The 144,179-nt window shown below is 43.9% G+C and overlaps 3 long non-coding RNA genes and 5 pseudogenes across 4 annotated transcripts; 5 read left to right on the top strand and 3 right to left on the bottom strand.

Moving 5' to 3' along the window:
• The first annotated feature begins 16,723 nt into the window (after nt 1–16,723).
• On the top strand, nt 16,724–18,448 carry LOC147192195 (uncharacterized; annotated as a pseudogene).
• A 57-nt stretch (nt 18,449–18,505) lies between these two features.
• LOC147192194 (uncharacterized) lies at nt 18,506–22,150 on the top strand. Its single transcript, XR_015103527.1, has 2 exons — nt 18,506–19,344; nt 20,701–22,150. It is a non-coding gene; the product is annotated as an uncharacterized LOC147192194 (long non-coding RNA).
• A 1,712-nt stretch (nt 22,151–23,862) lies between these two features.
• LOC147192193 (uncharacterized) lies at nt 23,863–40,907 on the bottom strand (annotated as a pseudogene).
• A 19,811-nt stretch (nt 40,908–60,718) lies between these two features.
• Nucleotides 60,719–63,182, top strand: LOC147192192 (uncharacterized; annotated as a pseudogene). Its single transcript, XR_015103515.1, has 2 exons — nt 60,719–61,187; nt 61,914–63,182. The product of XR_015103515.1 is annotated as an uncharacterized LOC147192192 (transcript).
• An 8,230-nt stretch (nt 63,183–71,412) lies between these two features.
• Nucleotides 71,413–81,338, top strand: LOC147192191 (uncharacterized). Its single transcript, XR_015103523.1, has 2 exons — nt 71,413–71,510; nt 81,029–81,338. It is a non-coding gene; the product is annotated as an uncharacterized LOC147192191 (long non-coding RNA).
• A 10,246-nt stretch (nt 81,339–91,584) lies between these two features.
• On the bottom strand, nt 91,585–96,334 carry LOC147192190 (stAR-related lipid transfer protein 13-like; annotated as a pseudogene).
• Nucleotides 96,335–112,320: 15,986 nt separating this feature from the next.
• Nucleotides 112,321–122,246, top strand: LOC147192189 (uncharacterized). The gene is made up of 2 exons (XR_015103522.1): nt 112,321–112,418; nt 121,937–122,246. It is a non-coding gene; the product is annotated as an uncharacterized LOC147192189 (long non-coding RNA).
• A 10,451-nt stretch (nt 122,247–132,697) lies between these two features.
• LOC147192188 (stAR-related lipid transfer protein 13-like) lies at nt 132,698–137,446 on the bottom strand (annotated as a pseudogene).
• Nucleotides 137,447–144,179: the final 6,733 nt, after the last annotated feature.

Raw genomic sequence — 144,179 nt, 5'->3', positions numbered from 1 at the left:
ATGGGGGGGGAGCAGGCAGGTTTTGATAGAGTTGGTGATGGATCTTAAGGATTTTGTGATTGAAGTGTTCCATTATGGAGTTGCAGGTTGCTGTGGAGTACAGGTGGAGGGGGAGAGAGTTTGGTGGCCGGAGGATTTTGTTCATGACGGAGAAGAGAGTTCTTGAATTTCCTTCGTTGGAGAGGATGAGGCCGGAGTAGTAGCTGGATTTGGTTTGTGCAATTTGGTCCTTGTATTTAGTGATATGGGTAGTGTACATGTCCTTATGGATGGTGAGACCGGTTTTCTTATAGAGTCGCTCAAGTTGGCGGTTTTTTGATTTCAATGATCTAAGAGCGGGTGTAAACCAGGGGGCAGATGTAGAGAATGAAGCAGTCCTGGTCTTCAGGGGGGCGAGAGAATTTAGAATATTTGTGAGGCAGGCATTGTAGTGAGCGGTGAGGTCATCCAGGTTTGAAAGGGCGTCTGGGGGCGGGGAACGGTCGATAATGGAGCAGAAGGTGTCAATGTTGATATTTTTGGTATTACGAAAAGAAATGAGGCGGGAGGTTTTGATTGTAGAGAGACGGAGTACGATGTTAAAAGTGAGGAGGAAATGATCGGTTTCAGGAAAAACATCAGCAGTGGGCTTGGAGGGGGAGAAGCCAGAGCAGCAAACCAAGTCCAATGTGTGGCCTTTGATGTGGGTGGGGAAGTCAGTAAGACAGTGTATCGCGAGGCTCTCCAGGTAGGATGTGAAGTCTCTTGTGAGTGGCAGGTCGGGGTTGTCCATGTGAATATTAAAATCTCCCAGCAAAATTAAATTTGGTGAGAGAGTGGATAAGTGTGTGATTAAACTGGAAAATTCATTGATGAAATCGCTGTGGCTTCGGGGGGCGATAAACTGTGGCAATGATGGTTGGCGTGGGTCCAGGGAGTTTAAACACCATGCATTCAAAAGAGCTTGATGCAGGAACGGAGACTGGTAAGACTTTCCACTTCTCGCGGTGGATTACCGCGAGGCCTCCTCCACGGCCGTTGCCACGGGGACGGCAGATGTAAACAAAGCCGGGAGGAGTGGAGTCATTCAGAGCAGCGAAGTCGTTTGTTTGTTGCCAGGTTTCTGTTAAAACGAGGAAGTCAAGTTTGCGTTCAGCGAGGACGTCTTGAATGAGGTGACCCTTGTTCGTAAGTGAGCGGATGTTCAGCAGTCCAAAGTTGACAGCGGAGGTGTCATGTTTGATGGCGGCAGTGCTGTTAGCCGACCTAGCCAGGCGGGCTACTGCATAGTAGTTGGTGTTGCGGCCGCGATTTCTGGGAGGACGTCGAGAAGTGGACCAGGTCGAGTTGATTGAGCCAGGATTTTTGTAGTCAACATGTCTACGCGACCCACGGTGAATGTAGCGACGTCGAGGCAGGCGAGCGATGTCAGGATGATGGTGCAGTTCCGGCGGTGGAGGCTCCGGTGCAATCCTCCGGATCCGGAGAAGATCCGCGACAGAATAGTGGAGTAGTCCTGTCACTGGATGATGGCAGAACGTCAGAAGTATCAGAAATAACCCAAAGGCGGCGAAGTTGTGCCGCCCCATGACGAGGGAGAAAGGCCGGTGCGGTGACAGCCGGTAAGTTTAAGCTACCGGCGTTAGCCCGTGGACTAAGTTACGATTTGGGGTTTGATTGATCAGGTGAAGCTATGATTTGTTACATCAATCACAGTCCAAACAGTCCAAAAACAGAAGGGCAAAAGAAAAATCAGAAGAAATATCTGAAAAGTTTTGGAAAAGTTTGGAGTGAGAAGCGGCGACATACACGCCAGCGTCCTCTCACCCCGGAGCATCATTTGTGATGATGATGATTATATTAGTGATTATTCACCCCAAAATGCATTTGGAGATTTATACACTATGTTGCTAGAAAGAGGTTCTTAACTTTCTAAAGACAGCCGATTATAAAAAAAAGAAAAGAAAAAAAAGCCTCCATTTGTAGTTAAATCACCTCATTTAGAGTTTTTCAGTTGTTTTTACTTATTCAATGAGAGAAATCTAGTCTCTGTTGGTCTTTAACAGGTGTGTCAAAGTCAGGTTGAAAGTCTGAGGTGGAAATGCGAAGCACTGCTGACAGATGATCATCAGTAAGAGAAGATCGGTACATGGATTTGATAAACTTCATCACGGAGAATGTTTGCTCACATAAGTAGGTCGAGCCAAAGAGAACATCCTCTGCTCATGTGTTCTCATGTTTGGAAATGTGTCTTCCTTGGGAGAAGAGTAGAATTCCAGCAGTGACTGTGACTTAAAATGTTCAGCCAGTACTGTGTCAGACTGAAGGTCAATGAGTTCCAGCTGGACATCACTGGCTGATGACTGGGGAAAAGGCCTTAGTTAACTCCACAAGATGCCGAAATAGCTCAGTTGGGAGAGCATTAGACTGAAGATCTAATGGTCCCTGATTCAACCCCGGGTTTCGGCATGTAAGGTGCAAAAATGTTTTCTTTAATGCAATTACTGGACAACGATGTGTCCTTTGACTGACGATTGTGATTTTGGCTGATAAAATCCCATGAATTGACTGGAAGAGGGCTTAGTTAACTCCACAAGAGGCCGAAATAGCTCAGTTGGGAGAACATTAGACTGAAGATCGAAAGCAGGGGTGGCCAACCCGCGGCTCGCGAGCCGCATGCGGCCCTTTGGCTGGTTCAATGCGGCTCCCGGGCTCTCACACGACAAGCGTCGAAAACGCCTCGGCAGCGGCGATGCCATTCAAACAAGGCACCAATTTCACAGAACGTACTCCCTCAGCCCATCATCAATCCCGTTACTTGATTGACATAGAAAGCAACCAATCAGATGACTGCATCACCGCTCACGCGCAAACAATGGCGCTAAGCGCTAAGCGAGTCAGCATATCATCAATCCCTTTCTTGATTGACATAGAGAGCAACCAATCAGATGACTGCATCTCCGCATATGCGCAAACAACGGCGCTAAGTGCTAAGCTAGTCAGCGAATTACCTCTGGGTGCCCAATACAATCGCAATCGACCGGGAGCCAGCAGACTGGTCCCAAGTCGACTGCAAGGGGTGGGAGGAGGAAATGCGTGGGGAAAAAAAGGATTTGTTTGTTTGTATCTTGAGCTTTCATTCATTTTCGGCCCGTTCCGACTGTTGCTCATCGTGGTGTGCGTGCATATGTGCGCGAGTGCACTGGTGGGCACCCGCATGAGTGTGTTGCGCACGCGCGTGTGTGTGTGTGCGTGTGTGTGTATGCTTGCACGTGCGCGTGTGTGTGTATGCTTGCGGGTTCGTGAGAAGTTGGTCGCTTCAAAAGTCGATCTTTGACCAAAAAAGTGTGTGTGTGTGTGTGTGTGTGTTGCGCGAGGAAGGTTATGATGTGGCTCTTTGCAGTAACTCAGTAAAAAAATTGGCTCTTCGTCTCTGACTGGTTGGCCACCCCTGATCTAAAGGTCCCTCGTTCAACCCAGGGTTTTGGCATCTAAGGCACGGAAATGATTTCTTTGTTGTGATTATTTTACTACGATGTGTCCTGTGACTCGCTGTGGTGATTTTGGCCGATAAGATCCGATTAATTGACTGGTTAAAACCTAGTTAGTTAGCTCCCCAAGCGGCTGAAACAGCTCAATTAGGAGAGTGTTAGCCTGAATCTCTGAAAGTTGCTGGTTCAATCCCAGGTTTCGGCAAATAAGGCACAGAATTCGATTCTTTGTTGCAATTATTGTACAACAGTGAGTCGTTTGACTCACTCTTCCTCTTTTGGCCCAAGAATATCCCATTAATTGACTGGGGAAAAGGCTGAGTTAACTCCTCAAGAGGCTGAAGGAGTCGGGAGAGCGTTAGATTGAAGATCTGAAGGCCCAGGTTCAAACCCAGGTTTCGGCATGTGAGGCACAGGAATTGCTTCTTTGTTGAGATTACTCTACTCCGAGGTGTCCTGTGACTTGCTGTCATGTTTTTGGCCGATAAGATCCTATTAATTGACTGGTGAAAAGGTCTTAGTTAACTCCACAAGAGGCCGAAATAGCTCAGTTGGAAGAGCGCTGGACTGAAGGTCCCTCGTTCAATCCTGGGTTTTGGCATGTGAGGCACAGGAAACTATGCATCGATTTAGTTAAATTCTATACACATATATATATATATATATATTTGTAATTTCCCCATTGCGGGACAAAAAAAGGATATCTTATCTTATCTTATCTTATATATATACATACACAGTGAAACTCATCTAGAACGAAACCTACATGGGCGAAAATACCCCCTAATGTGAAAAAATCTTCATGCATGAACACCATTCCCATTCTACTGCCCCATACAACGAAAAAAAAACCCTGTTGCGTTGTACGAAATAATTTCCTCTGCTCCAGCCTTGCGAAGACATTCACTACAACGAAGTCTAATCCAACAGCGGCCTCCTCTGCTTCGTTCGGAAATGGCAGCAGCAACGACCACACTGGTTTACATCGTGAACGATGTTTATTTGCTTGGCTCTCGATGAAGGCGGACGCTTTTGCTTTCTGTTCCTGTCCCCCACCCCCACCCCCAACCTTCCCTGCTCGCCACTCAGTCCATGTGCTGTCTTTGTCTGACTTTTCCTAGCCTCCTGTCGTATTTTCATCCTAAAAACAAACATGGAATTGGTTGGCTGGTCTCTCGATGCCATCGACAACATTTTCTCGATGAGAAGAGCAGGCAGTGGGGAGCCTACCTGCCCCTTGGGGACTTTTGCTGCTGGGTACACCCTAGATCCTTGGAGGAAGCGGAGAATGGTGTGCCTGTCAACACTGTCCGTTGAGGATGTGGATGACATCTACATTTTCGGCCTTCCGATAACAGGTATGCTGCTGTTTGATGTGAGCAGTTTCCTGATCTATCGCAAAATTCAACCGACGGGAGCGGCTCTATTGGAGGTGAAGAGGCTGCCGGTCTAAGGATGGCATAACGCGGATGTCCAACACTCAGACTCAGACTGTGCTCAACCACAAACTGTTGCGGTTTTGGAGCGTCTCTGGAAGATGGTCAAGAACTTGGAGAAACTGGAATCCGTGCTCAAATATTGACTGAAATCACGGATTTGGCTGATCGACGCCACGAAAGAGACATAAGCCACGAACTCAAGGCTGTCTTAAATTCTTGGGCAGCCTGCTACCAAAACAACATCTGCTATCTCGACCTTCCACTGATGAAAGTATGCACGGAAGCTAGTCCCCCACCATCACCCCCTCCTTCATACATTCCCTTGATTCACCGTCTTCATTGTTTATGTCTTGTGACCTGTTGTAACTGTCATATGCTTGTGCAGGAGTTTTTTGCCTCACTCAAATTATCCTCAAAATGAGGGTAGTTCCAGCGTGTTTTTTTTTCCTCCCCCTCTCCCTCCCTTGTGGTTTCTTTCTGACTTTCGGGTTGAGTGAACGCTGGCGCGTTTTGGCTGCAGCTGCTCAACCCGTATTGTTTTGTGTTTTTTGTTATTGTAAAGTGTCCTTGGGTGTCTTGAAAGGCGCTTATAAATAATATGTATTATTATTATTAATAATTCCATCAATGACCAAGTTGTTTCTTTTTGACTGGCCCTCCAAGTAGTCCATCTTGTCTGTTAATACTAGCAGGCCATTACATATTTTGTAGATTTCTCTCGCATGTTTTTGCAGGGGTCAGTTTGATTGATTTGACTTTTTTTTCAATGTCGTCTACATCTTTTTGGGTAAAGTTGATGCTGGTTTTAATTTGTTGGACTTCCCCGGTAAAATTGTCAAGTGGTGAGTTTGTTGACTCCATTATCATCTTGACAAATCCTTGAAAATGTTCCTGTTGCTGTTGCAAGAGCGCTGTAAAAAGCTCTTTTTGTTGCTGGAGTAGTTCATTTACTTGCGTGAGGGTCAAGAGTTCTTCATCCTGCTTTGTGTTTTGCTTCTGTTTGGGTGGCATATTGCTGTTTGTATGCTAGTTGGTGACGTGTCCAGTGGTGTTGCTGCTGCCCCGGCAATACTGCCACTGTCGTCGAGTGAGTGCTGACCCCGCTGCTGCCGGCTTCACTGTTCGGCTTGGTGTTTTTTTCCTCTAGTGGTTCCAGCTGATCCTGATAGATATCCTTTGGTGGCAAAGGACGGGACACGTTGGATGTAATTCCGAACTGGCACAGCGAAGACGCAAGCATTGGATCCAGCAAGCCAACTCGGCAATCAGAAGGACAATCAACAAGTGTATTGTTTTCCGCAGGATGTCTGGAAAGGTTGTCGAACAAAGATGGCGGACCTACCCAAAGATCGCCTCTTGCCAGATAAACGACTGTCTACAAATAGTCTGCCTGAATTGCTCAAGACTTTTAGCATCATTTTTTTGAGTGTCGAAAAGACTGTCTTCTGGGCGTGAAATGAGCAGCACACAACTTAGATTTCCAGGTCATTTTGGAACTAGCAAGCTGAAAGTCTGGGTGAAAAAAGGTCAAGTTTAAGATTAAGATATCCTTTATTTGTCCCACACGGGAAATTTACAGTCAGAGTTCAGAAAGGAAACCACTAGGGAGGCAGAGGGGGGGGAAAAAACACTCGAACTATACTCTTCTGAGAATAATTTGAGTCCAGGATAAAAAAAAAAAAAAGACTCAGCACATACAAGACATAACATGTAATGAGGGGGCGGATGGATGGGAAGCGGGGGGAGGGGGAGACACGCGCCTCAATATGAACACGCGCCTCTATATAAATCTGTAAATTGCTTATACTTGTATACAGGTACATGTAGTGTACATATTCAGTGCTATGGTCACGTTGCAGGTCTCACTTAGTTTTTTTTGTGTGGAATAATTTTTTTTGTAAGGGTTCACACTACATATTAAGTAAAACATATATATTGTCATGATTCTGTTTGTGACCAACAGGTGGCACTGTAGGTCTCCCCCTGCAGCTGCACACCTGTTGGTCGTTATGTAATGAGAAGTCAAGTCAAGTCAAGTCAACAGTATTTATAGAGCACTTTCAAACAGTACCGTATTTTCACGACCATTCGACGCACGTATGGTTGGGCGCAGTCTCATTAATGGGTGCTATTTCTGTATTTTACACATAGACAAAACGCACTGTATTAATAGGCGCAATTTTAAAGTGGTAAAACATACGCCATGCATGCGCGCACGCTAAAAACACGTTAGCTTGTAGCATACGGTAGCATGCCAAGACATACAGATACAAGCTAAAAACACGTTTTTAAAAAGGCAACGGAAAACTGAGTTCCGTTGTATTTTATTTAGCCATCGTACAATGTACTCACGTTTTTCGATCAATCATCACCCAGAAATCCATCAAAGTCCTCATCCTCTGTATCAGAATTGAACAATTGTGCAAGTACCGGTAATCCATCAAAAACGCTGTGTTCCCTCTCGTTGTCAGTCACTCTCATTGCCATGTGGCTCCACAGAAATGATGCCGGCTTTGCCAAAAACTCAAACAACAGTGCAAGCAGACACGTTCGTCCAAGCAGCCACAATCCATTCGCAAATTGTGGCGTAACTCGCCCGGCGCTGCCTCTCACTCTTTGTAAAGTCGTGTTTGCCATCGATCATTCATTTTTCCCATGCGGTTCGCAACTTTACTTTGAACGCCCGGTTGATGCCGATGTCCAGCGGTTGGAGTTATTTAGTCAAGCCTCCGGGAATAACGGTAAGCTCAGAGTTCATTTGCTTGACTTGGTTTTTCACCGCTGCTGTGAGATGGGCACGCATGCCAAAAGCATAACCGATGGCTTGAAGTTTGAACTGAGCTTCGTAGGCGTGTCTCTTTGTAGAATTTATTTTCGGGGGTTCTTAGAAACCAAAACCAAAGTTGTTTTGCAACAATGCACATAGCCACACTCTATACAGGTGTTGGTACCTGCTCGTAGCGTCCCTTTAGCGTCCACTTACACGCCCACCCTTCACTGATTGGCCGACTTCTTTGCCGCATGCCTGTCCACAGTCACTTCCGCCTTTTCTCTATATAAACAGCGTGTCGGCTGTCAGTCAGGTTTTGGAACTCAGCGCATAGACAAGACGCTCCGCATCATAAGGCGTCCTGTCCATTTTGGAGAAAATTTTAGACTTTTAATGGCGCTTTATAGTCGTGAAAATGCGGTACATTGTACGATGGCTAAATAAAATACAACGGAACTCAGTTTTGCTTCCGTTGCCTTTTTAAAAATGTGTTTTTAGCTTGTATCTGTATGTCTTGACATGCTACCGTATGCTTCAAGCTAACGTGTTTTTAGCGTGCGGGCATGAATGCCGTATGTTTAAGCTGGCGTATGTTTTACCACTTTAAAATTGCACCCAATAATACAGTGCGTTTTGTCTATGTGTAAAATACAGAAATAGCACCCATTAATGAGACTGCGCCCAACCATACGGTGCGCCGAATGGTCGTGAAAATACGGTTTTGGGATTCTGCCATGGTTTTTGTTTGATACTTTGTTTGTTTTGGATTTAGTTTTCTCTGGTTTTTATCAATACAATTCATCAAGTACACCCTGCTCCTCCCTCTTCCCTGTTTTTTGGGGTCCACCACCACCTCGCACCGTGACATCTAACTACCAGTGATACAAACCAGATTTTAAATATTCTCTTCTGATTTCTATACAGCCTGGACGTAACTTGAAGTTGTTCAATCCTAAATCTCCCATAGAATGTTATGTAAAAGATGAAGCACTTAAATATATTGTGGCAGGCAAGTTGAGATTTTGAGCATTTTTCTGTAGCATCATATTATGGTATCAAAAATAAAAATAATACAGTAAATATTCCCATCCCCGGAATTCTATGGAAAGGAATATCCTTCACCCGGAATAAAAACCTATGCATTAACATTTTGACTACAATATTACGTGTTACCGGAACTTGCATAAGCAGAAATTCCACTACCCGTAACCCGGATGGAGGTGTAATGCCGCGGGAGCTTAAATACACGTAACGCCCACCCGATGCGACGGAAAATACACAACGCTGAAACAAGTTTTCACTTCGTGTTCTTCGATCATCAGATTCCAAACGACGACGTGTAAGTGAGTTTTTATTGCCGTGCGTTTTCCTGTAATTGTGAATGATTTTAACTTTATTTACTTATGTCCTGGAGAACGCACTAGCTTAAAAGCAGCACCCGCTCGACATGACCAAAGAAACGTGTTCGCTACGTGGTTTTCATTCATCAGATTCGAAACGAAGACGTGTAAGCGACTTTTTATTGGCGTGCGTTTTACTGTAATTGTGAAATATTTTAACTTTATTCACTTACGTCGTGTAGATCATCGCATCGAAACGTAGAAGAACTGTAACGACTGCAACGGAGCGAAAGAAATGCATCCGTTTGAGCGAGGCTGGACACAAAGTTAAAAAGATCCAGCAGACACTTGGAGTCGGAAAGACGCAAATCTACGAAACTTTAAAAAACAAGGCATCGATTCAACTCCTGATGACAAGCCACCATCCAGCAAGGAAGCAATGCAAATGGCAACAAAAATCCTTCAGTATGCACAAGAATTACCAGACATCGGCGATCAACAGGACAGTTACTTGCAACTAGCAAGAAAACTGTATGACACGCAGGCAAACATTGTCATAAACCAAAGAATGCATCCAACAAAACAATCCAAAAGACACATTTTTTTCCCAAGACAGAAAAAAATAAACATTAAAATACTGTACGTATTTTACTGTTGTGATTTTTTGGGGATACACCTGTATTGCAGTTTTTGTTATATAAACAGTTTTTGGACAGTATATTTTTGTATTTTATTGATTGTGTTGTTACACGTGCATTTTGTCAACATACTTGCAGGTTCAGAGAGGACATGTACCATGCTCATTTCCCAAATGAGGAATTTCTGTTATCAGGACAAATTGGACAGCGCAAACACGAGTCCGTACTAGAGAATATTTACTGTACCTTACATTCATATCTTTTTTTTTTTTGAACGAATCAATTCAGAATGGTTCTGAATTTACAGTTCTTTTCTGTGCCACCATGAACATATATTGGGAAGGACCCCAATGTTTTATATGATCACAATACACACATGGATTCTACAATTTCAGGAAGGTAGTGATGGGTCCATGAGGCCTCATGAGGCGTGTCGACACAATGACACACTGTGTTGATACTGTGTCGCTGACCACTGCCACCTGCTGGACCTTCAAAATCCCTACAGCCAACCCACTTGACAGACTGAACTGACTGATTTGATGATGAAGTGTATACAATGCACTACCTCACTTTACCCACAATAGCCACAAGTGCCATTATGTTTTGTTTATGCTGTTTATATCGTCTGTTAGCAGAGTCGCTTCACAGCACGTGCAGATTGGCATCCTTCTGCCTAGCATCCAAGAATGACAAGTTGAGCGAGGTGTTTCCATCAGCCATGTATCGGCGTGTTTTATTGACCAGGTGGAGAGAGAGAGAAAAGAAAAGGCGTGTCCCTTTTTATAGGGCCGCCCACGTCACTCACTCTGAAACAAAAGTAGAGCTCTATTGCCCTCTACTGGCTCAGTCGAAAAAGGCAATCATATAATCCCAACACTCCCATTTATGAGTGACTTTTACACTGTGCAACAAAAATATGTATGTACATGTAAATGTAATCAAGGTTACATACAAACAGTGAACGCCACATGTTAAGTTTTCTACGTGGTGAACATAGGCTTTGCGAACTTAATTAACTTCAATTTGGAAACAGGTTTGGTCATAACATCGGCCACCATATCCTCTGTGGGACAGTAAACAAGAGTGACCTTTTCATCTTTTACAGTGGACCTAATGAAATGATACTTTATGTCCACGTGTTTACAGCGTTGTCTACACACAGGGTTTTTGACAAGTGCAACTGTTCCTTGGTTATCTTCAAAAACAATTGTTTTCTTGTACACATAGGTGTCTATACCCTTCAGAGCTTGTTCCAAGTAGATACATTCTTGTATCGTCAGAGCCAGAGCCACATACTCGGCTTCACATGTCGATAGGGCAACTGTGGGTTGTTTCTTGGTTTTCCACGAAATCAACGCGCTTGTCTCACACAACCTCACACAGTAGCCACTCATACTACGTCTGTCCATTGGATCCGCTCCCCAGTCGGCATCACTTTATCCCCGGAGGCCGAGTCCTTCAGTACTCTTTCGGAAACAAAGTTGTTTGTCTGCTGTACCCCTCAGGTAGCGTAAAACATGTTTCACCGTGATCCAATGTTCATTTGTCGGATTAGCAAAATGTTGGGATAGTTTGCTTACCACAAAAATAAATCAGGACGTGTACATGTAGCCAGATAAATAAGGCTACCCACGGCCTCTCTGTATTTCTTTACATCAGTCATCTGAGGTGAATCCTCAGAAAAATGTATCTTTTGGTCACACGGTGTCTCCCTTGTTTTACACTCCTGCATGTCAAAACGTTGCAAAATCTTTCCCACATACTTTTCTTGTGACATTTTCACACAGTGATCAGATTGGCTGAATTCTATGCCCAGAAAGTGTTTTAGCCTGCCTAGGTCTTTCATCTTAAATCGACTGGAAAGCATAGTTTTCACCTGTTTTAGACTCTCAAAGTTAGTGGCTGCGATGATGAGGTCATCAACCCAAAAAACAATGATGATTTTTCCTGTCTTTGTAGACTCTCTTGTGTAGACACAATGGTCAGCCGGGTTCTGTGTAAAGCCATTGTCAGTCAAGCATTTGTGAAGCATTTCATTCCAATTGCGGCCCGACTGTTTCAAACCGTAAATAGACTTCTGTAGTTTACACACCAACTTTGCTCCCACTTTTTCATAACTCTCAGGCTGTTCCATGTAAATGTCTCGGTCAATGGGTGCATGCAGGTAGGCCGTTTTTACGTCCATTTGATGTAATATCAAATTTTCTTCGGCTGCCTTCTGCATGACCACTCTCACACTAGTCAAATTTGCTGTGGGTGAGAAGGTCTCACCATAGTCTATGCCTGCCCTCTAACTATAGCCTTTAGCTACAAACCTTGCTTTATATTGGTCATGTCCTTCACTGTTCTCCTTGATGGAATAAACCCATCTACCTCCCACTGTTTTCCTGCCTTCTGGTAGGCTAGTCAGGGTAAATGTCTGGTTTTCTTCACGGGACTTCATCTCTTCATCCATTGCCTGTGTTAAGAAACAATATCTTGTATCCTCATTTCTGTAATGATGTGATGTGTTTTTTTATTTTGAACGGATCTGGCAACCCAAGACACTACGCCATATCTGGTCTGTACTCGGCGCGAAATATATTTTTTTATCTTCCTGTTCAGTGGCGATGCGAAGCGGCTGCTCTCTGTGCAGACGGAAAATAAAACATGCCACGTGTTTGAGTTAAACAAGTATATTCATCTCTCGTCGTTATTCTCCCAAATACATCCCGAACGAAGCGCACACCTCAACAGGTTATGGGCCCAGGAGACGCAGCTGATATTTGGGAGATAAAAGAGAAGCCAGTGGGTCCAACTGTAGAGGAGCGGTGAGCTAACGTGGCTATCGCTAACCGGCTAAAAGAGCGGAGTAACGCTACAGCAAAATGGATCGAGAACGAGGAGCAGCAAGCAGGCCACTCCGACTGGCATTCGACGGAGATGAAGCTAAGTACGAAATATGGGAAACAAAAATGCTCGGATATTTTCATTTATTGGGACTGAAGAAGACTGTGCTAGGAGAGCCGGTGACAAGCCCCGAAAGAGTGACTGACGCACAGAAAAATGCCGATGCCTATGCTGAATTAATACAAATGTTGGATGACAAAAGCCTCTCGCTAATTATGAGAGATGCGCCTGATGATGGAAGAAAGTCTCTGAAGATATTAAGAGAATATTATGCCGGGAAAGGCTAATAAATCTGTACACCACGCTCACATCGCTTCAAAAGGGGAACGATGAAAGCGTTACGGATGACATTATCAGAGCTGAGACCGCTGCGGAATGCAGGCGAGACTATGGGTGATGGACTACTTGTTGCCATGGTTTTAAAAGGACTACCAGAGAGTTTTAAACCACTCGCAATACATGTGGCACATTCAGATGACCAAATCAAGTTTGCAGATTTCAAGACTAAACTACGAAGTTATGAAGCAACCGAGAAATTAAACACAGTCAGGTGACGGTGTGATGAAGACACAGGCCCAGGGTCGAAATGGGCGGCGACCCACAAAGACCAACACCCGTGAACGGATCAAGGATGACATAGATATGATTTGTTTCAAGTGTGGAATCAAAGGCCACAGAGCAAAAAATGTCGACAGAAAACTTGGTGCAGTCGTTGTAAAAGCGACACACACAAGGACGACACATGTAGGCGCAGGGACAAGAATAATAAGAACAGACGAGATGACGCCAGTAAAGTTTCAGAAGATGGTGACACAGACAACGTGTTCAAGATGAGAAACAGCGACACCGGGTGCAGAGAGCGGTTGGACGCCGGCATCTGGGAGAGAGGGCTGATGGTGGACACAGGGGCCACTTCTCACATCATCACAGACGTGACCATGTTTAAGGATTTCGACAGCACGTTCAGGCCGGAAAAACACAGTGTGGAGCTGGCGGACGGCATGCGATGCAGCGGGGTCGCACAGAGGAGGGGGAATGCTGAGGTTTCTCTGATAGACAGCAAAGGACTGAGACACAAAACGACGCTGAGGGATGCTCTATACATTCCTTCATATCCCCAAGATATTTTCTCCATGAAGAAGGCGACCACCAGCGGAGCTACAGTTGTATTTAAAGAAGGCAAAGACGAACTGATTACTAAAGGAGGTACAAAATATGATATTCATGTGTATGGCAAGTTGTATTATTTGCATACTGAGAGTGAGCCTAATGACAAGTGTAATACATGTCACGACATTCAGAAATGGCACGAGATATTAGGCCACTGCAATTTTGATGAAATCCTTAAATTGCAGAATGTGGTTGATGGCATGCAGATTAAGGGTAAAGCATGTAAACCTGAACAAGAGTGTCAGGTGTGTATTCAGGGAAAGTTCACTCAGAGTAGGAACAGGAACCCTGATACCAGAGCTAAGGCTCCCCTAGAGCTGGTGCACACCGACCTTGCGGGTCCTATGAACACTGAATCTATTGATGGTCACAAATATGCAGTATCATTCACCGATGATTACTCGGGTGCAATGTCTGTTTATTTTCTAAAGAAGAAAAGTGACACGGTACGAGCGACGGAGAAGTTTCTTGCAGATGTAACCCCCTATGGGAATGTGAAGCGTATGAGGTCAGATGGGGGAACAGAGTACAAAAGTAATGATTTCCAAACATTGATGAGGGAAAACAAAATCAGACATGAGACATCAGCTCCCTATTCACCCCACCAGAATGGGACAGCGGAGAGGGGCTGGCGTACTCTTTTTGAGATGGGAAAATGTATGCTAGTTGAAAGTAAGCTACCAAGAGAGCTTTGGCACTATGCAGTACAAATGGCAGCGCATGTACGCAACATATGCTTTAGCAGACGTACAGGGCAGACCCCCTATCAGATGTTAAGCGGAAAGAGACCTAATGTATCCAAACTGCAAAAATTTGGGTCTACATGTTACACATATAAACACGACAAAGGAAAGCTGGATTCTAAATGTGACCAAGGACTTTTTGTGGGGTTTGATAAATATAGCCCAGCTTACTTGGTATATAATCCAGACACAAACAGAGTATCAAAACACAGGCTTGTGAAATTTGTGAACAAGGCAGCTGTTGAGAAACAGACACAGACGAATGAGACAGATCCATATACAGGTTATGACATGAGGCAGCCTCGGAATCGTGAGCTCATTCAAGAGAACGATAAGAAACTAGGGAGTACTCGAAAGCCAAGTGTACACAACAGGGATGTACAAAATGATAGTCCAGGTACAGAAATGGTGCCAAATGAGTATAGCCTGACACAACAGAGTGACTCAAGAGATGAATCTGAAAGTAGAAGATATCCTACAAGAGAGAGAAAGAAACCGAGACACTTAGATGATTTTGTGGATGAATGTAGTGATAACGATGGGACACACACCACAGTGCACTATTGCTACAGAGCAGTGTGTGGTGTTCCGCAAACATATGCAGAGGCTATGAGGTCGACTAACTCTAAAGAATGGGTAAAAGCTATGGATGAGGAGATCCGGTCGTTAAATGACAATAACACATTTACCCTAGCAACCCTACCAGCGGGCAAGAAAACAGTGGGGGGTAAATGGGTATACTTGATCAAAAGTGATTTGGATGGAAAAGACAAGTACAAAGCTTGGTTTGTGGCAAAGGGCTACAGCCAGGTGAAGGACATAGACTATGGAGAGACGTTTTCACCAACTGCAAATCAAACAAGTGTAAGAGTGGTGCTACAAAAAGCAGCTCAGGAGAATTTACTCCTTCACCAAATGGTCGTGAGCACAGCGTACTTACACGCGCCCTTGGACTAGGACATCTACATGAACCCTCCAGAAGGTTTTGAAGAGAAAGATGATGGACTAGTGTACAAACTACAAAAATCACTTTATGGTCTCAAACAATCCGGATGCAACTGGAATAGAGTTCTACATGACTATTTAACAGATAATGAGTACAAGCAAAACCCAGCCGACCATTGTATCTATACCAAAGAGTCAAAAAGTGACAAGGTGATCATAATCATATGGGTCGACGATTTGATTATCGCGGCCAGCAATGAAATGATTTTGAAAGACGTGAAAGAGATGCTTTCTGTAAAGTTCAAAATGAAAGATCTTGGCACACTCAAGCATTTTCTAGGTATCGATTTCAATCAGTCTGATGGATGTGTAAAAATGTCACAGGAGAAATACGTTAACAAGATATTAGAGCGTTTCAATATGCAAGACTGTAAAGTACGAAAAACACCCTGTGAACAAAAACTGGAATATTCAAATGATGCAGTGAAAATGAGTGATGTCAGAAACTACAGAGAAGCAGTAGGTAGCCTAATCTATCTGACCACTTGTACCAGACCAGATTTAAGATTTGTTGTTACCAGGTTGTCACAGTATTTTGCAGAGCCGACAGAGGAGCAGTGGGTTACTGTGAAACATGTGTTAAGATACCTAAAAGGCACTTCTGACAAAGAATTGAATTTCAAAAGAGATGAGAATGAGGAGTGAAGTTATCACTTATATATGTTATATGTTTAGCTTAAAACTTTGTATCATAGACAGGTCGACTTTGACTATTAGGTCTCTGTCCTGAACATCCGCTACTTAAAACAAAGAATGTAGTGTGAAGTTGGGGTCCTATTTCTCCTTGAGTGATTAACAGCCCCCAAGTGTCTTCTTTTGTGTCTCCCACCTCAGGAAAGTTCCTGAAGGCTGTCAAGCTCCCTTGAGGAGGAACTCTTATCTTGAGATTTGTGCACAGCAGATATGGTCTGTACTTTGTCAAAATGCCAAGATTGAACTTTGCTTGACTTTCTTTGTTTCTGATTTTTACATCAGGGGAAGGACTGCCCGCCCCTAATTAATATAATTAACATACTATGCCTATATACACGTTTGACTGTAGTTGCTCAGGGCTTCCTGATGAAATCTGAGACTCACAGGAGCCCGAATTGATTCGTGTTGTTTCACACTTGTGCCCTGAACGTTCAGTAAAACATCTTGCAAGAACTTCTCCATTTCCAGCCTCTGATTTTCGCACATCAACTCAGCCCGAATCAAACGAACACGCGGAGGACCTGGGGAAGTGGAGAACGGTGAAGGCGAAACCAAACCAACAATACCTGCCACCGACTGCCGGTCAATATTCGCAATGATGGGGCCCTGGATCCACTAGCCGCGGTCTGCAGGAACCGATGATCAACTTGACGGTAGGAGGAACTTCTCTACCTTTCATGGTCGACACTGGAGCGCGACATTCCACCGTCATGACCTTACCACCAGAAAGTTCCCTTACTACCGGCGGCATCTCAATAGTTGGATTCAAGGGAGAGGAAACCACCCTGCACATGACTACCCCTGTCCGCACTCAATGTTACTCACAAACGTTGATGCACTGTTTTGTCTTTGCACCAAATTGTCCAGTGAACCTGTTGGGTCGTGATCTCCTCATCAAGACGGCCCCGATCATAAAATGCAGCCCTGATGGACTCACTTTGGAGTTCCCTAATGGGAACTCCTGCCACTGCTCTACTCAATCTGTCTACTCAGACGCTCAGCTACTTCAGCTGTTCGAGGGACAAGTTACCTCACCTGCGATTGCCTGTGCCACAGCTGACATCTACTGGGCGAGAATGGACACAGATTCGACTGATTGGAGGAAGGCGGAGAGTTTTTGGACGAAATGGTCACCTTGGGTTCGCAACCTTCGCACTTATGATATGGTGTCGGACTGCATGCATTGCACACTCTACTATGACAGAAAAAGTGATGAAGTGTACAGTGAAGCATTTAAGGAAGTTGAGGGGAACACGTGGCAATTGAACATGGGCGATTTGTTTGGAGGAAAGCCAGGAGTAGCCTTTTCGGTTTCTCTAACAGACGAACAAAAAAAATGGTACATGATGGCAGATCTGTCCGACCCGTATATGCCACCCTGCCATCCACATGTCTCGCTAATGGTTTCTCCACAACACACAGCCAAGGATCTTGGTCCATTCGTGAGGGAGTGTACAACGGCGACTGATTGGTATGAAACAATACACGAAAACTTGTTGTATTCCAAATCTCTCGATGCCTACTGGATCCAATCTGATGCATTTTATCCCTTTTCATTCTTGAACATAATCTTTTGGACAGGCATCATGGTAGACAAATGACCGATAGTGATCTCGCTCCATCCATGCTCGAACAACTTCCACAGCACTTGTGGGCCACCGACTCAACAGACGTGGGACGATGCGACGTCACTCCGGTCATTTTTCAAATAAAACCCGAGCCGATTTATATTCCACAGTATCCAACTAAAGAATCGGGGCGTCTCGGTATAACAGACACAATAAATGGGTTGCTGAAAGCGGGTGTTCTATGCAAAATTCCGCGTTCGCGATATAACACTCCCATCCTACCCATAGAGAAAAAGAATACCGGAAAATACCGCATGGTTCACGATCTACGCGCCATCAATGCTGCTGTCTTGACACCTACCTTGCCTGTTCCCAACCCGCATTCTACCTTATCTCAACTTGCACCATCCCACACTCATTTCACTTGTATAGACTTGGCGAATGCTTTCTTTTGCATCCCGCTTGATGACTCCATGATGGAGTATTTCGCATTCACATGGAATGGTGAGTGCCATTCGTACAACCGACTGCCACAAGGCTTTGTTCTCTCTCCAGGCCTGTTCAATGCCTATTTGAAGCAACTTTTGGCGCCACTAATTCTCCCAGCCGGAGTACTATTGATCCAATATGTTGATGACATTCTGCTGGCTGCTCCTTCTGAAACTGTGTGTGTTGAAGCCACACGATCTCTGCTTGCTCACTTGGCAACGATTGGCTTGAAATGCTCAAAGAGCAAACTTCAAATCGCACGCCCTCAAGTTTCGTTCCTTGGGCGGCTCATTTCGAGACACGGGACAGGCATGTCACCTTCACACAAGGATGACATCTTGCACCATCCCAAACCCACCAATGTCAAGCAAATGCTTGCCTTCCTGGGACTTTGTAATTATTCTCGACACCATGTTCCAGACTTCGCTGAACTCACACGTCCTTTGCGCGCCATGGTTAATGACCAAGGCATGCGAAACTTGACTCACTCTCTTACCTGGACTTCTGATGCAGACCAATCGTTTATCAGCTTGAAACAGTTTCTTTCCTCTGCGGCCTCGTTGGCCATTCCAGACTACACCAAAATGTTCTTTCTTGATGTGTCTGAAAAATCAAGCAGTGTGTCTGCTGTGCTTTTTCAGAAAGGGGGAGTTGGTGAACGATACACTTGCTTGTATGCATCCACTCCACTTGACATATATGAACAACGACATCCTTTATGTGCGGCTTTTGCCTCAGCTCTTGCTCGGCTCGTTCAGAAAACATCGCACATAGTTTTACATCATCCACTCACTATCCGCACATCACACAGCACTGTACAATACGTCACAAGCCAGGCATTCACCATGACAGGAGGGAGACAAAGAAAAATCGAGACAATACTAACCCAACCCCACATCTTGTTTACGCACGAAGGCGTCAACATGGCGGAAGGAATGATGGAAGGAAAACCACACTGCTGCACACAGCGGATAGTGGACGAAAACACGCTCAGAGAAGAACTGTATGAGACACCATTGAATAATCCAGACATGATACTGTTTACAGATGGCTGTTGCTTCAAAGGAGAAAAAGGACTCCAGTCGGGATTCGCTGTGACACGAATGACGGATGACGACTTCACGACGGTAGTAGCAAAAAGACTAGCAGGTCCTCAATCAGCACAGAGAGCTGAACTGATTGTGGTTCAAACAGCTTTAATGCTAGCCCAGGGAAAAACTGCTAACATTTACACTGACTCAGCATATGTGCACGTGGTAATACACACGGCTCTGGCTGAGTGGCAACGAAATGATTTTGTGACTGCTGTAGGAACGCCAATTAAGCATCATCAAGACATCCTAGCATTGCGAGATGCCTTAATGCTGCCCAAAGCAGTGGCCATCATTAAATGCAAAGGACATTCCAAACACTCAGACTTTGTAGCAAAAGGAAATGATTCGGCTGATAAGGCGGCGAAAGAGGCAGCAGGCTATCATCTTCCCACATTGCAACTAATGATCAGTGAGAATGAATTAACCGATAGGGAAAAGGTGAATGAGGATACGGTCAAGTTGTGGCAGGAGCAAGCCAGTCCAGAAGAAAAGAGTGTGTGGAAGTCGAAAGGGGGTGCAAAGAGTGATAATGGAATATGGAAAAAGGATGGGAGATGCATCCCACCACAAAAACAGTTGAAACAGTTGATAAGTGAAGCCCATGGAGTGTGCCATGTAGGCGTGGATGAAACACTGAGACGACTCCACACCTGGTGGCACCCTTTCATGAGAACGATTGTAAAAAGTGAACTACAGGACTGTAGTGTTTGTAGCAGGTACAACAGCATGCCTACGACGAAGCCACCACAGGGCACTCACGATCCGGACGTGACTGCTCCTGGTCAAGTGGTTTCGATGGATTTCACTGACATGATCAAACCAGTGTCAGGATACAGGTATTTGTTGGTAATTGTGGATTCTTTTTCAGGATGGCCAGAAGCCTATCCATGCAAAACGGAAACAGCGAACGTTGTGGCTAAACACTTGATCAATCATTACATTCCAACTCATGGGTTCCCAAAGAAAATCAGGTCCGATAACGGAACTCATTTCAAAAACAAACATCTACAAGAAGTAGAGAGGGCCCTGGGTTTAAAACACTCTTTTGGTTCAGTGTACCACCCACAGTCCCAAGGTCAAGTTGAAAGAATGAACAGGAACATCAAAGAAAAATTAGCAAAAGCATTAGCATCGTCTAAGCTAAATTGGGTACAGGCTCTCCCAATTGCCTTAATGAATGTAAGAATGTCACTAAATTCAGCCAAAGGGTGGACACCATTTGAATGTCATACCAACAGACCGTTTCCGGCACCAACAGCTCCACTGGAGGAATCGCAGGTGGAGGGACCGCCTGGGCTGCGACAGCTGACCTTTATGTTCTCCAGCCTGACCGAAAAACAGGCCGATGCTCCACCGCTAATGAATGTTTGTGAACTTGTGTGGTTAAAGGTTCTGAAAAGGAAGTGGTCGGAACCCAGGTGGACGGGTCCATACAAGGTGACGGAGAGGACTTCATCTGCGGTTCGCCTGCAAGGAAAGGGAGACACGTGGTTCCACTTGACGTCTACCAGACCAGCTCGAGGCCCCACAGGGATCAGCTTCCATCACATCAACAGCCAGGGAGACCAGCCTGGGACGACTACAACGCCTGACGACTTCGAAACAACGCTCGACGAATCCCGAACAGAGCCAGACGACTCCAGATTGAACCCGGCAACGGACAATGCAGGAGCAACTTCCACCCAGGAAAACTGCAATCCAACAGCAGCTGAGCTCACATCTTGAGAAAGAAAAAAAAAAAAAAAAAAAACACACACACAGCATTCCCAGCGACTCACCCTGAATTCAAGTGGTCTGCCCTAAAATTGTCATCACACTCAAAGTATCCACCGACGATGATCGCCAAGTATTTGATCGGTTTGTTGCTTGTGCAACTCGCATCCACCAGGCGAGAAACTCCCCTCTCGTCGAACGATCGCTGCCCCACTCCCAAAGCTACCACTCACACCACCTTGGCATACGGAGGAATACTCTCCTCCTCAGCCTCCACCGGAGAGGGCATCTGCTTGCATATGATAGGAAACACCCAAATAACTTTTGAATTTGACGCATGCACAATGTTTTCATGATCACCGCCATTTTTGCGTGCTGGAATTACACATTAGTATTTTTGACGTTTACGTTATTATTATCACATTTCATATCGTTTTGAATTTATCTCACCAATGTATTTGCTGTTGAAACATCACCTTTACATAATGTTTTCAGATGCATTTAAGGGTTTCGGACTCTTACGAGTCCGAGAGAGGGAAAGCTTTTTCGAACAAGTTTTCGGACTCTTACGAGTCCGAGAGAGGGAAAGCTTTTTCAAACAAGTTTTCGGACTCTTTCGAGTCCGAGAGAGGGATTGAAGATATCACCTATGTTATATGTTTAGCTTAAAACTTTGTATCATAGACAGGTCGACCTTGACTATTAGGTCTCTGTCCTGAACATCCGCTACTTAAAACAAAGAATGTAGTGTGAAGCTGGGCTCCTATTTCCCCTTGAGTGATTAACAGCCCCCCAAGTGTTTTCTTTTGCGTCTCCCACCTTGGGAAAGTCCCTGAAGGCTGTCAAGTGCCTTCGAAGAGGAACCCTAATCTCAAGATTTGTGGACCAACAGATATGGTCTGTACTTTGTCAAAATGCCAAAATCGAACTTTGCTTGACTTTCTTTGTTTCAGATTTTTACATGAGGGGAAGGACTGCCCGCCCCTAATTAATATAATTAACATACTATGCCTATATGTACGTGTGACTGTAGTTGCTCGGGGCTTCCTGATGAAATCTGAGACTCACAGGAGCCCGAATCGATTCGTGTTGTGCCCTGAACGTTCAGTAAAACATCTTGCAAGAACTTCTCCATTTCCAGCCTCTGACTTTTGCACATCAACTCAGCCCGAATCAAACGAACACGCGGAGGACCTGGGGAAGTGGAGAACGGTCAAGGGATCCCGCCGTGTCGACAACAACACGCTTCCCCCTGTTTGATCATCCTCCAACAGCAACAAACCGTGATTGAAACTAACTGTGATGCCGCTCTTTATACGTTGCGCTAACTGTTACCTGTCAGTGGCAGCCCCGCCCCTCTTACAGCGCCAGAGTTAATCCATCGATATGGGTTTCCTAGGATGGAATTTATCCGAATCCTTCGTGATTTTTGCGGTCCTTATACAAGGGATTCGAGGCTCTAATCCCTCATTGTGTCCAAGGACACAATCTGAGGCCAAGGCCAAGGACTTGACTCCCGAGGCCAAGGCCAAGGACCAAGGACTTGACTCCTCGGCCAAGGCCGAGGACCAACGACCGCCCCTCGGTCCTCGAGCCGGTCCTCGAGGCCAAGGACCGGCTCGAGGAACACATCTCTGGTGTCGACGCAGCCGGCGAGTTCACGTGTCGATCACGTGATGTAATGAAGCAGCACACGCACCGACACGTGGATTGCTCCGTGAGCCCGACACGTGTTGACGCATCGGTATCGCTGGACCCATTAACTACTGATTACAATTGGACTCATTTCCAGCTACTTGGCAACTTGTTTGTTCAATCACAATTGAGACAGTGCGGTGAGAGGTGTGTGCAGCTCCCAAAATGTCAGCACTATCCATATCTTCAAATAAAATGTGATCCTCACAAAAATTACTTTTGAAAATTGCAGGCAGTGCATTTGCTATCTTGCCAGTTCTTGATGCCTTCTGTCTGAATAAGGTCATCAGACGCCGGATATGGCTGTCAAGATGACCATAAGATTTGTTGGGCAGGTGCACATTGGTAATCCGGTAGAATTCAGCATACAAATGGGATTGTAAAGTACCAAAACTACCAAATGAGCATGAATCACAATTTTGATCAATTCATTGTCATGTTCCTGTTCTTGGCCTGGCCAGCAGGTGGCAGACTGAGCGGACTTTCTGGTTGCACACCTGCTGCCAATCTTTCAATTAAGGAACTATGTATTTAAGGACCCGCAATCTGTCTGCTGGTTGTCGGAGTATTGTTTATGCCTTGATGCTTCCTTGCTCACAGATTCTTAGCTATTGATCTTGTCATTTTCGCTTCAAAACTCTCTGTACCATTTATTGTGAAAGTATGGCTTTGTTTTGTGATTTGGCTTTTTCTTGCGTGTAGTTGATTCATTGTTTTTCGTTTTTATTCTCGGTCGTGATGGGAAACTGAAGCCTCATGAAGCAATGAGGCTTTCCATCCAACTGGTTCGTTCCTGGCCAAAGCATCATGAGGCTTCATTTGTTCTATTGCGCCATCATGTGGAAAATAAATGTCATGACAGACAGTGATTAAAACACCATGGAGTTAAAAGGGCAGGGAGTTGTGATGTGAATGAATGTGCGCGTGTTACTTGAAAGAATGGTTGCTTTATTTTAGACATTGACATAAACAAGGGACAAGATATACCTTTCATTCATTTTTATTGAGGAAAACAAGCTTTTCCAAAGTGTTTGGCTTTAAACGGTTTCTTTTTTTCGATAGGATTTCTCCTGCTTTTGAAAATACTCTTTTCACAAGAGTAGACTCATTGTAGTTGTGAACTGTTCAACAAGAGGCACTTGCTCATTTGTTGGTGCTAGTAGACAGATGAGAAAAACAGACAACTGATACAAACCTGGGATCCAGCAGTGTTGCCAGTGACATGATGCTCATGGCTTGGAGGTTGTAGAGCTCGTCCCTCAGTTGTTTTTTAAGACCCTCAGCCATTGCTTTGCTCTCCTCCATTTTTATGGTTCCCATGTCATCCTCCAAGGTGTGGTGTAGCATGGCCAAAAGTGGTATGACCTTGGATCCAGACACTCTCTTCTCCTCTGAGAGCTCGACTTAAATGGGAACAGCACCTGCAGACTCTCAGAAATGAGCCTCAACTGGTGGGATGTGAGTGGGGTAATATCAGTGTGGAGGGCTGCTCCTCCGGCTTCCCTGAGGTTGTACATCAGTTGCAACATGTGGAAGGTGCTGTTCCAGCGTGTCTCCACCTGAAAATAAAAGGTCATTATTGTTTGAAAGGGGAGTGGAAGCAGTTATGGATGTCAACTTACCTCTTGAATGAGCTTCAGCACAGGCTCTGTAGGCATCATTTGCTCCTGCACCTGTGTCAGCCTTGTCTATAAAAATTAAATATGAAACAAAACATTATTCAAGTCATTTAGCATTAATTTGAATACTGCTGTGTAATAAAGGAATTCACCTTTGCAGTGGTACTGCTTTTGAAGTAGCCAACTATCCTCCTACACTGAAGACGGATCTCAGACAGCTCAGTGTTTTCTGCCAGAGCCTTCTTCACGATCAGATTTAATGTGTGCGTCACACAAATTGTGTGGCGCAGATGAAGGTCTCTGGCACATGCAGCCATGTTGGCTGCACCATCTGTCACAAGGCAAGTTACCTTGGTGGAAATGCCCCATTGTGCAATGAGTGCCGATTGAACGGCAGCCATGTTCTCAGCTGTATGGCGGTCAGGGAAATGGAGCACACCTAACACAGCTGAGTGCAGAGAGGTGTGCTCATCAATTAAATGACAAGTGACTGCCAGATATGCATCTGTGTTGATGCTGGTCCACATATCAGCTGTTATGCTCACAGCAGAGGACTTTGCTACGAGCTCTTGGGCCTTCTCCTTTGCCTGCTGGTACCTCTCCTCCACCATGGCTTTCAAAGTCTAAAGGAAACGAGAAAGAACACTATTGGAAGAGCACTTATGGGGGAATGGGGAATAATGATTCATGTGCTCTCACACACACCCGCCTGGTGGGGATAACATATGTAGGGTCGAAAGCTTGGATAAGCTTCCTGAACCCTGTGTCCTCCACAAAATTGAAGGGCTGGCAATCTTCAATCACCATATTGATTAATGCCTCTTCCACTGCATTCTTATTCACTGCAGTTTAACAGAAACAGAGTTAATGATAGATGTCATTAATTTCATCTTCATCTGTCACATTTGAAATACACATGGTAGGCTGTGGTGTTCTTTCATTGCATCGGGCGCCGACAGGTATGGCAGCCTCGGTCACACGCTCCCTAGTATTATCCCTGTTTTTGTCATTTTCGTTAGTTTTTGGCGACCCTGAGCGGCTTACTTACACGAGGGAAAAGTTGCTGCGCATTGGGGAGTCTACGCTTGGTCTTTTTTCACCAGCACGCGAAAACCCACAAGGTTTTTCGGAGCTAATCGCGAGCGGAGCGGCTGCGCTGTACGGAGCATGGAAACGCCGCCGGAGGAGGGGGAAGAGAGCCGGCGTGCTCGTCAAGCTCCGGCAGCGCGGATTTCGAACCCCGCTCCCATCGATCCATCTTGCTAATCTACGATCTCTGCCAAACAAGATGGATGAACTTCTTCTCCTCACAAAGACCAACAACACCTTTGCACGTTCTGCAGCGCTCTGCTTCACTGAAACCTGGCTCAGTGACCGCCACCCGGATTCCGCGCTACATCTACCCGGCTTCCGCCTTCTCCGAGCCGACCGCGACACGGAGCTATCAGGGAAATCGAAAGGTGGCGGGATTTGCTTCTATATCAACAAAGAATGGTGCACTGATGTCACGAAGCTCGACGCACACTGCAGCCCGGACCTGGAGTCGCTGTCTTTAAACTGCAAGCCATTCTACTCGCCACGTGAGTTCACCTCCTTTTTACTAATCGGTGTTTACATTGCGCCACAAGCTAACGCTAACACGGCGATACAAACGCTAGCCGAACAAGTAAACAAACTCGAACTAAAATACCCAGAGTCACCCCTGATAATTTTGGGCGATTTTAATAGAGCACATCTTAACCGTGAACTTCCCAGATATAAGCAGCACATCGACTGTTTCACCAGAGAAGGCAACATTCTAGACCACTGCTATACAACAATCAAAAATTCATACCGATCGGTCGCCCGTGCAGCATTGGGTCTTTCTGACCACAATTTAATCCACTTAATACCTACATACAGACAGAAACTCAAATGTGCTAAACCGGTGGTTAAGACTGTGAAAAAATGGACAGATGAAGCAAAGCTAGCTCTACAAGAATGCTTAGACTGCACTGATTGGGGCGTCTTTGAAACTTCAACGGGCACACTGGATGAATACACAGACACTGTAACATCATACATCAGTTTCTGTGAGGACATGTGCGTACCAACGAAGTTCTTCTACTCCTTCAACAATAACAAGCCATGGTTCACTCCCAAACTCAGGCAACTCAGGAAAGAGAAAGAGGCCACATTTAGAAGTGGAGATCAGGCACTGTACAAACACGCCCGAAACCAATTGACAAAGGAAATTAATATCGCTAAGAGAAGCTATGCAGAGAGGCTGAAAAACCAGTTCTCTGCTAACGACTCTGCATCTGTATGGATGGCCTGAAAGCAATCACTAACTATAGAATGCCATCCCCCCAAACAGTGAACAATAAGGGTCTTGCTAATGAACTAAACATGTTTTTCTGCCGATTTGAAAAGGACACCCCCATTTCCCACACACACACACCTGTACCAGAAACTACTCTATCTACCCCTCACCCTCTTTTTCTCCACTACAGATCCACGAACAGGACGTGAGACGGCTCTTCAAGCAGCAGAAGATCAAGAAAGCTGCGGGGCCCGACAAAGTGTCCCCCTCCTGCCTGAAAGTCTGCGCTGACCAGCTGGCTCCGGTCTTCACACAAATCTTCAACAGATCTCTGGAGCTGTGTGAGGTCCCATCCTGCTTCAAACAGTCTACCATCATCCCAGTTCCCAAGAAATCGGCAACATCGGAACTGAACGACTATAGGCCTGTCGCCCTGACGTCTGTGGTCATGAAGTCCTTTGAACGCCTTGTGCTGAACCACCTAAAGAACGTCACCGGACCCCTGCTGGACCCTCTCCAGTTTGCCTACCGGGCAAACAGGTCTGTGGAAGACGCAGTCAACATAGGTCTGCACTACATCCTCGAGCACCTCGACAGCACAGGGACCTATGCAAGGATTCTGTTTGTGGATTTCAGCTCTGCGTTCAACACCATCATCCCGGAACTCCTCACCCCCAAACTTCTCCACCTCGGTGTGTCCCCTACGATCTGCCAGTGGATCCTCAGCTTCCTGACGGGACGGACACAACAGGTGAGACTGGGAGCAACAACATCATCAATACGCACCACCAGCACTGGAGCCCCACAGGGATGTGTCCTCTCTCCACTGCTCTTCTCTCTCTACACAAACGATTGCACCTCAACAGATCCAGCTGTCAAACTCATAAAGTTCGCAGACGACACCTCGGTCTCATCAAAGACGGCGACGAGTCTGCGTACCGCCAACAAGTGGAGCAGCTGGAGCTCTGGTGCAGCCGACACAACCTCGGGCTGAATACGCTCAAGACTGTAGAGATGATCGTGGACTTCAGGAAACATTCTTCTCCACAGTTGCCCCTCACACTGCCCTGTGTCAACCGTCGAGACCTTCAAGTTCCTGGGAATCACAGTCTCCCAGGACATGAAGTGGGAAGTCAACACCATCTCCATCCTGAAAAGGGCCCGGCAGAGGATGTACTTCCTGAGGCTGCTGAGGAAGCATGGCCTGCCACAGGAGGTGCTACGACAGTTCTACACGGCAGTCATCGAATCAATCCTGTGTTCTTCCATCACGGTTTGGTTTGGGGCCGCCACAAAAAAGGACAAAATCCGACTTCAACGGACAGTTAGGACGGCGGAAAAAATCGTTGGCACCGCCCTACCCACTCTTGAGGACTTGCACACTGCAAGAATCAAGACAAGGGCACGGAAAATCCTCCTGGATCCCCCGCACCCTGCCCACCACCTTTTCCAGCTACTCCCCTCAGGCAGACGCTATGAAAGAGCGCCCATGCGCACCAAATCCAGTAGACACTTAAACAGCTTCTTCCCTCTAGCCATTAACTCCTTAAACAGTCACTGACATAGTCACTCTTCTTGTACTACAAATACTGCTACTGGTTACTCTAAAATGGTTCAATGATTTGTTGTTTACGATGATACTAATGCAGCGTGTTATACCGGAGACAAATTCCTTGTGTGTTCTACATACTTGGCCAATAAAGATGATTCTGATTCAGATTCTGATTCTGTTAAAATGCCTTACCTGGGGGTGGTTCTGTTTGAGTTGTCTCCTTACTTTCATGCAGGGCCCTATAATGCCTCAACATAGATGACATGTTCTCTTGGTACCCAAGTTCTTTGGAACAGAGTTTACACTTCACCTTTTGAAATATCAGCAAGTAGAAGAAGATAACTTTGCTGCTGTGAATTGGGAATTTCTCCATTGCGAGACTAATAAAGGTTTTCTTATCTTATTTTAAAATGAGGGATGCACTGTGCTGTCACAATAATTTACAATATATATTCACACTGGTTATAATTTGTACCTTTTTAGGAGAGATCTGCTCAAAATGATCCCAGACAGGGGATGTTCTCTTCTTATTCGTTGTGGATGGTGGGGTGCGTCCAAAGCCGTAACATTGCAAAACGAATCGGAATGAGTTTAGGTTTGGAGATGCGAGTTGAGTGTGTCAGCGTTACCTGTGAGCTCATTGTCGTCTCGGTGCGCCGAATTTATTTCGATTCACCCGCGAAACTATTTGTTGCCGGTGACGTAGGAATAACGTCTCACGAGGCTTCGGGCGGAGCAACACACGTTCTGAGGCATCGGGCGTGGCCACAAGCGTAATTGACACATGCCTCGATGCGCGCTTTACAGATTTTCTTCAGGTTTACTCGGCACACGCATCGGAGCCTCGGCACAGTCGGGCACATCCACTAATTCTCGCTTCTTGTTTTCCTCTCTTGCCTTTTGTGCAAGCGCTTTTTGTTATTTGTTTTTGTGCTCCCTGGTCCTTGATTTGACCAGCGCTTTATGTTACTACTTTGTCGGTGCGAATTTTAGTACATGAAATATTTTTGCATCGTAAACCTTGTCTGGTGTCTACACTTTTGGGATCCAAAAACTTGATTCGGTTAGTCCGAATCGTGACATTCATAAGTGAGACGTAATCCATATTACCTCAGAATCAATTTTGAGAGCAGGCCAGAGGTCCATGAGCTCTTTCACCGGTGGGGTAGACATTACGATTGTTTGTTGGTATAGCAGGAACGTGCCCTCCATCATCTTTTTAATGAAGGGCAGGTTGATCTGTGTCTTCTTGACTTAATCGACAATTGTCTGCTTTAACTGCTCAAGACTGGCAGGATCATTTTCTTGAGAAAAGTTGGGTAGAAAATTGACTTCTGCTCGCTTGGGTGTTTTGATATTGGAATGTCAAGATTCATTTTCAGGCTTACGTTTACTGTACTTCTTTTTCCAGCATTAACAGTGACCTCTCACATCCAACCTCTCTCATCTTTCTCCTGAAATTTCCCATCTTAAACTTGATACTGTTTTTCCATCCATTATAGCCAGTCTCTGATCCTGCTTCCTTCAAGCAGGGGTGTTTGGCTACAAGACTCTGATGTCCTTAAAACTTGGGTATGCCTTAAAACCATATAGGGTAGATGCAATATTTTCTAAAATGTCATACCTTTGGTCTCTTGTCCACTTGAGATGTGTGTTGTTCTTTTCATATTCCGCATTTCCATCTCTCAGCCTAAGTTCAACATTATATCCAAATGTAGGAACTGGAAAAGAGCCTGAAGGCCAACTGCTGTGGCGCTCTGGATATGACACATCTGAACATGTTGTGAGATGTGCAGAACTGATTTTTGTGGCAATTCTTCAATGTCTTGAAGAAAAGTAAGTTTCCCGTCAAAATCTGGAACCTTGACAAGCAAATCGAAGTCGAGGTCAATTTCCAGTTGTTCATTTATAATTTTGATCAGTGCATTAATAGAGCCTGGTCATGAGCTGAGTTTTAATTTTCGAGCTCGGTCTGGCTCAACAACATGAAGAATAATTTCCTGTGGGGACCCATTGTCCTGATGAGATGGGAAAAAAAAGAAGAAAAAATCAGGTTGTTAAAGAGTACCATATACATTTTATAAATGACTTACTCAAACAGTGACCGGACACAATAACTTATACAGTAGAAGGAAAATTCACTCTTACCTGACCTCAGTGCTGTATCACTTGAATGAACCGCTTGGGTGTGAGTAGTAACAAACCATCTATTTTGTATGCCGAGAGAGGGACTGTATCGTTCAAGGCAGATTGCAGGTGAAACGACAGGGCTGTATATTCAGTTGTCAACTCATAGGACCGTAGATGTTCTATATGCCTTGAGTTAAATTCATGGCACAAAAAAGACTCATTGTCATTCAAAAGAAAGGTCTGTTCAATTTTGCTCAATTTAGGCAATCCACCCCTGACCCCCACAGAGAGAAACATTCCACAAACATATTCTGTGCCATCAATGGTCACATTTGATGTCTTGAAGACTGTATCACAAGTGGATTGCTCTCTAATGTGTATTTGAGCGACCTCTGGTAGAGTTGAAACCAGAACAGAGTCAATCCTGGATGATTGTGGTTTTGGCTTGAAAAATGACAATGCAGCAAGATGATAGGCCATCATGTGTTGGTGTCTAACTGCCATTGTTTTCAGAAGTTTTGAGCATCATGCAGTACACTTTTGAAAGAGCGATGCTTGGCCTCAAACCGCATGGGCCAAACATGCAGCAGTGGCCCAAAGCACTTAACCAAAGCAGGATAATGCATCCAGATAATGATGTTTAGGTCACAGCCTAACCTCTGGGAAAGCCTCTAGCAGGGCCTGTCTATGATCACTGATTTTGCACACAAAATAATCTCAGGTTTCATCAGGTAATGATGGGCACAGTGCTAACTCTACCACCTCTTTCAGCTCCATCAATACCGCCCATACCTTATCTCCCTCCGACACTACGTAGCCAACAAGCAGTGGAATTAGTCTGAGCAGAGTTGCATTTTCATGGCCATTACTTTCGATTGTTTCTCCAGAAAGAAACACTTTGGAAAGTGGCTGAGGTCTATCCACTTTATCAGTATGTTGATATGGGAACTTCATCTCTTGAATACAACGAGCAATGGGAACAATACCTTCCAAAAGATCATGGAGTACATCAGGAGGAAACCCAGTGATAGTATGGAAGTAATTCAGAGACTCCCTCAACACACGGCCACCTTTTACACCAAAGAAGCTGTTCAAAGTGTCACTGTCTAACAATTTGCACATGTAAGTCATGAGTGGCTTTGGTTCTCTGAGGAAATAGTCTGTCTCTGACTTCAGGAACTTGGAACTGTTGAATGGAGCCCATACAGGTTCTGCAAACATGGCCTACTTGAAATGACTCTACAAATTTAATAAAGTACTCTGGATAATCTTTTTTTTTTAGATCTATTTCTGATTACATGATTTAATATTTTACATATATCTTGAGTGTTGCTTTTATTCTGCTCTAATAATGCATGATAATAATCTCTCTTACTAGTTCTTATTGTCACGGTTCTGTTTTTGGTCTGGCCAGCAGGTGGCATGAGCGGACTTCTGGCTGCACACCTGCTGCCAATCCATTCATTATGGGACTCTGTATTTAAGGACTCTTCTGCGGTTCACCTTTTGTTGGAGTATTGTTTATGTCTTGCTGCTTCCATGCTCATAGACCCTTTTGCTATATACCTCGTCGTTTTTCGCTTTTGATACTCTCGGTAGTACCGACACACCTGATGGGTCCATGAGGCCTCATCAGGCGTGTCGACACACTGACACACTGTGTTGATACTGTGCTGATACTGTGTCGCTGACCACTGCCACCTGCTGGACCTTCAAGATCCCTGCAGCCAACCCACTTAACAGACTGAACTGACTGATAAATTTGTTTGTTTATTGAACATATAAAATATACAATTCGGTAATAAATTGGCAAAAAGTGAAGGTAAGATATAAAATAGGAAAAGAAAATAGTCATCATCACAAATATATGTTCAAAGGAGTAGAAAGAAGTAAAAAATACTATCGAGTCCAACCCCTTCTTATATATGAATTGATCATTTTTCAAAATAGAAAAGAAAGTCTACATATTAACAAATGCTTTTACCCTTATGTATGCTGTACTTATCTATTTTTACAACTTTCGGTTTGTATATACAGTACATACTCATTGGAGCACATTTATAAGTTGATTTTCTCATATTCATAATGGATGCTACATTTCATTAATATATTAAATAATCTCATCAATGTATTTCTGATGTATTGCTATATTTCATGAGTGTATCGAGTTTATCATCTTAATTCTGATTTGTGTAGTTTTCTTGTACTACTCTCGAATTCATTTTTGAACTCAGCAAGAGAGTTACTCATTTTCAGGTCCATTTCAGAATTATTCCACAGATTTACACCTATTACAGATACACTCCTTTGCTTGATGTTTGTTCGTGTTTTGGATTTTTTGTATAGTTTAGGACCCCTTAAATTAAGACAACTTTCTCGAATTTCAAAAAGCTTCTGGTTGTTTTGGCAAATGAGGTTATTGTGTGCTTTGTACATTAATTGGGCGATTTTGAAGTCAACCAGATCATGAGATTTCATTGTTTAATTTGATAAACAGTGGATTCGTGGGTTCCGTCTATTTGGAGCCAGTGATTATTCTGATTGCTTTGTATTGTAGTTTTAAAACGGGGAGTGTTTGTTTTACTGGCATTTCCCCATATTTCCATACAATAGGTCAAATATGGAAGTAATAAGAGTATAATGTGTACAAGGATCGCTTATTCAGCACATCCTTAGTTTTATGGAGGATCCTATGGTTTGGGATAGTTTTCTTTTAACGTTATCTATATGTAGCTTCCAGCATAATTTTGCATCTATTACTGTTCAATTTACTGTTCAAATTTTCATAAGGTCATTCATCGATTTGATGAAGTGTATACAATATCATTCACATCCATGCATTCATATTGCAACATTCAATGTGTTCCAATAATGTGAAAATAATCTGAATGAGGATGCTTGTGGGCTTTGACTTCACAAATTTTTATTAAGAAAAATAAAATGCTCCAATGTTTTAAATTTTAGCCTGTTGCGTCTTTTACAAGCAATTTCCCCTGCTGTGGAGAACACACGCTCACAAGGGACGGATGAGGCTGGCGTACAAAGGAACTCCTTTGCGAGGTGGGAGAGGTTTGGGAAAGAACTGTGTTGGTCCTTCCAGTACAACAGCGGGTCCCGGTTACGTGCAATATTCCCCTCTGCCAGGTATCGCTGGACCTCAGATATTGCATCTGCTGTTTCACCACCTCTTCCCAGTCTCCCCACCTCATCATCCAGATGACTCCACAGGCCACCTAAAAAACAAAACCAAACAAATTGGCATTTAGAACAGTTTCCAATAACAAACTAGTAATGATGAGTAACATGGCCTGATGTAGTTGCAGAGGGCTGCGATGATGGTCCAGGCTGGGCCTCGATTGTGCGCCCAATGACACGCATGCACTCAGACCGCAGTCTGGATATGGCATCCGTGCACCTGGAGGAACTGCGGAATCCAAGTGATTTGAATCTGGGGTCTAGAAGTGTTGCTAAGGTTAATACGCTCATAGACTCCAAACTGGAAGCAGTGTCTGTGACTCAACGCTTGAGGTGTTCGTGGAGTTGTATGACTGACTGTGTGTGCAAGGTTGAAGCGTGGCGCTCAAGTGCATGATGAAGCATTTTCACCTTTGAACCTGAGACTTGCCTCTCTTCAGACAACTCCACTGTAGCTTGATGGAATGGAGAAAGCACCAGTAGTGCTTCTCCTATGATGGTGAACTCATCAGCTGTCTGTGGAGCCAAATCTGTCTTTAGGGAAGCCAGAGATACCCACACTGGTTCCCTCTCACCATGCAGCCTTGACAGCATTTCATAGGTACTGTTCCAGCGTGTTGGCACCTCATTGATAAATTTCAGGGTTGAATGTCCCATCTGTTGCTGCACCTGAGCAAGCCTCTCCTTGGATGTAGTCCTTGAACGGAAATATGTAACAATGTGCCGAGCTTTGTTCCTAATGTCTGTAAGTGCAGCGACCTGATCGCATGATTTTCTAACTAATAAATTAAGACTGTGCAATGCATTTGAGTGGCGTATTTGGAGGTGTCGAGTGGATGCGCACTATTTAAAACGATAGATTCTGTACTCAAACCCCCTCTGCCTACTTGCTCGGATTCATCACCCGAGATGTGCAACAGATTCCTTCAGTTTTTCATTGATAAGGTCTCTACAGCTCGGACTCCGGTCTCAAATACTGCATCTGACCCCTCTGTCCATGTTTCATGTTCAGCTGTGCTAAATTCTTTTGAAACTGTGTCCTTGGCGCTTTTGGAGGATGTAGTTCGCCAGACGAAGCCATCTGGCTCCCCTTGCGACTCTCTTCCCCCGCACTTCTTTCAGGAGGTTCACCCGAGTGTTGGCGCATCAGTCTTGGATATCATCAACAGCAGCCTCTCTTCTGGTGTAGTTCCCCAACAGTTTAAACATGCTGTGGTCCAACCCTTGATCAAGAAACCTGGTCTTGATCCAGATGTGCTGTCAAGTTTCAGGCCCATTTCCAAACTGCCTTTCATTTCCAAAATTCTGGAAAAAGTGGTGCACATGCAGTTGAAATTTTTCTTGGATAAACATAACATCTTGGAGTTCTTCCAGTCAGGTTTCAAGACGATGCATAGCACAGAGTCAGCCCTGTTACGCGTTTCTAATGACATCCTCCTGGCAAATGACTCTGGAGACCACGTGTGTCTAGTTTTATTGGACTTAACTGCAGCATTTGATACCGTGGATCACAGTATTCTGCTGACTCGTTTGCAGCACTTGGTGGGCATTGGCGGCAGTGATCTTGAGTGGTTTAGGTCCTATTTAGCTGACAGAACCTTCTGTGTCAGCCTTGGCTGCTCTGAGTCACGCACTGCTCCCCTGTCATGTGGTGTTCCGCAGGGCTCAATTCTGGGGCCTCTGCTGTTCTCGCTGTATCTGCTCCCATTGGGTTCCATCTTAAGGAAACATGGTATTCCCTTCCACAGCTATGCAGATGACTGCCAGATCTATGTCCCACTGAGCAAGAAAGACGCCTTCTCATTAAGGCCACTCCTATCCTGTCTGGAAGAAATCAAAACCTGGATGGCACAAAATGTCTTGAGATTCAATGAAAAGAAGACAGAGGTGATGTTGTTTGGTCCCAGTGGCCCTTGTACATTCCATCCTGTAGACTTGGGCCCCCTGTCTCCTTATCTTAAGTCAACAGTCTCAAACTTGGGCCTTAAACTGGACTGTGATTTCAAACTCGATCGGCAAATTGGTTCCGTTGTTAAATCCAGCTTCTTTCACCTTGGACAGCTGGCCAAAATAAAACCTCTCCTCTCACATGAACACTTTGAGACAGTAATTCATGCCTTTGTCACATCCCGGCTCGATTACTGCAATGCCCTTTACTTTGGAGTCAGCCAGTCCTCCATTAAGCGCCTTCAGCTGGTCCAGAATGCCGCTGCTCGCCTCTTGACTGGTACTCGTAAGAGGGAGCACATAACTCCTACTCTGGCATCCCTTCACTGGCTCCCCATTCATTTTAGAGTTATTTTCAAGATCCTCTTATTTGTTTTCAAATCTCTGAATAATCTCGCGCCACCTTACCTCTCTGAGCTCATCCGCCCCTACACACCTGCCCGGCGCCTCAGGTCTGTGGACCAGACCTTATTAGAAGTACCAAGAACTAAACTGAGGCTCAGAGGGGATCGAGCCTTTTCTGTTGCTGGTCCCTCTCTCTGGAATGACCTCCCACTGAACATTCGGCAAGCCTCCTCGCTGCCCATCTTCAAAACCCTCCTCAAAACTCACTTGTATTCTTTGGCATTTGACTCAGCATGACTTAGATTTGTTCTTGGTTTTACTGTTTGGTGCTTTCTACCGCCTTTATTACCGATTTGTCTTACTGTTTATTGTGCATGTTAAATTGCTCCATGTACAGCACTTTGTATGCAGCGATGGCTGTTTGAAAGTGCTCTATAAATACTGTTGACTTGACTTGACTTGAACATAGCAACCGTGAAAAGATAAGTGAACGTTTGTATACCTGGCGTAATCCTGGGTGTATGCGAACTTCATTCTCATGTTTGGCCCGATAATGCCTCAGCATGGTGGAGGTGCTTTTGTTGGTGTATTACAATTCGACCCGGCAAGTTCGACATTTCACCTGCAATGAAATGTGAATAAGAAGTAACTAAGAGTTACCTGGATAATGACAGAAGGGGCCTGAATGCCACAGTTGGACCACATGGGTCTGCAGGCTCCACGAACGACAACGGGGAGAGACTGTTGATGCTAACCAGTACCAATGGCCTCAGCATTGGCAACACCTTTTTTGAGCACAAGCGGATCCACAAAGTAACCTGGGTTTCACCTGGTGGCGGGACCCAGAATGAACTGGACTACATCTGCATCAACACAAGGTGGCGCTCGTCATTGCTCGACGTTCGCTCCCACAGAGGTGCAGATGTGGGTTCAGACCACTTCCTTGTGGTGAGTAAAATCAAGCTGAAGCTGAAGAAGGTGAAAAAGGTGCAGCCCAAGAGACCTTACGCAGTGGACAAGCTAAAGGATAACAACATCTCAGAAAGCTTCTGTGAGGAGTTGAGTAGGAAGCTCAAGGTATCACAACACCTTGCAAACATTGAGGAGCAGTGGAGTATGTTCTCTTGTGCCATTGCTGAAACTGCAGAAGCAGTTATCAGCAGAAAGAGGGGTACCAACAAAGAGAGATGGATAACAGACAACACCTGGAAGTTGATTGATGAAAGGAAAGTGGCCAAGATAAAAAGAGAACAAAAGAGGAGGCTCCGGAGCTGGAGGATGGAAGACGAGGAGTACAGGCGCTTGGACAGGGCAGTGAAGAAGAGTTGCAGGAAGGATAAAAGACAGTGGCTAGAAGAGAAAGCAAGAGAGGCACAGGAAGCAGCCGAGAACAACAACACGACGACCCTATACAAGATCGTGCGGGAGCTAACCAACTCCAGGAGCAGCTCTAGCGTGCCAATCAGGAGCAAGGATGGCAGGACACTTCTAAGCGACGAGGAGCAAGAAGCAAGATGGCTGGAACACTTCAGGGAGGTTCTCAACCAACCAATGCCTCCCGTGCTCTTCAATTTCGATCAAGAGACACCAGCTCCAGCTCTAAATATTACATCGAAAGAGATATCCGAGACTGAGGTTGCCAAAGCAATCAAGGGCCTTAAGAACAACAAGGCACCGGGACTCGATGAGGTAGCTGCCGAGATGTTGAAACACGGCCAAGACGCTGTTGTGGAGAGCCTTACCCACCTGTTCAACCTGATTTGGCATGCTGAAGAGGTTCCTGCCGACTGGAGACGTGGGGTCATTGTCACGCTTCCTAAGAAGGGAAACCTCGCAGACTGCAATAACTGGCGGGGCATTACACTGCTGTCAATCCCCAGCAAGGTATTCTGCAGTGTCCTGCTACATCGCCTTAAAGATGAAGTGGATAACATCTTGAGGGAAGAGCAAGCCGGTTTCAGGAAGGGAAGGTCTTGCGCCGAACAGATCTTTACCCTTCGAAACATCATAGAGCAGTGCCAAGAACTTCAGACACCACTCATGATCAACTATATCGATTTCAAGAAAGCCTTCGACAGCATCCACCGGGAGTCACTGTGGCAGATCGTCCAGCTGTATGGTGTACCCCTCAAGTACATCAACATCTTCAGGTCATTGTACCACAACTCAACCTGTTGTGTCAAAACCAACAGTGGCACAACTGATGATTTTGACATTGTCACTGGTGTAAGACAGGGTTGCATTCTGTCACCCCTACTCTTCATCATCATAATTGACTTTGTGATGAGGAAGTCCATCACAGGGGAAAAAGTTGGTATCAAGTGGGGAGGGAGCAGACTAGCTGACCTGGAATTTGCAGATGATTTGGCTCTGTTAAGTCACACCCAGCCCGCACTCCAGGAGTTGACCAACAATCTGCATGAGCACGGAGTTAAGGTCGGTTTACGAATTAGCCAGGAAAAGACCAAGGCCATGGCCGTCGGACAGCACCAACACCTTCAACCACTCACTCTACACCAACATGACATAGAGTACATTGACAGCTTCACATATCTTGGGCGTAACATCTCAAATACAGGTGGTGTGGAGAAAGACGTCAACAGTAGACTTGGTAAAGCTGCGGGAGTGTTCCAACGCCTCCGCAACATCTGGTCATCGAAAGCCATCACTACGACCACCAAGCTACGCCTCTAGTCAGTGGTTATCCCAACAGCGATTTACGCCTGTGAGACATGGATGAAGACAGCCAACATTACCAACAAGTTAGATGTCTTTCATCGGCGTTGCCTGAGATCCATCCTGAGGATCTCATGGAGAGACCACATCACCAACGAGGAGGTGATGAAGAGGGCAGGAGTGGCTGAACTGTCAGACATTGTCTCTGAAAGGAGAAGGAAAATGATCGGCCACGTACTCCGGCTGCCAAGAGAGAGACCGGCAAGTGTGGCCATGGACTGGATGGATGCCAGAGGGTGGAAAGAGGAAGAGAGGTAGGCCAAAGAAGACGTGGAGACAGACTGCCAAAGAAGACCTCAGTGAGATGGGTGTCAGCTGGCATGGAGCAAGAAGGGTCGCCAGTGACCGGAACAAATGGAGGAGGCTCGTCGCCTAATGTTCCAAATAGGAGCGGGCGGAACTAACTAACTAACTAACTAACTAACTAAGAGTTACCTTGAAATGAATTAGAATTAGAATGGTACAACACATGTCAATAATCTGAGAGGCTCTCGGTGACAGAAGGAGATTTGAATAAATAAATAAATAATACCTTATTCTCCAGGACATCAAAATGGTCCCACACGGTGGATGATTTTCGTCTCTGCTCCATAATTGGCAAGGAAGGCACGAACACGAAGTCTGAACACGAAGTCTGTACCACGAACTTCGACAAGCGAGCGTGAGTGAGGTCTGGCTTGTTTCGGCAGGTGGCATCGTGTCGCCAGACGCACTTCCTTATAAACACTGTGCGGCGGGCTTTTGCTGCGTCAACGCCCCCTGCACTGAGTTGACGCCCCCTGGACTGAGTGGTGCAGCCTGGACTGTGCCAAGCAGCCTGGACTGTGTCGACGCAGCCGATGCAGTTCACGTGTCAATCACGTGACGTAATGAAGCAGCACATGCACCGACACGTGGTTTGCTCTGTGAGCCCGGCGCATGCGTCAACGCATCGGTGTCGCTGGACCCATCACTAGCTTGCGTGTACTTTGTTACATAGTTTTTTCGTTTGTATTCTTGGTTCTTGTTTTCACCCCTTGCCTTTTGTGCAAGCGCTTTTTGTTAATTGTTGTTGTACTCCCTGGTGCGTTTGGACCAGCGCTTTATGTTCCTACTTTGTCGGTGCGATTTTTTTTTTTGTATTAAAACATTTTTGCTACGGAGACCTTGTTGGCGTCTACACCTTTTGGGATCCAAACTTGATTCGGCTTGTCTGAAACGTGACACTTTTAATATTTACTCATTTGTTTTGATAGGTCTTATATTTTATTTCAGCATCTGTAGTTCTCAATTTTATCAACAATTTGTAAAAAAAAAAAAAAAAAATGTCTTTTTAGATGTGTTTTCTATGCCTTTTTTAAAATCCATGGCTTACTTAGGAGTTTGTACTTTCTGGAAGCTTTAGTTACTGGACAATGTTTATCATATCAGGAGGTTATAGTTGACTCAAATGCCTCAAACGCAGTATTTGGGTCTTAGTTTGAGTAGACCTCGGACCAGTTTTGTTTTTCTAGGTCTAGCTTGAAAGCTGTGATGCAGTGTTAGGTTCTTTGTCTTATTTCTGATATGTGAGCTGTTTATTTAGTTTTTCTATCAAAATAATGATGAAAGACTGCAAAGACGGGTAGATGGTCACTTATATCAGGCATGAGAAGTCCACTTTACATTTTATGGTCAATCTTATTTATAAAACAGTATCTTATCAATTAATGTGGCCGTATCAACTGTTATTATGCTGGGTTTCAGGATTACTGGGAAAAGACTTGCTGTACATAGTATTTACAAAGTCTGTTTTTTTTTAATGTCCATTTGGGTTTAATAAGTCGATGTTAAAGTCACCACATATTATTCGTGTTTAATCGTGGGAGAAACTTAGCATATCTGTCAATTTTTTAATTGAATGTGTCAAGACATGATCCTGGTGTCCGATGGATGCAACTTATGATCACATATGATGCCTTTTTAATATGCATTTCAAGAGTTGAACATTCCATGAAACTCTCGATTGTGTTTGTCAGTCTCTCACTTTGACTGCATTTAAGAGCTTTGTCTTCATATATTGTAAGCCCCCTCCTTTTTTTGTTTTCCCTATTTGTTGCAAACATTTCATATCCTTCTATTTTTATTTCACTTGTTTTTTCATCGTCAAGTTTCTGACATGGCAATTATTTGAAATTTATTGACATTTTTTGGAGAGACTCCTCCTGTTTATGTGTATCACTGAAAGTGTATTTTCCAGTTCTACATTCCTGTTGAATTGTTCGTCCATGTAATACTCAGAGTTTGTGATGCTGTGATTATGATTGAAGAAATTATTGTTGTTCAAGTTGTTCTGAGCGTCGAATGTCTTGTGGGCAACATAATCAAAGGTTTTGAAATCCATGTTTTTGGTGTGTATTTCCTATTTCAGTAAAGGGGTTTTTTTGTCTGGTGGTGATCAGTTCTCAGCATGCCGCGTGTTGAACTCGAGGCTGTTGTGTTGCAGTACTGGTGCGGGGGTAGATTTTGAGTTTGTCATGCCTTAAGCTTTTAATTTTGGAAGCAGTTCTTTTCTTTTTTGACGCACGGCATCTGTGAAGTCTTTGTTAATGTCGATGTTGTTTTAAATGGTTTTCTCTCTGTAGAATCTTTGTTCTGTCCTTGTATTTTTCAAATTTCACCACAACCTGCCTCGGTCGAGGTCTCCCCGGTTCGTGCCTTCCAATGCAGTGGACTCTTTCCAACTCGATTGTCTCCTTTATCAGTAGTTGCTCCTTGAAGACTTTTTGCACTTTTTGCTCCGTTTCAGTCCACGTTTCTCCTTTTATTTATTCAATTCCATCAATTACTAATCTATTAATAATTATGTTCATAATATTTTGATCTATTGATAATTCGGATTGCTTTTTTTGTGTGGTAGTTTTAAAACAGGAAGTGTTTGTTTGACAGGTGTTTCACCATATTTCCACACAGTAGGCCATATATGGTAGTCATAATGAAGAGTATAATGTTTACAAAAAACTCTTATTCAGCATATCCTTGGTTTTGTTGAGGATCCCTATGGTTTTGGATTTTTTTTACATTGATTTGTGGCTTCCAACATAGTTTTGAATCTATTACTAATCCAAGAAAGTTATTTTCAAACACTCTTTCTATTTCAATTGACTACTGTAATTTAAACTTGGTTTTTGATTGGTCTTGTGCCAAAAACAATTACCGGTAACTTATTTTTTTTAAGTGAAGTGACAATTTATTCCTGTCGAACCCGTTTTTTAAATTCATTTTCCACAGTTGTCAGGAGCTGTTTCAGATTTTCTCCAGAGCAGTAGAAAGTTGTAGCATCAGCAAATAGGACACATTTAAATGGTTTTGAGACAATTCAAATATCATTGATATATAAGATGAATAGATTTGGACCAAGCGCAGACCACTGAGGAACTCCATGAGTGATTCTCAGTTGATTAGATTCTTTTATTCTTGAACTTCACATACTGATATCTGTTATCTAAATAATGTTTTATTCATTTATATGCTTCACCTCTAATGCCATATCTCTCCAATTTATTATTATTATTAATTTAACAAACTCTGATCTGTAGTGTCAAAAGCTTTTTTTTTTTTTTTTTTAGATCTAGAAAAATCCCACCAGTAAATTCTTCGTTGTCTATATAAGTGGATATTGCTTCCACAAACTCCATTACTGCCATTGAGGCAGCCATCTCGTTACCTCTGCATCCCGTGCCCGAGACGCACAATTTTCCCGCGGGACGCACAGTTCCAAATAATGTGCGTTTTTGGGACGCAAGGAAATTTCTCTGTCAAAACAAGAAAAAAATACGACAGGCCTGAGGATTTCACAGTAACGATTGCTACCAGTACCGTGTCATTTCCGTGGCGCCATTTTGATGGGACAAATTCCAATCGTTTGTTGGAGAATGTGGCGAAAAAAACAGCGGAACTATGTTGCAAGATAAGGTTTATGTCAGCACTGGCAGTGAACCCAAAATTCTTTTTTGCGTCATGGATTATCTCACGCGTTGGCAGGGGGAATGGTGTCTCTGGTTCGGAAACATGATACAACCTATGGTTTTAACCAATGTTGTAACACGGTACATTTCGAGCTACATTTCCATTTCAGATAATGCACATGGGTTTCATTAAATTAATGAGGGGATGCCATATTGCCTGGGTTTGGTTGAGGCTTTTCCAAAATGGGTCAAAAATTTATAAAATAGAATCCATGTTTCACATTTTACTTGAGACACTATTGCTCCTGCCGTCCACAATCTGCAGGATTGGTAGCAAGTCTGAAAGTATATGGTTAAAATTCAATTAAAGAAATTGAATTGAAAGTGAATTGACTTACCGGTATATGTTAATATTACGTGAATGGTGTTTTCTTCTTTGTTTGAAATATTGTTTGGGAGACCATATAAATTACTGATATTTTCTACAAAATTGTGAACTAGGAAATGAAGCTGATTCGGTTGACAATATGTGAAAACGTTTAGAAAAAAAAAATGAATTGAGATTGCCGTAGGACGATTGTGCTTTTTCACAGCAGGTTCCAGCAGACCTGGCTCTGATTCGAAACATGAAAAAGAAACATTGTGCTTCTTTGAAGTGTTGCTGACCACACCGATTGATGGACATTGTAAAAAGGTCATCTCGATAGAAACATCCACTGAGGAAGGTGAGCGAAGTCCGGTGACGCGATGGGCACAGTATTTTAGTTACTGGGAACATCAAACGACCGGTGGAAGAAGTTTCAAGACACCTTTGCACTCATTTAGGGTGTGTTTCTGTCGACATGCTAGAATATCAGTGGTGGCATGTCATTTCCTGTGATATGATCACACTAACATATGGTCGACTGTTCTCCTTTTTTATATGGTATTTGTGCTCTCCTTAAGCACATGTGAAAGGGGATGTATTTTTTTAATAATAACCTACATTTTGCGAATAGATCTAGACCAGGGGTGTCAAACTCATCTTTGTCACAGGCCGCTTTGGGGTTACACCTTCCTTCGGTGGGCCGGTACGACGGTGAAATTTGATTAAATGGTTATATTTTATTAATTGTACAACTCAACTCAACTGTGTTTATAGAGCAACTTGAATCAACCATCGCTGTATACAAAGTGATGTACATGGAGTGAATATCAGAAATACAATGATGAAATTATTTACTAACAACAACATATGAATCAATTGCCAATTCTGAAGCCAGTCATATTTTGTTCAATTATTGTTTGGTTGAGTGTTTAACAGGTAACAAAATTGTCACAAAATCTCGACATTTTTCATATAGAATTTTGACATTTCAGTACAGATTTTAGCAGGGTTTATGGAAGTTGATGCGCGTCAATTGCTTTCACGGGCCACATAAGTACGTGGGGTTTCGACTTTGACACCTGTGATCTAGATGATCTTGGGAAGAGAAATGAAAAAACACATTTCGGCACAAATTTTTCACACAATGTCGAGATATTTGAGAGAAAAAAAACATTTTTGTTTTGGCGGAAAAAGTATTTTATTTATAATCAATCTCGTCGATCTCATTATGAAAAAAATAAAAATTGAGAAGTGAACACGCCAAGGGTGATAAAAAAGAGCACAACTTGTTTTATTCGGGTTTGTTTTGGAGGTTGAAGTGATTTGTGTATTGTGCTCCTCTGTTGATGTTGCTCGGCTGAAATTGAATTGATTACCGTTTATTGATTTATTTCTAGTTCAAATGGTGCATTAATTTGGTCATAATGGTTCAGATAAGGATTTTAAATACATTTCTTAGGTGATTTTATGCGTTTAGGATCTTTTCTTTGTTGGTAAAAGGAAAAAAGAAAACAACCCGACAGTAATATAGTTATTCTCTGCTGAAAGTTGAACTATATTTCTTTCTTTTGTTATTTTATATTTATTTTATGTTAATGCGGATACAATGTAATGCAGTAGTGTACTTCTACTGATTTTGAAGGCAAATGATGATTATCGCGGCCGGGAGTTTTTTCTTTTTCTTTGCGAAAAATCCTGAAAGAGCTCTGCTTTAAGGGTTGTCACTGGTGTTTGCGCATTGGTGTCACTGCTTTTACCAATGACTGTTTTTCGTCCACAGGAGAGGATAGTTGAGATTCCCCCTACCTTGGTGTAATTGGGGTTCCTCGTGGCGTACCAGATGAGTATAAATTGCTTAACCAGGTTGCTGCACGATTGGGGTCCATTTTTATCAAAGTGCTGACGGGATCTGCTACCTCCACTACAGTGTCCAGAAGCTTGCAAATTATACTGTGGAAGCCTTTTTGGCGATTGGATGTAAAACAGCAATTGACAGTCATCTCACTGATGGTGTTCCGGGACTGCATAGCGGTCAATGTGCTCTTGGCTGGGGCCAATCGAGCGTGTGCGGTATGTGGTGAGCGGTGCTGTTCAACCACGCCCTGAGGGCCCCGCAACACTGAGCCGGATCGCTCCGGCGTGACCACACCCTTGTCATCTGAGTTGTGGAGTACGACCTTTGTCACGTAACATATTGGTGTGTTATGTCTTAATCTTTCAAATTCTTTTCTCTCAGCTATCTCGGCATTGTGTGGAATTGCTGTGGTCCCTGTATCAAAAGCTCTGCTTATCCAATTTATCGCTACGGTTGTGGCACCCACGACGTCTAAATTGAATGGAATGTACCCTCTGCTGTTGCTTTTGGATGAGAGTGATTCTGATGTGGAAAACAACTCGGGTTATGGTGACTTGTTTTCATTTAGATATCGGGATGTTGTGGTCAATGTTTACCATCTTTTCCTGGGTTCTTTTTCAGTTGGATTTTTGGTCTGGTGGTAACCTCTTTCTCTTCAACCCCTGGGTCTACCTATGTTGCATGTGCATGCCTCCACTGAATATAGTCCGTCGGGAAGGTTCAGTGTGGTGATGTGCGCAAATGTAGGATGAACAGGGGGGAATGTTGGATTGATTATTTTTAGTCATCATACATTCGCTTATGCCTGACATGATAAATTGATTATGCTTGCAAAGAAGAACGCTTATGCTTGCAATCATTAATTGACTATGCCTGCAATGAAGAACGCTTCTGCTTTTAATAAACATACATACTTTATTATGTACTCACATTTTATCCATTATATACTCACTTTTATAATCAAGAATGCTTGGTGCACTGTGTGGAAGTTTAGGGACACAACCACCTTTCCGAGGACGTGGTTGGGACGAGATAAGTGTTAAGACTAAACAGTGAGCAAGGGTGAACAGTGAATGGAGCCATCAACACCAGCTGCGGCGTGATGTTTTTGTGACAATTGCACACATGTACGTAATTTGCACTCACATACACACACATAGTCAAACAAGTTCAGTGTGTGTTCAACAGCCCCCACCCTTTAGGTTGGACACACCTATGTAGTAGCTTTCCCAATAAATGAGGAGGTGAAGGGGGAGATCGTTAGGGTTACGTGCGGAGAACTGAAACCGAATGCTTCTCCTCGTTCCCTCCTGGTACCAGAATCGAGTCTCCTGTCTCCTCCTTTTGTTTATTCCTGAGTGTCAAATTGGATAAACCTGACAAATACCACACAACAAATTATAAATTAAAATTTGTAAAACAAAAAGAAAAAAGCAGCATCCAGGTAAAGGTTTTAGCTTGTCTTTCGCAAAGATTGGCATGAAGAAAAACCAAGTGCCTCAGCTTTGAGGGGTTGATCCTGTTTCTCCTCTCTGTTAATATTTGCCCTGTTTTGGAGAAGATTCTCTATGAGGGGACAGATGTTGCGACAACATACAGCCAACACAAAATGGCTGAAAATCACTTGCAATCATTTTACCCAGTTCCTCGTCAATTGTGTTCTATTTTGCTGGTTTTATAGCTTTTTGCATAAAGTGGCTCATAGAGCTCTGGGTTGTACATCTAGGTAGTTGTGACATTGCAGCAGCAGCAACAGTTGCAGACACACTAGCACCTTTATTAATAGCTGGTTCCCTTGCTTGTCTTTTCTCTTCAAATTGTACTGATGGGTGGACTTTTCTGATGTGCCTGTGCAGGTTATTTGTGGAGCCTGATCGATGGGATATTTTAACCTTGCAGTCTACATGCTGCCTTTGAACTATCAATTAAATTGAAATGAGTCCAAATTTCACTGCGTTTCCTATCCATTTTATCACCTTTCCGCTTTCCACCGTGTTGTTTTTTTTCGCTAACTAACTCTCTCGTCTCCTCGTTTGTCTTGTTTGCGTGCTGCTCAGTGTGCTGCTGTGTCTCTTCTCTAACCCCTCCCCCTTCTCTAAACTGCAGCGTGTGTGTGTGTGTGCGTGCGTGTAAAACCCTCCCCTTCCTCTTCTACCACGGATCTTGACCAATCACGTGCAGCTTTAACCGAAGGGGGGAAAAAAACAGGAGAAAAAAAAAGTCGGCTCCTATTCGGACCGGCTCCCAATGAGGAGCCGGCTCCCATCGTTCACTTCAAAGAGCCGGCTCTTTTATAGAGCCGGCTCGTTCGCGAACGACACATCACTAGTGGAAAGTGGAAAGGTGAGAAAATGGATAGGGAAACGCAGTGAAATTTGGACTCATTTCAACTTAGTTGATAGTTCAAAGGCAGCGTGTAGAGTCTACACGCTGCCTTTGAACTATGGGATGTCGAAAATCAGTGGGACCTCGTCCATGTTGGTTATGTGGTGAGGCTGGATGCGTTTGTCGACAATCTTCTTACTGCAGTAGGTGCGGAAAATGGCTAGCTTTTCTTTGTTGTCCGCTGGAAGTTGCTGAGCAACGGTCGTCTTCACTCTCATGGGTAGATGGCGCTGTTTCATAAAGCGAAAGCACCAAGACGGACCTCCTTGAAAATGTTCAATTTTCAATTCTTCGGCAAACGTTTTTGCCTTCAGTCGAATGGTGACTGTGGAGACGCTTCTCCCGGCTGCTCTTTGATCAAGAATCCACCGCTCCAGTTGGTCTTCCAAGTCGGGCCACCTCGCCTTATTTCCACGGAAACTCAGCTTCGTCTTTTTGACTTGGCGAAGCTCATTCTCCTGCTTCCTCCATTTGCGAACCATGGATTCGTTGACCTTTAATTCCCTCGTGGCTGCTCGATTCCCATGTTCCTCCGCATAACCGATGGCTTGAAGTTTGAACTGAGCTTCGTAAGCGTGTCTCTTTGTAGTATTCATTTTCGGGGGTTCTTAGAAACCAAAACCGAAGTTATTTTGCAATAATGCACATACCCACACTATATACAGGTAGCGAGGGGCATGCCTTTAGCGTCCACTTACACGCCCACCCTTCACTGATTGGCGGACTTCTTTGCCGCATGCCTGTCCTCACTCACTTCCGCCTTTTCTCTATATAAACAGCGTGTCGGCTCTCAGTCAGGCTTTGGAACTTGGCGCATACACAAGGCGCTCCGCATTATAAGGCGTCCTGTCCAATTTTGGAGAAAATTTAAGACTTTTAATGGCGCCTTATAGTCATGGAAATACGGTACCTTCGTGAATGGACACTTCTGCATTGGATTGCCATTCAAGAACGACAAACTGCCAATGCCGAACAACTGATGTATGGCAAAACAGTGCATGGTTAGTTTGCACAAGAAGCTCAAAAAGGATCCAAGGTTCTATGAAGACTACAAGGCCTGCATGGATACCGTCATTCAAAAGGGATATGCCATTCGAGCCCCAACTGATCAGCTGAACAGAGACGATGACAGATTATTATACATACCGCACCATGAGGTGTATCACCCTAAGAAAAATACGAGTGGTCTTTGATTGTGCCGCATCTTTCAAGACCAGTCTCTGAATAGTAGACTGCAACAAGGCCCTGAAATGACCAATACCCTAATTAGTCTCCTTTTAAGATTTTGTGAGGAACCAGTTGTGATGATGGCCGATATTGAATCAATGTTTTATCAGGTGAAGAAAACGAAGCAGACTTCCAACCATTGCTTTGGTGGCCTGACGGCAAGTTCAATGAACCCTTGGAAGAGTCCAGAATGACGGTACACCTCTTTGGTGCAACCTCCTCACCGAGCATTGCTTCGTATGCACTGAAAAGTACTGCTAAAGATAACCAAATCACCACGCCACCAGAAGCAGGATCTCTTTTGCAAGCTTCTTCATGCCCGCCTTGAAGGTTGCAATGCATCTCTCAGCGAGTCCATTTGTAGCAGGATGCTTCGGTGCTCCAGTAGCGTGCAAGATCTTCATGAAACTCCTTTTCATGAAGAGTTGGAACTCATCCGACATGAAGTTTGTGGCGTTGTCAGTGACGATTTGTTTGGGTACTCCTTGTGCTGCAAACAGTCTTTTAAGCCTTGTGATGGTGGCTGCTGAGGTTATCTGTGACATTTTGAAGACCTCTAGCCACTTGGAGTACGCATCGACCACTATCATAAACATGTGACTCATAAATGGACCTGCAAAATCAATGTGAATCCTTCTCCATACCCCTCCAGGAAACTCCCATGGGTGCAGAGGAACATGGCGTGGCATGCGTTGTTCTAGCTGGCACGTCTCACACTGCTTGCAGACCTTCTCGATGTCCATGTCAATATTTGGCCACCAGACATATTGTCGTGCAATTGTCTTCATTTTTACGATACCAGGGTGTCCGTCGTGGATCTCTTTTAACACTGCTCTTCTCATTTTCTCTGGCACCACTACTCTTGTTCCCCACAGAACACATCCCTGTTCTACAGAAAGTTAATCTTTCTTTCTGTGAAGTATTGAGATGAACTTTTGGTATTGACCAAATACTTATTTTCCACCATGTTTGCAAATAAATTCTTTAAAAATCAATGTAATTTTCTGAGGTTTTTTGCCCACATTCTGTCTCTCATGGTTGAGGTTTACCCATGTTGACAATTACAGGCCTCTCTAATCTTTTCAAGTAGGTGTCACGTTGTGTGGTGGACCCCAAAAAGTAGGCAGGAGCAGGGTGTACTTGACGAATTGTATTTAAAACAAAGAAAACTAAATCCAAAACAAAGTCCAAAGTAACAAACAAAAACCATGACTTAAACAAAAACTATCAATAACCAAAACACTACGAGAACAAACATGACAGCAGCAAAGGAACAGCAAACAAACAAACAAACATGACAGTAGCAAGAGCAAACAATGACCCGACACTGAGTATTCGGGCTGGGAGTCCTTTTAAAGCCCTAATTATCTATGACCAACAGGTGTGCAGCTGCCGGGGGAGCCCGACAGTGCCACCTGTTGGTCCCTAAACAGAATCATGACAGTACCCCTCCCTCAAGGGACTGATCCCAGACGTCCCAAAGTTGTCCAAAAGGCTAGCCTTGCCGGGGAACAGGAATTAAAAGCGACGGCAACCCTTGCCTCACCGGAGAACAGGAACAAAAGCGATGGCAACCTTCGCCTCGCTGAAATACAGGAACAAGAAGCGACGGCAACCCTTGCCTCGCCGGAGAACAGGAACAAAAGCGACGGTGACCTTCACCTCGCCAGGGAACAGGAACAAAAGCGACGGCAACCCTTTGGCTGGGCGTGGCCTGACGTGGACGGAGCTCAACGTAACGGGGGACATGGAACAGCCGGACGTGAACAGGGGCTCGGCCTGACGTGGGCGTGGACGTGGCACGGCTCACCGTAGACGCAGCTTGACGAGACGAAAACAGGACAGCCGCATCACAAGCGCTGCCTGAAAGGGAAAGGGGTGTCGGCCGCAGACGCGCTCCGCCGGGCACATGGTGGAATAGGGACCAGTCCTTAGTACCTGCGGGGTCCAGGTGGTCGGGTCATTCTGTCACGTTGCGTGGTGGTAGTGGACCCCAAAAAGCAGGCAGGAGGGAGGAGCAGGGTGTACTTGACGAATTGTATTTAAAACAAAGAAAACTAAATCCAAAACAAAGTCCAAAGTAACAAACAAAAACCATGACTTAAACAAAAACTATCAACAACCAAAACACTACTAGAACAAACTTGACAGCAGCAAAGGAACAGCAAACAAACAAACATGACAGTAGCAAGAGCAAACAATGACCTGACACTGAGTGTTCGGGCTGGGAGTCCTTTTAAAGCCCTAATTACCTATGACCAACAGGTGTGCAGCTGCCAGGGGAGCCCTACAGTGCCACCTGTTGGTCCCTAAACCGAACCATGACAGTAGGAGAACTTGCACAATTGGTGGTTGACTAAATACCTTTTTTTGCCCCACTGTATGTGTATTGTTTATTCACGTGGGTGTGGTTGAAACTACTCTTGAATCGCTATTTGATACGTTAGATTTCCTAAACATTAATTTCACTAGTATGGCTGTTTTTCTTGTTATTCTTACAATTTTTAATGCCTGTGACACTCCTTTTTCTGCACAGCCCTTTCAGACAACACGAGTGGTACTATAGGGCTGTAGGAAAATAAACTTAATGAAAAATGAATAAATCTCTTTGAAGTTTCAATGGTTGTGTTGTCTTTACAGAAATCAACTGTGGTGGATGGGGTGGACATCCCTGTGCATCTCGTTGGTGATGCTGCCTACCCACTTAAAAAATGCTTGATGAAAGGACTTACACAGCATCATCAACTTTCAAGGGAACAAGCTCACTACACCTACACCCTGAGCTCAGCAAGGATGATTGTCGAGAACGCCTTTGGCTGGTTGAAAGGACGCTGGAGATGTCTTATGAAGAGAAAAGGCATTGACCTCGCTGCAATGTCCAATGTTGTGGCTGCTTGTTGTATTTTGCACAATGTATGTGAAATACAGAAAGACAATTTTTTGCCTGAGTGGAACACTGTGCCAGAGGAGGAGACCGTCCTCCAACCCAATGCTGCAATACGAGAAACTCAACAGTGCCCAGCTCATTCGCAGTACGGTAGCTGACAATCTGGCTGCTATGTTGGAAAATTCGTGTTTATGGATGTGGTCATGATGCAACATTGATGCAACAGCGTCTATTGGTGGATAAAAAAAATAAAATTCAACACTCTAAACTCCTGTCTATTGCTAATTTGACTTTTTTTACTTTTATTAATCGAGTTACTCTATTCCAAAAATTACTCTATTTTTTTTCTGCCTCGAGTACTCTGTTTACAAGTGAACAATGGTGGTGTAACCTCCAAGAACTAAACATTTGTGCTTTGTATCACAGCTTTTTCATTTGGTTTGTGTTTACAGCACCTGAAACCTCGAAATAAATGTCTGAAAATACCTTCAATACAAAAGACATGTTAAGGCACCCAGCGCAGTCTACAAGAAGTGTAAAAGTAATGAAAGATGAAAAAGTTCTGCTGAAATGTATAAAATAGTCTTCTAGTAAAGTTCTCACTTAAGGAGGCAGCTGTACTGAAGTCATGTTCATATTGAATAATAATTCACTCTTAAGCAAATATGAATATAGAATCTTCCTAAAACAAATAAAAATATACACAGTAAGAAATTAGTGAATTTTATTAAGTACCCGTTTAAGGGGGTGGGGTATTCTTATCAAAATAATCGATAGCTGCAGCAGCACTAGCTAATTTATTTATGGGACAGATAAAATTAAGGACAAATAGCATTGTAAGATATGAATAAATACTTTAATAGCACACAAGCCAAATGCTTACATAGTAGTCATAAAATAACTCTGGATCCATGTGTTGTGTTGGGACATGTTGAAGGGGTCAAAGCAATATACCCAGCAGCTCTACAGCCTGTGAACCTACCAAAAACGGATGGAAATGACGCAGACCTTAAAAGCTCGTCAACTCCACCCAGTTGCACAAGTGAGAAATGGGATCCTCCAGTACTGTTAGAGCACCTAACGAATGAGCAGCAAATTGCAGTGAGGGAAATGCTTAGGGAGGAGTGTAGCGGGATGAAAATAATGTCGGTAGCATCCCTACTCTCCACATACACATTTCTCTTCATGATCATTCACCAGTCCAAAAGACATACCGTATTTTCACGACTATAAGGCGCCATTAAAAGTCTTAAATTTTCTCCAAAATGGACAGGACGCCTTATGATGCGGAGCGTCTTGTGTATGCGCTGAGTTCCAAAACCTGACTGACAGCCGACACGCTGTTTATATAGAGAAAAGGCGGAAGTGACTGTGGACAGGCATGCGGCAAAGAAGTTGGCCAATCAGTGAAGGGTGGGCGTGTATATATACATATATGGAGAGAGAGAGAGAGAAAAGGCAGACGTGAGTGAGGACAGGCATGCGGGGAAGAAGTCCGCCAATGAGTGAAGGGTGGGCGTGTAAGTGGACGCTAAAGGGACGCCCCAAGCAGGTACCAACACCTGTATAGAGTGTGGCTATGTGCATTGTTGCAAAACAACTTCGGTTTTGGTTTCTAAGAACCCCCGAAAATAAATTCTACAAAGAGACACCCCTACGAAGCTCAGTTCAAACTTCAAGCCATCGGTTATGCTTTTGGCATGCGTGCCCATCTCACAGCAGCGGTGAAAAACCAAGTCAAGCAAATGAACTCTGAGCTTGCCGTTATTCCCGGAGGCTTGACTAAAGAACTCCAACCGCTGGACATCTGCATCAACCGGGCGTTCAAAGTAAAGTTGCGAACGGCATGGGAACAATGAATGATTGATGGCAAACACAACTTTACAAAGAGTGAGAGGCAGCGCCGGGCGAGTTACGCCACAATTTGCGAATGGATTGTGGCTGCTTGGACGAACGTGTCTGCTTGCACTGTTGTTCGAGTTTTTGGCAAAGCCGGCATCATTTCTGTGGAGCCACATGGCAATGAGAGTGACTGACAACGAGAGGGAACACGGCGTTTTTGATGGATTACCGGTACTTGCACAATTGTTCAATTCTGATACAGAGGATGAGGACTTTGATGGATTTCTGGGTGATGATTGATCGAAAAACGTGAGTACATTGTACGATGGCTAAATAAAATACAAAGGAACTCAGTTTTCCGTTGCCTTTTTAAAAACGTGTTTTTAGCTTGTATCTGTATGTCTTGGCATGCTACCGTATGCTTCAAGCTAACGTGTTTTTAGCGTGCGTGCATGCATGCCGTATGTTTAAGCTGCCGTATGTTTTACCACTTTAAAATTGCGCCCAATAATACAGTGCGTTTTGTCTATGTGTACAATACAGAAATAGCACCCATTAATGAGACTGCGCCCAACCATACGGTGCGCCGAATGGTCGTGAAAATACGGTACATTAGCGTGCCCAAACCACTACACCAGGAAGTGAAAGCATACCTGCAGGACTTAATCAACAGGGGATGGGTCACAAAATCAAAGTCACCATGTTCCTCACCGATAGTGTGTGTAAGAAAGAAATCGGGAGAGCTCAGACTTTGTGTAGACTATCGTGAGCTTAATCGCAAATCTGTACCAGATAGACACCCTATTCCTCGGATGCAAGACATGCTAGATAGTCTTACTGGTAGTTCGTGGTTTACTGTGCTTGATCAGGGGAAAGCCTATCACCAAGGGTTTTTGGATGAATAAAATCAGCCACTCACAGCATTCCGCCCTGGGGTTTGTACCAGTGGGTACGGATCCCGTTTGGCCTGAGTTCTGCCCTGGCTGAATTTCAGAGAAGCATGGAGGAGTGTTTGTGGGGTTTGCGGGATGACATTTGCCTACATTACCTCGATGACAATTTAGTTCACAGCAAGTCGTTTCAAGACCATGTTGAACATGTGAGGGCAGTTTTCCAAATATACCAGAAGCATGGTGTTAAGCTTACTGCTGGGAAATGTGAACTTTTCAACACTAAAGTCCGATTTTTGGGCAGGATTATGTCAACAGATGGACATGGTATGGACCCGGCAGATATTGCTCCCGTCTTGTCACTGAAAGATAGACACCCCTGCATGGTGGGCGAGGTGAGACAGGTTTTGGGATTTCTGTCTTACTACAGGTCATACATACAAGACTTTTCGCGCATAGCCAAACCATTGTACGAGCTCTTAGCCGCCCCCAGCTACCCCAAGACTCAAGAACACAGATGAATTCAAGAAAAGGGAACGACAAACACATTCGAGGTCAGTTGCCATCGTCTACCCCAATTACATGGACAGGGACTCACCAGCAGGTTTTGTGCTGTCTGGTTGACAAATTGTCAAATCCTCCTACCCTGGGTTACCCAGACCTCAATCATCCATTTGTGTTACATACTGATGCCTCTCAGGCAGGACTAGGAGCTGTGCTCTATCAACGTAGCAATGGAAAATTAAGGGTCATAGCCTATGGATCTAGAACGTTATCACCGCCAGAGAAAAACTACCCCTCGCATGCGGGAAAATTTGAGTTTCTAGCACTCAAGTGGGCTGTCTGTGAGCGGTTTAGGGATTACTTGTTGCATGCACCATCTTTTGTGGTTTACACATAACATAACATAACATAACATAACATAACATAACATAACATAACATAACATAACATAACATAACAAAACATAACATAACATAACATAACATAACATAACATAAACATAACATAACATAAGATATCCTTTTTTTGTCCCACACTGGGGAAATTTACGGTCAGAGTTCAGAAAGGAAACCACTAGGGAGGGAGAGGGGAAAAACAACGCTCGAACTATACTCTTCTGAGGATAATTTGAGTCCAGGATAAAAAAAAAGACCCAGCACATACAAGCATATGACAGTTACAACAAGTCACAAGACATAACATGTAATGAGGGGGCGGATGGATGGGAAGGGGGGGAGAGAGAACACGCGACGCGGCCCGTCCGACCAGCTGCATGGTCCCCGTGCGCTCTGCAGATCATTTCACATCGCGGGGGGAAAAAACAGGAACAATAAAGGCGGTTATTTCAAGGGTGTGGCGCGTGTGATTGTCTGGTTGTGTGTGCGTATCAGGCCACAGCTGCCTCGTCAAGGTCTGCTCATGGAGACAGTCCTGGTTTATCAGTCCATGGCAGAGAAGGAGGGGGTGATGGTGGGGGCACTAGCTTCCATGCGTACTTCCTTCCAGGGGAAAGGGTCCAGATAGCGTTGTTTTGGGGACGGCCGCCAACAATTTCAGACAGCCTTGAGTCCGTGGCCTGTATCTCTTCACTGCCGCTGATCAGCCAAATCCTCAATTCCTTTTCGAAGCGAGAATTCAGACTTCTCCATGTTGTTGTCGATCGTACGGAGACGCTCCAGAACCGCAATTGCGGTTGAGCTCAGTCACCACTTGAGTCTGAGTGTTGGACATGCGCGCTAGACCATCGAGAATGACCGGCAGCTTCTTCACTTCCAATAAAGCTGCTCCCGTCAGTTGAATTTTGCGATAGAACAGGAAACGGCTCGCACCAAACAGCAGCATACCTGTTATCAGAAGGCCGATAATGTAGATGTCTTCCATATCCTCAACGGACAGTATTGACAGGCACACCATTCTCCACTTTCTCCTGGGATCAAGGGCGTACCCGACAGCAAATGTCCCCGAGGGGCAAGTAGGCTCCCCACTGCCTGCTGTTTTCGTCGAAAAAAAATTGTCGATTGCTTCGAGAGACCAGCCAACCAATTCCATGGTTTGTTCTTAGGATGAAAATACGGTAGGAGGCTAGGAAAGTTAGACAAAGACAGCACGTAGACTGAGTGGCGAGCAAGGAGAGGGTGGGGGGGAGGACAGGAGCTGAGCAAAAAGCGCCCGCCTTCGTCAAGAGCCAAGCAGAAAATAACCTGCTCACTTATGTGTTGACCACTGCAAAATTGAATGCCTCTGGTAAACGATGGGTAGCAGAATTGGCATATTTCAGTTTTTCCATAAAATACAGACCAGGCAAAAACAATGCCGATGCAGACGGGTTATCTAGGATGCCCATTGATTTCGAGGACTACATGAGCCGCTGTACGCAGTCTGTTAGTCAGGATGTAGTAACAGCCACACAACAGGGTATCTTGGTGCAGCAATTAGAGCAAACTCCCATGTTTAGTGCTGTCTCCTTCGATACTCTCCAACAGCAAACAGGAGCTGAGCGACTGTTAGACACTATCCAGGCAATCCCCAGAGAAGAGATTTGCGCAGCTCAGCAACAAGACCCTGTGATAGGTAATCTGTACAGTTTCACAAAAAGGGGAAGGAGACCTGCCTCACATGAGCTTAAAGCTGAGAGCACAGAGGTCAAGATTTTGGCCAGGGAGTGGACTAAACTCAAAATCAAAGAGGACGGGCCATTGGTTAGAGTAGCTGGAAAGAAAGAGCAACTGGTCCTGCCTTCAATATACAGTATCACCCCCTTGTCTTGAATGAACTGCACAAACAGATGGGTCATTTAGGCTAAGAGAGAACACTAAACTTGATGAGAGACTGTTTTTACTGGCCAAGAATGCAAAGAGACATTCAGTACTTTGTCATGAACGTTTGTGAATGCCAAAAGAAAGCCAAACAGGCAAACCCGCGCACCAATGCAGAGCATCGAAACTACTCCTCCCTTTCAGATAGTGTCGGTTGACTTTCTTCACCTGGAACAGTGCAAACGCGGTTGCGAGTATATTTTGGTGGTTAGTGGTCATTATACACGCTTCGCAAAGGCATACGCGACTACTAACAAATCAGCAAAGACGGTGGCATAAAGACTATTCAATGACTTTTGCCTTAGGTTTGGTTTCCCAGAAAAGCTTCACCACGATTTGGGGAGAGAGTTCGAAAACAGTCTATTGCACCACCTAAAAGAACTGGCAGGTATAAAGGGATCCCACACAACCCCATATCACCCTCAGGGTAATGGGAAAACAGAACGATTCAACAGAATCATTCTCTCTATGTTGAGAACACTCACAGAAGACCACAAGTTAGACTGGAAAAAACACCTTCCCAAAGTAGTCCATGCCTACGATTGCACTGCCAATGAGGCCACGGGCTACTCTTTTGGTAGGTTCCCAAGGCTTCCTGTGGATCTTCTGTTTGGCACTAAGCAGGATGAAAACCCGGGCTCCTGCCAGGATTATGTTGATAAATGGAGAAACAGGATGAGTGAGGCTTACAATATTGCCTCCAGGAATATGGCTAAGTCAGCTGATAGGGTCAAGATTGGTAAGATAAGATATCCTTTATTTGTCCCACACTGGGGAAATTTAGTCTACAGCAGCAAGATTGTGGGTAGAAAGAAGAAAAACAAAGTGTTTGCATTCACAAAATAAATGTTACAGTTTCAATGTACACCGTTCAATTAAGTGCAATATAAATATTGATATAGATAAGGTGGCTGTGCTATTTACAATTGTTTTTCACATCATTTTGTTTTTTATTCAGCAGCCTGACAGCAGTCGGTAGGAACGAGCGGCGGTATCTCTCCTTCTTGCAGCGCGGGTGTAACAGTCTCTGGCTGAAGGAGCTACCTAGTGCTGTCTGGAGGGGGTGGGAGATAGATAGATAGTGTCACGTTGGGCCCGAAGCGACAGAATAATCGCTTCGTGCGCAACTACTAGAGATAAGTGGATCCCCGAAATAGCAGACACAGAAAAGTATTTTGTCACAAAAAATGAGATTTAATATAACACAAAATCACCGTCTAAACGGACAACAGAAAACGCTGGTCAAAAAGAGGACCAGGAAATAATAATGAGGAAACAGAAAACGCTTGCGAAACAAAAACAGCAAGGTGAAAGTTCTTTAGGCAAAATATTAAAACAAACACGAGAGGAATATCAAAGCACGCAATAATAGTCAATAGTTATCAAATCTGTGTTTTAACCGAGAAGGAATAGGCGATAGCAAATGGCACGGCGTGGAATACTCCGGCAGTGAGTTGACTGTCGGAGTGCCTAGATATAGCAGGTGCAATCGTCAACTAATGGGTGGCAGGTGTTCAGGCGGCAAGCAAGAACGCCTGCCCCCTGCTGTCAAATACGTAACGTGATAGATAGATAGATAGATAGATAGATAGATAGATAGATAGATAGATAGATAGATAGATAGATAGATAGATAGATAGATAGATAGATAGATAGATAGATTAGAATAAGAGAGTCCATGGTCCACCCCTTCAAGTAGGCAGCCGTGTTCTTGTAAGAAATGTTGAAAAAGGAGGCCCAGGCAAAGTCCGCTCTTATTGGGAAGATGGTATCTACGTCATAAAACGTCAAAAGAGGGAGGGACAGTCCTGTGTTTGAGCAGGAGCCAGAAAATGGCAAAGACAGGACAAGGGTTTTACACAGGAATTTGTTATTGCCTTGTGACTTTTTCCCACTGACACCCGATCAAAACAAGACTACAACCGAGACAAGAACAAAAAGACAATCTCGTGAAAACCGGAGAGAGAATCTGCAGGAGATCCATCAGGTGGGAGATGAGGAGGATTCAGATGAGGATTTATCCGATGCTGTCATCTCATGGTCTGTCCCGGAGCAACACAGCCCACCCTCCCTGGACCCCACTGCTGCAGAGTTTCACAGGGAGAGAGAAGGAAGCCGCGGTGTTTGACTTACGATACATTGGGTCAACCGACCTTCACAGAGAGGACATCAGCTACTAAAGGGGTGTTCACACGGCAAGATTTGGTCCGGTGCTACGCCGGGGCTGCCCCAGTAGAGCATTCACACGTGCAAATTAGCTCCGGCGTAGCCCCGGAAAAAGGCTTACACCGGACCAAATTTGATCCACCTCAGGGAGGTGGTTTAAAAATTTGCTCCGGAGCAAATGCTCGTTTGCGAAGCAGCACTGATGTAAATTTGCACGTGTGAACGCAACTGGGTTAAATTTGCTCCAGAGCAAATGCTTGTGAAGCGTACGTACGGTGAGAATGCGTTGCTTTCGCGCTCTGTCGGACTTCCGTCATGTGTTTGTTTAATAACGACACAAGACTTGGCTGGTAACATCTTTCCTTTTGTAGGAGACTGGACTGTTTCGGAGTTGTCTGTGTAGTTTGTTCCTTTGTTGTGTGTTCACAACCCCCCGGCCACCATATAATTTATTTTGTGATTTCCTCTCTTGATTTTCTGTTTGGCGCATTACGTATTTGCTTTTCTGAGTGTCATTGAAGTCATCGTTGATATACGTTTTCGGGGGCGGTCACTCTCGAGCAGAAGGCACGGAGACAGAGAAGGAGAAGGACGTGCCTGTCCAGTAGTCGCTTGAGTTGTGTATACGTTTTAAAAAGAACCAACACGACAGCTCATTTGTCTTCTGTCATTTTGCTCCGCTGCAGAAACTGCCGTGTGAACGCAAGTGGGGCTGCACCGACGCTGTGCCGGTGCAGACACGCTCAGCGGCTTTGTATGTGTGAACGCTCCCCACAATTTGCTGCGGTGCAAAATATATCGCAACAAACTACATCGGTGCAGCGCCGGAGCAAATGTGTGCCGTGTGAACACCCCTAATGTGTTTAGACTTTAGGGGTTATTGGCGACCTTGGTAAAGGATGTTTAAAATGTTATTTTCATGCTTGTTGCACCCGACTTTCACATTGTTCTATATGTGCCTTTTTGTTTATTGAAGTAGGTTGTCAAATGTGACCGACCCGGTTTGCAATGGACAAATGCAACACTTGAATGTGAGGCCTGATGTTTTGGTATTATGACAAGTGTGGGACTGTTGAATGCTTTCACTGAACAGAGGACTCTATAGTGCACACACAAAAAAGAAAAATAAAAAATGTGTTCCCTGTTTAACTGTCAATAACATGCTGTTCTGTCTGTAAGCTTTTCCATATTATGTCGAGAGGACACCTTTTAGGTGGGGGAGAGTGTCGGAGACTGTTTATGTTATTCAATTGATTTTTTGTTTTGTTGCATTATTTTCACTTTTCTGACTGTCAGTGAAGTGATCATTAATTTACGTTTTTTCGGAGGTGGCCCTTGAACGCCTCTCGAGTTAGACGGCAGTTGAGAAGGCGCATAGTCCAACGTCGACGTGTCTGTACCTGCTTCAGTGTGAAACGTATTAATAAAGTGTATGTTTTAAAAATAAAACAACACGACAGCTCTCTTTGTTTCGGGGATGCAACATTCAAGTCTAGAAAAGTGGTGATGGACGTCTTAAGGCTTGTGTACATTTGAGACAAATTCGACAAAGTACAGTGCTGGTCATGGAAGCGGATGTGTCGAGAGAGCTTCAGCGAAATATCTTCGGCAAATTCAGTTGAAGAAAGTTTTTGTCAAGCGCGAATCGCCATTATAAGTAGAAGAGGCGACACTGGCATCGTCATCCCCCGCACCAAAAAACAAAAGCACACAACAACAAACGGAAGTTGTTGATTGAGATTTTTACTCGCGCGACCAATACGAGTGTTTGTTTTCCGTGTTTTAATATGGTGTGACAAAGTTTGTCTAAACAGACTTGCCGTACGTCGTCAGCAGTGACATGCGTCTACCAGACAGTGTTAGATGAGGTTTGTCCAAATGGAGTTGCCGTACATTGTCGTTCGATAGTTGCAGCTAGGCCTGCGCACGCTAAGCTACAACACGTCTTCAGTTGAAAAAATAATAGATAAATAACTCTAACCAAACTTAATTCTTGAATAACAACTAAACGCACCTTAGCCTCGACGCAGGACGCTCATCATTACTTTATTGGACAATAACATCATGATCTCAACCTTCTGGGCCGAACTTAGCTTACCTAGCCTAGCTTGCTAGCCGCGCTGTCGCTAAGCAGAGATCAAGTGTGAACGTAAAGTGTGGTAAATTTACCTACAAATGTACTCAAGAAGAAGAGAAGAGTACGAGGAGCAAATTTATGGGCCAGAAGAGGAGAGTGACGCTGTTTTCAAGAAGCCTCGAGTTGGCTTATGGGGAGCAGGTTTGGCCACTTCAAGTTCTTACTCAATAGTCAATGAACGACATTTCTTATTGTCATTATTAACCATTTTACAGTGCAGAAAGCTGTATTTTCTGTCACAAGTGGTTTTTCTTTTCTTCCAGATCCCTTCCCTTCACTTGAGTACTACGTTCTTAATTTGTTGAAACTGTCTTTCCATCTTCAATTTTGCACTCTGTGATTTTTTTCTTCTGGGGGTGGGGGGATTTTTATGGACACGCTCCCACCCATGAGCTGGCCAGCAAGCATCCAGCTAGCATACACCGGCTCAAGACCCAAGTCGTTTCACCGGGACTGGTGCAAAATAATGCCTACCGACCACAGCTGCAATCAGAAAAGCCTGCTGGAAAAGGGCAAATTGATCAATCTCTGATCTTGAGGATATCCCTTGCCTGTCATAAAAACTCAAGAGAAGAGAATCCCTCCTCTCTTGTTTCACGATCCGGTTTAAGATCGATTTTAAGGGGCTTTGATTCATTTTTAAATCTCTTAACAGTCTTGTGACATCTTATCTTTCTGACCTGAGGGTCCTCTTTTTATGTTGTAATGTTGATGTTTTAATTGCACAGCACTTTAAATTGCACTTCTTTGTGTGAAATGTGCTATATAAATGAAGTCTGATTGATAGATTGGTCTGGCTCTTCTCAGAACATTCATTGTAAATATTAACCATAATTCCACGTGTGTTTGTATTTTTGTGTCTTTCAGTCATCAGCGAAGATGTGCTGAGCGGCTGGATGCAGACCCCTATCGGTTTAAAGAGGGAGAGTAAAAAAAAAGGGGTCTCCTACTTTAAAAAGGAAGAGAAGCAGCAGGCGCCTTCCATGAAAAAAGAGGAGGAGCAAGAGCACCCTTGCACTAAAACGGAGGTGGATGAGCACTCCAACATAAAAGAGGAGGAGGAGGAGAAGGGTATCTGCAAGTTGCCATTGACTTGTGTCCCTTTAAAGAGCATAGATGAAGATAAAAGTGGGGCGGAGCCTCCAAGCAGCTCCTATCAACGCATGACAACACAGGGTGTTGGAAACCACCAAGAAGAATCAAAAGCAGATGGCCTCTTAGCTCCACTGTCAGATAGTGACATGTCGTCAAATGATGATGATGGCGATGAAAATGATGAGTCTGAAGGTGATCTGACATGTCACACTGACAACAAACCCTGGAAATGTTCTCGGTGTGAGAAAATGTTTTCTTACAAAAGTGCTTTGAAATCGCACATGAGAACTCACACTGGTGAGAAACCGTTCGCCTGTTCAGAGTGTGGCCAGAAATTCACTCGCAAGGAAACCTTAATAAGACACAAAAGAACCCACACCGGTGAGAAACCTTTTGCCTGCTCATTTTGTGGCCAAAAATTCTCTGAGAAGGTAACCTTAAAAATACACACAAGAACCCACACTGGCGAGAAACCTTTTGCCTGTTCAGTTTGTGGCCAAAGATTCTCTCTGAAACATCACTTAAAATTACACTTAAGAACCCACACTGGTGAGAAACCTTTTGCCTGTTCAGATTGTGGCCAGAGATTCTCTCAGAAGCGAAGCTTGAAAATACACACAAGAACCCACACGGGTGAGAAACCTTTTGCCTGTTCAGACTGCGGCCAAAAATTTTCTCAGAAAGTACTCTTAATTTATCACACAAGAACCCACACTGGTGAGAAACCTTTTTTTTGCTTGGTTTGTGGCCAAAGATTCTCTCGGAAGGCAAGTTTAATGAGGCACACAACTACCCACACTGGTGAGAAACCTTTTTCGTGCTTAATTTGTGGCCAAAGATTCTCTCTGAAGCATCACTTACAATTGCACTCAAGAACTCACACTGGTGAGAAACCTTTTGCCTGTTCGGATTGTGACAGAAGATTTACTCAGAAGCATCACTTAAAAATACACTCAATAACCCACGTTTGTGATAAACCTTGCACCTGCTCGGTTTGTGGTCAAAGATTCCCTTGCAAGTATGAGATGAAGAATCACAAGTGTGTTGATGGGATGAACAGTTATCAATGATGTTTTCACCTCTCATCTGAGCAGCCTTCATCACTTTATGCTCCAAGGCTCATTGTCTTCTATTTACTTTTCCTCTCCTTTCCTGCATTGACATTTTTTTTGTTGTTGATGCAATGAATTAGAAAACCTAACATCGGGTTTATAATCAATTTGGATTCTTCATTGTAGTTACTTTTTATTTGGTGTGGGTTTGTTTTCATTAGTTTTCAGAGGTTTGGTCATTTGTATTATTATTACTTATTTATTTTATTTTATTTTTTTCCAAATTGAACCGTCCTTGAATCATATCACACCCTCTGTATCGAGATCCATATCTCACCGTCTTTTTTTGCAGAGCGAGGTCGAAGTAAAGTTATATGGTCGCAATTTCACTATTGTGCTAAATTGCATATCCGTGATTGTCAACAAGCTCTCAGAATAAGTTGCCGGTACAAGTACTAATATCTGTGTTTAAAATAATTGGCAGTGCAGCAAGTCGACACACTCGCAATGTCATGCCTGTGATTAGCGTCCAGTATGAATGCCCACATTTCATCGCAAATTAATGGATATTTTCCATTTTGACCTTGTGCATTGCTTGCTGGCCAATAAAGTCAGCTGAGTCTTCTTTAATACCTATTACAATTGCGAGTCAGATTTCGGTGGAAATAAATACACAGGTTACATGTCCTCCATATCAACAAAGAAAGTTTAAATGACAATGTGGGAAATGAAGAAAATGCATCTTAGGGTAGCAATCAATAAAAACTCCGCTTGATGCTCCAATCAATCAATCCCTCGTATCCACAACTTTGTCGTGGAAATTAAGCGATCCAGACACGCCTCTTGGTTTTGTTCAGTTTGATTCCGACTTTGCACGTATTTTACCAGCGATCGTCACAGTGACTGGCAGTGAGGAGAGAGCGACAACAGGGTGAAAAAATAGTTTGGAGTGCGGTGCGCATAAAAATGAAAGGCCAAAAAGAGAACCAGCGACGTGACTCGTGATGAAGAGCTGATGTGGCAAATTCCCAAGGATTTTTTTTTCAAACCCGAGAACACTGGCGATGGCAAAGAAGATATGATATTCCGTTATTTATCGTAGTTGGGGAAATTACGAAGAAAGTTTGCTTGAGGTCAGAATGTGTCGTGATGAACCAAAACAACAATCACCAGAAGCAGCCATCTTTGTTGTTTACATTTCCCTCGAACGGCTATCCAACAAACTCAAATTGTCACGAGGATTTGGTAAAATGTACATTTCAAAATGTTACCAGCGATCGTCACAGTGACTGGCAGTGAGGAGAGAGCGACAACAGGGTGAAAAAATAGTTTGGAGTGCAGTGCGCATAAAAATGAAAGGCCAAAAAGAGAACCAGCGACGTGACTCGTGATGAAGAGCTGATGTGGCAAATTCCCAAGGATTTTTTTTTCAAACCCGAGAACACTGGCGATGGCGAAGAAGATACGATATTCCGTGATTTATCGTACTTGGGGAAATTACGAGGAAAGTTTGCTTGAGGTCAGAATGTGTCGTAATGAACCAGAACAACAATCACCAGAAGCAGGCATGTTTGTTGTTTGCATTTCCCTCGAACGGCTATCCAACAAACTCAAATTGTCACGAGGATTTGGTAAAATGTACATTTCAAAATGTTATTTTAGTTCAAATTGAATTTCATTTTGTTCCAAATTGATTCCTAATGTTAGGGGGAGTGAAACCCCCCTCTTTAAGAATGGTTTGCCCCAGCAGCACGGGGAAATGTGTGCGTTTGTGTGTACGGCCGGCAGTTTTGAATACAGCGGCAAATAACAACACTCTGGTGTCCGATGTTTCGTTATTCTGCAACAAACATACAGAAACATGGTGTCGGAAGTGACTAGACCAGCCTCCGGTGAGGGAGAGTGCAAAACGCTCCAATGAGGGGGCTGGTAGAAGAAAGGAAAACAAAACAGAAGAGACTTTAGTGAAGTGAGTAAAGCAGTTGTTAGCAGCAAGCTAAGCCAACAAGGAGCAGCATGGCAGCTAATATACCGCCACCGGAGATGATGAAGATGAGTGGTGATCTGGCAAGTAACTGGGACAATTTCAGGTCTGAATTTGAGGACTATGTATTAGCTACAGGATTAAAGGAGAAAGGAAAAGATGTGCAGGCAGCAACACTAAGAAGAGTGATGGGCAGTGAATGTCGTCACATATACAAGCATAACCTGGGACTGACGGAGGAGCAGGGGAAGGACACGGATGCTATCCTGGATGCGTTGGAGGACTACTTTAAACCAGCAAGAAACATAATACTTTAGAGATTTGTTTGATGAGTGGGGAGCCCATTGATTCATTCATAACTAAACTGAGGGAGAAGGCTGCTTCCTGGGAGTATGGACAACTCAAAGAGGAATTGATTCGAGACAGACTGGTGCTGGGGGTGAGTGATGTAAGTGTACGCCGCCGTCTACTCAGACAGAAAGATCTCACACTCGCATCAGCCATAGAGATATGCAGAGCTGCAGAGATGACAGACATCAGGATACAACCAATCACACAGGACAGGTCACTAGAGACAGTGCATGCAACAGATGGCCGTCGTCCACGAGCCCCACCCAGGCAGGAACGCTCGGACAGATCTCAAAATCAGACCACAAACACAGCCGAGAGTACTACATGCAGATTTTGTGGCAACATGCACAGGCGCGGACCCGACTTTTGCCCAGCATTCGGAAAGAGCTGTCGGAGCTGTGGGACTGCTCATCACTTTGCCAAGGTGTGCATGAAGAAGGGTCAAGCTACAAGACAACTACATGCTGCAGATGGTGAAGTAGACATGGACATGTCTAACACAGAGGCTCACATATACACAACAGAGAGCATAGGGGAAGTTCAGGGTCGTGGAAAGAAATGGTTTGCTAATATAAAAATGAATGGAGGTTTTCAGAGATGCCAGTTAGACTCGGGGGCAACATGTGATGTTATGAGCATAAAAGATATGAGGAGGCTTGCTCCCGAGGCAAAGCTATTACCAAGTCAGACCAGGTTGGTACTGTATTCAGGCCAGTCCATGCAATCTATAGGCATATTCCAGACAGACTGTGTAGTGAGGGGAAAAGCCCATAAATTACAGTTTGAGATTGTGAGAAGCGGACAGAGACCCCTACTGTCAGGTGAAACTAGTGAGCGCTTGGGTTTAATGCGGTTCACCATCCCTGAGGAGCTTCTTAGGGTAGAACACAGCAGCTCAGAGCCATTAACTAAGCAGCATCTTGTGCGTACATACAATGACGTTTATAATGATCCTGTTGAGTCACTCCCAGGGGATGTTCATTTTGAGTTAGATACAAAAGTAGCCCCAGTACAGGCTTCCCCACGCAACGTCCCAGTGGCCCTCAGAGATGCGGTTAAGGCTCAGTTAGACAAATATGAAAGAGATGGCCATTTAACTTCAGTGTCGGAGCCCACTGAGTGGATTAGTAATATGGTTATTGTCAAGCAGCCAGAGAAGTTGAGGATTTGTGTTGACCCTAAGTCACTAAATCAGGCTCTAAAGAGATCTCACTACATTCTGCCGACACTTGAGGATGTATTATACAAGTTACCTGGGGCCCGCATTTTTACCCTAGTAGATGCGCGAGATGCCTTTCTACAGTGCAGGTTAGATGAGGCTAGTAGCTATACAACCCCTTTCTGGACACCATGGGGCAGAAAGCGGTGGTTAAAGCTACCATTTGGCATATCTGTGGCCCCAGAGATTTACCAGCGAAAACAGCATGAACTACTCGCAGGACAAAGTGGGGTGGAGCCTATAGTAGATGACATATTGGTTGTTGGGTGTGGGAGACAGATGAGATAGCCACACAGGACCATGATGCAAAGCTCTTTGCGCTCATGCAAAGGTGCAGGGAGGTGAAGTTGCGACTCAGCTTAAAGAAACTGCAGTTCAGGGTCAGAGAGGTCAGGTTTCATGGGCACATTCTTACAGCAGAAGGACTCAGAGCAGACCCGGAAAAGAATTCGGGCGGTCCAGGACATTCCACACCCTGAAGACCAGTGTTGTGTCCTAGGACCGGCAACCCGAGGCCAAGGCCAAGGACTTGACTCCAAGGCCAAGGCCAAGGACTTGGAAAATTTTCTGAGGCAAGGACAAGGCCAAGGACTTGAGAAATTTTCAGAGGCCAAGGCCAAGGACCAAGGACTTACCTCCGAGGCCAAGGCCAAGGACCAAGGACTAAGGACTGATTTTGAAGCTGAGGCCTAGCCGAGGACATGTATAAAACAATGCTATCATACCACTTGGCAGGTCTTCATGATTTGCAACACCCCTATAACCCCTTGCACTCCCTAAAGCTTGAATGAAGTAATGAAGAAAAAAAAATCATATGATATACATTTATGAATTAATGTTTTAGTTCAGTAGTTTCTTAATATGAAGTAAATCAACACTCAACAGGCATGACATGGCACGGAACACAAGTTGAGAAATGACTTTGCATAGAAGTCAATCACTGAGTGCAGAAAAAGCGGTAATCTCTCAGTGATAATTTTACAGTTTACGGGCAGCGAGTCCCAGGGACTCGCTGATCAGAAAAGTATGAGTCCCATTATGCATTGAGAGAGTCCCAAATTTCGAATTCTGAAATAGTCTACTTATTCAATTGCATATGATAATAAGACAAACAACAACATATACATACAATGATAAACAAATGCTGCAAAAATCTAAATAATTCAGTAGCAGGCCTAAGGATTTCGGAAATTCATGGTAACCGTTTATCGGTTCCGTCGGATGACCCAATAGAAAACCACGGGAACGAATGTTGGGTTCCGTAAACGTTCATCATGGGAACCCATTTTTCTATTTTGATTGATATTCATAATCAAGAATTCTAACACTCAAAAGTACAATGTTTGAAGGGTAAATGTTTGAAAACGATGCATTAACAATGAACATTACATCAGTAGTTGTGTTCTCCAGGTTTATTCCAAAAAATAAATGGATCAAAAACTGGTGTACTCATGTGGCATCATCAGAGTATTTTTTCCAATCTCACACTGCAAAGATTATTTTACTGGTAATCATTAATACAGGTAAGTATTGATGTGGCTTGACATCCTCTTCCCAAGACGATGCATGTGTAATCTACTATCAATTTGACGAAATAATTTAACACACAATTTAACATCATGAGTTCTACCCACAGTTAACATTCGCATTACTACACATTGTGACGAATGTTTTATTCATAAAGTGACCATGCTACAACCAATAATTAGAGAATAACCAATACTGTTTCATAATATTTTTCATAACGATTAGCCTACAAATGTAATGACCAACTTGCCTCGTAATCGTGCCTCTCGTCGTATCTTGCTCTCGTGTTCTGTGCATACAGTACATTTCAGGTGACTTTAGTGATACACCCTTTGGACGATTCAAAAGAAAAATCAGACTGGCATTCCCATTTCTTAAATGTCGTAATTAGTAGACCTTTGTGAGTTTTTTTTTCACTGCCATCTCAAACTTTCATCCGCGCGATTCCTCAGTTTGCGGACTAAAATAGCAACCTGCATGCGCACATAACGTTATCTGTTGCATCCCCCCCCCCCCCCCCGCAACACTGAAAACAAAACAAAACGAAAGTAAATTAGAAGAAATACACTCACACACCACACCACACCACAAGCACACATACAGGCACAGTGAAATCGCGTTGATCACACAGTCAGCTTGTGTGATCTTTTTCGGTACCATTCAAATTACGCCACGGAAAAGACACGCTCCCGGTAACGATTGTTACCGTAAAATCCTCAGGCTTGCCGTCGGTTTTTTTTGTTTGTTTATTTGTTTTGACTGAGAAATTTCCTTGCGTCCCAAAAACGCACATTATTTGGAACTGTGCGTCCCGTGGGAAAATTATGCGTCTCGAACACGGGACGCAGAGGTAACGAGATGGCTGAATCTCTAAACATTCTCTGAGTACTACTATTATTACCACTACCACTAATACTACATTAATTAATACCTTCAACTTCACAATAATAATAATAAATGATTAAATCAACCATGATTTTAAACTATGTATTATCAATATTCATTATTCCAAACATGAGAAAGCATTCAGCAAACATAATTGGAATCAAGCAAAAGGACTCCAAATCCCAACGGCCAAACCCGGAAGTGAAGCGCCGAAATTTTTGACTCCAGCTGTAACGCAAATTACTTGGTTCAAACAAACATTCTCGTGCGACCGCACAAACGTGACGACTGTGCAAAAATAACTAAATAGAAGACACCACTGTTATAGAAAGGCTTTACACGTTATTTAAACTGCCGATTGCGAACGGAACGAACCCTGATTGAAACTAACTGTGATGCCTCTCTTTACACGTTGTACTGACTGTCAGCGCCAGATAAAGTCATCAACGTGGGTTTCCCTGGATGGATTTTGTTTGATTTCTTTATGATTTTTACGGTCCTCTGGCCCACTTTATACCTGTGGACGAAGGTTTAGAGGCTTTAATCCCTCGTTGTGTCCGAGGACCGGCAACCCGAGGCCAAGGCCAAGGACTTGACTCCAAGGACAAGGCCAAGGACTTGACTCCGAGGACAAGGCCAAGGACTTGACTCCGAGGCCGAGGACCAAGGACCGCCCTTCGGTCCTCGAGCCGGTCCTCGAGGCCAAGGACCGGCTCGAGGAACACATCACTGCTGAAGACGCCAAGGCCGTGCAGCGATTCATCGGGTTTGTGACCTATCTCGCAAGATTCATGCCACGCCTCTCAGAAGTGTGCGAGCCATTACGGAGGTTGCTGGACAAGGACGTTCCATGGCATTGGCTCCCTAAACATGATGCAGCGGTCGAGGAGATCAAGGGACTCGTCACTACAGCCCCAGTCTTGCGATACTACGATGTAACTGAGCCGGCCGCAATTCAGAGTGACGCGAGACAGAAGGGACTTGGGTGTTGTCTGCTGCAAGGAAACCAGCCGGTGAGATTCGCTTTGCGAGCACTTACTCAGACAGAGCAGAACCATGCGCAAATTGAGAAGGAATGTCTGAGCATAGTGTTTGCATGTCAACACTTCCATTCCTATTTGTACCGGCGGGGAGAGATCACAGCTGAAACTGACCACAAGCCTCTCATTTCCATTTTCAACAAGCCCCTCCTCACAGCACCCAAACAACTCCAGAGCATGCTTCTCACACTCCAGGCCTATAACCTCAAGGTTGTGTACAAGCCAGGGCCCGATATGTTCATCAGTGACACTTTGAGCAGGGCCACAGCTGCACCACGTGGACCTGACGCGGAATATAAGAAAGAAACAATCTGTTGCCTACAGAAAGCGCAAGAGGAGACTGAACACATAAATCAGGCTGAGTATCTGAACGTCACTAGCCAGAGACTGAAACAAATAAAAGAACACACTGAGGGGGATGAAAATCTTCAGCTGTTGCAAGAGGTGGTACTCCGGGGTTGGCCAGATAACAGAGAAGAGACTCCTTTGGCAATCAGAGAATACTGGTTAATGAGGGACGAAATCAGCGCACAGGATGGAGTGCTTTTCAAAAGCCAGCGAGTCATAGTACCAAAATCATTGAGACCAGAAATGTTGAAACGCATACATGCCACCCATGTAGGGGGAGACGCCTGCTACAGGCAGGCCAGGGACACACTGTTCTGGCCCAACATGCACGGTGAAATAAAGGACTATGTGAGCCAGTGCTCAGCCTGTAACGAATGCGCACATGACCAGCAACGGGAGACAATGATGACCCATGCGTTCCCGACACGACCATGGCAGATTCTAAGCATGGACTTGTTCACCCAAGCCGGCAAAGACTTTCTGATTATGGTAGACCATTATTCAGATTATTGGGAAATAGAGCTCCTTCCGGATCTTTCAGCGGGGACCACAGTGTTGAGGTGCAAGGCCCAGTTTGCTCGTCATGGACAGCCAGACCGGGTGATTACAGATCGGGGCACCCAGTTGGACTGCGAGACGTTCAGGAAGTTCGCTAAAGAATGGGACTTCGACCACATAATGTCCTCTCCCAGATACCCCAAATCGAATGGAAAGGCCGAGTCAGCTGTGAAGTAAAAAGCGTGTCATGTTCCGTTTGTAGTTAGATTCGAGGGGACTTTAATTTTGGCAAAACAAACCGGAAGTACCTTGTCATGTTCCGTTTTTGGTTAGATTCTACGGCACTTTAATTTTGGCAACACAAACCGGAAGTACCTAGTCCAGTGAAGACCTCATGGTTTCGTGCTAGCTGTTGTCATCGTTTCTCATTTTCTTCTTGAGTATATGCCTTGGAAAGCATCGTCTGTAAGTTGAACCCTGTTTAGACTGCACTTTCATGATGTCTAACAAACCGTTGCTTCAGTTCTAGCATTGGAAATATGCAATATTAAGAACGATTTTCCGTCCGTTTTTGCTATGCTACATTAGCGCTTGGGCTATCCATATTAGCATATGGGCTACTGCATGCTAGTTGCGGCTATTTTCAATGCTAACCGTGCATATTTTGGTTATTCCTGTTCCAAGCTTATATTGCGTTTTGACAAGTTAACATTACAATGTACAGTGATGACACAGAGACATTTAATTTGAATGGTGTGAAACATCCCCCTTTTTGTGTTTCTATTTCTTTGTACAGTTTTACAAAACATAAGGAAAAAGAAACTAAAGCTCCATCTCAACATTGTGGATTCTTGGTCCTTTTTCGTTGTTCGTTATCTGTCTATCTGTTCACGTCTCGGACACGGACGGACAAGTAGGACAGAATAATCATTAAAAATACATTTTACTTATATTCAAAAAAATAATTTAAAAAATTCATTTTAGTGATCGCGCCACCAGACCAGGTCTAACGCATACTGGGCCACCCCAGGTAGACAACCAGACTACTGTCATAAAGATTTGATGTTCCCTTTGGTTCTTAACTATGTTAAGAGGGACCAAACCCAACCAGTTCATATGCACATTCACCGAACCCTTCATTGGTGAAAAATAGTTTTTTTTTTTTTTTTTACAAATTCAAGACATAAAAGACACATTTATTAAAAAGAGAAAAAACATCTACATAAAATGTCAATACATAAAGTATAAGTTTTTTAAATTGTGCACTAAATTTCTCCACTGTGAGACAAATAAAGGTATTCTTGTCTTGTCTTAAACCCTGGAGAACCCACGGGGTCAAATTTGGCCCCTATAAATTCTGCTACTCAAATGCTATCCTTAAATCCCAAAGGGTCAAATTTGGCCCTAATCCTAAATTAGGATTAAAGCATTGAATATTTTGATGTTCAGTGAACATATAGCAGTCATAAAATGTATAATTCGTCATTTTCCAAAGAAGAAAAGGGTTCTTGGGTTCTCCAGGGTTAAAATGAACCAGCCAGTGATGGCCAAATGGGTGTGTCATAACTAAGTGACACGTTGAGTTGGGCGTGACTTAACCTCCATGGCAGAGGCTCTGTCGAACCCCTGAAACCGATTCACCGAACCCCTTGGGTTTGATCAAACTCAGGTTAAGAACGACTGCTCTCAAATCTGACATTTATCTCGCAACCAGACAGGATAAAAAAAACGAAAGTCGTCTTATTAGATAAGATAAGATAAGAAAACCTTTATTAGTCTCGCAGTGGAGAAATTCCCGATTCACAGCAGCAAAGTTATGAAAGGAAGAAGTAGAACAACAAAATATAGGAGCTGTTGGAAAGTACCTGGGGCATCCCAGTGTACCTTAGTTGGACCTGGTTTGGTTGCGGGATAACGAAAATTATTTTTTGAAAGAATTTTTTTGAATCGGGTGAAAAGGTCAAAATTGCTGATATGCGAGGCCTTTTATTTTGAAATGTGACATTAGATCTTAATGAAAGTACTGTGGTCGGATACTTGGGGCTGCCAAGTATGCCCTAGACTTGGTCTGGTTGCGGGATAACTAAAATTCGTTTTTTTAATGATTTTTTTTTTTTTTAAATCAGGTCCTTGAAGTAAAGTTAACATTGAATTTATTTTTTATCTCAACTTTGGAAGGCTTCTTGGTGCGATTCAGGACGATTTTTCATTCTCCCTGGGTTAACTCATCGTTGCTTGACCGCCAAGAAATCATTTTGTTACATTATATTAAATCCAAACCACTGATGTGCATGCATCAGTTGGAAGGATTTTATTTTGAATATGGCCAACGCTGCTCGACGGCCCCACATTACCGTAATGCAAAGTATTAACAATCGCTGTGGCGGCTGGCTGGACCTCAATTTTGCGACTGGAGGCTGGCCTGACCGCATTACGCAGAGGTGCTTCCGAACGTAATGGCACTCACACCGGAGTTGCTGAGCTTTTGACAAAATCGCTGTGGACCAGAAGATTTCCTCAAACGCGTGGAGCAAGAACATTTTCGTGTATTCTGACATTGCCCGTTATTGTTTTTCACTCTTTTGTGTTTGCAAGCGTGCTGAAGCTATAGCTAGCACAAGTTTGCGTGGAAGTCCGGTATAAAATATTAAGTACTTTTAGCATGATCACGCAGGTAGTTTGTCTGTTGTCGGCATCTTCGCCTGGGGCGGTCCTTCTGGAATGGTGAGTCAGTCACCAAAATCGTGTCGCAGGCAACTGGCTGGTAAATCAAAAGGGAGTCCTTGATTGACAACTGTGCTGAACAACGCTAGCCTAGAACTTTTACATAAATGCGCGTCTTTTACATAAATGGCCAAGAGACGTTTTTCCGTACAAAGGTACAGTAATCCCTCGCAAGAATGTGGTTCACCTTCCGCGGCTTCACTGTTTCACTGATTTTTTTTTAGTGCCGTTTTTAAATGCTATTTTTTAAACAGTGAATTGTGTTCTGCATCCTGATTGGCTAAGGGACTGACCAATGTGAACAGTCTCCGCACCTCGTCTCTGGACAGCTTGCCAAATTTGCCTTTGCAAATTTTTGGTCTTTGGTTTCATTGTATCAGTGGCGGATGCTGGTCTGTCCAGGAGGGGAAGCTTCATCCATCCATCCATTTTCCGAACCGCTTGATCCTCACGAAGGTCGCGGGGGGCGCTGGAGCCTATCCCAGCCGTCTCCGGGCAGTGGGCGGGGGACACCCTGAATCGGTTGCCAGCCAATCGCAGGGCACACGGAGACAAACAACCATCCACGCTCACATTTACACCTAGGGACAATGCTAGAGAGTTCAATCAGCCTGCCATGCATGTTTTTGGAATGTGGGAGGAAACCGGAGTACCCGGAGAAAACCCACGCAGGCCCGGGGAGAACATGCAAACTCCACACAGGGAGGCCGGAGCTGGAATCGAACCCGGTACCTCTGCACTGTGAAGTCGACGTGCTAACCACTGGACTACCGGGCCGCCGGGGAAGCTTCATTTCGGCCTATATCATAAAATGTGTCCGTTTATTTATACGTGAATTCTACTCTCCGTTCCTTGTCAAAAAAATGAAAAGGATGCCTTCACCATAAGATCGGTGATTGGCTCATTTCGCTGTCAATCAAAAAGAGATTCAGCCTCAGACAGATCATCCAATCATCATGCAGAAAAGCTGAGCTTCCGCCCACTGTCCATAGACTCCCAGAGACACTGAGCGTCCAATGGGCGGGACAAAACCAGCATTTATCCAATGACTCGTCTCGTTTCAATGCATTGGGACAACCTACACTGAACTCTCGAGACACCCAGCGTCCACGCTGGAGACACTCAGCGTCCACACACTTTCAAGCACAGTGAAGCTGCGGGAATGAATGAGAAGAGAGTCGCGTCGTAACCAGTAATAAGAAGCTGATTCCGAACAAAAGTTGAGCGCGGTTTTGCGCATGTCCACACAATTGTACGTACACACATATATTTGGTCACTTACTTTTTGACATTTTAGGGGAAGCTGAGCTTCCCTTGCAGTCTTAGAGCAATCACCTCTGCATTGTATACATCAGGGGTGGCCAACCAGTCAGAGACGAAGAGCCAATTTTTAAAAATGTGTTACTGCAAAGAGCCACATCATACTCTTCCTCCCGCACGTGTGCGCGCGCGCGCACACACACACACACACACTTGAAGGAAACTGTCCAAAATTGAGCCCACCCTGTACATTGAGTTATGTAATGCGCATTTCAGGTTGGACTTGTCTTTTACACAAAGAAAAAACATTCGACAAGCATGCATCACAAACATTGTTATTGAGGCATGGGACATCTATCTATCTATTTTCTGATCCGCTTATCCTCACAAGGGTCTTCTTTGGGTTGTTTGTTTATTGAACATAGAAACAGATAACAGAAATTTGGCAGCAAGTCAAGGGAAGTTAAAAAATAATGAAGGAAAAAAAATTACAAATAGTATATTCAACACAATTTACATGTTCAGAGGAAGTAAGAAGTAAAAATGTTTTTTTTTTAAACCTAAGCGAGTCCCACCCCTTGTTTTTTGTGAGTTTAACTTGATTTATATTAAAATTGTCATCGATTATTCATTTAGCATTTCATCATCTGAAAAGAAAAAGTCAATCTACTCTCATACTCAAAATCAATATTCCCTTACATTAGAGCACAGATGTCAACGTCAAGGCCCAGGGGCCAGATCTGGCTCGCCAAATCATTTTATGTGGCCCGCGAAAGCAAATCAAGCATGTCAAATTCAATGATGCTTGCTAAGTCTGAACCAAAATTTCAAATTGTCATATCTAATCCACAATAACCATCATGATTCTTGACTTCTCATTTTAAAACTAGTTATTCATTAATTTGTTGTGCGCTGTGAATGCAATATGTGGAGGGGATTAAACATTTGTATGGTTTCCCAAAATTCATTACGGCCCTCCAAGGGAAACTGGAACTACAATGTGGCCCGTGACAAAAATGAGTTTGAAACCCCTGCATTAGAGCATCAGAGCATATCTGCAACAGCTCGCAGATAAAACAAAATATTCTCAATTTCTTCATCCAACCATTGATTTTTCACTGCTTATGTCCTGTTCAGGGCTGCACTCGCGTTACCGGAAACACACTATTTTTTTTCTCCGCCTAACACAATTATTAAAAAAAAAAAAATACATTCAGAGGCGTATTATACTGACATTTTGTCGAAATCACTTTAAAAATACACTATATTGTATGGCTCTCACTGAAATACATTTCCAAATATTTTGCTTCCATGGCTCCCTAAGTCAAAAGGTTCCCGACCCCTGCTCTAAATTGTCTCGAGGTGTGACTGTGAGCGCGAATGGTTGTTCAAAATGGATGGATGAATTTGACAAGAAACTTGTACTTGAACTTGATGTGTACACACACACACACACACGCACACACTGCGTAATAGAACGACAGTAGATGAAGGTTGTTCAGAAAGAGTACGAAACAAGTGAGACGAACAGCGTGACCCAACCTAATCTGTGAAGAACAATTCTTGGCTGCATTCTGCGAATGGCGTCCAGCAGTTGACGTCCCTTGTAGTCCTCTTTTTCTTTACAAAGTTCCTCCTCGTATTCCGATGTCCTTCTTGTGCACATGGTGCGAAAATTGCAACAACAGTTCACGCTTACCATCTCCGTGCAGCGATGTGTTGAGCACGAGGGCCTCTTTGTTAGCGGCTAGCAAGCTAACCGAAGCTAAACTCGGCCGAGAAACACCAATGTCCACCGAGACGACTTGAATCGGACACGAAGCTTCAGCGAAAGATGTTTTAGTCCAGTGAGATGATTGTGGACGCCCCGGGTGGAGGTTTGAGTACGTTGAAGACAAATTTAGGAGAATTTCGTCAAGGGTTGTCTGTCCCTCAAGCGCCCCAGTTCCGTACTGCTGTCAAGCCACCAATTGTAAATTCTGCTACTCAAATGCTGCCCTTAAATCCCAAAGGGTCAGATTTGGCCCGAATCCTAAATTAGGATTAAAGCATTGAATATTTGAAAAAACATATATTTTGGTGTTCAGTGAACATATAGTAGTCATTTCATGTATAATTCATAATTTTCCAAAGAAGAAAATGGTTCTTGGGTTCTCCAGGGTTAAAATAATGTTTTAAAATAATTTCTTGGTGGTCAGGCAACGACGAGTTCTCCCAGAGAGAATGAAAACCACCAAGAAGAGTTCTTAAATTGCGACAGAAAATTTAATCGATGTTAACTCTCCATCAATGACTAAAATTTCACCTCATTAAAAACTAGATTTTTTTAATTAATGAATTTTTGTTTTCACGCAACCAGACCAGGTCTAAGGCAGGGGTAGATTCGTAGATCCGGTTCCTCGAGAGCCAAATCCTGCGTGTTTTTGGTGCCTCCCTCCTCCAACACACCTGATTCAATTGTTTAGGCCTCGACAGAGCTTGCTGATGAGCTCATCACTTGAATCACATTCCAAAACCATGCATGGCAGGCTGATTGAACACTCTAAAATTGTCCCTAGCTGCAAATGTGAGCATGGATGGTTGTTCGTCTCTGTCCGACGTGAGATTGCTTGTCACCCAATTCAGGGTGTACGCACCTACTGCCCAAAGATGGCTGGCATAGGCTCCAGCACCCCCCATGACTCATGTGAGGATAAGCGGATCGGAAAATGGAAGGATGGATGTAGGAAGCCTCAAGTAGCTATTTTGTGTGTGTTGAGTTAATTCGGTGCTCTTAATTAGTCGAATGAATGTTTGACATGTTTTGTTCAAATTTTTTAAAGTTCCTTGTGGAAGTGGCTCATGTGACTGTACCATCTTTCAATCGAAAGAATGCCATTTGCTCTCGTCGATGACACTCATCCTCATTTTGCTGTCAGCATAAATGGGAATAAACTGCCGTCACCACAACCTTGGTCAGCTCCTGTGATTTTAATTCTGTGAAGACATCACTGATGTCACATATCCATAGGCCATTGTACAGTATTTGTAAATTAGTGATCACACATTGTGAGCAAAAAACAAGGAAAGTGTTTGGTTTTTGTTTTATTTTGGTGGTGGAGCATTTGTCACCCAAGTTTATTTTGTCGCCCAAGCGGGAATGCTTAGAATATTTGTTATTATTACTCGTAGTTGTAGTGATAGAGGTATGATTATTATTTAAACCAGAATTTAACAGCAATTTCTAATTTTCATTCATTTTTTTGGACTACTTTTCTTGTTCTTGTTTGTTTGTTTCATTATTCTTTGTTTCTGTAAGAGAGGTTACTGTTAAGGAATTATTCCGCGAGAAGTAGTAGTAGAACACTGTTGAGGAATTTCACCTTGCTATGAGAACTATTGGTACCGGTCTCTGTCCTGAACATCCACTACTTAAAATAAAGAATGTAGGGTGAAGTTGGGGTCCTATTTCCCCTTGAGTGATTAACAGCCCCCAAGTGTCTTCTTTTGCGTCCCCCACCTCGGGAAAGTCCCTGAAGGCTGTCAAGTTCCCTCAAGGAGGAACTCTTATCTCGAGATTTGTGCACAGCAAATGTGGTCTGTACTTTGTCATCATGTCAAGATCGAACTTTGCTTGACTTTCTTTGTTTCTGATTTTTACATAAGGGGAAGGACTGCCCGCCCCTAATTAACATAATTAACATACTATGCCTATATATACAGTACGTGTGACTGTAGTTGCTCGGGGTTTCCTGATGAAATCTGAGACTCACAGGAGCCCGAATCGATTCGTGTTGTGTTGTGATAAACTGAAGAAAAGACGACGTGGTGTTGGGTCTTCTTCCACCTTATAGAGAGATAAAAGAACCTGTAACCAAGGAGGGCCAAGAGCAAATTGACGGCTCCCATTCCTCAACAGTTACCAGCAATTTTCTTCACCTGTAGCTCGTGTGGAATTCAGGATAGAAATGAAATGGATCATGACAGAACGGGTCACGATATCGTCTTCAGGTGTTACGTTGTCGTCCTCTCCTGGTCAGTAGGAGGAATGCTGTCGGTGACAACTTCCGGGAATCGAAAAAGAACCCCTTATTTCCATTTGTGCCTTGTGCCAAATTCTATTGTCGTTAAAAAAAAATGATAATTGCAGAAAAGGCTCCGCTCGTTCCTTTGTTTATTGCGACACATTCGTGTTGACGCATTTAAGCCAGTTCCGGGTTTGCGTCTTGACCAAATTCATTCCGTTCCGATCCATTTCAGCCTTTGTCCTTTCAATTCCTTTGTACCGTTTACCTCATCGGCGATTCCCTAAGCCCTCGAGTACGTTACCAAAACGTGAGTACCATGAGGTGTATTTCTCCTGTTTAATTAGCTGCGACTGGTGTTCGCGAGTGTGCTAGCCGCATCAGCACGCTAGCATCGGGTCGCCACGTTGGCGAGTTTTAGCCACATTAGCACGTTAGCATCGGGCCGCCGCGTTTTGCGGCGATAACCAGTTAATTCAGAGGCATCGTTTGTAATTATAGGTTAAGTTGTGTTAATGGTGCGACGTCTGTAGCTCCTTCCAGTTCTGACGACGACCGTGTGTATTTTGTTTACAAATGTGTGCCGGCCTTAGTTTCATTAAATGGAAGTGTAGTTAATTCATGTGGCCCCTAGATGGTGGCATTACCTTGCATTTGATTTGTTATTCCTTGGTTGCATCCAGAAGTATGACGAATGTTATGTTATAACATTGAAGTTTCCTTTCTCACATTTGTAGACTCGATCCCTCTTCATTCCTCAATCCCTCATCTTCGATCAATCTCCCTCCTTCGATCCTTCAACATCAATCTCCCGACTCGATCCCTCGATCAATCCTCCCCCCTCAAAGCCTTCAATCCAACCTCAACCTCAATCCACACTCATTCATTCCAACTCATACTTCATCTTCCCTCTTCAGCCCTCCTAAGCGTCCCTCCTCAACCAACATCACCCTGTATCGCTTGTATTTCCCTGTATTCACCTTAAGACCACAGTAAAGAATATTGAAACACCCCCTGGAATTCCTGTCTCTTCCTACCTGTGCTCTGACCGGTACACCATCTGGTCTACAGTTATATCCTTAAAACGAATCAGTCCTATCTTCTCCCCAACAGTTACAATACAAAGACAATTCTGTCTATAGAGTTGAGCCTGAATTTTGAAGGGCGCTAATAATGACATTAGCATTATCCCGAAATGGGGGGCGGGGGTTATGTGCTCCAAGCACAGATATGACTTCTTTATGGTGGGATAGGGAAATATTAAAAATATATTGTGCTCCAATTTAAGGGTGATTTACATGTATTTTTTTCTAAAATTGTCACCTGAAGTATCTAAAACGAGACTGAAGCGCGCAAATTTTGAAAATAAACCGCTCCGTACATCACAGGCAGGCTGGGCCTAAACCTCCTGCATCACAGCCGTGTGCATATGAGTTTAGTGAAAATGTAGGTGATTGAACAGTCAGAGCTGAGGTGCTGCCAAAAAAGAACCCTTTCTCACTGAAATACAATGAAATTAATTTTGATTCAGTTTGCTGCGATACAAACTGGATACTTCATACTTGACCAGAAAGTTAGTTTAAAACGTATTACCTCAATTCAAAAACAAAATCTGACGTTAACATGAAAGGTTTTGTATTTGTAAGACTGAATATGAAAATAAACCATTAAATTTTCAGTGAGGATCAAATACAGTTGAAAAAAAATTGTATCCTTTCAAGTTCAAATTGTACAATTCAGATTCAGTTCTTCAATATGATTCAGCGTAAAATATACAAATCCATCCATGATCCGAGCCACTTAACTTCAATCCATGTATTTTAAATTTGGTATAAACTATTTAAAAGTTATTCACGTTTAGTTTTTGGTGGCAAATATTCCGCCCCACGGTGTCACAACTAATTCAAGAAATTTCAAGGGTTATTTTTGCTGACCATTCATTGGTCATGACATGCTTGTTTTCCTAACACACTGTCCATCCTTGTTTTCTTTCAGTTCTTACAGCCGCTGTGAGACCTAACAGCCGAACTAACATCTTGGGCCTCAGACCAGGAAATTGATGTCACAATCAAAAGATGGCTACATTTGGATCCTGATCGGGGTGGTGACAGGAAGGAGAGCGTGAGAAGGAAAGAGGGCATGGAGAGCACAACAATTTGATGGATAGAAAAATGCCGTTCAAGAGCAAGCTGCATCCCAATTTGGACTTTGTGTTCACTGTTAAATAAAGAAAAGTGCATTTTTCCAGTGTATGTGGAGTTATGTGTGAAGTTCACAAATTATGACAATAAAAATATTTTTATAACAGGCGTTTTTGAGACTTTTTTTGAAAAGATGTGGGTCAAATATGGCTCATGAAAGATGTGGCTTAGTTAAGGTTGAATTAAGGCTGATATCAGGAACCTGTTCTGGCCCAGCATGGGGCCAGATATGGTTTTACAATGTGGCTCAGATCTGGGGCGAATGCGGCCCACATCATGGATGCCAGGACCGTCATTCATTGAGGTATGTGGGCCGAGTACACGTGCCGTGTCTGCCCCAGAGCTGGGCCAGACCAATTTTGCTGACTGCGTACCAAGCCCCTCGCCCCTCCCCTTTCTCATCCTGTCTCCCTCTCTGAGTACGGCAGCTGAGCCACTGCCAAACCTCGCTTCAGACACGTGAAAAGAGAGTGACATAATTAGAGTGTGGAAAATGACAGAGCCGGCTCTCGAGGGAGGGGGCCGTTTCTCATTGGCTCACTTCAAAGAGCGGCTCTTGTACCGGCTCGTTCGCGACCGACACATCACTCGGAGGATGACATGCATGTGAAGGAAGATAGTCACTGAACTGTATGCCGCTCGTCCAAACTTGATCCACCCTTAATCGTCAGTTTAACCCTGGCGATATTCAGGTAATTGGTAGCTATTTTACCATGAATTATGTTAGGTGTTATATTTGGACGGGTGATTAATTATTTGAATGGTATTTGTAGAGCAAAATATGGTGGTTTGGAGTTTGAAATCTGCCGCTCGTGAGTCGTGTGAACAGCTGTACAACGTAAGTGTTCGCAACGTTATAAGATGTGAATTTTTTTTTTAACTGTGAAATTATATGAACTGTCTTATCTGTTCTTTAGAGGGGAGATCATTTGTGTTCTTCCACGTGTTTTGAATGCACCCAACACGCCGGAAAATGTCGAGTAAGTGTGTCCTCTCATCACATTGGATTGTAATGATTAGTCGGTCTGCACTTTTAAGTTTCATGGAATGTTGTGGCTTGGAAATAATGTAATTTTATTTCTCTTTCCCTATCAAGCAAGCCACTGCTGTTGTTTATTATTGTGTAATTTTCTTTAACCTGAAAGATAATTTTCTTTGATCTCTCAGCTCCCTTTTTTTCCAACTCTTAAAATTCAGTTAACATCTCAGTGTTTCATCTTTACGCTGCCAAATGATATGGCCATTGGTGTTACTGGCGTATGTCCGCAGTTCTTCGCGGCCGCCATTCCTAGCACAGCCGTTTCTGCTGCGCGTGATGTGTTCATCGACATCACGTAAATAATAGTGATTGTGTTCTTTTTCTCCTTTTTCTGTACATAATTACGATAGGATCACCCATGTTGTGAATTTGGTTTTGTTATGTATTTTGTTTTATTATGCACGATGTTTTGTTAAGGGAGAGCCGACAAGGAAGTCGCATGTTATGTCCGAGACCGAGACCCCAATGCGACTTCATCTAGCACTCCTGTCATACTGTGTTTGCAGTATTTAAAATCCATGCATGGCATGCATTTTTTTTTTGCAACACAATGCATGTCAGGTGTACATGATGTGTACCTGCACGGTACCTCCACATGTCTGGTGTTATTGAGGCAGCAGCGACGTGGAGCTCAAGACAGTCACCGTTGTGACACCCGTCACATCTCCTCAGATGATGTTAAAGATGTGACAACCGCCGCGTCACAGACTTGGGAACGCCCTTCAAAATGGCTGCTCGGAACACTTGCGAATGCAAGGCGCAGGCGGTGCGTGTCCTGTTTTCAGAGTGTAACCAGTGAGGGCCCGGTCAACAAAGGCTGCAGCCTCCTCAACTCCTTTGGGAGTGAACACCAAATCTGAGATAACACACTCAGGGAGGGGAAACAAAGTGTTGAAAGCTGTGCACAAGGAAGGCCATGTGATTTTCTCGTGTAAGAGCCTGATTGTCGGGGAGAGAAGAGAAGCTTGAGTTTTGCAACAAAGTATTTAATTGTGAAAGCGGACATGCTTGTGTTTCGAGAACGCGGATTTCACCTGCTGTTAAAATTTCTCCTGTAACCGCTCTCTGCACTGTTTGAAGAGAAGGATTTTCGGAAGATTCTTCTGGGTCTGCAAGACCTCTGGTTCGGTCCAAAACAGGGTCAGGGTGTGCATCTGAAAGAGTCTGGACATGAGAACTTAATTTTCTGAATTGATTCTGTAATTGAGCAATGTGGAACCTGTTGTCCATCTCTTCATTTGGAGGAGGTTCCTTCTTCATTTGAAGAAGGAACACATAGTTGCGTGTTCTGCGGCATAGAGAGCAGCTTCCTGTTCCATTTTCAGTTGGGCAGCATCTCGTTCAGCGCGAAGGGCACGATTCTGTTCTTCTGCCTCAGTGTTTGCTCTGTCTTCATGTTCAGTGGCGATTTTCTGAAGTCGATCTCTAATATTTTGTGGAACCTGTTGGTGTCTGTTTCATTCTGTCATGTATAGTCTTATCTGAGTCAGACGCGTGAATGGGTCGGCCTTCAAGTCTGCAACTTTTTCGAATTTATCTTCTAATTCTCTAATGGCGGCGGTCACCCCAGCAGTCAAAGTTTCTGCAACTTTATTCATGTTTGATGTTGTCTGTTGTGAGCGAATGAGAGACGCTGGATCGTCTACATCTACTTCAAGTCGGCCTGGAGTTACATTCAATATTGGAGCCTGAACTTGACTCAGCGCTTTCCTAATTTCACGGCAAGGTGACGGCATGCATGGATGGGCCAGTTGGAGACTATGTTGCAAGTTGTTTCTCCTCCGAGTAAGATGGCGGCGCACAGGGCCTTTTGGGCATTGGCGGTACCAGACCAACACTTCCCTGCCTGATGGCCACACTGGACAACTCTAATGCACAAACCATTGCCATCATCCTTGCTCTTGCTTTCATTTCAACAACTTTCTTAACATCCTTCCGCACCTTTTTGCCTTTTGTAGACAATCTGTTAGTTTTTTTCGACTTCCAACTCTAAAGTCGCCATTTTTATAGCACAGGACTTTTCTGTTTCTTTCATCAATGTCACCAAACATGCAGTTGAAAACATTGGAGGAAACCATCCATCCTCACAACACTACCTCATCCAATCTGTCAGTTGTTCTTTCTCACTCGCTCGTTCTTTTTACGGTAACCCCCCCCCCCCCCCCACACACACACACACGTCACATGCATTTCTCACTTGTTCACTCAATAACACTCATTCAGAATGGTTTGGTATTTGTCTCAGATCGAACCATTCACTTTCCCGAATAAACTCTCCCTGCATTTTTTTTGTTCTTTTTTCTGATTTTGTAATTTTTTTGTATTTTCTGGTTGAGTAATTTTATTTATTTTTTTTGAATGTTTGAACCTCCTCTTACACAGTAGAACCCGATCCAGGATACCTTTTTTTTCCCCGCGAACTTCTGGACTCTTTATCCGCAAATATTTCTCTTTTTCGCAAACTTCTGGATTTTTATTCCGCAAATATTTCTCTTTTTCTTACTTTTTGGAAACTATTTGACTGTATTTTTTTCTGGGTGGGGTCGGGGGTTCATTTGATGGACACGCCAGCTAGCTCCCGTTGGGTGCTCTTTTCCTCATGGTTCTCTGTGCCTTGCCATGTCCATTCACTTAAAAGAGAGGATCCCAATGGAGACGAAGACTGTGAATGGCAAAACATCCTCCAACCATGTATTTTTTGATCTACTTCATTCTCACAAGGGTCGCAGGTGTGCTGGAGCCTATTGTTAAATGTAATTCTGTTATCCCATATTTAATCTCAGTATAACTACAAAACCTTTGTTCCAGAGTTTGACTTCGCAAATACCTCATTTGCAATGGGGTAAGTTTATTATGGGAGACTTGTCGGCCTGGGAGAGCTCAGCCGGCTCCTGTTTTGGCTCTTAAGTTGACATCCTTTTGTTCATTTAATGGCTTCTGATCAAATTAACTGTTGCTTGTGAGAAGATAACATCAACCCCAGGACACCATGTAAGGGACATCCACAGCTGTGTTCGCGGACCACCGAACTCCAGCAGGAGCCACCTGAGACCACAGGAATGAACTGTGTGTTCTCATTGAAAGTCGCCTCGACTGAAACTGTTGTGAATTGTGCAAATACTCCCCACACCCATTAGAAGATCGTGTATCAGGGACATCCTTTCAATAAATGCAAGGAGACAAACGCGGTATCTTCAGATTTGCCCCGGAACCTGTAATGGTTTACATTGCAGAGCCAGCTGGAGAGCTGCTCCCAGATTGTGAACCGAGACATGTTTTAGCGCACTCTCTCTTGCAAGAAAGACAACCATGCCTGCCTCCTGAGTCTTCCTGTTCCTGATGTATTCTTTGCGTCAGATTACCAGCATAAACCTAACAATATTCACATTTAACTTGGTGTTACCAGGTGGCCGTAAGTAAGAGTCCTGGGTACCGTGAAATAGTATAGGATCCGACATTAAGGCAATTTGTTTTTCACACTGTTTTCTTGCCTCACCTAACTGCTTACAACTCCACAACAATTTTCAGATCATACAGTATTTTGTTTAAAAGCAAGAATTCTTCAGTTTCAACATATTTATGAATAAAATTTGTTCTGGACCTACCAAGCCAACATCTGGAATGCCCAGGGTGGCCCAACACAATGCATCGTGGTCCAGGTCCATTGGTACACCGTCAATGTTGGACCCTGTACTATTTCACACCCTGCACCGCCGTCCGCGGTCCGTCGTCGTGATCCACCGACACTCACACCAGTGCACACCAGCCTTTATTGGGTCAGAATGCCAGGACATGACGGGAAGCATCACCGTGACCACAGAACCTGGCTCAGGCTGAAATCAATCAGCTGGGAAAACATGGTTTGCTCCTGGGTTTCAGTATTAAACACACGCGTATGTGTGTTTCCTCCACACAAGTCCTTTGTCTATTGATGTTGATCATTTTTCATTGAGTGCTGTGATTCGTTTGCATCACACCACACTTTCTAGTCCAGTGTGCGCCATGCGTATGGATGAAGTGAGAACCTTTTTGTAGGCCAGTTCCATGTGGTCCCCTGCCGGTCGACACATTCACACTTTGCTTTTGTCTTTGGTCTCCTTCAGCAGGTTGTGGATCAGCTTCTCCACGTAAGCATGGTTGGATCCTTCATCGATCTCCTTGTCTTCTTCGTCCACTTCCTCTATGTCAGACTGGCGTATCTTACCCAGCTCACCCAGAGGAGGCGCTGCAAGCTCAGCTTCCATGTAAGAGTTACAGGATTGGATGACATCTCCTCAGGGATCTGTGAGAGGACCATCATGGGCTCGTAACTGTGTCTTTTGACCAACTGTGGACCATCCTTAACCCACCCATCAACAGACAGAAATAGCTCAGGAAGGAGAGTGTTACTCTCAAACTATTAAGGTCTGTGGTTCAACCCTGCATTTTGGCATGTAAGGCACAGAGATTATTTTGTTGTTCTGATGACTGCACGCCGATGCGTCTTGTGACTCACTGTTGTCATTTTACCGATAACTTCCCATTAATCGACTGGTGAAAAGGCCTACATCCAACAAACAACAGGCTGAAATAGCTAACTTGGGAGAGCGTTACACTCAAAATCACTGGTGCAACCCCGCGTTTGGGCATGTAAGGCACAGAAATTGTTTCTTTAATGCAATTACTGTACTACGATGTGTCCTTTGACTTGCTGTAGTCATTTTGGTTGACAAGATCCCATTAATTGATTGGTGAAAAGGCCTGAGCTAGCTTCAAATGAGGCTGAAATAGCTTATTTGGGAGAGCGTTAGCCTGAAAATCTAAAAGTCCCGGGTTCAACCCCGGGTTTTGGCATGGAAAGCACCAAATTCATTTCTTTGTTGCAATTACTGTACGACGATGTGTCCTGTGACTCGGTTGTGATTTTGACCGATAGGATCCCATTGATTGACTGGTGAAAATGGCTTGGTTAAAGCCAAAGAGGCCGAAATACATCAGTTGTGAGAGCGTTAGTCTGAAGATCTCAAGGTCCCTGCTTCAACCCTTTGTTTCGGCATGTAACGCACAGAATTAATTTCTTTGTTGCGATTACTGTACGACGATGTGTCCTCTGAGTCGCTGTAATTTTGGCCGATGAGATCCCATTAATCGAGTGGTGAAAAGGCCTTAGTTAATACCAGAAGAGGCCAATATCGCTCATTTGGGAGAGTGTTATACTGAAGGTTCCTGGTTCAACCCTGCTTTTCGGCATGTAAGGCACAGAAACTTTTTCTTTCATGCAATTCCTGGACTACAATGTGTCCTTTGACTCACTGTTGTGATTTTGGCCGATAAGATCCCATTAATTGACTGGTTAAGAGGGCCTAGTTCAAGCTATAAGGGGCTGAAAAAGCTCAGTTGGGAGAACATTAGACTGAAGATCTAAATGTCCCTGGTCCAACCCCGGGATTCAGCATGGAAGGCACAGAATTCATTTCTTTGTTGCGAATACTGTACTACGATGTGTCATGTGACATGCTGTTATGATTTTGGCCGATAAGATCCCATTAATTGACTGGTAAAAAGGGCTTATTTAAAACCACGAGAGGCTGAAATAAGCTCAGATTGGAGAGAGTTTGACTCAAGATCAAAGGGTCACTGGTTCAACCCTGGGTATTGGCATGTAAGGCGGTCAAGTACGACTTTATTGTCAAATGTGTATTTGCAGCACAGATGAAATTTCTTGAATGAATTTCTTTGTTGCGATGACTGTGCCACGATGTGTCCTGTGACTCGCTGTTGTGATTTAGGCCAATAAAATCCCATTAATTGACTGGTGAAGAGGGCTTAGCTCATGCCAGAAGAGGACGATATAGCTCAGTTGGGAGAGCGTTAGACAGAAGATCAAAAGGTCCTTGGTTTGATCCCGGGTTTCGGAAAATGAACCACAGAATTTATTTCTTTGATGCGATTACTGTTCGGCGATGTGTCCTTTGACTCGCTGCTGCTTTTTGGCCGATAAGATCCCTTGAATTGGCTGAAGAAACTCCATAAGAGGCCAAAATAGCTCAGTTGGGAGAGCATTGTATTGAAAATCTAAAGGTCACTGGTTCAACCCTGGGTTTAGGCATATAAGAACCAGAAATCAACTCAAGAACGTATTTATTGTCAAATGTGCTGTATATGCAAAATACAGCACAGATAAAATTTCTTGAATTCATTTCTTTGTTGCGATTACTTTATTTTGATGTGTCCTGTGACTCACCGCCATCAGTTTTGCTGATAAGATGCCATGAATTTAATGGTGAAAAGGGTTGACGATACTCCACAAGAGGTCGAAATAGCTCAGTTGGGAGAGTGTTAGACTGAAGATATGAAGGTCCCTGGTTCAAACCTGGGTTTTGGCATGTGAGGCACAGAATTCATTTCTTTGTTGCGATTCCTGTATGACGCTGTGTCCTTTGACTTGCTGTCGTCATTTTGGCCGATAAGATCCCATTAATCGACTGGTGAAAAGGCCCAAGTGAACACCTCGAGAGGCCGAAATAGCTCAGTTGGGCGAGTGTTAGACTGAAGATCTAAAGGTACCAGGTTCAAACCCAGGTTTTCGCATGTGAGGCACAGGAATTGTTTTTGTTGCAATGACTGTACTACATTGTGACTCTGGCCGAAAAGATCCCATTGATTGACTGGTGAAAAGGCCTTCATTAACATACATTTTTTTACAACAAAATTGTGTTTTGGGGGTTAATCTCATGCTGTGTGGCAGTCAATAAGCATTGAGAATACTTAAAGTGGTTCTCACTTTCCAGTTATGAATAGAATCAGAAATGCAAATCATAATAATAACAATAATAAATAAATAAATAAATAAACCCGAAGAAGGCGTGGACACTCTGTGATCACGTGAGTCAGGCCTTGAGACGCAGACAAGATCTCATTCAAGTCCTTCTGATCTGGTCGGCCACTGCCATACTTTCTCTGGATGGACCTTCACCGTCATCTGAAGGACAACAGTGAACATCAATCAGTTCATGATCAATAATCCACCCGGAGTATGATGAACAAGTCCTACACCCAATACTTTTTGTTGCTGCAGTATATTATAAATCTTTCGTATTGGACTGCACAGCAACGACGTACCTTGGCAAGAGCGTGTTGCTCTTTGTTCGGCTGAGGTGGAAGAGGGAGTGGAAGCCAGGCAGACGGCGAGTTTGGCGGCCGTCATCTGGTTTTCGTCAACCTGTGCAGCCACATCGCGCAGGAAATAGAGCAGCATCTGCAACGCCTGGCAGTTTTCGTCCGCCATCAACAAGATGGCTGCCCGCATGGCCTGCAAACACTGCTCCTTGGGTACGTAGGGGATGTGAGTCGACAAAATATCGAGACGTTATGGTAATAATAATAATCCCTGGACTCTCAGCATGAACCATCTGAAAATCCACAAAGGTATTTTATCAGAAGGCCTGGCGACCTACACTGGTAGATGTGAAAGAAGGTTTCTCCCAGTTTGTTGCTCAGTAGGGGCTCCAGAAAGTCCCGGAAGAACTGCTTGACCATGTCGGCCACATCATAGGCCGACTGCTCCATGTAGTCCACGCCATCCAGAGAGGTATCACACCGATGACGCAGTGCTTGGATGCGAGACTTTGCACTATACTTGCGGAACAGGCCCACCTGGAGGGAAACCCGTACAAGATGAGAAGACAGTAAAGCGCAAAAGTACTTGGTCCAGACAATGGCGCGTGAGGTGGGCAAGAGCCTGCTGAAGGCAAAGGGGCAGCGGGAAGCCTCAACGCCGGACGTGCATGAGGAGCGGGAGCCCAAACACGCTCTTGTCGTTGGAGTCGGGAGACTTTATGCCAGGCATGTCCAACTCCGGGCCTGGAGGGCCACTGTTCTGCCTGTTTTCCAGCTCTCCCAGCTGCAACACACCAGATTGAGACGATCAGCTCATCAGGCAGCACTGAAGTAACATTAGAATGATCCTGATTAATTGAATCAGGTGTGTTGCTCCTTGGAGAGCTGGAAAACAGGCAGGACAGCGGCCCTTGGACCGACTTTGGACACCCCTGCTTTATGCGCTTCGTGAATTTTGGTACAGACCTGCAAGGAAACAGGATGAGTCTTCAATTGTGATGTTTTTACACACAAGGAAAATGTTGATCGCAATCAACATTTCAAATAATTTGGTTCTGAGGGACCCATGACAAAATTACCCTTTAATGGCCACTTCAAAACAAAATGGCTGCCTTTCTGTGCTTGCCATGCTGCAAAACGAAACTGGCTTTTAGGGCTGAATTAAAAATGCAAAAACAGGTTGGGTGGACCTGAAACAATTGATCCGAAAATGGGCCGCAAAAGGCAAGTCAGGAGCGAGCAGACGCTCTTGTGCCCACCAGGTCCAACCATGCTTGTTGGACATGGAGTATTTCTCCATCCTGGCAGTGAGGCCTAGCAAGGAGAACTTGTGCAGCAGGCTGAGCTGCATGGCCGACTGGCTGCTAATGTGAAGTGACGAAGACGACTGGTTGAGATGGTGAGACGTCCCGAAACTGGGCCAGTGCACCCTGCAAAGGGTAAGCGGCTCAGATAATGGATGGAAATGGAAAAATGATCTTGATTCTACAGTTAAACCTCGTTTTTCGTCCATAATTCGTTCCAGAAGGCTGTTCGAAAACCGAATTGTTTGAAAACCGAAACCACGCTCTTTTTAAAATAAAAATGTTTTTTGAACATGTCTGCTCACAATAGAAAGCAACACGAGGAAGCGTCACTTCCTTGTCGACCCGAGGAAGCGTCACTTCCTCGTGTAAGGAAGGCGAGAGGAGTCAAATTAAGATTAAGATTAAGATTAACATATCCTTTATTTGTCCCGCAATGGGGAAATTTACAGTCAGAGTTCAGAAAGGAAAAACACTGGGTAGGGAGAGGGAAAAAAACCCACGCTCGAACTATCCTCTTCTGAGGATAATTTAAGTCCAGGATAAAAAAAGACCCAAGCACATAAATAAGCATATGACAGTTACAACAAGTCACAAGACATAACATGTAATGAGAGGGCGGATGGATGGGAAGGGGGAGGGGGGGGGGGCGACCGTGACGCAGCTTAACTGACCAGCTGCACGGTCCCCGATGCGCTCTGCAGATAATACTACGTCACGGGGGTAAAGAATCGGAGCGATGAAGACGGTGATAATAAGGATATGTATGCGCGTGTGATTGTTCAGTTGTGTATGTGTATGCGTGTACAGGTCATAGCTGCTTTGTCAAGGTCTGCTCATGAAGACAGTCCCGGCTTATCAGTCCATGGCCGAGAAGGAATGCGTACTTCCATCCAGGGGAAAGGGCCAGATAGCGTTGTTTGTTTTGGAGGGACGGCCGCCAACAATTTCAGACAGCTTTGAGTCCGAATTGAAATGGTGCATTCAAGTGCGCTCAGTTTGTTCGAGAACTGAAATATTTTCATCATCCGAGGCATAAAAACCTCGAAATTTTTGGTCGAAAACCGAATTGGTCGAGAACCGAGACGTTCGAAAACCGAGGTTTGACTGTGCTATGATCTGCCCTGCAATGCAAACAAGTTTGGCACCCCTCGTCTAGATGTTTTTATTACCGCGGTCTTGTCAAAGAGGCCCCAACACCGGAATCCCTTTTGTCCCGAGTGGTCCCGATGGTGTCTGTATAATTCTGGGAGACGGGTGTGGTTCTGCCCTCACCATCTTCACCATTCTCGCTGTCCGCAAGTACGCCGCGGCTCCAGTGAACCACGATCTGATGCAGGCCACTGATATGCTGGATAATGTCATCCAAGTGCGGGAACAGGTTGTCCTCTTTCTCCAAGTCGAGGATGTCTCCCGTGCTGGCTTATAGGTGGGAACGAGGACATTGTCGTATGCGCTCACCCGGCTGCCCCTCTGAGCTTTCGGGCACGGGGGCTTAGACAGTGGACGGCAAGACCAGTTGTCGTCCAGGTTCTTGCTTTTGGATGGGCGTGAGACATTGAGGTCAGCGGAGCTTCTCCCAGGCGCCAGGCTCTCGATGGACAGCGCTTTGGGAAAGGTACCTGGCTTGTGGTCTTTGGCGACATGAATGAGGAGGTTTTCATGTGAGCGGAACTGGGTCCTCTGTGCATCGGGCCTCTTTCCCAGGTCCTCTCTGCATTGGGCCTCTTGCCCTGCAAGGGGAGCTCCATGTCTTCCAGATATTTACTGCTTCATTTGCTGGCTGTCCGTGCTCGTGGAGGTGTGGGATCACGAATGGGGCTCACGTTCATCCTGGAAACGTCTGCGCAGTCGTCGTCAAAGTCATTGCCGCAGTTGCCGACCTCGGCAGGGGATGTTTCGCCATTGTTCTGTCATGGTTCTGTTTGTGACCAACAGGTGGCACTGTAGGGCTCCGCCTGCAGTTGCACACCTGTTGGTCATTATGTCATTAGTTGTATAAAAGGACTCCCGGCACGACCACTTGGTTTCGTGTCATTGTTCCTGTCATTGTTTGTTCTGTCATTTTTTGGTCATGTTTTAGTCACTGTTAGTTTGTTAGTTTTTGTTTGATACTTTGGATTTATTTTGTTCTTATGACTTTGTTTTAGATTTAGTTCTCTCTGTATTTCATTAATACAATTTGTACAAGATGTTTCTGCTCCAAAATTCCAAATCCGATCTGCTGATGATTTGCATGAGAGATTTTTTTCTACCAAATGGATATTTTGGGGGTGTCAAACTCATTTTTGTCGCGGGCTAATTTAAGATATCCTTTATTTGTCCCGCAATGGGGAAATTTACAAATTTGGGGTTACGTCTTCCCTCAGAGGGCCGTTACGACAGTGAAGCTACATAAATGTTTATATGTTATTACTTTTACACAGCAAACGGATGGATTACCAGTTTTGAAATCAGTTAAATCAACGACAATAGTTTCTTCAATTATTGTTTGAGTGAGTAGGGTAACAAAATTGTTACAAATTCTCAACATTATTTATTACAAATGACAATTTGATATTTCAGTTCAGATTTTAGCAAGGATCATGGAAGTTGACACACATAATTTGCTTTCGCGGGCCACATAAAATGATGTGGCGGGCCTTCAGTTTGACAACAGTGTGTTCGGTGGGAAGAAAACCCCTGAATAAATATTATTGATTTAGATGGTGAAAGAAAGAACTCAACGTCAAGATGTCCTAATAAATGACTCATGAAATGTACCACTGCTTAAAATTTGTTTGAAATGTGCAGTGCTGGGAACAGCAAGGATACTGCGCAGAACCCTCAAGCTTCCTGGCCTCTGGTAGAGGACCCGAGCTGAATGAGGGACGGACACCACCCGAGGGGTGAGACGAGGATTTAAAAAAAAAAAAATATATATATATATATATATATATATATATATTAGAGCTGTCAAACAATTAAAATATTTAATCTAATTAAAAATGCAACTGTCATAATTAACTCAAATGAACTAAAAAATTAATCGTGATTACTCACACATTTTTTATCGTTTCTGAATTTCCTTTTACATTTTTTGTCCTATTTTTCCCCATTTTAATGCTCTCATCAACTTGGAATCATGAATCAGTTTTCTATGTGCCAAATGCAAATATTTACTGAAATAACAATTTCGATTTTCAATTTTACATGAACATTTTTCACTTGGAGCAGTTGTTCACACATAATCTCTCACACAATATTACTGTCCATCAACAACAGTGAAAAAAATATTTTGTCACACAACAGCTGCTTTAACAGCTTTTTTTTATGAAATCAAAACAGCAATATAACATTATAAAGTGCACATCTAAGGTAAACTAGTACTCAGCCTATAGTGGATTTAAACCATGGTTGCATACTTCGTTTTTCTCAAGTTTGCTTTGAACACAGCAGTCTGTTTCTGTATGTTTGTTGGAGAATAACGAGACACCGGACACCAGTGTTCGTTATGTGCCGCTGTATTCAAAACTGTCGGCCGTACAAACAAGCGCACGCACTTCCCCCGTGCTGCTGGGGCAAATCATTCTGAAAGAGGGGGATTTCACTCCCCCTAACACAGTCAGGCTATGTTGATTGTGTTGGTCCTTCTTGCGCGGAAGTCTCTCTACGGTTTTTGTATAGACCTCATTTCGGATGACTACACTTGGTTCGATGACAACACTGGAGACGTTTTATTTTCGCTCGGTCGCTACCACAGCAGCTCACTGTCACTGTCAGACGAACACAGAGAAGCTCCACCCGCTCTATTTATATGGACACGGAACGCTGTAACCTTCCACACAAAATAGTTCCAAACAAGTAACAATCGCGTCAGTGGCATACTTCGTATACCTGTATGATACACAGAGAGAGAAGAACAGGTAACTTTGGTCTTGTCAGTGGAGCAATCTGGCAACTTTTTAAAAGTAAACTTTCCATTCATAAACTCTTTAAGTATTGTTGGGGGGCTGTCAATTTGCTCTTGGTACTCCTTGGACACAGGTTCTTTTATCTCTCTATAAGGTGGAAGAAGACCCAACACCACGTCGTCTTTTCTTCAGTTTATCACAACGCAACACGAATCGATTCGGGCTCCTGTGAGTCTCAGATTTCATCAGGAAGCCCCGAGCAACTACAGTCACACGTACATATAGGCATAGTATGTTCCATCCATCCATTTTCCGAACCGCTTGATCCTCACTAGGGTCGCGGGGGGCGCTGGAGCCTATCCCAGCCGTCTTCGGGCAGTAGGCGGGGGACACCCTGAATCAGTTGCCAGCCAATCGCAGGGCACACAGAGACGAACAACCATCCACGCCCACACTCACACCTAGGGACAATTTAGAGCTTCCAATCAACCTGCCATGCATGTTTTTGGAATGTGGGAGGAAACCGGAGCACCCGGAGAAAACCCACGCAGGCCCGGGGAGAACATGCAAACTCCACACAGGGAGGCCGGAGCTGGAATCGAACCCGGTACCTCTGCACTGTGAAGCCGACGTGCTAACCACTGGACTACCGGGCCGCCGCATAGTATGTTAATTATGTTAATTAGGGGCGGGCAGTCCTTCCTCTTATGTAAAAATCAGAAACAAAGAAAGGTCAATGCAATTCGATCTTGGCATTTTGACAAAGTACAGACCACATCTGCTGTGCACAAATTATGAGATTGGAGTTCCTTTCTCAGGAAAGTTGACAGCCTTCAGGAACTTTCCCGAGGTGGGGGACGCAAAAGAAGACACTTGGGGGCTGTTAATCACTCAAGGGGAAACAGCTCTATATATATATATATATATATATATATATATATATAGTACATGTACTGTATATATAGTATTTCTATAGAATATGTATATGTAGCCGGTCTGTGGAAAGACTGGATTTAACACATACAAATACATTATTAAAGTGCAGACAGACTAATCATTACAATCCAATGTGTTGAGAGGACACACTTACTCGACACTTTCCGGCGTGTTGGGTGCACACAAAACACGTGGAAAAACACAAATGATCTCCCCTCTAAAGAACACATAAAACAACAGTTCATGTAATTTCACTGTCAGAAAACGTATTTACATCATGTCTCATCGAGAACACTTACGCAATACAGCTGTTCACCTGACCCACTAATGGCAGCATTCAAATTCCCAAACCACAATCTCTTACTCTACAAATATTCAGATAATAAATCAGCTGTCCGAATACAATCCCGAACATGCTTCATGGTAAAATAGTTCCCAATGACCTGAATATCGTCTGGGTTATAATGACGATTATGGTTATATCACGTTGAGGAAAGTGGCATCCACAGCTCAGAGACTCTCAGCCTTCAAACTCATGTCATCCTCCCTTCACTTCCTGGTCTAAGTCTTGCTAGCGCAGGAGTCTCCAACTCCGGGCCTGGAGGGCTACTGTCCTGTCTGTTTTCCAGCTCTCCAAGAAGGAACAAACCTGATTCAAATAATCAGGATCGTTCTAATGCTGCTTCAGAGCTGGCTGATGAGCTGATCGTCTAAATCAGGTGTGTTACAGCTCGAAGAGCCGGAAAACAGGCAGGGCAGTAGCCCTCCAGGCCCGGAGTGGGAGACCCCTGCGCGAGCACCGCGTGTTCCCGCGGGCTTTTATCTCGCATTACTCTTAAAGTGACAGTGCTACATTTGTTAAACAAGGCAGCCTTCACTACAAAAGTCGATGTATGGCCAAAGGTCGGTAACCTTTATGACTCAGAGAGTCATGAAAGCAAAATATTTGGAAATTTATTTCAGTGAGAGCCATATAATATAGTGTATTTTAAAAGCGAATTATTCAAAATGTCAGTATAATAAGTCTCTGAATGTATTCTTTTAAATAATTTTGATATATTACTCACCATTAATGTGAATGGTTTTCCGTTCCTCACGATTGCTCAAGATCCAGCAAAGCTAGCCGAATTATAGTCACCTTGCAGGGTTCATATGCGGAGTTGCTGGTGGCTAGCTTGCACCCTGCTCAGTAGCTTGCATGCTTCCTTTCTGTCCGCCTCGAACAAAGAGAAACCTTTCTCACTAACACATCGCTCAGCAGAGATCAACGTATGAATGAATCACTTGCTGTGTTTAAAAACAGGTTTAAAAGTCAAGTTTAAAAAAAACCTATATAAATCAGAGTTAAGATGGTAAATTGATTAAATGCTACAATGTAAGGGAATATTGATTATGAGTATGAGAGTAGAGTGATATTTAAATGTGCCAGTGGGCGTTGACTTTTTCCTTTCAGATTGTGAAATGCGAAATGAACAATCTCTTACTATTTTAATATAAATCAAGTTAAAACTCACAAAAAACAAGGGCTGGGACGAGATTAGTTTTTTTTTTACTTCTTACTTCCTTTGAACATGTAAATTGGTTGAATGATGACTATTTGTTATTTTTTTAATTATTTATTTAACTCCCCAAACAAACAACCCAAAGAAGGCCCTTGTGAGGATAAGCTGATCAGAAAATGGATGGATGGGTGTACAATGCCTCAATAACAATGTTTGCGATGCATGCTTGTCTAATTTTTTTTCTTTGTGCAAAAGACAAGTCCAACCTGAAATTCGCATTACATAACTCACTGTACAGGGTGGCCTCAATTTAGGACAGAGTTTCCTTCCAATGTCGGCAATATAACCTGAAATTTTCAATCGAAATGCACTTGTCATTTTACAACCTGTCATGATTTCAGTGTACATGTGTACAGAAAAACGTCTTTTGGCCATTAATGTAAAAGACGCACTAAAGTGTTTGTTCTTGTGCCAAGTGAAAATAAACTAATTTGATAAGATCGTGGCTCACGTCGTTCAGCATTGTCATCAATCGAGGACTCCCTTTTGTTTACCAGCAAGTTGTCCGCGACACAATTTAGGTGACAGACTCACTATTACAGAAGGACGACCCTAGGCCACGGGTGGCCAACCCACGGCTCACGAGCCCCATGCAGCTCTTTGGATGTATTCTGCCCCCAGTAATTGTATTACAGTGCAGTGCAGTGCCCCTAGTGGTGGAAGTGGTTCGAACCACCCATAAAGTCAGTGGGGTAGCCATTTTAATTCCTAAGAGTGAAACAGTGGAGAGGTGTGATAACATCCACTTCCATCCTCCTCCTTTTGACACATTCAGGCATAATCTGTAAGTACATTTACACAGTTGTATATACCACTCTTTGCTGTACAAGTTATTTATTGTCATATCTAAGTATTTCATCAATTAATCTTTGTAGATATTTACCATAGATTTGTTGAATAAGTTAGAGAATAGGGCTGTTACAAGAGTGTCGAATATCATTTGTATTGTGTTTCTATTTGTGTACAGTTTTATAAGAAAGACTTCCATAAAAATACCAAACGGTGGACTCTCATCTTCGTGTTTTTATTGGAGGATTGTTTAGCTCGCTGTCTACGTCATGCTCTCATCTCAAACGCATGGTTAGGGCAGAAGAGGCTGGTTCAATGCGGCTCCCGGGCTTTCAAATGAGGAGCGTTGAAAATGCCTCGGCAGTGGCGCTGCACTTTCAAACAATACACAGAATGTACCACGTCAGCCTATCATCAATCCCGTTACTTGATTGACATAGAGGGCAACCAATCAGATGACTGAATGACTGCTCATACGAAAAGAATGGTGCTAAGCGCAAAGCTCGTCAGCAAATTATCTTTGTTTTTAAGGCAGGGGTGCCCAATATGTCGATCGCAATCGATCTGAGCCAGCGGACTGGTCCCAAGTCGACCGCAAGGGGTGGGAGGAGGAAATGGGATAGGGGGGTGTTTGTGTCTTTAGCTTTCGTTCATGTTCAGGCCGTTTCAGCTGTTGCTCATCGGAGTGTGCGTGCATATGTGCGCGAGAGCATGGTTGGGCACCCGCGTGCGTGCGTGTGTGTATGCTTGCATGTACGCGATCGGGTCGATCGTGGGAAGTTGGTCGCTTCAAAAGTCGATCTTTGGTCAAAAAAGTATGTCTGTGTGTTTGTGTATGTGCGTGTGTGTGCGCGCCCGACAGGACGGGATGCCCATGTGAATGATGTGGCTCTTTGCAGTAACACAGTAAAAAAATTGGCTCTTAGTCTCTGACTGGTTTGCCACCCCTGCCCTAGGCGAAGATGCTGACAACAGATAAATAACTGCGTGATCATGCAAAAAGTACTTTATATTTTATACCGGAGTTCCCCGCTAACTTGTGCTAGCTATAGCTGAAGCAGGCTTGCTAACACGAAAGAGTGAAAACCAATCACGGCAATGTCAAAATACATAAACACCTTCTCGCTCCATGGGGATGAGGAAATCTTCTGGTACACGGCGATTTTGTAAAAAGCTCAGCAACTCCGGGGTGAGTACCATTACGTTCGGAAGCACCTCTGCGTTCTTCAGTCAGGCCAGCCTCCACTTGCAAAGTTGAAGTTAAGACAGCCGCCACAGCGATTGTTAATACTCTGCATGATGGTCATGTGGGGTCGGCAAGCGGCGTTGGCCACATTCAAAATAAAAGCCCCCCAACTGATGCATGCATATAATATAATACAATACAATACATCCTGATTTATGTGGTGCTTTCACAACAGCTGCAGCTGTAACAAAGCGCTTTACAAAACAGTTCACATAAAGTAAAATAATAAACACAACACATAACATAAAACACGGACAGTCGTGCAATCCCAACCACTTTTCCCTCATACGCTTTGTTGATTGAAGTAGCTCCAGATGAGAGGAGAGAATCAAAGTGTCCTTTCACCAGTGGATCAGAGACGTCATGCTCAAAATGTGCACACGTCGGCTACAAACCAAGTTTCTAAGTCAACAAGAAGCTGCATCCATTGACAAAAAAAAAGAAATTGGTTCACTTTTCCTGTCCCATGTCAATCCATTTCAATTCCAAACGGCGACTCTCAGTTCCAAATACACATCTGCGCTCCTCTCTCTCCTCATCCTCAACTTCAGCAGCCATCCATCCAGCCGCACCAACGCGGACTGTCCAACAGCGCCGACATCTCCACTGACCAAAACGGGGCTGTGAAAAATGCTGCCCATTACAGGCGCAAAAAACACAAGCAACCCAGGGCTGTCCAGCACTGACAGTCAAATAGCGCCGACATTCCTCCCAATCAAAATCTGTGCTGGTACAGGTGTGCTGCCGAGAAGGCGCAACCACCAAGCCCAGATTTTTCTCCTTTGACAAATGTCGTGGCCAAAAATTGCTGAAAACAGTCCACATCATGATAACATAATGTAACAAAATAATATCTTGGCGGTCAAACAATGATGTGTTCACCCAGTGAGAATGAAAACCCTGCCACAATAGCACCAAGAAGCGTTCTAATGTTGAGATTAAAAGAATAGAGTTGATATTAACTCTACTTCAAGCACCTGATTAAAAGAAAATAATAATAAATCATGAAAAAACTTGTTTTAGTTATCCAGCAACCAGACCAAGTCTAGGGCATACTAGGCAACCCCAAGTATCCAACTACGTACTTTCATTCAGATCTGACATCCTATTTCAAAATAATAGGCCTCGAATATCAGCAAATTTTTTTTGCCTTTTTTATGGTTGGGTCTTTCATAAAACACCAAGAATGGCACCAAATATGGAAATACAGTAATCCCTCATTTATCGCAGATAATGGGGACCAAAACCACCCGCGATAAATGAAAATCCGCAAAGTAGCGACCAATTAACATATACAGGTAAAAATATTATTCTTTTTTTGTTTTTGTTTTTTAAGTCCGCAAAAAGTCCGCAAACAGTCCGTGAGAAGCTGTAAAACAACAGCGGGTCACATAGAGCGACATATACAGTACTGTATTCCATGTATATGAAATTTTTTTTAAATGTATATTTTTCATGAATATGTTTGAAAAAATCCGCGATGCACCGAATCCGCGAAAAACGAACCGTGAAATAGCCAGGGATCACTGTAAATCAAAATAAATATGAAATTAAATTATGCCACTACTCTGAACAGACAAATGTAGGCCTACATTTAAAATGGAGGTACATGAAAATGTCAACATTCTACGTTGATCGACAAGGACTGACAGGGCACTTTATAAATATTCTGGACATGATGTGAAAACACCGAATATGAAAGTGAGAAATCCACACAGGTTCAAGGGCGATTTTTTTTCTCCCAAATTACAGTTTCACCAACAGATGCCGATCTTGGCCCATGAACTTCTCGAAAATGTTGGCATATCAAACAACTTTGTCTTGTAACATTCCATTTAATTTTCAGAGCGCAGGTCACAACTTTTCCACTACAGCAGTTTGGGTTGTTTTTTTGGCAAGTTTGTATCATGCAGTGATAATTTTACAGTTTGAGCCCTGCAAGTCCCAGGGACTCTCTGATCAGAAACGTATGAGTCCCATTTTGCATTTAGAGAGTCCCAAATTTCGAATTCTGAAATGGTCTACTTATTCAATTGCATATGATAACAACACAAACAATGACAATATACATTGATAATAGGTTTATTTCTTATAAACAAATGCTGCAAAAATTAAAATAATTCAGGCATACAAGATTATTATCGCAAAAATCTATCCAACTTTAGCTGCTTTTGTCTGTATCTCCACAATAAACATTTGCAACACTTGTTCGCAACACTTGTTTTAGCGTTACATGACTTTGCAATCGTCTGCTGTCCACGCGGTGAAGGCCGATCTCGCCAATCTCGTCTCACGAGAACGGAAATCTCGTCACGCGAGATTACTTAATGCGATATCAAAACAATAATGGTGGCGATTATCAAACTGCAAATCGTTGCTGGAAAAAAAGATTTACCATAATTTTTTTTTTTTTTGCTTTTTTGTCTTGGACTGATATATTAACGCACATTATTTGGAACTGTGCATCTGGCGGGAAAATTATGTGTCTAGGAAGCGGGACACAGAGGTAACAAAATGGCTGAAAATGCAATCACCATTACAGCAGGGTTTTTTTTCGGGCTGGTGTTTTATGTCATGTCTTTGGAAATAAATCAAACGATTGACTGAACCATGTAAACCAGATTTTTCTGATCATCGCATTACTGAAGTGCTGGTAAACACATCATCTAAACATGGCTGTGGTGATTGTGGTCAACATGGGCTCTCACAAAATAAAAAAACATTATTTCAAACATTGACGCGCGCATTATCTCACTGTTCTTTTTCCTCCCCTTTCCTCTTTTCCAATTCTTTATGCCTTTTTGACGACATGTCCTGATATCCAAAGAGAAACTTCTGCCAAGTTTGCAATTAAAGTAGAATGGAACTACTTGGGAATGAAGAAAAGGTTGGTGGTGGGCACCAATGGTAGACCGACGAGAGGTCCGTACAGGAGATGTATCTTTTCGCATAAATAAGCAGCCATTTATCGAACATGTGCCTTATAATCAAAAGTGCCTTATAGTGCAGGAACTACTATACATGTGTGGTTGAGCTCCTTTCATCATTTTATTGTACCTTAGCCTGCCACATTTGCCAAGCAGCTTGCCCAACATCGGCCTCCTAATTCATGTCTGAGCTGCACTGCCAACATAACTTCAGAAAAATGACGAAGCAAAATCTACATGTAGTGTTGGATTAAATAAACTCAAGAGAAAACAAGGTATGAGGCCCACGACAGAGCTGAGTAAAGTAAAAACAAAAAACAAAAAATGAGACAAGAGCATCCTCGAGCACCGAAGAGTTGCTGCTCTGCAACTGTGTGATCCAAGTACAGTGATCCTTGCTATTTCGCACTTCGATTATCGTGGCGTTGCATTTTTTTTCCAAAGTACTGTATTCAGAAAAAAATGCTGAATGACTCAGAGCTTTTGTACATTGCTCAGTAAGACTAACTTATACAGTACATCTTATACATGTATGTATATATGAGTATACAGCATTAAGTAACGTTAATTACTACAAACATTTACTTCTACATGCCTGTACAGTATACCATTAAATATGGCCTTATAAATATTATATATACTTAAACACATGTACATACATCCATGGGGGGTCAAATGGCGGTCAATCCTACATCACAGATTTTCCTCTTTCGCGGAGGTTCTGGTCCTCATTAACCTCGATAAGCGAGGGATCACTGTGTGTGTGTGTGTGTGTGTGTGTGTGTGTGTATATATATATATATATATATATATATATAAATTAAAAATTCCTCGTCTCACCCCTCGGGTGGTGTCTGTCCCTCATTCAGCTCGGGTCCTCTACCAGAGGCCAGGAAGCTTGAGGGTTGTGCGCAGTATCCTTGCTGTTCCCAGCACTGCACATTTCTGGACTGAGATGTCCGATGTTGTTCCCGGGATCTGTTGCAACCACTCATCGAGTTTGGGGGTCACTGCCCCGAGTGCTCCGACCACCACAGGCACGACTGTCACCTTTACCTTCCAGGCTCTCTGCAGCTCCTCTCTGAGCCCTTGGTATTTCTCGAGTTTCTCGTGTTCCTTCTTTCTGATTTTCCATCACTTGGGACCGCTACATCCACTACAACGGCTTTCCTCTGCCCTTTATCTATGATCACGATATCTGGTTGGTTCGCCATTACCATCTTGTCAGTCTGGATCTGGAAGTCCCACAGGATCTTCGCTCTGTCATTCTCCGACACCTTCGGAGGTGTTTCCCATTTTGACCTTGGGTTTTCCAGTCCATACTCCGCACAGATGTTTCGGTAGACTATGCCAGCCACCTGGTTATGGCGTTCCATGTAGGCTTTCCCTGCCAGCATCTTACACCCTGCAGTTATGTGTTGGATCGTCTCAGGTGCCTCTTTGCACAACCTACACCTTGGGTCTTGTCTGGTGTGGTATATCTGGGCCTCAATGGCTCTGGTGCTCAGGGCCTGCTCCTGAGCAGCCAGGATGAGTGCCTCTGTGCTGTCCTTCAGGCCAGCCCTCTCTAGTCACTGATAGGACTTCTTGAGATCGGCCACTTCAGTTATGGTCCGGTGGTACATCCCGTGTAGGGGCTTGTCCTCCCATGATGGTCCCTCTTCCAGCGCCTCATCCTCTGTTCCCCATTGTCTGAGACATTCTCTGAGTAAGTCATCCGTTGGAGCCTTCTCCTTGATGTATTCATGGATCTTGGATGTTTCATCCTGGACAGTGGCTCTCACACTTAATAGTCCCCGGCCTCCTTCCTTTCGGCTTGCGTACAGTCTCAGGGTGCTGGATTTGGGATGGAACTCTCCGTGCATGGTTAGGAGCTTGCGGGTCTTAACGTCCGTGGTCTGAATCTCTTCCTTTGGCCACCTTATTATTCCTGCAGGGTATCTGATCACTGGCAGGGCATAGCTGTTTATTGCCCGGGTCTTATTCTTGCCATTGAGCTGGCTTCTTAGGACTTGCCTCACTCGATGGAGGTATTTGGCCGTAGCCGCTTTCCTTGTTGCCAGTTCGAGGTTGCCATTGGCTTGTGGTATACCGAGGTACTTGTAGCTGTCCTCAATGTCTGCTATTGTTCCTTCAGGGAGTGAGACCCCTTCAGTGCGGACTACCTTTCCTCTCTTAGTCACCATCCGACTACATTTCTCAAGCCCGAATGACATCCCGATGTCGCTGCTGTAGATCCTGGTTGTGTGGATCAGGGAGTCTATGTCCCTTTCGCTCTTAGCATACAGCTTTATGTCATCCATGTAGAGGAGGTGACTGATCGTAGCTCCATTTCTGAGGCGGTATCCATAGCCTGTCTTGGTGATTACTTGGCTTAGGGGGTTCAGTCCTATGCAGAACAGCAGTGGGGAGAGTGCATCACCTTGGTATATGCCAAATTTGATGGACACTTGGGTAAGTGGCTTGCCATTGGCTTCAAGTGTGGTTTTCCACATCCTCATCGAGTTCGCAACGAAGGCTCTTAGCGTCCTGTTCACCTTATACAACTCCAAGCATTCAGTGATCCATGTACAGTATGTGGCATCGAGTCATAGGCTTTCTTGTAATCAATCCAGGCTGTGCACAGGTTGGTATGTCAGGACCTGCAGTCTTGTGCGACTGTTCTGTCAACCAGGAGCTGATGTTTGGCTCCTCTGGTATCTCTACCAATGCCCTTCTGTGCTTCGCTCATGTATTGATCCATGTGTCCACTTATCTTAGCCGCAATGATGACATGAGCTTCCATGTTGTGGAGAGACAGGTTATTGGCCGATAGTTGGATGGGACTGCACCCTTTGAGGGATCCTTCATGATCAGGATCGTTCGCCCTTCGGTTAGCCATCCTGGGTGAGTCCCATCCCTCAGAAGCTGGTTCATTTGTGCTGCTAGGCGCTCATGGAGTGCTGTGAGTTTCTTTAGCCAGTAGGTGCTGTCCAGTTCTTCATATCTGAGACTCTTTCCTGTATGTCTGCCACTGTTATGGTAACTGGGTTCTGTTCAGGGAGGTTGCTGTGCTCCTCTCTCAGGGTCACCAGCCATTGTGCACTGCTGTTATGTGCAACCTCCTTCTCCCATATGCCTTTCCAGTACCTTTCAGTGTCCAGTCTTGGTGGGTCAGCTCTGTTGTTAGAACCCTGCCACTGAGCGTACGTTTTTGCAGGTTGTGTTGCGAACAGCCTGTTTATTCGTCTGGCCTCATTCTTTTTCGTGTACCGCTTTAGGTGGCTGGACAAGGCTTTGTTTGGCAGTTTCGAGTGCTTCAGTTATGGTCATCTGGATGTACCTCTCAGGTATCGGCCTTTTCATCACACCTCTCTGGGCGTCCGTCAATTGACTCACATCTTTTCGAGCCGCCTTGATCTTAGCCTCCAACCGTCTTTTCCATGGTGGTTAATGTATCTCATGGCTCCCATGGTTGCTCTTATAGCCAAGCATCTCTAGGATCACTGATGCTGAAGCGTATATCAGCTCATTGGTTTGCGTGATCGTTACGGTAGGGATCGCCCTCAGTGCTGCATTCACACTTTCCATGAGACTTTCAGGTGGTACTTCACATAGCCATTGTAATCGGTTTCTAGGTTGCCCAGCTTTCATTCTCGCCATGATCTTAGCTTTCAGGTCAGTTGCTGCCTCGCTCAGCATTTCATTCATTGGGGCTGGCCTCCCAATCACATCATCTGCATTCATTGGGGCTTGCCTCCCAATCTCTGGTATGACCTCCTCCTGTGATCTGGCAGCCTGGGGCCCTTCACCATGGAGCCTGCGTTGTACCTCATCAATCTCAAGTTGTGACAGTAATTGCCGTTTGTGGATGTTGGAACACTGAGCTACTCGTTGTTTCGTGGTCAACCCTGACTGTGGGTTTCGAAGTAACCATTTAGCCCACATTCTCTGCATGTAACCCCTCTGACTAGGGTTGCTTGAGTAGTAGCATTCCAACAGAGCCATGTTATCGCATCTCGCTCATCTCCGCTTTGTTCCAGTAGCCCATTTTTCATCAAGGTGCTCTGGTTCCCCAGCACCTGACGCAGACCTTGTTTGGCCGGGCGACGTCTGAGCCGGCATGTCATTCGTTTTATTGTCTCTCATCATTGTATGAGGTAGGCATTAGCGTGAAGGATCTTGCCTAAGGACCCACACTGGATGGTGTTATGTGCTCATTTTTTGCCCCAAGCGGGATTCGAACCGCCGTCTCCCGTACGCCAAACCGATGCCTTACCAAACCGATGCCTTACCAACTGAGCTATCCAGCCGCCATATATATATATATATACACACACACACACACACACACACACACACACATACATACATACACACACACGGCTGCGCACGGAGCAAATAGAAGAGAGTATGCCAGAGAATCAACAACGTGACGTGACGTGACACAAGGCTTCCCGAGTTTCTCGTCACGCTGGTTGGGGCTGTGAGGATGCGCAACCAATCAGCTCAAGGGATAAATCCACTCGTGCTGTCATTGGTCGACATTGCACCGGAAACCAATCATGCGCCGTGAATGAGTGCTCGTTGCTGATACAGTGGAAAAAACTCTTGAGTTGTTCAGCCTTTTTTTTTTCTGAATACAGTAGAGACAGTGCATGCAACAGATGGCCGTCGTCCACGAGCCCCACCCAGGCAGGAACGCTCGGACAGATCTCAAAATCAGACCACAAACACAGCCGAGAGTACTACATGCAGATTTTGTGGCAACATGCACAGGCGCGGACCCGACTTTTGCCCAGCATTCGGAAAGAGCTGTCGGAGCTGTGGGACTGCTCATCACTTTGCCAAGGTGTGCATGAAGAAGGGTCAAGCTACAAGACAACTACATGCTGCAGATGGTGAAGTAGACATGGACATGTCTAACACAGAGGCTCACATATACACAACAGAGAGCATAGGGGAAGTTCAGGGTCGTGGAAAGAAATGGTTTGCTAATATAAAAATGAATGGAGGTTTTCAGAGATGCCAGTTAGACTCGGGGGCAACATGTGATGTTATGAGCATAAAAGATATGAGGAGGCTTGCTCCCGAGGCAAAGCTATTACCAAGTCAGACCAGGTTGGTACTGTATTCAGGCCAGTCCATGCAATCTATAGGCATATTCCAGACAGACTGTGTAGTGAGGGGAAAAGCCCATAAATTACAGTTTGAGATTGTGAGAAGCGGACAGAGACCCCTACTGTCAGGTGAAACTAGTGAGCGCTTGGGTTTAATGCGGTTCACCATCCCTGAGGAGCTTCTTAGGGTAGAACACAGCAGCTCAGAGCCATTAACTAAGCAGCATCTTGTGCGTACATACAATGACGTTTATAATGATCCTGTTGAGTCACTCCCAGGGGATGTTCATTTTGAGTTAGATACAAAAGTAGCCCCAGTACAGGCTTCCCCACGCAACGTCCCAGTGGCCCTCAGAGATGCGGTTAAGGCTCAGTTAGACAAATATGAAAGAGATGGCCATTTAACTTCAGTGTCGGAGCCCACTGAGTGGATTAGTAATATGGTTATTGTCAAGCAGCCAGAGAAGTTGAGGATTTGTGTTGACCCTAAGTCACTAAATCAGGCTCTAAAGAGATCTCACTACATTCTGCCGACACTTGAGGATGTATTATACAAGTTACCTGGGGCCCGCATTTTTACCCTAGTAGATGCGCGAGATGCCTTTCTACAGTGCAGGTTAGATGAGGCTAGTAGCTATACAACCCCTTTCTGGACACCATGGGGCAGAAAGCGGTGGTTAAAGCTACCATTTGGCATATCTGTGGCCCCAGAGATTTACCAGCGAAAACAGCATGAACTACTCGCAGGACAAAGTGGGGTGGAGCCTATAGTAGATGACATATTGGTTGTTGGGTGTGGGAGACAGATGAGATAGCCACACAGGACCATGATGCAAAGCTCTTTGCGCTCATGCAAAGGTGCAGGGAGGTGAAGTTGCGACTCAGCTTAAAGAAACTGCAGTTCAGGGTCAGAGAGGTCAGGTTTCATGGGCACATTCTTACAGCAGAAGGACTCAGAGCAGACCCGGAAAAGAATTCGGGCGGTCCAGGACATTCCACACCCTGAAGACCAGTGTTGTGTCCTAGGACCGGCAACCCGAGGCCAAGGCCAAGGACTTGACTCCAAGGCCAAGGCCAAGGACTTGGAAAATTTTCTGAGGCAAGGACAAGGCCAAGGACTTGAGAAATTTTCAGAGGCCAAGGCCAAGGACCAAGGACTTACCTCCGAGGCCAAGGCCAAGGACCAAGGACTAAGGACTGATTTTGAAGCTGAGGCCTAGCCGAGGACATGTATAAAACAATGCTATCATACCACTTGGCAGGTCTTCATGATTTGCAACACCCCTATAACCCCTTGCACTCCCTAAAGCTTGAATGAAGTAATGAAGAAAAAAAAATCATATGATATACATTTATGAATTAATGTTTTAGTTCAGTAGTTTCTTAATATGAAGTAAATCAACACTCAACAGGCATGACATGGCACGGAACACAAGTTGAGAAATGACTTTGCATAGAAGTCAATCACTGAGTGCAGAAAAAGCGGTAATCTCTCAGTGATAATTTTACAGTTTACGGGCAGCGAGTCCCAGGGACTCGCTGATCAGAAAAGTATGAGTCCCATTATGCATTGAGAGAGTCCCAAATTTCGAATTCTGAAATAGTCTACTTATTCAATTGCATATGATAATAAGACAAACAACAACATATACATACAATGATAAACAAATGCTGCAAAAATCTAAATAATTCAGTAGCAGGCCTAAGGATTTCGGAAATTCATGGTAACCGTTTATCGGTTCCGTCGGATGACCCAATAGAAAACCACGGGAACGAATGTTGGGTTCCGTAAACGTTCATCATGGGAACCCATTTTTCTATTTTGATTGATATTCATAATCAAGAATTCTAACACTCAAAAGTACAATGTTTGAAGGGTAAATGTTTGAAAACGATGCATTAACAATGAACATTACATCAGTAGTTGTGTTCTCCAGGTTTATTCCAAAAAATAAATGGATCAAAAACTGGTGTACTCATGTGGCATCATCAGAGTATTTTTTCCAATCTCACACTGCAAAGATTATTTTACTGGTAATCATTAATACAGGTAAGTATTGATGTGGCTTGACATCCTCTTCCCAAGACGATGCATGTGTAATCTACTATCAATTTGACGAAATAATTTAACACACAATTTAACATCATGAGTTCTACCCACAGTTAACATTCGCATTACTACACATTGTGACGAATGTTTTATTCATAAAGTGACCATGCTACAACCAATAATTAGAGAATAACCAATACTGTTTCATAATATTTTTCATAACGATTAGCCTACAAATGTAATGACCAACTTGCCTCGTAATCGTGCCTCTCGTCGTATCTTGCTCTCGTGTTCTGTGCATACAGTACATTTCAGGTGACTTTAGTGATACACCCTTTGGACGATTCAAAAGAAAAATCAGACTGGCATTCCCATTTCTTAAATGTCGTAATTAGTAGACCTTTGTGAGTTTTTTTTTCACTGCCATCTCAAACTTTCATCCGCGCGATTCCTCAGTTTGCGGACTAAAATAGCAACCTGCATGCGCACATAACGTTATCTGTTGCATCCCCCCCCCCCCCCCCCGCAACACTGAAAACAAAACAAAACGAAAGTAAATTAGAAGAAATACACTCACACACCACACCACACCACAAGCACACATACAGGCACAGTGAAATCGCGTTGATCACACAGTCAGCTTGTGTGATCTTTTTCGGTACCATTCAAATTACGCCACGGAAAAGACACGCTCCCGGTAACGATTGTTACCGTAAAATCCTCAGGCTTGCCGTCGGTTTTTTTTGTTTGTTTATTTGTTTTGACTGAGAAATTTCCTTGCGTCCCAAAAACGCACATTATTTGGAACTGTGCGTCCCGTGGGAAAATTATGCGTCTCGAACACGGGACGCAGAGGTAACGAGATGGCTGAATCTCTAAACATTCTCTGAGTACTACTATTATTACCACTACCACTAATACTACATTAATTAATACCTTCAACTTCACAATAATAATAATAAATGATTAAATCAACCATGATTTTAAACTATGTATTATCAATATTCATTATTCCAAACATGAGAAAGCATTCAGCAAACATAATTGGAATCAAGCAAAAGGACTCCAAATCCCAACGGCCAAACCCGGAAGTGAAGCGCCGAAATTTTTGACTCCAGCTGTAACGCAAATTACTTGGTTCAAACAAACATTCTCGTGCGACCGCACAAACGTGACGACTGTGCAAAAATAACTAAATAGAAGACACCACTGTTATAGAAAGGCTTTACACGTTATTTAAACTGCCGATTGCGAACGGAACGAACCCTGATTGAAACTAACTGTGATGCCTCTCTTTACACGTTGTACTGACTGTCAGCGCCAGATAAAGTCATCAACGTGGGTTTCCCTGGATGGATTTTGTTTGATTTCTTTATGATTTTTACGGTCCTCTGGCCCACTTTATACCTGTGGACGAAGGTTTAGAGGCTTTAATCCCTCGTTGTGTCCGAGGACCGGCAACCCGAGGCCAAGGCCAAGGACTTGACTCCAAGGACAAGGCCAAGGACTTGACTCCGAGGACAAGGCCAAGGACTTGACTCCGAGGCCGAGGACCAAGGACCGCCCTTCGGTCCTCGAGCCGGTCCTCGAGGCCAAGGACCGGCTCGAGGAACACATCACTGCTGAAGACGCCAAGGCCGTGCAGCGATTCATCGGGTTTGTGACCTATCTCGCAAGATTCATGCCACGCCTCTCAGAAGTGTGCGAGCCATTACGGAGGTTGCTGGACAAGGACGTTCCATGGCATTGGCTCCCTAAACATGATGCAGCGGTCGAGGAGATCAAGGGACTCGTCACTACAGCCCCAGTCTTGCGATACTACGATGTAACTGAGCCGGCCGCAATTCAGAGTGACGCGAGACAGAAGGGACTTGGGTGTTGTCTGCTGCAAGGAAACCAGCCGGTGAGATTCGCTTTGCGAGCACTTACTCAGACAGAGCAGAACCATGCGCAAATTGAGAAGGAATGTCTGAGCATAGTGTTTGCATGTCAACACTTCCATTCCTATTTGTACCGGCGGGGAGAGATCACAGCTGAAACTGACCACAAGCCTCTCATTTCCATTTTCAACAAGCCCCTCCTCACAGCACCCAAACAACTCCAGAGCATGCTTCTCACACTCCAGGCCTATAACCTCAAGGTTGTGTACAAGCCAGGGCCCGATATGTTCATCAGTGACACTTTGAGCAGGGCCACAGCTGCACCACGTGGACCTGACGCGGAATATAAGAAAGAAACAATCTGTTGCCTACAGAAAGCGCAAGAGGAGACTGAACACATAAATCAGGCTGAGTATCTGAACGTCACTAGCCAGAGACTGAAACAAATAAAAGAACACACTGAGGGGGATGAAAATCTTCAGCTGTTGCAAGAGGTGGTACTCCGGGGTTGGCCAGATAACAGAGAAGAGACTCCTTTGGCAATCAGAGAATACTGGTTAATGAGGGACGAAATCAGCGCACAGGATGGAGTGCTTTTCAAAAGCCAGCGAGTCATAGTACCAAAATCATTGAGACCAGAAATGTTGAAACGCATACATGCCACCCATGTAGGGGGAGACGCCTGCTACAGGCAGGCCAGGGACACACTGTTCTGGCCCAACATGCACGGTGAAATAAAGGACTATGTGAGCCAGTGCTCAGCCTGTAACGAATGCGCACATGACCAGCAACGGGAGACAATGATGACCCATGCGTTCCCGACACGACCATGGCAGATTCTAAGCATGGACTTGTTCACCCAAGCCGGCAAAGACTTTCTGATTATGGTAGACCATTATTCAGATTATTGGGAAATAGAGCTCCTTCCGGATCTTTCAGCGGGGACCACAGTGTTGAGGTGCAAGGCCCAGTTTGCTCGTCATGGACAGCCAGACCGGGTGATTACAGATCGGGGCACCCAGTTGGACTGCGAGACGTTCAGGAAGTTCGCTAAAGAATGGGACTTCGACCACATAATGTCCTCTCCCAGATACCCCAAATCGAATGGAAAGGCCGAGTCAGCTGTGAAGTAAAAAGCGTGTCATGTTCCGTTTGTAGTTAGATTCGAGGGGACTTTAATTTTGGCAAAACAAACCGGAAGTACCTTGTCATGTTCCGTTTTTGGTTAGATTCTACGGCACTTTAATTTTGGCAACACAAACCGGAAGTACCTAGTCCAGTGAAGACCTCATGGTTTCGTGCTAGCTGTTGTCATCGTTTCTCATTTTCTTCTTGAGTATATGCCTTGGAAAGCATCGTCTGTAAGTTGAACCCTGTTTAGACTGCACTTTCATGATGTCTAACAAACCGTTGCTTCAGTTCTAGCATTGGAAATATGCAATATTAAGAACGATTTTCCGTCCGTTTTTGCTATGCTACATTAGCGCTTGGGCTATCCATATTAGCATATGGGCTACTGCATGCTAGTTGCGGCTATTTTCAATGCTAACCGTGCATATTTTGGTTATTCCTGTTCCAAGCTTATATTGCGTTTTGACAAGTTAACATTACAATGTACAGTGATGACACAGAGACATTTAATTTGAATGGTGTGAAACATCCCCCTTTTTGTGTTTCTATTTCTTTGTACAGTTTTACAAAACATAAGGAAAAAGAAACTAAAGCTCCATCTCAACATTGTGGATTCTTGGTCCTTTTTCGTTGTTCGTTATCTGTCTATCTGTTCACGTCTCGGACACGGACGGACAAGTAGGACAGAATAATCATTAAAAATACATTTTACTTATATTCAAAAAAATAATTTAAAAAATTCATTTTAGTGATCGCGCCACCAGACCAGGTCTAACGCATACTGGGCCACCCCAGGTAGACAACCAGACTACTGTCATAAAGATTTGATGTTCCCTTTGGTTCTTAACTATGTTAAGAGGGACCAAACCCAACCAGTTCATATGCACATTCACCGAACCCTTCATTGGTGAAAAATAGTTTTTTTTTTTTTTTTTACAAATTCAAGACATAAAAGACACATTTATTAAAAAGAGAAAAAACATCTACATAAAATGTCAATACATAAAGTATAAGTTTTTTAAATTGTGCACTAAATTTCTCCACTGTGAGACAAATAAAGGTATTCTTGTCTTGTCTTAAACCCTGGAGAACCCACGGGGTCAAATTTGGCCCCTATAAATTCTGCTACTCAAATGCTATCCTTAAATCCCAAAGGGTCAAATTTGGCCCTAATCCTAAATTAGGATTAAAGCATTGAATATTTTGATGTTCAGTGAACATATAGCAGTCATAAAATGTATAATTCGTCATTTTCCAAAGAAGAAAAGGGTTCTTGGGTTCTCCAGGGTTAAAATGAACCAGCCAGTGATGGCCAAATGGGTGTGTCATAACTAAGTGACACGTTGAGTTGGGCGTGACTTAACCTCCATGGCAGAGGCTCTGTCGAACCCCTGAAACCGATTCACCGAACCCCTTGGGTTTGATCAAACTCAGGTTAAGAACGACTGCTCTCAAATCTGACATTTATCTCGCAACCAGACAGGATAAAAAAAACGAAAGTCGTCTTATTAGATAAGATAAGATAAGAAAACCTTTATTAGTCTCGCAGTGGAGAAATTCCCGATTCACAGCAGCAAAGTTATGAAAGGAAGAAGTAGAACAACAAAATATAGGAGCTGTTGGAAAGTACCTGGGGCATCCCAGTGTACCTTAGTTGGACCTGGTTTGGTTGCGGGATAACGAAAATTATTTTTTGAAAGAATTTTTTTGAATCGGGTGAAAAGGTCAAAATTGCTGATATGCGAGGCCTTTTATTTTGAAATGTGACATTAGATCTTAATGAAAGTACTGTGGTCGGATACTTGGGGCTGCCAAGTATGCCCTAGACTTGGTCTGGTTGCGGGATAACTAAAATTCGTTTTTTTAATGATTTTTTTTTTTTTTAAATCAGGTCCTTGAAGTAAAGTTAACATTGAATTTATTTTTTATCTCAACTTTGGAAGGCTTCTTGGTGCGATTCAGGACGATTTTTCATTCTCCCTGGGTTAACTCATCGTTGCTTGACCGCCAAGAAATCATTTTGTTACATTATATTAAATCCAAACCACTGATGTGCATGCATCAGTTGGAAGGATTTTATTTTGAATATGGCCAACGCTGCTCGACGGCCCCACATTACCGTAATGCAAAGTATTAACAATCGCTGTGGCGGCTGGCTGGACCTCAATTTTGCGACTGGAGGCTGGCCTGACCGCATTACGCAGAGGTGCTTCCGAACGTAATGGCACTCACACCGGAGTTGCTGAGCTTTTGACAAAATCGCTGTGGACCAGAAGATTTCCTCAAACGCGTGGAGCAAGAACATTTTCGTGTATTCTGACATTGCCCGTTATTGTTTTTCACTCTTTTGTGTTTGCAAGCGTGCTGAAGCTATAGCTAGCACAAGTTTGCGTGGAAGTCCGGTATAAAATATTAAGTACTTTTAGCATGATCACGCAGGTAGTTTGTCTGTTGTCGGCATCTTCGCCTGGGGCGGTCCTTCTGGAATGGTGAGTCAGTCACCAAAATCGTGTCGCAGGCAACTGGCTGGTAAATCAAAAGGGAGTCCTTGATTGACAACTGTGCTGAACAACGCTAGCCTAGAACTTTTACATAAATGCGCGTCTTTTACATAAATGGCCAAGAGACGTTTTTCCGTACAAAGGTACAGTAATCCCTCGCAAGAATGTGGTTCACCTTCCGCGGCTTCACTGTTTCACTGATTTTTTTTTAGTGCCGTTTTTAAATGCTATTTTTTAAACAGTGAATTGTGTTCTGCATCCTGATTGGCTAAGGGACTGACCAATGTGAACAGTCTCCGCACCTCGTCTCTGGACAGCTTGCCAAATTTGCCTTTGCAAATTTTTGGTCTTTGGTTTCATTGTATCAGTGGCGGATGCTGGTCTGTCCAGGAGGGGAAGCTTCATCCATCCATCCATTTTCCGAACCGCTTGATCCTCACGAAGGTCGCGGGGGGCGCTGGAGCCTATCCCAGCCGTCTCCGGGCAGTGGGCGGGGGACACCCTGAATCGGTTGCCAGCCAATCGCAGGGCACACGGAGACAAACAACCATCCACGCTCACATTTACACCTAGGGACAATGCTAGAGAGTTCAATCAGCCTGCCATGCATGTTTTTGGAATGTGGGAGGAAACCGGAGTACCCGGAGAAAACCCACGCAGGCCCGGGGAGAACATGCAAACTCCACACAGGGAGGCCGGAGCTGGAATCGAACCCGGTACCTCTGCACTGTGAAGTCGACGTGCTAACCACTGGACTACCGGGCCGCCGGGGAAGCTTCATTTCGGCCTATATCATAAAATGTGTCCGTTTATTTATACGTGAATTCTACTCTCCGTTCCTTGTCAAAAAAATGAAAAGGATGCCTTCACCATAAGATCGGTGATTGGCTCATTTCGCTGTCAATCAAAAAGAGATTCAGCCTCAGACAGATCATCCAATCATCATGCAGAAAAGCTGAGCTTCCGCCCACTGTCCATAGACTCCCAGAGACACTGAGCGTCCAATGGGCGGGACAAAACCAGCATTTATCCAATGACTCGTCTCGTTTCAATGCATTGGGACAACCTACACTGAACTCTCGAGACACCCAGCGTCCACGCTGGAGACACTCAGCGTCCACACACTTTCAAGCACAGTGAAGCTGCGGGAATGAATGAGAAGAGAGTCGCGTCGTAACCAGTAATAAGAAGCTGATTCCGAACAAAAGTTGAGCGCGGTTTTGCGCATGTCCACACAATTGTACGTACACACATATATTTGGTCACTTACTTTTTGACATTTTAGGGGAAGCTGAGCTTCCCTTGCAGTCTTAGAGCAATCACCTCTGCATTGTATACATCAGGGGTGGCCAACCAGTCAGAGACGAAGAGCCAATTTTTAAAAATGTGTTACTGCAAAGAGCCACATCATACTCTTCCTCCCGCACGTGTGCGCGCGCGCGCACACACACACACACACACTTGAAGGAAACTGTCCAAAATTGAGCCCACCCTGTACATTGAGTTATGTAATGCGCATTTCAGGTTGGACTTGTCTTTTACACAAAGAAAAAACATTCGACAAGCATGCATCACAAACATTGTTATTGAGGCATGGGACATCTATCTATCTATTTTCTGATCCGCTTATCCTCACAAGGGTCTTCTTTGGGTTGTTTGTTTATTGAACATAGAAACAGATAACAGAAATTTGGCAGCAAGTCAAGGGAAGTTAAAAAATAATGAAGGAAAAAAAATTACAAATAGTATATTCAACACAATTTACATGTTCAGAGGAAGTAAGAAGTAAAAATGTTTTTTTTTTAAACCTAAGCGAGTCCCACCCCTTGTTTTTTGTGAGTTTAACTTGATTTATATTAAAATTGTCATCGATTATTCATTTAGCATTTCATCATCTGAAAAGAAAAAGTCAATCTACTCTCATACTCAAAATCAATATTCCCTTACATTAGAGCACAGATGTCAACGTCAAGGCCCAGGGGCCAGATCTGGCTCGCCAAATCATTTTATGTGGCCCGCGAAAGCAAATCAAGCATGTCAAATTCAATGATGCTTGCTAAGTCTGAACCAAAATTTCAAATTGTCATATCTAATCCACAATAACCATCATGATTCTTGACTTCTCATTTTAAAACTAGTTATTCATTAATTTGTTGTGCGCTGTGAATGCAATATGTGGAGGGGATTAAACATTTGTATGGTTTCCCAAAATTCATTACGGCCCTCCAAGGGAAACTGGAACTACAATGTGGCCCGTGACAAAAATGAGTTTGAAACCCCTGCATTAGAGCATCAGAGCATATCTGCAACAGCTCGCAGATAAAACAAAATATTCTCAATTTCTTCATCCAACCATTGATTTTTCACTGCTTATGTCCTGTTCAGGGCTGCACTCGCGTTACCGGAAACACACTATTTTTTTTCTCCGCCTAACACAATTATTAAAAAAAAAAAAATACATTCAGAGGCGTATTATACTGACATTTTGTCGAAATCACTTTAAAAATACACTATATTGTATGGCTCTCACTGAAATACATTTCCAAATATTTTGCTTCCATGGCTCCCTAAGTCAAAAGGTTCCCGACCCCTGCTCTAAATTGTCTCGAGGTGTGACTGTGAGCGCGAATGGTTGTTCAAAATGGATGGATGAATTTGACAAGAAACTTGTACTTGAACTTGATGTGTACACACACACACACACACGCACACACTGCGTAATAGAACGACAGTAGATGAAGGTTGTTCAGAAAGAGTACGAAACAAGTGAGACGAACAGCGTGACCCAACCTAATCTGTGAAGAACAATTCTTGGCTGCATTCTGCGAATGGCGTCCAGCAGTTGACGTCCCTTGTAGTCCTCTTTTTCTTTACAAAGTTCCTCCTCGTATTCCGATGTCCTTCTTGTGCACATGGTGCGAAAATTGCAACAACAGTTCACGCTTACCATCTCCGTGCAGCGATGTGTTGAGCACGAGGGCCTCTTTGTTAGCGGCTAGCAAGCTAACCGAAGCTAAACTCGGCCGAGAAACACCAATGTCCACCGAGACGACTTGAATCGGACACGAAGCTTCAGCGAAAGATGTTTTAGTCCAGTGAGATGATTGTGGACGCCCCGGGTGGAGGTTTGAGTACGTTGAAGACAAATTTAGGAGAATTTCGTCAAGGGTTGTCTGTCCCTCAAGCGCCCCAGTTCCGTACTGCTGTCAAGCCACCAATTGTAAATTCTGCTACTCAAATGCTGCCCTTAAATCCCAAAGGGTCAGATTTGGCCCGAATCCTAAATTAGGATTAAAGCATTGAATATTTGAAAAAACATATATTTTGGTGTTCAGTGAACATATAGTAGTCATTTCATGTATAATTCATAATTTTCCAAAGAAGAAAATGGTTCTTGGGTTCTCCAGGGTTAAAATAATGTTTTAAAATAATTTCTTGGTGGTCAGGCAACGACGAGTTCTCCCAGAGAGAATGAAAACCACCAAGAAGAGTTCTTAAATTGCGACAGAAAATTTAATCGATGTTAACTCTCCATCAATGACTAAAATTTCACCTCATTAAAAACTAGATTTTTTTAATTAATGAATTTTTGTTTTCACGCAACCAGACCAGGTCTAAGGCAGGGGTAGATTCGTAGATCCGGTTCCTCGAGAGCCAAATCCTGCGTGTTTTTGGTGCCTCCCTCCTCCAACACACCTGATTCAATTGTTTAGGCCTCGACAGAGCTTGCTGATGAGCTCATCACTTGAATCACATTCCAAAACCATGCATGGCAGGCTGATTGAACACTCTAAAATTGTCCCTAGCTGCAAATGTGAGCATGGATGGTTGTTCGTCTCTGTCCGACGTGAGATTGCTTGTCACCCAATTCAGGGTGTACGCACCTACTGCCCAAAGATGGCTGGCATAGGCTCCAGCACCCCCCATGACTCATGTGAGGATAAGCGGATCGGAAAATGGAAGGATGGATGTAGGAAGCCTCAAGTAGCTATTTTGTGTGTGTTGAGTTAATTCGGTGCTCTTAATTAGTCGAATGAATGTTTGACATGTTTTGTTCAAATTTTTTAAAGTTCCTTGTGGAAGTGGCTCATGTGACTGTACCATCTTTCAATCGAAAGAATGCCATTTGCTCTCGTCGATGACACTCATCCTCATTTTGCTGTCAGCATAAATGGGAATAAACTGCCGTCACCACAACCTTGGTCAGCTCCTGTGATTTTAATTCTGTGAAGACATCACTGATGTCACATATCCATAGGCCATTGTACAGTATTTGTAAATTAGTGATCACACATTGTGAGCAAAAAACAAGGAAAGTGTTTGGTTTTTGTTTTATTTTGGTGGTGGAGCATTTGTCACCCAAGTTTATTTTGTCGCCCAAGCGGGAATGCTTAGAATATTTGTTATTATTACTCGTAGTTGTAGTGATAGAGGTATGATTATTATTTAAACCAGAATTTAACAGCAATTTCTAATTTTCATTCATTTTTTTGGACTACTTTTCTTGTTCTTGTTTGTTTGTTTCATTATTCTTTGTTTCTGTAAGAGAGGTTACTGTTAAGGAATTATTCCGCGAGAAGTAGTAGTAGAACACTGTTGAGGAATTTCACCTTGCTATGAGAACTATTGGTACCGGTCTCTGTCCTGAACATCCACTACTTAAAATAAAGAATGTAGGGTGAAGTTGGGGTCCTATTTCCCCTTGAGTGATTAACAGCCCCCAAGTGTCTTCTTTTGCGTCCCCCACCTCGGGAAAGTCCCTGAAGGCTGTCAAGTTCCCTCAAGGAGGAACTCTTATCTCGAGATTTGTGCACAGCAAATGTGGTCTGTACTTTGTCATCATGTCAAGATCGAACTTTGCTTGACTTTCTTTGTTTCTGATTTTTACATAAGGGGAAGGACTGCCCGCCCCTAATTAACATAATTAACATACTATGCCTATATATACAGTACGTGTGACTGTAGTTGCTCGGGGTTTCCTGATGAAATCTGAGACTCACAGGAGCCCGAATCGATTCGTGTTGTGTTGTGATAAACTGAAGAAAAGACGACGTGGTGTTGGGTCTTCTTCCACCTTATAGAGAGATAAAAGAACCTGTAACCAAGGAGGGCCAAGAGCAAATTGACGGCTCCCATTCCTCAACAGTTACCAGCAATTTTCTTCACCTGTAGCTCGTGTGGAATTCAGGATAGAAATGAAATGGATCATGACAGAACGGGTCACGATATCGTCTTCAGGTGTTACGTTGTCGTCCTCTCCTGGTCAGTAGGAGGAATGCTGTCGGTGACAACTTCCGGGAATCGAAAAAGAACCCCTTATTTCCATTTGTGCCTTGTGCCAAATTCTATTGTCGTTAAAAAAAAATGATAATTGCAGAAAAGGCTCCGCTCGTTCCTTTGTTTATTGCGACACATTCGTGTTGACGCATTTAAGCCAGTTCCGGGTTTGCGTCTTGACCAAATTCATTCCGTTCCGATCCATTTCAGCCTTTGTCCTTTCAATTCCTTTGTACCGTTTACCTCATCGGCGATTCCCTAAGCCCTCGAGTACGTTACCAAAACGTGAGTACCATGAGGTGTATTTCTCCTGTTTAATTAGCTGCGACTGGTGTTCGCGAGTGTGCTAGCCGCATCAGCACGCTAGCATCGGGTCGCCACGTTGGCGAGTTTTAGCCACATTAGCACGTTAGCATCGGGCCGCCGCGTTTTGCGGCGATAACCAGTTAATTCAGAGGCATCGTTTGTAATTATAGGTTAAGTTGTGTTAATGGTGCGACGTCTGTAGCTCCTTCCAGTTCTGACGACGACCGTGTGTATTTTGTTTACAAATGTGTGCCGGCCTTAGTTTCATTAAATGGAAGTGTAGTTAATTCATGTGGCCCCTAGATGGTGGCATTACCTTGCATTTGATTTGTTATTCCTTGGTTGCATCCAGAAGTATGACGAATGTTATGTTATAACATTGAAGTTTCCTTTCTCACATTTGTAGACTCGATCCCTCTTCATTCCTCAATCCCTCATCTTCGATCAATCTCCCTCCTTCGATCCTTCAACATCAATCTCCCGACTCGATCCCTCGATCAATCCTCCCCCCTCAAAGCCTTCAATCCAACCTCAACCTCAATCCACACTCATTCATTCCAACTCATACTTCATCTTCCCTCTTCAGCCCTCCTAAGCGTCCCTCCTCAACCAACATCACCCTGTATCGCTTGTATTTCCCTGTATTCACCTTAAGACCACAGTAAAGAATATTGAAACACCCCCTGGAATTCCTGTCTCTTCCTACCTGTGCTCTGACCGGTACACCATCTGGTCTACAGTTATATCCTTAAAACGAATCAGTCCTATCTTCTCCCCAACAGTTACAATACAAAGACAATTCTGTCTATAGAGTTGAGCCTGAATTTTGAAGGGCGCTAATAATGACATTAGCATTATCCCGAAATGGGGGGCGGGGGTTATGTGCTCCAAGCACAGATATGACTTCTTTATGGTGGGATAGGGAAATATTAAAAATATATTGTGCTCCAATTTAAGGGTGATTTACATGTATTTTTTTCTAAAATTGTCACCTGAAGTATCTAAAACGAGACTGAAGCGCGCAAATTTTGAAAATAAACCGCTCCGTACATCACAGGCAGGCTGGGCCTAAACCTCCTGCATCACAGCCGTGTGCATATGAGTTTAGTGAAAATGTAGGTGATTGAACAGTCAGAGCTGAGGTGCTGCCAAAAAAGAACCCTTTCTCACTGAAATACAATGAAATTAATTTTGATTCAGTTTGCTGCGATACAAACTGGATACTTCATACTTGACCAGAAAGTTAGTTTAAAACGTATTACCTCAATTCAAAAACAAAATCTGACGTTAACATGAAAGGTTTTGTATTTGTAAGACTGAATATGAAAATAAACCATTAAATTTTCAGTGAGGATCAAATACAGTTGAAAAAAAATTGTATCCTTTCAAATTCAAATTGTACAATTCAGATTCAGTTCTTCAATATGATTCAGCGTAAAATATACAAATCCATCCATGATCCGAGCCACTTAACTTCAATCCATGTATTTTAAATTTGGTATAAACTATTTAAAAGTTATTCACGTTTAGTTTTTGGTGGCAAATATTCCGCCCCACGGTGTCACAACTAATTCAAGAAATTTCAAGGGTTATTTTTGCTGACCATTCATTGGTCATGACATGCTTGTTTTCCTAACACACTGTCCATCCTTGTTTTCTTTCAGTTCTTACAGCCGCTGTGAGACCTAACAGCCGAACTAACATCTTGGGCCTCAGACCAGGAAATTGATGTCACAATCAAAAGATGGCTACATTTGGATCCTGATCGGGGTGGTGACAGGAAGGAGAGCGTGAGAAGGAAAGAGGGCATGGAGAGCACAACAATTTGATGGATAGAAAAATGCCGTTCAAGAGCAAGCTGCATCCCAATTTGGACTTTGTGTTCACTGTTAAATAAAGAAAAGTGCATTTTTCCAGTGTATGTGGAGTTATGTGTGAAGTTCACAAATTATGACAATAAAAATATTTTTATAACAGGCGTTTTTGAGACTTTTTTTGAAAAGATGTGGGTCAAATATGGCTCATGAAAGATGTGGCTTAGTTAAGGTTGAATTAAGGCTGATATCAGGAACCTGTTCTGGCCCAGCATGGGGCCAGATATGGTTTTACAATGTGGCTCAGATCTGGGGCGAATGCGGCCCACATCATGGATGCCAGGACCGTCATTCATTGAGGTATGTGGGCCGAGTACACGTGCCGTGTCTGCCCCAGAGCTGGGCCAGACCAATTTTGCTGACTGCGTACCAAGCCCCTCGCCCCTCCCCTTTCTCATCCTGTCTCCCTCTCTGAGTACGGCAGCTGAGCCACTGCCAAACCTCGCTTCAGACACGTGAAAAGAGAGTGACATAATTAGAGTGTGGAAAATGACAGAGCCGGCTCTCGAGGGAGGGGGCCGTTTCTCATTGGCTCACTTCAAAGAGCGGCTCTTGTACCGGCTCGTTCGCGACCGACACATCACTCGGAGGATGACATGCATGTGAAGGAAGATAGTCACTGAACTGTATGCCGCTCGTCCAAACTTGATCCACCCTTAATCGTCAGTTTAACCCTGGCGATATTCAGGTAATTGGTAGCTATTTTACCATGAATTATGTTAGGTGTTATATTTGGACGGGTGATTAATTATTTGAATGGTATTTGTAGAGCAAAATATGGTGGTTTGGAGTTTGAAATCTGCCGCTCGTGAGTCGTGTGAACAGCTGTACAACGTAAGTGTTCGCAACGTTATAAGATGTGAATTTTTTTTTTAACTGTGAAATTATATGAACTGTCTTATCTGTTCTTTAGAGGGGAGATCATTTGTGTTCTTCCACGTGTTTTGAATGCACCCAACACGCCGGAAAATGTCGAGTAAGTGTGTCCTCTCATCACATTGGATTGTAATGATTAGTCGGTCTGCACTTTTAAGTTTCATGGAATGTTGTGGCTTGGAAATAATGTAATTTTATTTCTCTTTCCCTATCAAGCAAGCCACTGCTGTTGTTTATTATTGTGTAATTTTCTTTAACCTGAAAGATAATTTTCTTTGATCTCTCAGCTCCCTTTTTTTCCAACTCTTAAAATTCAGTTAACATCTCAGTGTTTCATCTTTACGCTGCCAAATGATATGGCCATTGGTGTTACTGGCGTATGTCCGCAGTTCTTCGCGGCCGCCATTCCTAGCACAGCCGTTTCTGCTGCGCGTGATGTGTTCATCGACATCACGTAAATAATAGTGATTGTGTTCTTTTTCTCCTTTTTCTGTACATAATTACGATAGGATCACCCATGTTGTGAATTTGGTTTTGTTATGTATTTTGTTTTATTATGCACGATGTTTTGTTAAGGGAGAGCCGACAAGGAAGTCGCATGTTATGTCCGAGACCGAGACCCCAATGCGACTTCATCTAGCACTCCTGTCATACTGTGTTTGCAGTATTTAAAATCCATGCATGGCATGCATTTTTTTTTTGCAACACAATGCATGTCAGGTGTACATGATGTGTACCTGCACGGTACCTCCACATGTCTGGTGTTATTGAGGCAGCAGCGACGTGGAGCTCAAGACAGTCACCGTTGTGACACCCGTCACATCTCCTCAGATGATGTTAAAGATGTGACAACCGCCGCGTCACAGACTTGGGAACGCCCTTCAAAATGGCTGCTCGGAACACTTGCGAATGCAAGGCGCAGGCGGTGCGTGTCCTGTTTTCAGAGTGTAACCAGTGAGGGCCCGGTCAACAAAGGCTGCAGCCTCCTCAACTCCTTTGGGAGTGAACACCAAATCTGAGATAACACACTCAGGGAGGGGAAACAAAGTGTTGAAAGCTGTGCACAAGGAAGGCCATGTGATTTTCTCGTGTAAGAGCCTGATTGTCGGGGAGAGAAGAGAAGCTTGAGTTTTGCAACAAAGTATTTAATTGTGAAAGCGGACATGCTTGTGTTTCGAGAACGCGGATTTCACCTGCTGTTAAAATTTCTCCTGTAACCGCTCTCTGCACTGTTTGAAGAGAAGGATTTTCGGAAGATTCTTCTGGGTCTGCAAGACCTCTGGTTCGGTCCAAAACAGGGTCAGGGTGTGCATCTGAAAGAGTCTGGACATGAGAACTTAATTTTCTGAATTGATTCTGTAATTGAGCAATGTGGAACCTGTTGTCCATCTCTTCATTTGGAGGAGGTTCCTTCTTCATTTGAAGAAGGAACACATAGTTGCGTGTTCTGCGGCATAGAGAGCAGCTTCCTGTTCCATTTTCAGTTGGGCAGCATCTCGTTCAGCGCGAAGGGCACGATTCTGTTCTTCTGCCTCAGTGTTTGCTCTGTCTTCATGTTCAGTGGCGATTTTCTGAAGTCGATCTCTAATATTTTGTGGAACCTGTTGGTGTCTGTTTCATTCTGTCATGTATAGTCTTATCTGAGTCAGACGCGTGAATGGGTCGGCCTTCAAGTCTGCAACTTTTTCGAATTTATCTTCTAATTCTCTAATGGCGGCGGTCACCCCAGCAGTCAAAGTTTCTGCAACTTTATTCATGTTTGATGTTGTCTGTTGTGAGCGAATGAGAGACGCTGGATCGTCTACATCTACTTCAAGTCGGCCTGGAGTTACATTCAATATTGGAGCCTGAACTTGACTCAGCGCTTTCCTAATTTCACGGCAAGGTGACGGCATGCATGGATGGGCCAGTTGGAGACTATGTTGCAAGTTGTTTCTCCTCCGAGTAAGATGGCGGCGCACAGGGCCTTTTGGGCATTGGCGGTACCAGACCAACACTTCCCTGCCTGATGGCCACACTGGACAACTCTAATGCACAAACCATTGCCATCATCCTTGCTCTTGCTTTCATTTCAACAACTTTCTTAACATCCTTCCGCACCTTTTTGCCTTTTGTAGACAATCTGTTAGTTTTTTTCGACTTCCAACTCTAAAGTCGCCATTTTTATAGCACAGGACTTTTCTGTTTCTTTCATCAATGTCACCAAACATGCAGTTGAAAACATTGGAGGAAACCATCCATCCTCACAACACTACCTCATCCAATCTGTCAGTTGTTCTTTCTCACTCGCTCGTTCTTTTTACGGTAACCCCCCCCCCCCCCCACACACACACACACGTCACATGCATTTCTCACTTGTTCACTCAATAACACTCATTCAGAATGGTTTGGTATTTGTCTCAGATCGAACCATTCACTTTCCCGAATAAACTCTCCCTGCATTTTTTTTGTTCTTTTTTCTGATTTTGTAATTTTTTTGTATTTTCTGGTTGAGTAATTTTATTTATTTTTTTTGAATGTTTGAACCTCCTCTTACACAGTAGAACCCGATCCAGGATACCTTTTTTTTCCCCGCGAACTTCTGGACTCTTTATCCGCAAATATTTCTCTTTTTCGCAAACTTCTGGATTTTTATTCCGCAAATATTTCTCTTTTTCTTACTTTTTGGAAACTATTTGACTGTATTTTTTTCTGGGTGGGGTCGGGGGTTCATTTGATGGACACGCCAGCTAGCTCCCGTTGGGTGCTCTTTTCCTCATGGTTCTCTGTGCCTTGCCATGTCCATTCACTTAAAAGAGAGGATCCCAATGGAGACGAAGACTGTGAATGGCAAAACATCCTCCAACCATGTATTTTTTGATCTACTTCATTCTCACAAGGGTCGCAGGTGTGCTGGAGCCTATTGTTAAATGTAATTCTGTTATCCCATATTTAATCTCAGTATAACTACAAAACCTTTGTTCCAGAGTTTGACTTCGCAAATACCTCATTTGCAATGGGGTAAGTTTATTATGGGAGACTTGTCGGCCTGGGAGAGCTCAGCCGGCTCCTGTTTTGGCTCTTAAGTTGACATCCTTTTGTTCATTTAATGGCTTCTGATCAAATTAACTGTTGCTTGTGAGAAGATAACATCAACCCCAGGACACCATGTAAGGGACATCCACAGCTGTGTTCGCGGACCACCGAACTCCAGCAGGAGCCACCTGAGACCACAGGAATGAACTGTGTGTTCTCATTGAAAGTCGCCTCGACTGAAACTGTTGTGAATTGTGCAAATACTCCCCACACCCATTAGAAGATCGTGTATCAGGGACATCCTTTCAATAAATGCAAGGAGACAAACGCGGTATCTTCAGATTTGCCCCGGAACCTGTAATGGTTTACATTGCAGAGCCAGCTGGAGAGCTGCTCCCAGATTGTGAACCGAGACATGTTTTAGCGCACTCTCTCTTGCAAGAAAGACAACCATGCCTGCCTCCTGAGTCTTCCTGTTCCTGATGTATTCTTTGCGTCAGATTACCAGCATAAACCTAACAATATTCACATTTAACTTGGTGTTACCAGGTGGCCGTAAGTAAGAGTCCTGGGTACCGTGAAATAGTATAGGATCCGACATTAAGGCAATTTGTTTTTCACACTGTTTTCTTGCCTCACCTAACTGCTTACAACTCCACAACAATTTTCAGATCATACAGTATTTTGTTTAAAAGCAAGAATTCTTCAGTTTCAACATATTTATGAATAAAATTTGTTCTGGACCTACCAAGCCAACATCTGGAATGCCCAGGGTGGCCCAACACAATGCATCGTGGTCCAGGTCCATTGGTACACCGTCAATGTTGGACCCTGTACTATTTCACACCCTGCACCGCCGTCCGCGGTCCGTCGTCGTGATCCACCGACACTCACACCAGTGCACACCAGCCTTTATTGGGTCAGAATGCCAGGACATGACGGGAAGCATCACCGTGACCACAGAACCTGGCTCAGGCTGAAATCAATCAGCTGGGAAAACATGGTTTGCTCCTGGGTTTCAGTATTAAACACACGCGTATGTGTGTTTCCTCCACACAAGTCCTTTGTCTATTGATGTTGATCATTTTTCATTGAGTGCTGTGATTCGTTTGCATCACACCACACTTTCTAGTCCAGTGTGCGCCATGCGTATGGATGAAGTGAGAACCTTTTTGTAGGCCAGTTCCATGTGGTCCCCTGCCGGTCGACACATTCACACTTTGCTTTTGTCTTTGGTCTCCTTCAGCAGGTTGTGGATCAGCTTCTCCACGTAAGCATGGTTGGATCCTTCATCGATCTCCTTGTCTTCTTCGTCCACTTCCTCTATGTCAGACTGGCGTATCTTACCCAGCTCACCCAGAGGAGGCGCTGCAAGCTCAGCTTCCATGTAAGAGTTACAGGATTGGATGACATCTCCTCAGGGATCTGTGAGAGGACCATCATGGGCTCGTAACTGTGTCTTTTGACCAACTGTGGACCATCCTTAACCCACCCATCAACAGACAGAAATAGCTCAGGAAGGAGAGTGTTACTCTCAAACTATTAAGGTCTGTGGTTCAACCCTGCATTTTGGCATGTAAGGCACAGAGATTATTTTGTTGTTCTGATGACTGCACGCCGATGCGTCTTGTGACTCACTGTTGTCATTTTACCGATAACTTCCCATTAATCGACTGGTGAAAAGGCCTACATCCAACAAACAACAGGCTGAAATAGCTAACTTGGGAGAGCGTTACACTCAAAATCACTGGTGCAACCCCGCGTTTGGGCATGTAAGGCACAGAAATTGTTTCTTTAATGCAATTACTGTACTACGATGTGTCCTTTGACTTGCTGTAGTCATTTTGGTTGACAAGATCCCATTAATTGATTGGTGAAAAGGCCTGAGCTAGCTTCAAATGAGGCTGAAATAGCTTATTTGGGAGAGCGTTAGCCTGAAAATCTAAAAGTCCCGGGTTCAACCCCGGGTTTTGGCATGGAAAGCACCAAATTCATTTCTTTGTTGCAATTACTGTACGACGATGTGTCCTGTGACTCGGTTGTGATTTTGACCGATAGGATCCCATTGATTGACTGGTGAAAATGGCTTGGTTAAAGCCAAAGAGGCCGAAATACATCAGTTGTGAGAGCGTTAGTCTGAAGATCTCAAGGTCCCTGCTTCAACCCTTTGTTTCGGCATGTAACGCACAGAATTAATTTCTTTGTTGCGATTACTGTACGACGATGTGTCCTCTGAGTCGCTGTAATTTTGGCCGATGAGATCCCATTAATCGAGTGGTGAAAAGGCCTTAGTTAATACCAGAAGAGGCCAATATCGCTCATTTGGGAGAGTGTTATACTGAAGGTTCCTGGTTCAACCCTGCTTTTCGGCATGTAAGGCACAGAAACTTTTTCTTTCATGCAATTCCTGGACTACAATGTGTCCTTTGACTCACTGTTGTGATTTTGGCCGATAAGATCCCATTAATTGACTGGTTAAGAGGGCCTAGTTCAAGCTATAAGGGGCTGAAAAAGCTCAGTTGGGAGAACATTAGACTGAAGATCTAAATGTCCCTGGTCCAACCCCGGGATTCAGCATGGAAGGCACAGAATTCATTTCTTTGTTGCGAATACTGTACTACGATGTGTCATGTGACATGCTGTTATGATTTTGGCCGATAAGATCCCATTAATTGACTGGTAAAAAGGGCTTATTTAAAACCACGAGAGGCTGAAATAAGCTCAGATTGGAGAGAGTTTGACTCAAGATCAAAGGGTCACTGGTTCAACCCTGGGTATTGGCATGTAAGGCGGTCAAGTACGACTTTATTGTCAAATGTGTATTTGCAGCACAGATGAAATTTCTTGAATGAATTTCTTTGTTGCGATGACTGTGCCACGATGTGTCCTGTGACTCGCTGTTGTGATTTAGGCCAATAAAATCCCATTAATTGACTGGTGAAGAGGGCTTAGCTCATGCCAGAAGAGGACGATATAGCTCAGTTGGGAGAGCGTTAGACAGAAGATCAAAAGGTCCTTGGTTTGATCCCGGGTTTCGGAAAATGAACCACAGAATTTATTTCTTTGATGCGATTACTGTTCGGCGATGTGTCCTTTGACTCGCTGCTGCTTTTTGGCCGATAAGATCCCTTGAATTGGCTGAAGAAACTCCATAAGAGGCCAAAATAGCTCAGTTGGGAGAGCATTGTATTGAAAATCTAAAGGTCACTGGTTCAACCCTGGGTTTAGGCATATAAGAACCAGAAATCAACTCAAGAACGTATTTATTGTCAAATGTGCTGTATATGCAAAATACAGCACAGATAAAATTTCTTGAATTCATTTCTTTGTTGCGATTACTTTATTTTGATGTGTCCTGTGACTCACCGCCATCAGTTTTGCTGATAAGATGCCATGAATTTAATGGTGAAAAGGGTTGACGATACTCCACAAGAGGTCGAAATAGCTCAGTTGGGAGAGTGTTAGACTGAAGATATGAAGGTTTCTGATTCAAACCCAGGTTTTGTCATGTGAGGAACAGGAATTGTTTCTTTGTTGCGATGATAGTACTACGATGTGTCCTGTGACTCACTGTTGAGATTTCGGCCGATAAGATCCCATTAACTGACTTGTGAGAAGGCCTGAGGATACTCCACAAGCAGCTGAAATAGCTCAGTTGGGAGAGTGTTGGACTGAAGATCTAAAGGTCCCTGGTTCAAACCTGGGTTTTGGCATGTGAGGCACAGAATTCATTTCTTTGTTGCGATTCCTGTATGACGCTGTGTCCTTTGACTTGCTGTCGTCATTTTGGCCGATAAGATCCCATTAATCGACTGGTGAAAAGGCCCAAGTGAACACCTCGAGAGGCCGAAATAGCTCAGTTGGGCGAGTGTTAGACTGAAGATCTAAAGGTACCAGGTTCAAACCCAGGTTTTCGCATGTGAGGCACAGGAATTGTTTTTGTTGCAATGACTGTACTACATTGTGACTCTGGCCGAAAAGATCCCATTGATTGACTGGTGAAAAGGCCTTCATTAACATACATTTTTTTACAACAAAATTGTGTTTTGGGGGTTAATCTCATGCTGTGTGGCAGTCAATAAGCATTGAGAATACTTAAAGTGGTTCTCACTTTCCAGTTATGAATAGAATCAGAAATGCAAATCATAATAATAACAATAATAAATAAATAAATAAATAAACCCGAAGAAGGCGTGGACACTCTGTGATCACGTGAGTCAGGCCTTGAGACGCAGACAAGATCTCATTCAAGTCCTTCTGATCTGGTCGGCCACTGCCATACTTTCTCTGGATGGACCTTCACCGTCATCTGAAGGACAACAGTGAACATCAATCAGTTCATGATCAATAATCCACCCGGAGTATGATGAACAAGTCCTACACCCAATACTTTTTGTTGCTGCAGTATATTATAAATCTTTCGTATTGGACTGCACAGCAACGACGTACCTTGGCAAGAGCGTGTTGCTCTTTGTTCGGCTGAGGTGGAAGAGGGAGTGGAAGCCAGGCAGACGGCGAGTTTGGCGGCCGTCATCTGGTTTTCGTCAACCTGTGCAGCCACATCGCGCAGGAAATAGAGCAGCATCTGCAACGCCTGGCAGTTTTCGTCCGCCATCAACAAGATGGCTGCCCGCATGGCCTGCAAACACTGCTCCTTGGGTACGTATGGGATGTGAGTCGACAAAATATCGAGACGTTATGGTAATAATAATAATCCCTGGACTCTCAGCATGAACCATCTGAAAATCCACAAAGGTATTTTATCAGAAGGCCTGGCGACCTACACTGGTAGATGTGAAAGAAGGTTTCTCCCAGTTTGTTGCTCAGTAGGGGCTCCAGAAAGTCCCGGAAGAACTGCTTGACCATGTCGGCCACATCATAGGCCGACTGCTCCATGTAGTCCACGCCATCCAGAGAGGTATCACACCGATGACGCAGTGCTTGGATGCGAGACTTTGCACTATACTTGCGGAACAGGCCCACCTGGAGGGAAACCCGTACAAGATGAGAAGACAGTAAAGCGCAAAAGTACTTGGTCCAGACAATGGCGCGTGAGGTGGGCAAGAGCCTGCTGAAGGCAAAGGGGCAGCGGGAAGCCTCAACGCCGGACGTGCATGAGGAGCGGGAGCCCAAACACGCTCTTGTCGTTGGAGTCGGGAGACTTTATGCCAGGCATGTCCAACTCCGGGCCTGGAGGGCCACTGTTCTGCCTGTTTTCCAGCTCTCCCAGCTGCAACACACCAGATTGAGACGATCAGCTCATCAGGCAGCACTGAAGTAACATTAGAATGATCCTGATTAATTGAATCAGGTGTGTTGCTCCTTGGAGAGCTGGAAAACAGGCAGGACAGCGGCCCTTGGACCGACTTTGGACACCCCTGCTTTATGCGCTTCGTGAATTTTGGTACAGACCTGCAAGGAAACAGGATGAGTCTTCAATTGTGATGTTTTTACACACAAGGAAAATGTTGATCGCAATCAACATTTCAAATAATTTGGTTCTGAGGGACCCATGACAAAATTACCCTTTAATGGCCACTTCAAAACAAAATGGCTGCCTTTCTGTGCTTGCCATGCTGCAAAACGAAACTGGCTTTTAGGGCTGAATTAAAAATGCAAAAACAGGTTGGGTGGACCTGAAACAATTGATCCGAAAATGGGCCGCAAAAGGCAAGTCAGGAGCGAGCAGACGCTCTTGTGCCCACCAGGTCCAACCATGCTTGTTGGACATGGAGTATTTCTCCATCCTGGCAGTGAGGCCTAGCAAGGAGAACTTGTGCAGCAGGCTGAGCTGCATGGCCGACTGGCTGCTAATGTGAAGTGACGAAGACGACTGGTTGAGATGGTGAGACGTCCCGAAACTGGGCCAGTGCACCCTGCAAAGGGTAAGCGGCTCAGATAATGGATGGAAATGGAAAAATGATCTTGATTCTACAGTTAAACCTCGTTTTTCGTCCATAATTCGTTCCAGAAGGCTGTTCGAAAACCGAATTGTTTGAAAACCGAAACCACGCTCTTTTTAAAATAAAAATGTTTTTTGAACATGTCTGCTCACAATAGAAAGCAACACGAGGAAGCGTCACTTCCTTGTCGACCCGAGGAAGCGTCACTTCCTCGTGTAAGGAAGGCGAGAGGAGTCAAATTAAGATTAAGATTAAGATTAACATATCCTTTATTTGTCCCGCAATGGGGAAATTTACAGTCAGAGTTCAGAAAGGAAAAACACTGGGTAGGGAGAGAGAAAAAAACCCACGCTCGAACTATCCTCTTCTGAGGATAATTTAAGTCCAGGATAAAAAAAGACCCAAGCACATAAATAAGCATATGACAGTTACAACAAGTCACAAGACATAACATGTAATGAGAGGGCGGATGGATGGGAAGGGGGAGGGGGGGGGGGGCGACCGTGACGCAGCTTAACTGACCAGCTGCACGGTCCCCGATGCGCTCTGCAGATAATACTACGTCACGGGGGTAAAGAATCGGAGCGATGAAGACGGTGATAATAAGGATATGTATGCGCGTGTGATTGTTCAGTTGTGTATGTGTATGCGTGTACAGGTCATAGCTGCTTTGTCAAGGTCTGCTCATGAAGACAGTCCCGGCTTATCAGTCCATGGCCGAGAAGGAATGCGTACTTCCATCCAGGGGAAAGGGCCAGATAGCGTTGTTTGTTTTGGAGGGACGGCCGCCAACAATTTCAGACAGCTTTGAGTCCGAATTGAAATGGTGCATTCAAGTGCGCTCAGTTTGTTCGAGAACTGAAATATTTTCATCATCCGAGGCATAAAAACCTCGAAATTTTTGGTCGAAAACCGAATTGGTCGAGAACCGAGACGTTCGAAAACCGAGGTTTGACTGTGCTATGATCTGCCCTGCAATGCAAACAAGTTTGGCACCCCTCGTCTAGATGTTTTTATTACCGCGGTCTTGTCAAAGAGGCCCCAACACCGGAATCCCTTTTGTCCCGAGTGGTCCCGATGGTGTCTGTATAATTCTGGGAGACGGGTGTGGTTCTGCCCTCACCATCTTCACCATTCTCGCTGTCCGCAAGTACGCCGCGGCTCCAGTGAACCACGATCTGATGCAGGCCACTGATATGCTGGATAATGTCATCCAAGTGCGGGAACAGGTTGTCCTCTTTCTCCAAGTCGAGGATGTCTCCCGTGCTGGCTTATAGGTGGGAACGAGGACATTGTCGTATGCGCTCACCCGGCTGCCCCTCTGAGCTTTCGGGCACGGGGGCTTAGACAGTGGACGGCAAGACCAGTTGTCGTCCAGGTTCTTGCTTTTGGATGGGCGTGAGACATTGAGGTCAGCGGAGCTTCTCCCAGGCGCCAGGCTCTCGATGGACAGCGCTTTGGGAAAGGTACCTGGCTTGTGGTCTTTGGCGACATGAATGAGGAGGTTTTCATGTGAGCGGAACTGGGTCCTCTGTGCATCGGGCCTCTTTCCCAGGTCCTCTCTGCATTGGGCCTCTTGCCCTGCAAGGGGAGCTCCATGTCTTCCAGATATTTACTGCTTCATTTGCTGGCTGTCCGTGCTCGTGGAGGTGTGGGATCACGAATGGGGCTCACGTTCATCCTGGAAACGTCTGCGCAGTCGTCGTCAAAGTCATTGCCGCAGTTGCCGACCTCGGCAGGGGATGTTTCGCCATTGTTCTGTCATGGTTCTGTTTGTGACCAACAGGTGGCACTGTAGGGCTCCGCCTGCAGTTGCACACCTGTTGGTCATTATGTCATTAGTTGTATAAAAGGACTCCCGGCACGACCACTTGGTTTCGTGTCATTGTTCCTGTCATTGTTTGTTCTGTCATTTTTTGGTCATGTTTTAGTCACTGTTAGTTTGTTAGTTTTTGTTTGATACTTTGGATTTATTTTGTTCTTATGACTTTGTTTTAGATTTAGTTCTCTCTGTATTTCATTAATACAATTTGTACAAGATGTTTCTGCTCCAAAATTCCAAATCCGATCTGCTGATGATTTGCATGAGAGATTTTTTTCTACCAAATGGATATTTTGGGGGTGTCAAACTCATTTTTGTCGCGGGCTAATTTAAGATATCCTTTATTTGTCCCGCAATGGGGAAATTTACAAATTTGGGGTTACGTCTTCCCTCAGAGGGCCGTTACGACAGTGAAGCTACATAAATGTTTATATGTTATTACTTTTACACAGCAAACGGATGGATTACCAGTTTTGAAATCAGTTAAATCAACGACAATAGTTTCTTCAATTATTGTTTGAGTGAGTAGGGTAACAAAATTGTTACAAATTCTCAACATTATTTATTACAAATGACAATTTGATATTTCAGTTCAGATTTTAGCAAGGATCATGGAAGTTGACACACATAATTTGCTTTCGCGGGCCACATAAAATGATGTGGCGGGCCTTCAGTTTGACAACAGTGTGTTCGGTGGGAAGAAAACCCCTGAATAAATATTATTGATTTAGATGGTGAAAGAAAGAACTCAACGTCAAGATGTCCTAATAAATGACTCATGAAATGTACCACTGCTTAAAATTTGTTTGAAATGTGCAGTGCTGGGAACAGCAAGGATACTGCGCAGAACCCTCAAGCTTCCTGGCCTCTGGTAGAGGACCCGAGCTGAATGAGGGACGGACACCACCCGAGGGGTGAGACGAGGATTTAAAAAAAAAAATATATATATATATATATATATATATATATATATATTAGAGCTGTCAAACAATTAAAATATTTAATCTAATTAAAAATGCAACTGTCATAATTAACTCAAATGAACTAAAAAATTAATCGTGATTACTCACACATTTTTTATCGTTTCTGAATTTCCTTTTACATTTTTTGTCCTATTTTTCCCCATTTTAATGCTCTCATCAACTTGGAATCATGAATCAGTTTTCTATGTGCCAAATGCAAATATTTACTGAAATAACAATTTCGATTTTCAATTTTACATGAACATTTTTCACTTGGAGCAGTTGTTCACACATAATCTCTCACACAATATTACTGTCCATCAACAACAGTGAAAAAAATATTTTGTCACACAACAGCTGCTTTAACAGCTTTTTTTTATGAAATCAAAACAGCAATATAACATTATAAAGTGCACATCTAAGGTAAACTAGTACTCAGCCTATAGTGGATTTAAACCATGGTTGCATACTTCGTTTTTCTCAAGTTTGCTTTGAACACAGCAGTCTGTTTCTGTATGTTTGTTGGAGAATAACGAGACACCGGACACCAGTGTTCGTTATGTGCCGCTGTATTCAAAACTGTCGGCCGTACAAACAAGCGCACGCACTTCCCCCGTGCTGCTGGGGCAAATCATTCTGAAAGAGGGGGATTTCACTCCCCCTAACACAGTCAGGCTATGTTGATTGTGTTGGTCCTTCTTGCGCGGAAGTCTCTCTACGGTTTTTGTATAGACCTCATTTCGGATGACTACACTTGGTTCGATGACAACACTGGAGACGTTTTATTTTCGCTCGGTCGCTACCACAGCAGCTCACTGTCACTGTCAGACGAACACAGAGAAGCTCCACCCGCTCTATTTATATGGACACGGAACGCTGTAACCTTCCACACAAAATAGTTCCAAACAAGTAACAATCGCGTCAGTGGCATACTTCGTATACCTGTATGATACACAGAGAGAGAAGAACAGGTAACTTTGGTCTTGTCAGTGGAGCAATCTGGCAACTTTTTAAAAGTAAACTTTCCATTCATAAACTCTTTAAGTATTGTTGGGGGGCTGTCAATTTGCTCTTGGTACTCCTTGGACACAGGTTCTTTTATCTCTCTATAAGGTGGAAGAAGACCCAACACCACGTCGTCTTTTCTTCAGTTTATCACAACGCAACACGAATCGATTCGGGCTCCTGTGAGTCTCAGATTTCATCAGGAAGCCCCGAGCAACTACAGTCACACGTACATATAGGCATAGTATGTTCCATCCATCCATTTTCCGAACCGCTTGATCCTCACTAGGGTCGCGGGGGGCGCTGGAGCCTATCCCAGCCGTCTTCGGGCAGTAGGCGGGGGACACCCTGAATCAGTTGCCAGCCAATCGCAGGGCACACAGAGACGAACAACCATCCACGCCCACACTCACACCTAGGGACAATTTAGAGCTTCCAATCAACCTGCCATGCATGTTTTTGGAATGTGGGAGGAAACCGGAGCACCCGGAGAAAACCCACGCAGGCCCGGGGAGAACATGCAAACTCCACACAGGGAGGCCGGAGCTGGAATCGAACCCGGTACCTCTGCACTGTGAAGCCGACGTGCTAACCACTGGACTACCGGGCCGCCGCATAGTATGTTAATTATGTTAATTAGGGGCGGGCAGTCCTTCCTCTTATGTAAAAATCAGAAACAAAGAAAGGTCAATGCAATTCGATCTTGGCATTTTGACAAAGTACAGACCACATCTGCTGTGCACAAATTATGAGATTGGAGTTCCTTTCTCAGGAAAGTTGACAGCCTTCAGGAACTTTCCCGAGGTGGGGGACGCAAAAGAAGACACTTGGGGGCTGTTAATCACTCAAGGGGAAACAGCTCTAATATATATATATATATATATATATATATATAGTACATGTACTGTATATATAGTATTTCTATAGAATATGTATATGTAGCCGGTCTGTGGAAAGACTGGATTTAACACATACAAATACATTATTAAAGTGCAGACAGACTAATCATTACAATCCAATGTGTTGAGAGGACACACTTACTCGACACTTTCCGGCGTGTTGGGTGCACACAAAACACGTGGAAAAACACAAATGATCTCCCCTCTAAAGAACACATAAAACAACAGTTCATGTAATTTCACTGTCAGAAAACGTATTTACATCATGTCTCATCGAGAACACTTACGCAATACAGCTGTTCACCTGACCCACTAATGGCAGCATTCAAATTCCCAAACCACAATCTCTTACTCTACAAATATTCAGATAATAAATCAGCTGTCCGAATACAATCCCGAACATGCTTCATGGTAAAATAGTTCCCAATGACCTGAATATCGTCTGGGTTATAATGACGATTATGGTTATATCACGTTGAGGAAAGTGGCATCCACAGCTCAGAGACTCTCAGCCTTCAAACTCATGTCATCCTCCCTTCACTTCCTGGTCTAAGTCTTGCTAGCGCAGGAGTCTCCAACTCCGGGCCTGGAGGGCTACTGTCCTGTCTGTTTTCCAGCTCTCCAAGAAGGAACAAACCTGATTCAAATAATCAGGATCGTTCTAATGCTGCTTCAGAGCTGGCTGATGAGCTGATCGTCTAAATCAGGTGTGTTACAGCTCGAAGAGCCGGAAAACAGGCAGGGCAGTAGCCCTCCAGGCCCGGAGTGGGAGACCCCTGCGCGAGCACCGCGTGTTCCCGCGGGCTTTTATCTCGCATTACTCTTAAAGTGACAGTGCTACATTTGTTAAACAAGGCAGCCTTCACTACAAAAGTCGATGTATGGCCAAAGGTCGGTAACCTTTATGACTCAGAGAGTCATGAAAGCAAAATATTTGGAAATTTATTTCAGTGAGAGCCATATAATATAGTGTATTTTAAAAGCGAATTATTCAAAATGTCAGTATAATAAGTCTCTGAATGTATTCTTTTAAATAATTTTGATATATTACTCACCATTAATGTGAATGGTTTTCCGTTCCTCACGATTGCTCAAGATCCAGCAAAGCTAGCCGAATTATAGTCACCTTGCAGGGTTCATATGCGGAGTTGCTGGTGGCTAGCTTGCACCCTGCTCAGTAGCTTGCATGCTTCCTTTCTGTCCGCCTCGAACAAAGAGAAACCTTTCTCACTAACACATCGCTCAGCAGAGATCAACGTATGAATGAATCACTTGCTGTGTTTAAAAACAGGTTTAAAAGTCAAGTTTAAAAAAAACCTATATAAATCAGAGTTAAGATGGTAAATTGATTAAATGCTACAATGTAAGGGAATATTGATTATGAGTATGAGAGTAGAGTGATATTTAAATGTGCCAGTGGGCGTTGACTTTTTCCTTTCAGATTGTGAAATGCGAAATGAACAATCTCTTACTATTTTAATATAAATCAAGTTAAAACTCACAAAAAACAAGGGCTGGGACGAGATTAGTTTTTTTTTTACTTCTTACTTCCTTTGAACATGTAAATTGGTTGAATGATGACTATTTGTTATTTTTTTAATTATTTATTTAACTCCCCAAACAAACAACCCAAAGAAGGCCCTTGTGAGGATAAGCTGATCAGAAAATGGATGGATGGGTGTACAATGCCTCAATAACAATGTTTGCGATGCATGCTTGTCTAATTTTTTTTCTTTGTGCAAAAGACAAGTCCAACCTGAAATTCGCATTACATAACTCACTGTACAGGGTGGCCTCAATTTAGGACAGAGTTTCCTTCCAATGTCGGCAATATAACCTGAAATTTTCAATCGAAATGCACTTGTCATTTTACAACCTGTCATGATTTCAGTGTACATGTGTACAGAAAAACGTCTTTTGGCCATTAATGTAAAAGACGCACTAAAGTGTTTGTTCTTGTGCCAAGTGAAAATAAACTAATTTGATAAGATCGTGGCTCACGTCGTTCAGCATTGTCATCAATCGAGGACTCCCTTTTGTTTACCAGCAAGTTGTCCGCGACACAATTTAGGTGACAGACTCACTATTACAGAAGGACGACCCTAGGCCACGGGTGGCCAACCCACGGCTCACGAGCCCCATGCAGCTCTTTGGATGTATTCTGCCCCCAGTAATTGTATTACAGTGCAGTGCAGTGCCCCTAGTGGTGGAAGTGGTTCGAACCACCCATAAAGTCAGTGGGGTAGCCATTTTAATTCCTAAGAGTGAAACAGTGGAGAGGTGTGATAACATCCACTTCCATCCTCCTCCTTTTGACACATTCAGGCATAATCTGTAAGTACATTTACACAGTTGTATATACCACTCTTTGCTGTACAAGTTATTTATTGTCATATCTAAGTATTTCATCAATTAATCTTTGTAGATATTTACCATAGATTTGTTGAATAAGTTAGAGAATAGGGCTGTTACAAGAGTGTCGAATATCATTTGTATTGTGTTTCTATTTGTGTACAGTTTTATAAGAAAGACTTCCATAAAAATACCAAACGGTGGACTCTCATCTTCGTGTTTTTATTGGAGGATTGTTTAGCTCGCTGTCTACGTCATGCTCTCATCTCAAACGCATGGTTAGGGCAGAAGAGGCTGGTTCAATGCGGCTCCCGGGCTTTCAAATGAGGAGCGTTGAAAATGCCTCGGCAGTGGCGCTGCACTTTCAAACAATACACAGAATGTACCACGTCAGCCTATCATCAATCCCGTTACTTGATTGACATAGAGGGCAACCAATCAGATGACTGAATGACTGCTCATACGAAAAGAATGGTGCTAAGCGCAAAGCTCGTCAGCAAATTATCTTTGTTTTTAAGGCAGGGGTGCCCAATATGTCGATCGCAATCGATCTGAGCCAGCGGACTGGTCCCAAGTCGACCGCAAGGGGTGGGAGGAGGAAATGGGATAGGGGGGTGTTTGTGTCTTTAGCTTTCGTTCATGTTCAGGCCGTTTCAGCTGTTGCTCATCGGAGTGTGCGTGCATATGTGCGCGAGAGCATGGTTGGGCACCCGCGTGCGTGCGTGTGTGTATGCTTGCATGTACGCGATCGGGTCGATCGTGGGAAGTTGGTCGCTTCAAAAGTCGATCTTTGGTCAAAAAAGTATGTCTGTGTGTTTGTGTATGTGCGTGTGTGTGCGCGCCCGACAGGACGGGATGCCCATGTGAATGATGTGGCTCTTTGCAGTAACACAGTAAAAAAATTGGCTCTTAGTCTCTGACTGGTTTGCCACCCCTGCCCTAGGCGAAGATGCTGACAACAGATAAATAACTGCGTGATCATGCAAAAAGTACTTTATATTTTATACCGGAGTTCCCCGCTAACTTGTGCTAGCTATAGCTGAAGCAGGCTTGCTAACACGAAAGAGTGAAAACCAATCACGGCAATGTCAAAATACATAAACACCTTCTCGCTCCATGGGGATGAGGAAATCTTCTGGTACACGGCGATTTTGTAAAAAGCTCAGCAACTCCGGGGTGAGTACCATTACGTTCGGAAGCACCTCTGCGTTCTTCAGTCAGGCCAGCCTCCACTTGCAAAGTTGAAGTTAAGACAGCCGCCACAGCGATTGTTAATACTCTGCATGATGGTCATGTGGGGTCGGCAAGCGGCGTTGGCCACATTCAAAATAAAAGCCCCCCAACTGATGCATGCATATAATATAATACAATACAATACATCCTGATTTATGTGGTGCTTTCACAACAGCTGCAGCTGTAACAAAGCGCTTTACAAAACAGTTCACATAAAGTAAAATAATAAACACAACACATAACATAAAACACGGACAGTCGTGCAATCCCAACCACTTTTCCCTCATACGCTTTGTTGATTGAAGTAGCTCCAGATGAGAGGAGAGAATCAAAGTGTCCTTTCACCAGTGGATCAGAGACGTCATGCTCAAAATGTGCACACGTCGGCTACAAACCAAGTTTCTAAGTCAACAAGAAGCTGCATCCATTGACAAAAAAAAAGAAATTGGTTCACTTTTCCTGTCCCATGTCAATCCATTTCAATTCCAAACGGCGACTCTCAGTTCCAAATACACATCTGCGCTCCTCTCTCTCCTCATCCTCAACTTCAGCAGCCATCCATCCAGCCGCACCAACGCGGACTGTCCAACAGCGCCGACATCTCCACTGACCAAAACGGGGCTGTGAAAAATGCTGCCCATTACAGGCGCAAAAAACACAAGCAACCCAGGGCTGTCCAGCACTGACAGTCAAATAGCGCCGACATTCCTCCCAATCAAAATCTGTGCTGGTACAGGTGTGCTGCCGAGAAGGCGCAACCACCAAGCCCAGATTTTTCTCCTTTGACAAATGTCGTGGCCAAAAATTGCTGAAAACAGTCCACATCATGATAACATAATGTAACAAAATAATATCTTGGCGGTCAAACAATGATGTGTTCACCCAGTGAGAATGAAAACCCTGCCACAATAGCACCAAGAAGCGTTCTAATGTTGAGATTAAAAGAATAGAGTTGATATTAACTCTACTTCAAGCACCTGATTAAAAGAAAATAATAATAAATCATGAAAAAACTTGTTTTAGTTATCCAGCAACCAGACCAAGTCTAGGGCATACTAGGCAACCCCAAGTATCCAACTACGTACTTTCATTCAGATCTGACATCCTATTTCAAAATAATAGGCCTCGAATATCAGCAAATTTTTTTTGCCTTTTTTATGGTTGGGTCTTTCATAAAACACCAAGAATGGCACCAAATATGGAAATACAGTAATCCCTCATTTATCGCAGATAATGGGGACCAAAACCACCCGCGATAAATGAAAATCCGCAAAGTAGCGACCAATTAACATATACAGGTAAAAATATTATTCTTTTTTTGTTTTTGTTTTTTAAGTCCGCAAAAAGTCCGCAAACAGTCCGTGAGAAGCTGTAAAACAACAGCGGGTCACATAGAGCGACATATACAGTACTGTATTCCATGTATATGAAATTTTTTTTAAATGTATATTTTTCATGAATATGTTTGAAAAAATCCGCGATGCACCGAATCCGCGAAAAACGAACCGTGAAATAGCCAGGGATCACTGTAAATCAAAATAAATATGAAATTAAATTATGCCACTACTCTGAACAGACAAATGTAGGCCTACATTTAAAATGGAGGTACATGAAAATGTCAACATTCTACGTTGATCGACAAGGACTGACAGGGCACTTTATAAATATTCTGGACATGATGTGAAAACACCGAATATGAAAGTGAGAAATCCACACAGGTTCAAGGGCGATTTTTTTTCTCCCAAATTACAGTTTCACCAACAGATGCCGATCTTGGCCCATGAACTTCTCGAAAATGTTGGCATATCAAACAACTTTGTCTTGTAACATTCCATTTAATTTTCAGAGCGCAGGTCACAACTTTTCCACTACAGCAGTTTGGGTTGTTTTTTTGGCAAGTTTGTATCATGCAGTGATAATTTTACAGTTTGAGCCCTGCAAGTCCCAGGGACTCTCTGATCAGAAACGTATGAGTCCCATTTTGCATTTAGAGAGTCCCAAATTTCGAATTCTGAAATGGTCTACTTATTCAATTGCATATGATAACAACACAAACAATGACAATATACATTGATAATAGGTTTATTTCTTATAAACAAATGCTGCAAAAATTAAAATAATTCAGGCATACAAGATTATTATCGCAAAAATCTATCCAACTTTAGCTGCTTTTGTCTGTATCTCCACAATAAACATTTGCAACACTTGTTCGCAACACTTGTTTTAGCGTTACATGACTTTGCAATCGTCTGCTGTCCACGCGGTGAAGGCCGATCTCGCCAATCTCGTCTCACGAGAACGGAAATCTCGTCACGCGAGATTACTTAATGCGATATCAAAACAATAATGGTGGCGATTATCAAACTGCAAATCGTTGCTGGAAAAAAAGATTTACCATAATTTTTTTTTTTTTTGCTTTTTTGTCTTGGACTGATATATTAACGCACATTATTTGGAACTGTGCATCTGGCGGGAAAATTATGTGTCTAGGAAGCGGGACACAGAGGTAACAAAATGGCTGAAAATGCAATCACCATTACAGCAGGGTTTTTTTTCGGGCTGGTGTTTTATGTCATGTCTTTGGAAATAAATCAAACGATTGACTGAACCATGTAAACCAGATTTTTCTGATCATCGCATTACTGAAGTGCTGGTAAACACATCATCTAAACATGGCTGTGGTGATTGTGGTCAACATGGGCTCTCACAAAATAAAAAAACATTATTTCAAACATTGACGCGCGCATTATCTCACTGTTCTTTTTCCTCCCCTTTCCTCTTTTCCAATTCTTTATGCCTTTTTGACGACATGTCCTGATATCCAAAGAGAAACTTCTGCCAAGTTTGCAATTAAAGTAGAATGGAACTACTTGGGAATGAAGAAAAGGTTGGTGGTGGGCACCAATGGTAGACCGACGAGAGGTCCGTACAGGAGATGTATCTTTTCGCATAAATAAGCAGCCATTTATCGAACATGTGCCTTATAATCAAAAGTGCCTTATAGTGCAGGAACTACTATACATGTGTGGTTGAGCTCCTTTCATCATTTTATTGTACCTTAGCCTGCCACATTTGCCAAGCAGCTTGCCCAACATCGGCCTCCTAATTCATGTCTGAGCTGCACTGCCAACATAACTTCAGAAAAATGACGAAGCAAAATCTACATGTAGTGTTGGATTAAATAAACTCAAGAGAAAACAAGGTATGAGGCCCACGACAGAGCTGAGTAAAGTAAAAACAAAAAACAAAAAATGAGACAAGAGCATCCTCGAGCACCGAAGAGTTGCTGCTCTGCAACTGTGTGATCCAAGTACAGTGATCCTTGCTATTTCGCACTTCGATTATCGTGGCGTTGCATTTTTTTTCCAAAGTACTGTATTCAGAAAAAAATGCTGAATGACTCAGAGCTTTTGTACATTGCTCAGTAAGACTAACTTATACAGTACATCTTATACATGTATGTATATATGAGTATACAGCATTAAGTAACGTTAATTACTACAAACATTTACTTCTACATGCCTGTACAGTATACCATTAAATATGGCCTTATAAATATTATATATACTTAAACACATGTACATACATCCATGGGGGGTCAAATGGCGGTCAATCCTACATCACAGATTTTCCTCTTTCGCGGAGGTTCTGGTCCTCATTAACCTCGATAAGCGAGGGATCACTGTGTGTGTGTGTGTGTGTGTGTGTGTGTGTGTATATATATATATATATATATATATATATAAATTAAAAATTCCTCGTCTCACCCCTCGGGTGGTGTCTGTCCCTCATTCAGCTCGGGTCCTCTACCAGAGGCCAGGAAGCTTGAGGGTTGTGCGCAGTATCCTTGCTGTTCCCAGCACTGCACATTTCTGGACTGAGATGTCCGATGTTGTTCCCGGGATCTGTTGCAACCACTCATCGAGTTTGGGGGTCACTGCCCCGAGTGCTCCGACCACCACAGGC

This window comes from Hippocampus guttulatus, chromosome 17 (genome assembly GCF_054856545.1).
Source record: "Hippocampus guttulatus isolate MCC_2025c chromosome 17, RoL_Hgut_1.0, whole genome shotgun sequence".
NCBI classification, from domain to species: Eukaryota; Metazoa; Chordata; class Actinopteri; order Syngnathiformes; family Syngnathidae; genus Hippocampus; species Hippocampus guttulatus.
The sequence above is the reverse complement of the archived record's forward strand: the minus strand, read 5'-3'. Positions and strand labels throughout refer to the sequence as shown.